Raw genomic sequence first — 121,896 nt, forward strand, 5'->3', positions numbered from 1 at the left:
GGGGGCACATTTGCTCAGGGCCCAAATAAAACCAACAAAGGACCAGAAGTGTGTACCCTTGGGGCTTCTGTGACTCTTAAGTGGGCTCCTGCCTTTCTTTGCTACCCCTGCTTCCTCCCCCTGGCATCTCCAACCCCTCCCAGAAGCACCCCTAAGCCCTGGCAGACAGCCCGTCCAGGCCTGGGCTGGCAGAGATAGTCCCAACAGAAGGCTATGGGGCACATGGCCGCAGGGGCCCCGGTGGCTGGAACAGGCCCTAGACACTGCATGCGTCCAGATCTGGGTCTGGGTGCAGATCCAGAAGGAGACAGGCAGAGTTTGCTCTTGGCAGGACAGAGAGTCCCAGTTCTGAAGGTCCCCAGGGGCCCGGAGAGGGTTTTAAATAGCCAGGGACAGCCCAATTGTGAGGCCTGCTTTAAATTGATTGAATCATCTTTAATTGTTGGTTGGTGCTGAAATGAAGAATGAGGTATGGCTTTAAATAGGAACCATAAGTGTTTCAGTCACACCCTTAGTGGGAACTGCAAGCTCAGATCTGCTCTCCTATTCAGAGCCGGGAGGCAGTAGAGACGGTGGCCCGCAGCTCAGAAGGTGGGGTCTCACTGATTCAATCAACGAATCCGTCAACCAATCCATCCATCCATCCTTTTGCCCGAGCTTACTTACTCACATCTGCTCCTTCGTGGCTGTGCCCAGACCCATCCTCCTAGAGTTGACAGACGAAAAGGAGCCCAGGGTCCTGCCTTCGGGGCTGTCTGGCCTTGGAAAGCCATCTGAGTTCTCTGGGCCTCCATTGCCACATCTGTAAACCAAAATGAAGCTTGCCCTGCCTGCCTCCTTCAACGAGCTCTGAAAGCTATCATCTGGCCCATTATTGCTTGTGCATCAGCACCTCCCCTACCTGGCCCTGGGCTAAGCTGGGATGTGTGGGGAGCATGTGCCCTCTAGGGCCCAAGGGCTCTCCCCCAGCCACAGGTCACAGCCCACTCAGTGGTGCGTCCTCGGTGTTCTCTGGGCCTGGGCTGGAGTCCCCATCCATCCCTTTTACCTGGGGCCTGCCTGGCAGGCTCACTTGGTTGCACCTTTAACCTCCAGATTTCCCTAACTCCCACCCGGAGCCACGCGGAGCAGTCAGAGAGCCTGAGAAGGCCCACAGAGACAGGGTTCTGACGGTCAGTCTCCTTGGGAGGGTGCAGACACTACACCCCACCACCAGCCAGTCCTGGGACAGAATCAGGGACCATCTGGGGCCATTTCCCCATCTCTGAAGAACAGATATGGCCAAGGGCAGATTCCTGGATTTCCCTTTTTGCTTGATGTTAGATTTAGGACTTCGAGGGCCTGAGAGAGAAAGTGACAGGGAGGCAGATTTTAGCTCACCTGGACAACCTTTGAAATGAGGCTTTCTCAGGGAATACCAGAGGAGCTCAGACCAAGCCTGGATGAAGCTTCCACGGAGAGCATTGCAGAAGGCCGCCTCTCAGGCTGGGACAGACAGGGCTGGTATCAGTGCTGGAAGACCACATCCTGGTCCATCTCTGACCTACTGTCTCCAGTCTTGAGTCAGCTGCTGCATCTCCCTGAACCACGGGCTCCACTTTTGTGAAAATGCGGAAATAAGGCTTTTCTGAAAAAGAGCAGTATGAGGATTCTGAAATATGAACTAACATGCAAAAGTACTCTTGGCTTGGCCCAGGATCAGTAGTGGATAAATGCTGGTTGAGTGTGAATAGAAGCCAGGTGGGGGCTTGTACCAGGTGATCCCCTGAGGGTCCATGACTTTAATCAGCCTCGGTAGCCAAAGGCCCAGGTGAGGACACTGCCAGATCAAGTGCCCACAGGGTTTATAGGTGCTAGGATAAGAGTCGGAGAAGGCAATGGCACCCCACTCCAGTACTCTTGCCTGGAAAATCCTATGGATGGAGGAGCCTGGTAAGCTGCAGTCCATGGGGTCGCTGAGGGTCGGACACGACTGAGCGACTTCACTTTCACTTTTCACTTTCATGCATTGGAGAAGGAAATGGCAACCCACTCCAGTGTTCTTGCCTGGAGAATCCCAGGGATGGGGGAGCCTCATGGGCTACCGTCTCTGGGGTCGCACAGAGTCGGACACGACTGATGCCACTTAGCAGCAGGATAAGAGTGGGTAGTTAAATGTTGCACCATGTCTTTAGCTTGACTTCTTTTTGGAGAGGGAGCCCAGAAGGGACGGACAAATCTTAGGATCTATATGAAGTTGAAAGAAAGCTCTTATCTCATTTCTTTCTCCAAGCTGCACGGGATGGCTACTTGCAGAGTAATGGGAACTGAAGGGGTCTGGGCCACATTCTCTGGGTCCTCTTCCCACATAGCTATCCAGAGTGGGAGAGCTGGGCTCTCTTTGTGGTGCCAAAATAAACTTGCCTTGTTTCCAGCAACACAAGAGGCCTTGAGTGAAGCTGCTTTTGCCAAACCCTATAAGGAAGCGAGGTGGGGGGATTTGGGGGGAGAGGGGAGGGGAGCCTGGAATGAGAGATTCCCCTCCACCCCTCATCCCTCACCTCCAGCTTTCTCCTGACTTCCAGAGAAGTCTGTGTAGGCAAGCCCAAAAGCAGGTCCCAGAGGGCACTGTGGAAATCTGGGCTTTTAGGGGAAAAAAGAAGGGACAGGAATTCCCATTTGAGTGTCTCCTATGTGCTCGGTACTTTGCTTACAGTCATGCCAGTGGGCTGGGGGTGCACACAGACCTCGGGGCAAGCGCTGATCCTGTCACTTGCTAACTGTGGTCTGGGCAAGCATTACTACCTTCTCTGTGCTTCCGTTTCCTCATGTGAAAGTGAAAATGAAGTCGCTCAGTCGTGTCCGACTCTTTGCGACCCCATAGACCGGAGCCCACCAGGCTCCCCCGTCCATGGGATTCTCCGGGCAAGGGCACTGGAGTAGGTTGCCATCTCCGTTTCCTCATAGGAGCTAACAACAATACACTTCAGAGGGTTGTATCAAAGGTTAACTCAGGTAATGTAAAATGCTCAGCCTAGCATAGAGCACAAAAATTACCCTCAATGCATATCAGTTGTCATTACTATCCAATAGTTGCTGTTTATAATAACTTTTACTATTATTATTTTCAGTTCAATACCCAGAGGTGGGTACTATTACATACTTACTACAGGTATGGGAACTTCAGCTCTGGAGGGTTGAGACACTTTTTCAGGGTCTGACAGTTAGTGCGTGGCAGGCTTAGGGTTCAGACTCGGGTTTGACCGGCTCCAAGGCTCACAATTTTACCTGCATCTGAGATGAGGCCCTGACTGGGTTTCTTGATGCAGAGGCCAAGCTGCTCTGAGGATGAGGATTTGCAAAGTGGTGAAGTCAGAGCCTCTCGGGCAACAATTTCATGGCCCCACTGTCCCCAAGACTTCATGGACTCAGTCACTGTCCAGCTGGGCCTGGCTGAACACTAAAGCCCACGGATCCCCTTGCCAGGACTCAGGGCCCCTTTATCTCTGGAGCATCCATCTGGAGTGAGTGGCTGCAGCTCAGGTCCTGCTCTGAGCAACATCTACACAATTAGACCCCAGGCCTCCCATTCCTACACGGAGAGCTTGTTGAAGCTGAGCCAAAGCCTCTTGGGATGTAAATTCTAGTTGTCGCTTCCTAGCTGGGTGACTTAGGGCTTGTTACTTGCTCTCTCTGAGCCTCACTTTTCTCCTAATACTGGAGTGATATTCCCTAGCTTTCTATGTCTCTATGAGTGTTATAAGAGATAATGAATCTGACAGTCAATGTTTGTGTTTTGAGACAAGTGGTCCGGGGGACCATGGGATGGTGGGGCTCCAGGCAGGGACCTACTTTTCATCTTTAGATATGGACTCTCTGCATGTCATCCTTAATGAAAAATGAATAACTCATGTGTTCATTTCATTAAATGCTACCCCCACAAAAAGTGTGGACTTATGCAATTCTCCAGACTGTCAACTGGAAGATATCTCAGAATTCCTCGTAAATCAAAAGGTTTCATTTTGCTGCCAAGAGAGTCAACTTTCTGTGCTTTGAGTCAGGCAGGGGAGCGGGGTTGCTGCTGCTGGGCTGGGATTAGAGTCGGGAGACCCGCCTGCTAATCCAGACTCTGCGAATTATTGATGCGGGACAGGATGGAAGCAGACCGCTTCTGGTCCCTGAGGCCTCAGTTTCTTCCTCTGCAGAATGGGTGGTGTGTGTGTGTTGGGACCACCCTACTAGATGACCATCCTTCTCCTCCTCCAGTTTTAAAATTCTGGAATTTGATCTTTCTTTCTCTCTACTTCTCTGTACTCTCTCCAACCTCCTCCTCACCCTCCTCCTCCCCCTCATCCCATGATCTCTGTCTCTACTGTCAATCAGGCCAAATCAGCCCAGGGCAGAGACTGTGGAGAAAAAACATCTCTGCGTTCCTGGCAGATGACAATTTTCTAATGCCCCTTATTGCAAAAGCAGCCCTTCTTTAGGGTGAAGAGAAGGGCAGCCAAAATCTGTGTTTCTATTATGGGGTCTAGAAAGGAGGAGCATTTGCTTACAGAGCTGAGGATGGAGACATTTAGAAGTAACAAATGGCCCTTTCTCTGGCTGTGGGTTGGGAAGGGGTCCCAGGCCAACCCAAGGGGGGCTTTGTGGTCACTTGGTGGAGCAGGTTCCAGGCCACCCAGAGGAGCCCAGGGACTGTGTGGGTGGATGGAAAGTGCTTGGGGTGAAGGACCCGGAGGGAATTCAGTCTCCTAAAAACCACAGGCAGAGCTGTCTCTTGGGAAGGATAGTTAAAATGATGGTGGGAGATATAAATAGGGGACTGGGAAGAGCGCAGGGGTGGGGAAGGAAAGGAGGAGTGAGAGAGAGGGACAAGGACGAGGATGGGGAGAGGCAGAGGGACAAGGAGAACCAAGGAAGGGAAAGCGGAGGGAGAGAGAGAAGGACAGGAGGGGGGCGGGAGGGAGGCAAGCAGGCAGGAAGGAAGGGAAAAGGAAGGGGAGACGTGAGGAAGGAACCTGCCTCCCTGCACACTGTCCTCTTGAGTGCGGCCTCCAAGACTGAGGCGCACCAAGGAACCAGTCCACACATGGGGAACTTCCCAACAACCTCCTTCCTGGGTCGTCCCTGAGCCCCTTGCTCCATGGTCCTCCCGACAAAGGCGGGTTTCAAACCTTCTTATTGCACAACTCTGCTGCTGCTGCTGCTAAGTCGCTTCAGTCGTGTCCGACTCTATGCGACCCCATAGACGGCAGCCCACCAGGCTTCCCCGTCCCTGGGATTTTCCAGGCAAGAACACTGGAGTGGGTTGCCATTTCCTTCTCCAATGCATGGAAGTGAAAAGTGAAAGTGAAGTCGCTCAGTCGTGTCCGACTCTTCGAAACCCCATGGACTGCAGCCTACCAGGCTCCTCCATCCATGGGATTTCCCAGGCAAAAGTACTGGAGCGGGGTGCCATCGCCTTTTCCGATTGCACAACTCAGGGAGTGCTGTTTACGTAAATATGAAGTGAGTAGTTGCCCTGCAGCTGTGCAAGGAAGTAGCGGGCCCTATGTGGCTGGCAAGTCCTAGCAGCATAAATAGACGGGACATCACTGAACATTCCCAGCACAGCGTGTGTTGTCCCAGTTTCTAAATCATTAAGAATGGTTTATACCATACTCCGTTCATACTATACTGTACCAGCGCTTTTACATGTATAAAGCCACTCTATTCATCATGTTTGGCTGTAAAACTCTCTTCGCTAGTTCAAAATATAATCCCCTATTCAGTAAAGACCTGCAGCCAGTAAGCTCTCTGTCCATCAATCTGTCTGTCCAACCAGACATTCCTCTGGAGTGTATCCTTTCAATTATTCAAGGATTTACAGTCTGTTAGGCACTCGGCTTCACTGGGTCAACCATGGAAAATTCTCAGTCCTTGCCCTCAAGGGGCTTACCCTTCACTGGGAAAAGACACATAACTAATCTAGTATATCATTATAAGTGGGGTAATAAAAGTGTCACCAGTTGTTATCTGGGAGAAACAAGACAAACCAATGGTGCCAGGGCAACTGTTATAGGTAACCTGCAATGAGGGCCCCTGGCATCCAGCAGGAGGTGCCCTGCTCTCTATGCCACTCAAGGGCAGAAGACTTGTTCAGCTAGGGTGCCCTGAGTTCAGAACTGGCATCTACATTTTTCTTATTTCCTTTTTAAAAAGTGTATAAAATTATTTATAGTTTAAAGAACTGTAAAGCAAATACCTTTGTAACCACTCCCAAGGGCAAGAAATAGACTAGAACATCTCTAGTACCTGTGAATTCCCCCTTCCACCTCCTCTCTTTCAATCAAATCTCCTTCCCTCCTCCCCAGAGGGGTAACACAATCCTGACCTTTCAGTTCATGATTACCTTGCTTACTTTTATGGTTTTACCATCTGTGTATGCACCCTAAAAATACTAGGGATTTCGATGGCCATGTCGGAGTGATCCATAAAGACCCCACAAAGGACTTACTCTCCCTCCTGACAACACATTTCCCCATAACTTTTTTCAGCATCATTTCTAATAGATCCTTCCCACTGCTTTACTCTATCTAGGGTAAACTGTAGGAAATTGCCATTTTGCCTCAGAAAAATGGTTAAATAACAGCAATTTCACATACAGTCATCCCTTGGTATTGACAGGGGATTGGTTCCAGGACCTCCACAGATACCAAAATCCTAAGATGCTCTCTTACATAAAATAGTGCAGTATTTGCAAATAACCTAGGCAATCCTTCTATATATTTTAAATCATCTCTAGATTATGCATAATACCTAATACAGTATAAATGCTATGTCAATAGTTGTAAATGTAATGTAAGTACTATAAGTAGTTGCTGAAGGATGGCCAATTCAAGTTTTGCTTTTTAGAACTTTCTGGAATTTTTCCCCCTGAATAGTTTTAATACCCAGTCGGTTGAATCCACCGATGCACAGCAGGCAAGTGCATAAGGCCAACTGTAGTTTGAGCTGGTGGTTGAATCTATTTTTAGGCTGGGTAAATAAGTAACATACTGTATGCATTTTTTTTTTAATTGAGATATAAATGACCTTGTGCAGCCCGCCATGCCTCTCTCTTCTTGGACCCATGAGTATAATAAATCCTTTCATTTCGTATGCCTCTCTGAGTGTGATTTCTATGGCCATGTTGGAGTGATCCTTAAAGACCCCACAAAGGAATTAATCCCCGCTTAGAATACATTTCCCCATAACTCTTTTTTCAGCATCATTTTTTTTAATAGTTTGTTCTTTCCAGTGCTCTGTAATCCTACCTCTATCACATATCAAGCATCCCTATATGTGTATCTGTTCGTGGGCTCTTTATTCGGCCTCACTGATCTACTGTCTATGTCTGTGCCAATGTCACACTGCCTTAGTCACTACGGCTTTGTAGTCACTCAATCCCTTCACCTTGTTCTTCTTCTCATTGTTGCACTTGTAGATGGTTTTACAATAAACTTGCCAGATTCTACGTGTAAATATGTATTGGGATTTTAATTGAGATGCATCGAATCTATGTATAAACTTGTGAAAATGACCTCTTCATAACACCAGCTCATCCATCTACGAATGTAGAATACCTCTGCATTTCTTAGCACGTCCTTTAAAATATCTCTTAATAAAGCTTAATTGAAGTCCAGCACAAACTCTCAAACTACTTCTGGCCCAAATTTTGAATCACAATGAATCTTAAAAAAAAGCAACAACCTATCATTGTTTTCTTACATTGTCCCTCATCTCCTTCAAGGTGGGAGAGGAGGACAGTGACTTTCTCCCCCCGTCCAAATGTTGCTTTAAAAATCTAGGTGGACAGTGCCGTGCTATCTTCTCTAGGGTGTCTAACCTGCGTTCAGCTGTTAGGAACACCAGGTATAGCGTAACAACTCACCTGATGATCCCCTTTCATACAGAAATACCTAATATTCTAGTCTACTTTTGTTGAGGCGTTGCTTAGTCACTCAGTTGGGTCTAACTCTTTGGGACCCTTTGGACAGTAGCCCACTAGGCTCCTCTGCCCATGGGATTTTCCAGACAAGAATACTGGAGTGGGTTGCCATTTCCTCCTTTAGGGGATCTTCCCAACCCAGGGATCAAACCTGTGTCTCCTGCATTGCAGGCAGATTCTTTAGCCACTGAGCCATCAGGGAAGCCCATATAGCAAAAGGTATTGGGAGAAGTTTTGCAAAGTAAGCAGTGAAGTTCCCACTCCTGTCCTCTGTGGAGGAGAGAGGGCTAGATGTTGAATCAGTTGCTTATGACCAGTGATTTAATTGATCATGTCTATGTGATGAAGCCTCCATTAAAAACTCAGAAGGCCAGGGTTCAGAGAGCTTCTGGTGAGTGAGCACATGCAGATGGGGGAAGGGTGGTGCATCTGGAGAGGGCATGGAAGCTCTGTGTCCTTTCCCCAGACCTTACCCTGTGCATCTCTTCCACCCAGCTATTCCTGAGTTATATTCTTTTATAATAAACCTGTGATCCAGTAGGTTCAAGAAAGCATTGAAAATGGTGTTCATCATGTTGTTCAATATTCTTTGTAAAAGGACCCACAGAATACATTTTTGGGGGGATTTAATACACCATAGTTGGTTTCTCCTGTTGAACTAACATGTTTCTGCAACAGGGTTAACACTCTGAAATTACTTTTCGATGAATTTTCGCATCCTATAAATCTTGTTCTGGGGTTACTTGCCCACTGAAGCAATGTTTGGTGTAGAAGGTAAGAAGAAGACAGAATACTAGCTCAGTATATTCCAATTAGATTTTTGTCTGAGTCATAGCAAAATTCTTGGATGGAATGCAGTCATTGTTAAAAGAAAAGGTTTTCTGAATTCCTTCATCTCTCATTTAACATATCAAGAATTAGGCCTGCCTGACTAGTTTTTAGAAAATGAAGAGAGGAAATCTTGTTTCTTCTCTTTTGATAGATTGTGGAAAGGAGGATGGAGAGATAACAGTTCAGGCCCCAGGGTTTTTCTCTGCCACTTTGCTTATTGCCTCCTCCATTGTCCCTACAATATGTCAGGGTACAATCTGTTGGAGTTTTTAAGGCGTCCAGAAAAGTATGAAGGAGACAGTGAGTGTCTGGGCTAGTATTCTATCAGCATCCAGGTGCATGGGGGCCATGACAGGTCCAGAAGTACCCACATGATGCTGTGAATGATGACAGGAGTGGTCAGTAGGGAAGCCTGAGGCAGCACACAAGGAGATACTGGGAGAGCCAGCAGGATGGCGGAGGACAGGCTTGGCCACAGGTCCGAGTGGTTGCTTCGGCAGCTGGTGGGGACCACAGGCTTCGCTGATGCATCCTGGCACAGCACCCTGTAAAGCAAGATGCAGCCCATCCCACCTCAGTGGTCCGTCAGCGCAGGTAGCAGGCTGGTCCATACCCTGGCAGCGGAGAGCAGTGAGGATCCAGGCATGCTCCAGGGACCTTCTCCCGGGATGCCACAGTGATCTCGTCAGAACCATCTGCCACACTGGATTCAGGAGGCAGACAAAACAGTCTCCCAAAGGTTGAGATTCAGTGGAGTCATCCATTACTTAAGACAATTTTAGTTACTGAATCAGATTGGAAATTTATCAAATTGGACAACATTTAGCCATCCCCCCAGCCAACTAGGGGTTGGCTCCCTGGTGGAACTGATAAGAAAGGGTTGACTAGTTACAAAGAAAATAAGAAAACTACAATCACATTGTAAAGTAAAGTACATGTGCCCCACCACACATCCTTTTTATGAAACTGAAAATTATTTATCTCATCATACTCTCTCTTTAGTTTCGGAGTTGACTTGCACATGATATTCAATAACAACAACATACTCCCACATACAAGTTTGGAGTTAGACAGGCTAGGTTTGGGGCTGCAGGATGACTTTTGGGGCACTTTTTTTCTGTTTGTGAGTCCCCTCCTCCACTAAAAATAGTAAAAATTATATTTTACGATTGTATAGAAAGTATAGAGGTATAAAGAAGAATATATGAAGATTGTATATTAAAACATTTTCTTCAACCTAAATTTTTCTTCTTACTGTGATTTTAAAAGAATGTTTTAAACATTTTCACAGGCTCCTAAATATCCCAAGCCCATTGTGCTTGCACCTGCATTTGGTCTGGGCCTGCCTCTTTGCTCTTGCCTTTCTGATCTGTAAAATGGGGTTGTTGAATTAAACGATGATGACATTCAAGAACTTGACGCATGGTGATCATCGATGTTGGTTTCTTTTCTTCATTTTCATGGATTTGATTTTCTATTTTACTGATCATGCTGCATGTGGTTTTCATTTTGAGTCACCTTCAAATTCTCTTGGGAAGTAGGTGGAGTATAATTTATAAATAAAAATTCCTTTTCACTGCCTCAGCACTTAGCACAATGCCTGGCTTTATAGTCTTGATCCTTATTTGTTGACTGTGCCGGTAAACAGCTCGCTCCCTTCCCAGCCTCCACCCACCACCCCGTCCCACCCCAGGCCTGAGAGATGCTAAAATCATCCTTCCTTCCTTCCCCCTCGAAATTCTTCTTTCCTTAGTAGTCTGTACTCGGTGGGCTGTTGAAGAGTGGGGAAGCCACCCACTAAACGGCTGACCTTTGAACTAGGTCATCTTTCCATGGCCCCTTAGGGTAGAGGGGCCTCACAACCCTCGCTCCAGCACTGAGGAAGCTCTGCCTCAGAGGACATGAGGAATCTGCTCAAAAAATAACGGGACAGGATGTGAACCCAAGCCTATCTGACCGTGACTTGGTGTGATGTGTTACGCCTTCATGATTTGCAGTTTCCAGACAACTACTTGGAAAAGTAACTAGAATGTCTTACCAGCGCTGAGGGAGAGGTTTTAGACGATTGGATGCTGCTCAAGTCACACCTATAGGGAAGCACCTAAGCTGCTTTAGGTGTGCGCTCACTCTTGTCATTGTCACCTGGGCCATTCATCACGTTGACAGTTTGCACTGAAACCCCCTTCCTAAATATTAGAGAGGGGTGAGGCCAGAAGTAAGAGGGGATGGTCATGAGTCACCAAGACCGAGATGAGGGTTTTAAATGGTGTGTAGAGGGTACAGACTGAACACCGTTCCTTGCTAGCCAGACTTCGGAGTGCTTACTATCTGCTGGGCATGGGGACATTAAGATGGTATCAGAGCATCAGCGAGTGAGTGTGTGAGGCCCTGAGAGCAAACAGCACCTGGCATAAACATCGGCTCTCACAGAACTCAGCACGTGGCACCTCCTGCCCTGCGTGCTGGGGAGATGGGCATGAATAAAACATCCTCCCACTAATTCCAGAGAAGACAAAGCAAAGATTGCCCTGTGATGGGATAAAATCTGCAAGTAAAAACCAAGAAGCATGTTCAAGTTTATTTATGTCCTATTACACAAGCTTCTCCATTCTCCACCCCCACCCCACCCCCTCAATCTGTCACAGTCAGGGATCTGGGGCTCCGAGCATTAAAATGAATTAAACAGATTCATTGGCAAGTTGGGAGTGGAAGGAGGAGAAAAGGAGAAGGTGGAAGAATGAGCTGGAGGGAGATGTTAAAAGGACAGTAGATATGGGAGGTCAGTACATGGACCCCGTGGGGAAAGGACTATAGGTCAGACAAGGACTTGGAAGTTTCCACTGGAACACTCATATTATCCACAATAGTGACAAGGCTCATATTTGTTGAGTGTGTCTGGTACCAGGCAGTGTTCTAAGCCTGTTACACATATTAGCACATTTTTCCTCCGATCACCCTGTGAGATGGCTTTTCTCCCAAACCCTATACTATTGTACTAATGAGAAATCGAGGGCTCAGGGAGAGGCAAGGACTTGACCAGGGGCACTAGCAGCTGAGCCTGCACAGTCCTGCAGCCTATGTACAGGTGCCAGTGACTGAGGGACGGTGCAGTCGGGGAGGCTGTGCGGCACGGCTGCGGCTTCCCTGGGGTTTGGAGCACACACTGTGGGGCAGAGGTCCACGTGTCTGCATCCCACTTACTGTGACCGCGGACCAGTTCCGTGCCCTCTCTGCATCTCAGGTTCCTCTTCTATTAAATGCAGATGACAATGATGGGGGTGATGCTGGCACATCTCATAGGGTGTTGTAAGGATTTAAAGCAATTCTGCACATAAAGCTTTCAGCACAGTGGCCAGCCCAACAAGTACTTAATGATGGCAGGTGACCCCAAGATGAGATGAGGGCTTGCTTCCTAGGATAGCTCTCTGCCAGTCCCTCAAGGGACACCCTGTGGACCCAGTTCTGACTCAGCATCAGTATCCAACCTTCAGTGCTAACACACCCAGGGGCTGGAGGTAATGTGGGGAGGAGGCCTGCCCGTGACCCTCAGTGGCGGCGCAGAAAGGAGTCTGACCCCAAACTGATGGCTCTGCTGGGAAACGAAGGCGGCTGCTCCTGAGCCCCTTGGACACTAGGCCTGTGACTGGCCTTGGGAATACTGGAGGACAAGGGCTGGTCTCCACCTCCTACTGGGCCACAGTCTAGCTAGGGGCCCATGACTCTCCTCTGTGAACCAGTTAGAGGGCCAGGTGGGGTCTTTTAAAAGGGCCCCACAGTCCTGGCTGTCAGAGAGCAGGTGTGGGCAGAGCAGATGTGAAGAGGACCGAGGACTGCAAGAGGCAGCACGTGTGTGTGAGTGAGTGTGAGTGTGTGTGAGTGAGACGCTGACTCAGACACCCCAAGGGCTAGCGTCAAGTCTTTCCTCCCCACCTCTGGTTGGATGGTGCCTTTGCTAGACTTGCAGGATTTTCTCTCTCCTTGCCCCCCTTTTGGTGAGGGGTAACTCTGTGGCCACAGGTGAGGCCCAGCCAAGGCCAAGGTCCTCCCCAGAGCTGCTCTGGGCTGGGCTGAATGTGCCGGGCTCATTCTGTGGGACGCCAGTAAACACTCCACTGAGAGAGAAGACCTTTCGGGATGTGTTGGTGTAGATGATCTGTCCCACCTGTCAGAAACGGAGGCCCGGTAACCATCTGCTAGAGTCTTTATTCCCACCCCTCCTCTTTCATTTTTAACCATAGATTTTCACAGTTTGCATTACTTATTTAAATCTGTTATTTAAAAAGACACATGTGTTGCCAAGTAAGGCAATGGCAGCTTTTGCCCATTGAAGCCCGTACTTTCCATTCTCTGTAGGTGGCCCAGGCCCTATGGGAGACCTTCCTGTGCCAGCTGGGTTTCCTTGACCAGGCTGGATTTAGGACTGTGTCCACCTTGGGCTTCGCACTCTGGCTGGATTTGGGATTCAGGATTTAGGACATGATGCTCGGGGAGTGAGGAGAGGCAGGTGCAGAGCCCAGATTTCAGCCTTGGGGCTTTGTGGTCAGTTCTCCTTGTCGCCTACCATAAAATTTAATGTGATACATATTTAAGACCAAGAAGGGGACCCCGATTTCTTGATTTATACTATGGGGGATGCTGATCCCCACCACAACCCATGGATGATACTGCAGGTTTAAGTGCAATACCCTTCAAGTCACGCTTTACAGCCAGGCCATTGACTCAGCTATTCAGCATCTACTGTGTGCCAGCAACAACTCGGGATAAGAGACAAAGTCCCCAGCCTCACAGAACTGACGTTAGAGGGGAGACACGGGAAAGACAAGGACCACTTGTGTTACGAGGTGTTAAAGGAACAATGGGGGCGCCATGGGCCAAGGAGGGCCCCGGGGTGGGGAGTGACATGGGAGCAGGGACTTGGAGGGTGAGGGCCATTAACAACAGTCCATGCAGAGGGAGAGCTGTGCAGAGGCACAGAGGTGAGAGTTTTACACGTTTGAGTAGCAGGCGAATAATCTGACCTGGCTGCCCTTGGAGCTCTTAAGAGAAGGAAGGACCAGGTGAAGAAGGAAACAGACAAAACAGGCTCTATCTTGAAAGCAGGACTCCATCTTGGGCCGGACTGTGGACTTTGAGCTATATGCCCAGTACCTATGGAAACGACATACCAACTGGAAAACCAGGCCCCCGGAAGAAAGAGCCCCAGGGCTCATACCTAGACTCTCCCTCGCCTAAAAGAATACCCTAATTATCTGTGTAACCGAGTAGAATCACACATTCTATTATGCTTATTGGGGTATGACCACAGGCCTATTGATAACTGTCCACTGTTAACTACCTAGGCGTAAGGCACAGGAATCAGGAGTTAACTTTGACTGTATCTTTCTTTTCCTTTGTTCAGACTAGTTTCAGGGAATCTGGGGAGGTGGGTTTGGCGTACACTTAGGGTATATAAGGTTTTCACAAAATCTGGCCGGGGTCCTTGGCTCAGAGAAGACTCTGCCTTGGGCCTCCTGGTGTAATAAACTGCACTCTACTATCTGCATTGTCCTTCTGAGTGAGTCTGTTTCCTGGAACGCGTGGCTACAACACAGGCAGTATGCTTCTGCCCATCTGTGCTGAGCAACCTGGAGGGCCTGGCCTCCCTGCTCACCCAGTAACTCCAGGCCCTGCCTGAGGTTGCACCAGCTGGAGTCCCAGAAGTGTTCTGACACCTCCCCCTGCATTCCCACTCCACCCTGGCCTACCCCACCAGGGTGGCAGAGCTCCCCAGCTCAGCCACCTACCTTCCCAGCATCTGTGCTGAGCTCCCTGGCAGCCTCATCACCCTGCTTTTCTCCACTGGAGCCACGAGGCACCATTCACAGCTCCTGTCCACGCCTTCAGCCTTCACTTCTGTGAGGCTCTTGCCTCTCCACTCTTCTTCCTGGAGACATCTGATGATTCCCAAAGGTCTCTTCAAATGCACTCCTGTCTGCCCCCCAGACATTTTCCTCCCCCATTCCTACAATCCCATTGCTAGTATTTGAGTCTCTCTCCCTAGCTTCCCAGGGGCAAGATTTGAGGCACCTTTGTATTTGTATTCCTAGTATCTGAAGCGGAGTATATTATCACTAAGGAAGTTTTGAATGAATCCCTCATGAACCCCTGAGAATAATAATCTCCTTCATCTATTCAGCATTACCAAACCACTTTCAAAACTGCCCCATTTTCTGCTCTCAATACTTTATACAAGTGGGTGGTGACCCACTGAACAGGTAAGGACATGGAGAAATGTTCCATGACTTATTTTCCATCACACATAAATTGGTGGCAGGGCTGCGACATTTGCTTAATGCCGTTAGCCCTGGTCCTGCCATCCTCACCAGCCTCAGAGGACTCACAGCTGGAGCCCTAGAAAACCCAAGTTCCTCAGTAATAATCCTTAAGGTATAAGTTGGAGTGTATACACCTGTTATGACCCAAGCTTTTAATTTATTTTTTACTTTAAAAATTTTTGGCTGCACTGGGTCTTCATTGATATGCGAGGGCTTTCTCTATTTGTGGCGAGTTGGGGCTTCTCTTCATTACAGCATGTAGGCTTCTCATCGCAGTGGCTTCTCTCGTTGCGGAGCCTGAGCTCTAGGTGCACAGGCTTCAGGAGTTGTGGCACACGGGCTTAATGGCTCTGCAGCACATGGGACCTTCCAAGACCATGGATTAAACCCATGTCCTCTGTATTGGCAGGTGGATTCCTAACCATTAGACCTCCTAGAGAAGCCCTAGAATTGCATTTTAAGATCTGAGGTAATACAGCCTTTCAGTCATTCATTCAAGAAGCATTTACTGTATTCCAAGTTCTGTATTCTAGGAGACACCGAAGAATTATGTGTCTCACCTCTACAGCAGTCAGTTATTCAGGGGAAAGGACCCAGAGAAAACAAATGGAGAATGGGGGTCAGGATATGGTAAAAGGCAGCCAGATAAGTGCGGAAGTCTGGAAGGCCCTTGAGGAAGAATGCATGAGGTCATTCCCTGAGGGGAAGAAGAGTGAGGGCAGGGGAAGAGTGGGAATGAGGAACAGGGAAGAGCGGGCCGTGGAAGTGGAGGCAGCCCAGGAGCTTTGAAGGGCACCTTCAGGAGACTCGCTTCTGGCGACTTGAGATGGTCTCCCTGGGTGTCTTGTCCATAAGTCAAGCATTTCTTTTCTTCTGTTGCCAGAGACAATTTTAGGAAAACAAACTCAATCTCTGCCTAGAACGGATGCCTCAGCCCAAGGGATTCTAAAAGAGCAGGATCTGTCTTTCCAACTCCATGTAGCTCAGCTCAGCCCAGTACAACCTGCTCTTCACACTACCTACCTGTCCTAGGTCAGCCCTCCCCTATCTTCAGCTGACTGAGCAAGTGAAGTAGTTGAGAAACAAGCAGAAATTTTCTCTCTCTTCTCTGCACCACTCACAACTCACAACACCCCTTCCCCTTTACTTCACCTACCCCCATCCCAGACCCTCCCAATAGGAACCAAAGGCCCAGCTCCTTTAGTGAACTGGCCCTGGGGGTGGTTGGGGGTTCCCAACACTGGTGGGAGAGCCTCTGGAGGACACAGCTCAGCCTAGAATGTGACTCCTCTTCTTCCCTTACAAACAACCCACAGTGAAATGGGCAGGAGGACAGAAGGGGTCATTGTGGGTACATGCGCCCACCAGACCTGGCCATTGGGGCTGTGCTGGCATGCCAGCGAGGCTGTCAAGTGCCCTAGGTTGGCTTTAAAGGTGCCAGGAGGTTCTACAAAGACCCAGTGCATAAAAGTTTCATGAGAAAGCAGGTCTACCAGGCCCATTCTCTATTACCTCTTTCAGACTCAGGCCTCAGGGCTGGCTGGGTGCCAGGCAGGGATCTACTTCTTTAATTGTATCCCTGGGTAGCACTAATGCATCTCAGCAGCTCTGTAACTTCAAAGACCCGTGGGTCTCTGTGGAGCAGATCACACACAGAGCATCTCTGACTGAGCCCACGGGCCTCATCACAGTTTCCTTGAGCTATTCATGGCTCGTAGAGGCCATTAAGTAAAAGCTCATATGGACCCATAGGGGTCACCACAGGAGCCAGTCACTGATGAAAACATCTATATATTCCAACAGATTTCCTGGGGAAAGTTCCCCATCTCTTTTCATAACTTCTTTCTTTGTTCAGCTTGAACTCAAATCTAATCTACTACAACACAAGCCTGTTCTTTTGGCTTGATCTTTAGAGACAGCCCATTGAGTGAGAAAATCCATACACTGCAGCATTATACTGGGAGTGGGAGAGTGGGGAAAAAAGAGACAAGAGAGGAAATTCCTACAGCCATTCCAAAAAACCAACAAGCAGAATGGTGGTAGATAGAACAATAACCATGATCACTGTCATTTAGTGAGCAATCTCTCTGTATTAGGCACCCTTTATGGAGTTAACAAACCGCCTTTAACCATTTCTACCTTAAAAATAAGACAGCCAGTTATTTTTACTAGCAAAATTGGTTTATTTGGGAATAGCAGAAGAACTGCAATGCAGGACACGCAAGCTATGGCAAACCATGCGCAAGTCTGGAGAAGAAAGGAGAGGAGTGTAACTTTATAGAGATAAAGGAGGAAGTTGAGGGGGGCTTCTTTGAATGAAAGGCCATCCAAGGAAAGTGAGGGGTCAGGATGGTGACAGTTTCTCGTTGGCTGAGTTATCGGACTTTTTCATTGGCTGGGCTGTTATTGGTGAAGAGAAAATCTTACTTCCTTTTAATGGGGGTGGTAAGGTAAGCTTCTTTCTGCCCAGAATTGTAAAATAAAATGCAACTGGTGGTTTGCATGTGAAAGATCCCCCTTCAGGACTTCTCAAGTCCATTTAAAATGAGGGTTTCCTATTTTAATTTTCACAGTCATCATGTGTAGACCTCATTATCTGTTCTACAAATGAGGAAACTGGAGCTCAGAGATGAAGTTGCTTGATGTCACAGTAATTGAGGGCAAAGTGCATATCTAGATAGAGGCTTACAATTTCAACCTTATAACATTCATCTGTTTAAAAAACATGTGTGAAGTATCTGCTACATGTCAAGCACTTAATTGGCATTGAGAACATGGACAGATACAAACACAGAGACAAATACCTCTGCCCTATTTCAGAGACATTCACAGAATCACAGCTGCAGTGGAGACATAAGTGATTACGCACAGATGGGTAGGAGAGACCCACAGACACTGAGAGACATGCTCTTGGTCACTCGGGGAAATCTAGAGGCAGAACCAGGTGTCCTGTCTCTTGACTTCTCCTTGCTACCCCTCTCATCTTTGGAAGTAAACCTTTACTAGTCAAAAGAACTTCTTGTTCTCTGGATTCCTTGCCCTAGAAGTCCTCCTCCCTGCTTTGGAGGGGTTTTCCTAGCCGAAGACAACTAGATTGGAGAAGGATGTGGCAATCCACTCCAGTATTCTTGTCTGCAGAATCCAGAGGAGCCCAGTGGGCTACAGTCCATGTGGTCGCAGTCAGAGATGACTGAGTAACTAACACCACCACCACCAGCAAGACCACTAGATTCAAGGCCCAGGGATGCTGGTGTGTCAGCCCCTGGTGTGCAGAGCTGCCCATGTGCCTGCCGCTTACAGAGGGCTATGCTCCTTGTCCTAGACCTTCCTTTTTTGGAAGGATGTAAATGCATGGCATTAATTTTTCTAATGCATGGTATTTACGAGTTTTTCCCCCTTGGGGCTGCACCATGTTCAGAAATGTGAACATGGCAAGAAGGATGGATACATTTTTAGATCAGTAAGTGCAACCAGATGTGTGGATAGGACTAAAGAAACACAATGAGCTTTTGTGAGGGATGCAGAGCTCTTAGACACAGCCTGGGGAAATGAGTTCATGACACAGCCTGGGGAAATGAGTTCATGACACAGCCTGGGGAAATGAGTTCATAGCTGGCACAAAAATTCACAAGTCTAGGTGTTCTCTAAACGAGTACCAGCTTCATGTAGCCCCTGAAAGACTGGAACCCTGTGCTACATTCATTAATCCAGTTCTCATGACAGCAGATAATAGCCAGGGGCTTGACACAAGTCTCTGTTTTACTCCATCACATCCATGAGACTGATGAGGAAACTGGGACTCAGTCTGGCTAAGTAACCTGGCGACAGTTAAATAGAAGGAAGCAGGCAGGGCTGAGATTTCTACCAGGATGGTTGGCCTCCAGAGTCCTTTTTCCTTCAGAACACCACAGTGTCACTTGGGAGCAATTTCTTTCCGCAGGCAGCTGGCTGGCCACGGGCAGGAGGTCTTTGGTGCTCCAGGATGCTTGGGAGGCTCTGTCCCAGGTGATTCACAATGAGAAACACCTCTTGGCACTGCTGGAGCAGGCGGTGATGATGTTGCAGGAGGAAAAAGTATTATAGTACTCATTCCTGAGGAATTCAAAATCAAAGGTGAGGCAAGACACAGAAGCACCCTTGCACTGTGAAAGACGCGTATCAATATACAATAATGCTTAATTCTGGGGAGGCAAAAGGTGAATGCTTAGACCTGAACTGTGACCTAAAGTAACCTGGAAAATGTTCAGGGTGGAGGGATTCAAACTGTGCCTTGAAGGATGGGAGGATTTGGAGAGGCAGAGGGGTGTGAGAAGTGAAAGAGGCTGAAGTGTGTAAACTGGATAAAAAGAGTAGGAACACAGAGAGAAATTAAAGAGGTGAGGTTGGGGAGATGAAAAATAGTATTTATTAATCACCTATTGTGTGCCATGAATGGTGCTTGGTCTTGTATATATTCTCATTGATTTAAATCAACTATATTTGATTTTACTTTACATAATAGAAAATGCATACATTTTAAAAGTGCATAGCACAGTTCCAATCACCTGTGCAATAATATCAAGCAGTCTGGTGTCCATGAAATTGGACTTCCAGAAAGATGGAAGAGAGGAGTAAACAGAAAAAGTATTTGAAGAAATTATCGCCAAAAATTTCCCCCAAATTTGTTGAGAACTATAAATCTACAGATAGAAATGTCTTACACCATGACAGAATATGATCAAGTTTCTGAAAAACAGTGACAAAAGAACATCTTTAAAGCATCCAGAGAAAAAGACACATTTTGTACAGAGGAACAAAGATAAAACTTGTCACAGATTTATTATAAGAAACAATGCAATCCAGAAGACAGTGGAATGCATCTTAAAGTGTTGAAAATAAAAAGTCAACCCAGAATTTTAAATCTAGCAAAGATGTAATTTAAAAATGAAGGTGAAATGATGACTTTTTCAGACAGACAAAAGATGCAAGCATTTGTTGCCAATAGGCCTGAACTTAAAAAATATTAAAGTTCTTCAGGCAGTAGGAAAATAATGCCAGATGGAAAGTTGGATCAACACAAAGGCCTGGAGAGATCGGGAAATGGTAAATAATGTGGGTAAAAATAAGAGACTTTTTTTACCCTTACTAAAAAAATTTAAAAGACTAATGACTTAAAGCAAAAGAATGTATTGTGGTGTTAATAGCATATACAGCAGTAAAACATATGACAACAGCAGCACAAAGTACAGGAGGGGAGCATAGGAGCATACTGTTGGAAAGTTTTATATGAAGTAGTATAATATTTGAAGATACCCTGTGATACATTAATTATGCATATTTTAAATCCCAGAGCAACTACTGAAAAAATAAGACAAGGTGATATAGTTAGCAAACCAATAGTGGAGGTAAAATGGAATACTAAAAAATGCAAAACTAATGCAAAACAAGACAAAAAGATTAAAAAGAGAACAGAATAAAGGGAGCAAGTAGAAAATGAGCAGCAAGATGGAAGATAGAAACCTGACTCTATCAATAATTACACTAAGTGTAAATGATCTAAACACTTTTTCTTCTTTCAGAAAGAGACCTCCCCACCCACCTTGAGCTGACTCAGGGAAGAGGGATTTAATGCAAGGATCTGTGAGGAAGGGAGGTGGCCCCTAGAAAAGAAGCCTTGACCCAGCTGGCTCCCATGGGGCCGGAACTGAGATGGGACACTCCCCGTCCTTCCAGGAACCCATGGCCTCTAGTTGCTGCTGCTGTCTGCTCCATTCTCCCGTCTCTGCCCCTGGCTCCTTTATGCCCTCGTCCGGTGGGTGACCATCTTGGCGATCACCTCCTTCTCTCCCCTTTCTGCACCACAACCGTCTGCTTTGGTTTCCATTTCCAGAATGTCAGCAGCCTCTCAGTTTCCCCTACTTACGGCCTGAAGAAGGAATCTTAGTGGATCATTATTTTTTTAACCAGGCCCCAAGTCAGTGGCCTTGGGAAAGGTAACCTGAGGTCAAAGGCCCCCCTGGTCTAGGCAGCTGTACCTGAGATGGGCTGAAAGGCAGGTTCTCATAGGTTGGGGGTGAAGAGGGAAACAAGATTGGCCTCCCAGCTGATATCTTTTTCCTTAGTGGAAACATAGGAGACAAAAGCTATTCTTTTGAGCATTCAGGGTTGCCCTTCTCATAGTATTCTCCAAAGAGAAGAAAAATGTCCTCTCTAAACTCCAGATTAATCCCATGGCAATTGGGATGTTAGAAAATTCACAGAGAAAAAAATTTCTGTGTGTTAATATAACGAAAGCAATAATAATAAAGTATGGTCAATTAGCTAGACTCAGACCTTGAAGGTTTGAAAAGAAGCTGAGAGAACAAGACTGGGAGTTGACTGTGGCTCAGATTATGAACTCCTTATTGCCAAATTCAGACTTGAATTGAAGCAAGTAGGGGAAACCACTAGACCATTCAGGTATGACCTAAATCAAATCCCTTACAATTATACAGTGGAAGTGACAAGTAGAATCAAGGGATTAGATCTGATAGAGTGCCTGAAGAACTATGGATGGAGGTTCGTGACATTGTACAGGAGGCAGTGATGAAGACCATCCCCAAGAAAAAGAAATGCAAAAAGGCAAAATGGTTGTCTGAGGAGGCCTTACAAATAGCTGAGAAAAGAAGGGAATCTAAAGGCAAAGGAGAAAAGGAAAGATATATCCATTTGAATACGGAGTTCCAAAGAATAGCAAGGAGAGATAAGAAAGCCTTCCTCAGTGATCAATGCAAAGAAATAGAGGCAAACAATAGAATGGTAAAGACTAGAGATCTCTTCAAGAAAATTAGAGATACCAAGGGAACATTTCATGTAAAGATGGGCTCAATAAAGGACAGAAATGGTATGGACCTAACAGAAGCAGAAGATATTAAAAGGTGGCAATACACAGAAGACCTATACAAAAAAGATCTTCATAACTCAGATAACCATGATGGTGAGATCACTCACCTAGAGCCAGACATCCTGGAATGCAAAGTCATGTGGGCCTTAGGAAGCATCACAATGAACAAAGCTGGGGGAGGTGATGGAATTCCAGTTGAGCTATTTCAAATCTTAAAGGATGATGCTGTGAAAGTGCTGCACTCAATAGGCCAGCAAATTTGGAAAACTCAGCAGTGGCCACAGGACTGGAAAAGGTCAGTTTTCATTCTAATCCCAAAGAAGGGAAATGCCAAAGAATGTTCAAACTACTGCACAATTGTACTCATTTCACAGGCTAGCAAAGTAATGCTCAAAATTCTCTAAGCCAGGCTTCAACAGTACGTGAACTGTGAACTTCCAGATGATCAAGCTGGACTGAGAAAAGGCAGAGGAACCAGGAATCAAATTGCCAACATCTGCTGGATTATCAAAAAAGCAAGAGAGTTCCAGAAAAACATCTATTTCTGCTTTATTGACTATGCCAAAGCCTTTGACTGTGTGGATCACAAGAAACTGTGGAAAATTCTGAAAGAATTTTCAGGTTCAGAACACCTGACCTGCCTCCTGAGAAATCTGTATGCAGGTCAAGAAGCAACAGTTAGAACTAGACATGGAACAACAGACTGGTTCCAAATTGGGAAAGGAGTATGTCAAGGCTGTATATTGTCACCCTGCTTATTTAACTTATATGCAGAGTACATCATGAGAAACACTAGGCTGGAAGAAGCACAAACTGAAATCAAGATTGCCAGGAGAAATATCAATAACCTCAGATATGCAGATGACACCACGCTTATGGCAGAAAGCAAAAAAGAACTAGAGAGCCTCTTGATGAATGTGAAAGAGGAAAGTGAAAAGGTGGCTTAAAGCTCAACATTCAGAAAACTAAGGTCATGGCATCCACTGGTCCCATCACTTTATGACAAATAGGGAAACAATGGAAACAGTGACAGATTTTATTTTCTTGGGCTCCAAAATCACTGCAGATGGTGACTGCAGCCATGAAATTAAAAGACGTTTGCTCCTTGGAAGAAAAGCTATGACCAACCGAGATAGCAAATTAAAAAGCAGAGACATTACCTTGTCAACAAAGGTCCATCTAGTCAAAGCTGTGGTTTTTCCAGTAGTGAGAGTCAAAGCTGTGGTTTTTCCAGATGTGAGAGTTGGACTATAAAGAAAGCTGAGCACCGAAGAATTGATGCTTTTGAACTGTGGTGTTGGAGAAGACTCTTGAGAGTCCCTTGGACAGAAAGGAGATCCAACCAGTCCATCCTAAAGGAGATCAGGCCTGGGTGTTCATTGGAAGGACTGATGGTAAAGCTGAAACTCCAATACCTTGGCCATCTGATGCGAAGAACTGACTCATTGGAAAAGACCCTGATGTTGGGAAAGATTGAAGGTGGGAGGAGAAGGGGATGACAGAGGATGAGATGGTTGGTTGTCATCACTGACTCGATGGACATGAGTTTGAGCAAGCTCCAGGACTTGGTGAAGGACAGGGAAACCTGGCGTGCTGCAGTCCATGGGGTCACAAAGAGTCAGACACAACTGAGCGACTGAACTGAACTGAGAGAACATTAGTTCTCATGTCATCTGTGGCCTCATGGAAAATTAGGCTTAATGGTGTAACATCCATTATTGATTCTTTTATTAAAGATCTTCCTTTTTGTCTGATTCCAGCAGAGGAGTTTCATAGTTTCCTTTGTTAAATCCTCACTTTTCTAGGAAGAAATTGAGACGGTTACAGGAAAATATTGATCAAGACAGGTTGATTCCCTGAAGGTTTCAGCAGAAAGGATATTGATCAATTCCCACACCTGGCCCTCAGTCTGCAAAGCAGGAGAACTCAGGCCACCTCTGGGGTTCTTAGTTCTCCTATCCAGGAGGCAGGCCCCACGCCACGTGGCCAGACCTGGAAGGATTTGGAGTCAGCAGGGATGGGGCAGGGTCCCTGATTCTGGCTCCACCACCAGTCCTGCCAGGAAGGCTTGGAGCTGCTCCTTGACCTGGGACCACCCCTGGGAGGGGCACAGAATTCTGCCAGAGTTTTACATGGTCACAGTACAGCCTATCTCACTGAGGTCAGGAGGGCAGGAAGCCCAGCCCTGTTCTCAGAGCCTCCGAGAGACTGACCCTACTTTATTATTATTACTTTCATCATATTAACACAAAGAATAACAAGTGTTTTCAATATCCTAAACACATACTTGGAAGCTGCAATGTGCCATAAAAATACAAAACCTACAAAGAGTTGGCTACTTGTCTGTGCTCTGGGAGGCTCAGATGGACTTGAGACTGGTCACCCTTGATCCTGAGCTGGCCCCCAAGTCACCAGGTTGCCCACCCTTGGCAAGGACTGACAGTGGTCAAGTGCTAGTGTTCTAGACAAAGTTTGCCATCTGCAGAACCGCTGGCAAGAACTAGGACTTGGAAATCTTGGTAAAGAGAACTTTCTGTTAGAAAGTCTAGCCAGTTGCAGTGGGAGCCTGAAAGGACAGGTGTTATATAAGCAGGGTGGCCAGCACTGTCCAGACCTCTGATGTCTGCATTCAGGCACTGGTTCTCCATCCCCAGGGGGACCGCCCTGCCCACGACTGTCACAGCGCTGACTGGGCCCAGTGGAGGGGCCACAGTCACGGGGTCCTGCTGAGCTCCCCGCTCCGTTTGCTGCAGGAGTGAAGCCAGGCTCTGGGAGCTCCCTCCCACTTTGGTAGGTGTTGCCACTTACAGCTGGGTCACACTGGGCACATTAGCCAGCATCTCAGAAATGGAAATTCTAGCCTCTGCCTTTCTGATCTCAAAGGGCTATTTTATCAGCGCAAAATGAAGGAGCTATGTAAATGGCCAGGCGCTGAAAAATGTGATGATGGCACTTGGTGAGATGACATTTAACTTAGAGGACATATTTTACTACCCACAAAAGTCTAGTCTCCTCTAAGGAGTAAGGACAATGGAAATTCCAGAGGAAAAAAATGTAAACCAAGAAATACTGGGCCAATAGCAAACCAGAAAATGGCATTTCCAATTCCAGCCCTTAAAAGCCTTGACTGAGTCAAGGGTGACTGCAGCCTCCCTGGCGTCTGCTTGGAGGCCTGTGGGTTCAGTCCCCTTTGCTGGAAGAGTCAGGGTCTCATCCCGATTTCCTCCCTGCCACCCCTAGACTCCCATTGCCCACCCCCGCCCCCCACCACATTACATCCCACACACCCTCCAGAGTAGGCTCATGCCAGACCCCTTACCTGAAACGCCATCCTCTGACCTCATAGTCCCTCCCCATCCCTCCTCGAGCCACTTGAAGGGGTCTCCCAGCTCTTCTTGGCAGACGGGTCCAGCACTTTGGATGGGATTGCCGTCTGTCCCCGTGTGGGTGCCCCCAAAGCAGATTCTAGACAACGATTTAGGTACAAGTTATTTATTTGGCCTGGAGAATTCCATGGACTGTATAGGCCATGGGGTCGCAAATAGTCTGACAGGACCAAGCGACTTCCACTTTCACTTTGTTTATTTGGAGATGATTCCCAGAAGCATGGAAAAGGCCAGAGGGAAAGAGACAGGGACGGGAGGAGATCACTCAGGGTTACGTCAGGGAGTTCTGGGCCTTGAGCTTGGGCAACTGAGAGGCAATCCTGCTGAGGATCTCCTGAAGTTCAGTGTACAACTCACCTTGAGTCACCCTATGGAGGGCGAGAAGGCTGGAGCAGAGAGGAAGCTAGCGTATCTCTGCCCACTCTGGTTCTTTGTATTTTGAGCGGGTGCCCCTAAAAAAGCATTAACTCCCTCAAACTTTCAGTCTGACCTGTTCACAGGCAAAGAGTGCTCAGCGTTCCAGACAAAACCCTTGGTCGGAGTCTCAGGTGTTTGAGGCAAGAAGTCATCTGCACATTCTGTTCTATGAGCCTGCAAGGAACTTCCCCGTGGTCTGGGGGTCACAGACAGTGCCACAGTGACCAAGGCTCAAAGGTGGGCTCTCGCTGCCTGTGCTGACATCGTCGCTGTTGACTTGAAAGCTGGCCCTGCCCCCAGAGCCAACCCTGAGCAGCTACCCCCACCTCTAAGCCTCACACTCCTCTCCAGTTGTAATGGAGGTACTTGTAGTCACCCTCAAGAATGTTGTAGAGTTTAGGAGGAAACGGATAGGGATACTGGAGGGGATTTTAGAAACATGAATGGTCATGGAGAATACGTAAGTCCCCAACACCTGAAATAAACAGCAAGGTGTCTGCCCATCTCCAGGCTGTACTCTTCCCCATAGCTGTAAACTCCGCTGCCCAAACCAGACAAATATTTTGAAATGGCATTGTTGTGTGGTTTTGGAGATAAATGACACATGCTGAAATGTATATTGTTCATTTACCACAAGCTGCAGTTACTATTACACTCTTGATCAATCATTATGGAAGTTTTAGTAATAATAAGAACTGGCATGGCAATACTAGCATATTCCTGCTGATTATCCCACCAACATCTTGCCTGCCCGATTCCAAATGTTTTCCTGGCCTCCAGCTCATCTTGTTCCTTCTCTTTTCCCCCTTTCCTACCAGCACATCCTGTACCCTCCCAATAGGAGGCTTTCCTAAGATGTAGTTTCACCTTAACATTTGCTTGCTGGTCAATCAAGAGAGTTTTCTTCATTCTTCTTTTACTGTACTAAATACCAAATGAGCTGCCTTCCTGCCTCCTTTGCAGAAACTGCCTCCCATCAACTCGTTTGATAAAAGCAACTGGTCCTGGTAGCTCTTTTATGCACGTATGCATGGTTATGGCTAATTGTTTCAAGGGTAGACAAATTGGGGGTGGCAGAAGATGAGATGGTTAGATGGACATGAGTTTGAGCAAACTCTGGGAGACGGTGAAGGATAGGGAAGCCTGGAGTGCTGTAGTCCAAGGGTTTGCAGAGTCAGACATGACTTCGCAACTGAATAGCTTAGAGTATGGACTTAGCAAGAGAGAAGTCAGACTGTTTCTAGGTGGCTGGGTGTATAACATAAACTCAAGAGCTGGAGAGGAGTCTGAGGACCATATTTTCCATCCTGCTCCCTGTTCTAAATTGGGGTGCTAGGCCACCGAGGCAGAACTTGCAGAGGGGGTAGAACCAGCATATGTGCTCCACCAGCATAGTCTCCTCTTCTTTACTCTCTGCCCCCAGCAGTCTTGTAGGTTTCAGTTTTCCTTGAACATTTTTTGTTAGATTTATTCCTAAGTATTTGATGTTTCTCATCCTACTAAAAATGGTGTTTAGGTTTAACAGAATGTTGTGGATTGTTTGGAAACCTGGCAGTCTTGTATCTCTGACTTTTGGGCTACTGGAGGGGTTTGGGCCAAAAAAGAGGAAGCAGGTTCTAATGCTGCCTAATCACTTCTTCTGCTTCATTCCTTTCTGATGATTCGAACTTCATGCCGGTATTATTTACCTTGTTCTGAAAAACTTCCATTAGCATTTCTATGTGCAGGTCTGCTGGTGTCAAATCCTCTTAGTTTTATCTGAAAATTTCCTTATTTGACCTTCATTCTCGGAGGATAGTTTTGCTAGATATAGAATTCAGGGCTGATAGATTTCCTTTCCTTTCAGCACTTCAGGAAAATTGTTCTACTGTCTCTTGGACTTCATAATTTCTGATAAGAAGTCAGCCATTTATCGAACTGTTCTTTGAATGTAGTACGTTACTCTTTTCTTGCGACCTCAGCAATGTTTACTTTGTATTTGGCTTTCAATATTTTGACTATAAAATGTGCCTTAGCACAGCCTGCTTGATGTTCTTTGAATACTTTGAATCTATAGATTTAAGTTTTCAACAAATTCATGAAATTTCCAGTCATTATTTCTTCAAATATTTTTTCTGCCTTATTTTCTTTCTTTCCTCCTTCAACTACATATATTTTTGACTGATATTATCTAAAAGATGTCTGAGGCTTTTGTTTTTTTCAGTTGTTAAACATTATTCTTCATATTGCATTGTTTCTACTGATCTATCTTCAAGTTCACTTACTTTTTTCTCTGTTATCTCCATTCTGTTAAATTTATCCAGTAGATTTTGTAAAACTTCAGCCATTATACAGTTTTTATATATTACATATAATTTTTAAGAATATCTTAAAATTTTTTATTTGCTGAAATTTTCTGTCTTCTTTGTGAACATTTTCTTTTACTTCACGGAGGATAGTTATGATAGCAGCTTTAAAATTGGTCTGCTAATTCCATATTTCATTCATCTCAGGCTTTTTCCTCAGTGGATATTCTTTCCTCTTGAAAATATGTTCCATTTTCTTGGATCTTTTTATGTTGAGTAATTTTGGACTGTATCCTGGGCATTATGAATTTTAATTTACAGAGACTCAGGATTATGTTATTTTACCCTGATAAACATTCTTTCTTTTCTTTAAAACTTGTTTTCTTTCTTCTTTCTCTTTTCTTTTTAAAGTAGGCAATCATCTTTGTTGAACTCAAACTGCAACGCATCCTTTTTTGGCCACTACCTCCAATCTCAAATCAGTCTGCCCTCAGCAGAGTGGTTTCAGGTTTTCTGTGTATGTGTGATTCAAAGCCAATAGCAATGTGAACAGACAGAATTGGGGGATCTCTTCTCCAGCTCTCTCTCTTCTGGAGCCCCTTCCAGCAGCTGTGGCTCCCCCATATTTAGTCTTCTGGTTCCCCAGAAAGACAGCAGTTGTTCCATCAGCACTCCACTGTCCTGTGTGCCACAGTGACTGCCTGGCTCTAGTCTAAAATGGCAACTCACTCCGTACAACTCCCCTCCTCCAAGCATGGACCCCTCACCAGAAGCTGCCTGCTTTTGTTCACTCTCCAGCGCCTTCAGATAGCTGTTTTACTTTAGTTATCACCTGCATTCTGTTGAGAGTTTATGGTTATTATAGAAGCTCATATCCTAGCTGAAACTCGCAGGACAGAGAGCAGCACAGGGTCTTAGCAAACACAGATACTGAGTACAGGGGAGGGAGGAGGCAGGGACCTACACCTGAGCACGTATGTTCCTGCAAGGGGTGCGTCAGGCTCTCTGTTCTGATTCAGCAGGCAATTTTACCATGATGTTTTAAGTAACAGTCTTGTGTGGTATAAATTTAACAATTTCACAGTTTTGCAAGCAAATATGTTTGTGCTGGATGAGCTTCTCAGACACATTTTCCCACACCTCCTCTTTTCTTAGTCTAGTCAAAGGCCCCTCTTGGAACCTCCCTATAGCCCTACTTGACAAGAGTCAAACATTAATCACACCCATGAACCATGTAGATGAGGGAGACCCTACCAACTTCAGCTTCACACAAGGATTCAACCCCAGTTCCCAGGGTTTGCTAACATATTTCACTTTAGTTTACTAAACTAATACCTCCAGAGCCCAGACCATACTATGTCCTGGAAAAGAGTTGAATTATTTCCTTTTTAAGCCTCCAGGAGCCATACTTAGCCAGGTGTATGAGCAGGTGGTCTCCTGCCTCAGTCCATTGAGGTTGTTTTAACAAGGTGCCAGAGACTGGATAGCTTATAAACAGCTGAAACGCATTGGTGGTTGTTCTGGTGGAGGCTGGAAGTCTGAGACCAGGGTGCCAGTGTAGTCAGGTAAGGGTCCTTTCTGGCTTGCAGACTTACAGTTGTATCCTCATTAGCACTCAAGTCCAATTTCCAGGGTTCACTAACACATCTTACTTGAGTTAACTAAACTAATACTAATATCCTCAGAAGGTGCTAGGGCTCTCTCTGGTGTCTCTTTTATAAGGGCATGAATCCCATTCATGAGGATTCCTCTGTCATCACTTATGCACCACCCAAAGGCCCCACCTCCTAATACCATCATCTTGCAGGTTAGATCTCAACATAGGAACCTGAAGGGGACACAAGCATTTAGACCACGGTAACCCCCCTATGCCATGACTTGGGGCCATTGAGAGGCCTGCTTCTCCCTCCACCGTATCTCTTCCTGCTAGCCTGCAATTGAATTACCAATGAGTTAGAAAAGAGAGGCATAGCGTTGCCTATCAATGGGAGCCTCCAGTCATTAATTTAGTGACATTTCAGTACTTGTTTATTAGATGCTGGGCATTGTGGTTAGCATATGATTTGTCTGCAAGTCACTCTTTAGACTTCTCCCGTTTGTTGGAGATGCTTTGGCCAGAAGGAAAGAAAATAGGCAAATAACACAAGACCAAAACAATTCTTTCAACAGAGCTGGGTGGGGGATTCAGTGGCAGGAAGCCATTAATTCAACTTTCTATGTGAAACAGTGCCTGAGGCCCAGCGTGTATCAGGCTCTGTAATGGCACTGGTGATGCAAAGGTGAGCTGGATTCTGCTATTGCTCCTCAGGCATCACATTCAAGTGAGGTGTCTGGTGTGAAAAATAACGGTTTCTAATGCAAAAAGCCTGGTTGTAATGAAGTTATAAACAGAGTAGATGGGTATCCAGGAAGAATCAGAGGAAAAAACAGGGAGGCATGGGGCAGGGCTTTGCCAGGCAGATGGGGGTGGCAGGACAGAGGGCAGGGCCAAGTGAGGAGAAAGAGGAACGTGTGCAGAGAGGCAGAGCTGAGAGTGAGCAGTGTGTTCATGGACTGTGAGGATTCCAGAGCCACTAGAGACAGAATGCATGGGTAGGAGGGGGCTCCAGGGCAGTTAGAAAGGTGGCCACTGGTCAGACCACAGAGGGCATGTGTGCCAGCCTGTGGGATCTGGCTTGTATCTTATGGCCCTGGGGAGTCAGTGGAGCAGCGACTGTAGAAGTGATATTGGGGAGCTGTGGTGAGAGTAGCAGGCTGGCAGGAGTCACCAGGCAGGGCAGAGAAGAGACTGGGAAGAAAGATGCCTCTGCTGGGCTTCCAGTCCAGCCCAGGGCTGTCCTCCCACCTGGGCTTCATGAAAGAAACGCTTATTTCTCATGACAAATTTTAGGGCTGCCACAAATGCTTGTTGTTGCTTTATATAAAAAGTCTTGCCTAAAATAAAAATTTAAAACCATAGTTTAATCTGCTTCTCAGGACTCCAAATAACCTATGTGACAACACAGCACAGAACTTGGGACCTGGGATATTAGGAAAAGAACCACCTTGGGGATCCTTTAGTCCATCACCTTCTTCGGTGAAAGGTTTTTCAGAAAGGGCATGACTTTGTCTGAGTTTCCTGCAAACAGATTGAGTGCAATCAGACCTTGGTCATCTGCCCTGCACACGAGGCTGAAGGATCTCAGAGTGTGCTACTAAATAGAGGTGTCAGGACTAAGGCTTACACCCCACACTGCTCAGGAAGTGACCTTCAACCTTCCACATGTCATATTTTTGAAGTTACAACTGGAATATTTTTCCTTCTTACTAAGAATTACTCTCAGTTGTTGACTGTGCTCTCGCTCAGCCATGTCTGACTCTTTTGTGACCCCATGGACTGTAGCTCACCAGGCTCCTCTGTCCATTGGATTTTCCAGGCAAGAATATTGGAGTGGGTTGCCATTTCCTTCTCCAGGGGATCTTCCCAACCCAGGGGTAAACAGATAAAATGCCCCACTGTTTTGAACAAATTATGTATATTTAGTATCTTAATATCTCCAAAACGGGCCAAAATTACACAGGGATTAGTGGGAAAATAAATAATTTTGCCATTATAAAAATTTTTTGGCAACAAACATTTTCATTAGAGGGAAATAATGGCTATATTTAGAATAAATAAACCAACAGGTTGAAAACACAATTTGCTGATAATTTGTGGGTAGTATACTGTATGAATGGAGAAAGTAATTAAAAAATATATGTATACATAGACATATGTATATATACATAAACATGTACATGTGTAGGAGATGTGGGTTTTATCCCTGGGTCAGGAATATCCCCTGGAGGAGGAAATAGCAACCCACTCCAGTATTCTTGCTGGAAAATCCCATGGACAAAAGAGCCAGGCAGGTTACAGTCCATGAGGCCACAAAGTCAGACACGACTGAGCGACAGAGCACACACACATATGTATACATAAACATATGCATATATATTTATGTACTGATCAGCAAGAGAGAATGTCACAGGTTAGATTTTCCAGAATCAGGTACTGAGGCAGAATTTGGAGTGCAAGAATTCTCACAGGGGATCCCACCTGTGAGAAGGAGAAAGAAGGATGGATCAGAAGTTAAATTGCATTAAGGCCTCAGCCAATGTAGCAGGGAGCTTTGGAGTGAATACCGTCCACAGAGTTGTCTAGAATGGCTATGCTTTTACATCCCTGCCCCTGTCTGTTAATGGGTATAAACAGTCCTGAGAAGGGTATGACCTTGAGCATGGTAGCTTTTTTGCAGAGAAGTGGCTTTTTGCACCTGAAGCTGACCCTAAAGGAACTGACAGTTGGAAGTTGATTGCCAACACTTCCTGTAAATGGATAGCTGGTTCTTTCTAGGATGGAGATATAAGCAGTGCATCTGGTCTACAACAGACAATGGTGCCCTGATAATCTGGGTCATTAAAAAAATTTTGTTCTTAGTCTTTATTGAATTTGTTACAATAGTGTTTCCATTCTGTGTTTTGGCTTTTTGGCCCCGAGGTGTGTAGGACCTTAGCTTCCCAGCCAGGACTGAACCTGTACTGCCTGCATTGGAAGTCTTAGTCACTGGACCACCAGGGAAGCCCCACTCTGTCATTCTGACAACCCCTTTTGGCTGTGACTCACTCTAGAGTTGCCTCCCCCAGTCCCTTGGTTTACTTAACATTCTCCTTGCTCAACTAAAGGCAATTGGAGGGTAGGAGGGTGAAGAAGGAAGAGCTATTCCAGCCCTTTCTCTTCACCTTTCCAGCTCTGGATGTGGCTGTGTACAAATATTTACAGTCCCGATTACCTCCAACCCCTCAGGACTGGCTCCAGTTTCCAGCTTCTGTGTGTGTGTGTGTGTGTTAGTCACTCAGTCATGTCCAACTCTTTGCAACACCATGGATTGTAGCCCACCAGGTTCTTCTGTCCAGGTATTGTCCAGGCAAGAATACTGGAGCAGGTTGCCATTCTTTTCTCCAGGGGATCTTCCTGACCTAGGGATTGAACCTGGGTCTTCTGCATTACAGGCAGATTCTTTACTGTCTGAGCCACCAGAGAAGCCCCAGCTTTAGTACCTTTGTCCGAACCATGGATTCCTTGGAGCAGCTCCTCTATCCATCAGCTTCTCTTTGAAATCCCTAAATCTCTATTTTTATTACTTTATGGCAACATTTAACCATACATCCTTTGTTTCATGCAGTAAGCCTTTGCAAAAATTAATAATTGAGGAGTAGGAATGTGCACTTGTTTTATTCCCTAAAGCGCCTAGTTAGAATTGAGTGCATGATAGGTACTCATGTATTTTGTATTGAATTGGAGGAAATTTAGAAGGAATGTTCAAAATGTAAAGTGATTACATTTTAACTGTATACGAATGGTTTTAGCTGTTGCAGTTTCTTATTTGAAAGAAAATTAATGATTATGAAGGGATCTGGAGGAATAGCATGTGGGAATTTAAATTCATTAATTTATCAAATAGCAAAAAGTTATTTCTAGCTTCTTTACCAGAACTGACTAGGCTTCCAGAGTCATACTGCAAAGGTGGAAGGAGTTTCTGGATCCAAGTTTGAATCCATGGCTCTTGGACTGTTAACCTTGGGACCCACTGATTATTTCATTTGAGGCATCAGTAAATCCTCGACCTAATTTTAGGATTTTAAAGGTATTTTTCAAATCTCATGGTTTATTCTATACAACTGTGTCAAAATTTGCATTGATGGTGCAAAAGCCATGGTGGGCAAAAATGATGCCCTTGCATGAATCAAGGCGTTGATACCAAACTGTACCAGGAATGATTGTGTTCTGTACTGCTATGCACCAGCAAAACAAAAAGAGCCAGCTCCACCTAAGAGAGTCCTTGATAAAGCAGTAGAAAGGATTTTTATTCAATTTCAACTCTTAAGTACACATCTTTTTAATATTATGTGTGCCAACAGAGGAAGTGAAAAAAACCATTCTGCTCCCTCTTGAAATAAATGGTTGTTTCCGTGAAAAGTGCTTGTGTGACTGAGTTTCAAGTTGAACTAGCCACTTCTAAATGAAACACCATTTTTATTTGGAAGAATGGCTGACACTGTGGTGACTCAGGTTTCTATCTGGCAGACATTTTCTTGAAAGTGTTACTTCAAGGTAAATAATTGAGACGATTTGTTGCTAATGACAAACTTTGAGTTTTCAATCAAAATTTTGAATATCAAATATTATGTTTCCTAGTTATTTATCAATGAGATTAGGGGTGCTGTTATCAAATGTGATTTTATAATATTGTATATTCAAACACATAAAATATTTGGAAGAACTGCATAATTCAGTGAACTAAGATTTTCCAAATGACCAATGCCTGATGCTGCAAAACTCATTCAAAGTGGAAGACAGACCATTAGTTCATCGATACAGTTGCAGACTCCGCTTTCTAACCAGCCTTTAAGAAACTATCATCTGCTGAGTTTTACTCTAGTATTATTGAGGAATATCCACAATTATGCTGTTAAAATACTCCTATTCCAACTACATATCTATGTAAGGCCAGAGTTTCTTCAAATTCTTTAATCAAAGCAACATATTGCCATAGATTGAGTGGAGATAAGAATATTCAGCTGCCTTCTATTAAGCCAGATATTTAGGAGACTTTCAAAATTAAAACAATTTGGCTCTTCTCACCAATTTCTCCAAAATATGTTATTTTTCAAAAAAAATGTTATGTATTTAATGTATGATGAATTTTTAAAAAGAAACAAACATCTTATGTTTTAATTTGTAAAATGGTAACTATTGATAGATAAATCAGTAAACAAAACTTTTGGGTGGGTCATCAATAATTTTATAGAGTGTAATAAAGTCTTGAGACCAAAAGTTTGGGAACTGCTGCCATAAACTGATGGGAATTTAGGATTTCAGGGAAATGGGCTCAAATGACATGAGGGAGCTGACTGTGGCTCAGACCATGAGCTCCTTATGGCCAAATTCAGACTTAAATTGAAGAAAGTAGGGAAAACCACGAGACCATTCAGGTATGACCTAAATCAAATCCCTTACAATTATGCAGTAGAAGTGAGAAATAGATTTAAGGGACTAGATCTGATAAACAGAGTGCCTGATGAACTATGGACGGAGGTTCGTGACATTGTACAGGAGACAGGGATCAAGACCATCCCCATGGAAAAGAAATGCAAAAAAGCAAAATGGCTGTCTGGGGAGGCCTTACAAATAGATGTGAAAAGAAGAGAAGCAAAAAGCAAAGGAGAAAAGGAAAGATAAAAGCATCTGAATGCAGAGTTCCAAAGAAAAGCAAAGAGAGATAAGAAAGCCTTCCTCAGCGATTATTGCAAAGAAATAGAGGAAAACAACAGAATGGGAAAGACTAGAGATCTCTTCAAAAAAAATTAGAGATACCAAGGGAACATTTAATGCAAAGATGGGCTCAATAAAGGACAGAAATGGTATGGACCTAACAGAAGCAGAAGATATTAAGAAGAGGTGGCAAGAATACACAGAAGAACTGTACAAAAAAGATCTTCACGACCCAGATAATCACAGTGGTGTGATCACTGACCTAGAGCCAGACATCCTGGAATGTGAAGTCAAGTGGGTCTTAGAAAGCATCACTACGAACAAAGCTAGTGGAGGTGATAGAATTCCAGTTGAGCTATTTCAAATCCTGGAAGATGGTGCTGTGAAAGTGTTGCACTCAATATGCCAGCAAATTTGGAAAACTCAGCAGTGGCCACAGGACTGGAAAAGGTCAGTTTTCATTCCAATCCCAAAGAAAGGCAATGCCAAAGAATGCTCAAACTACCGCACAATTGCACTCATCTCACATGCTAGTAAAGTAATGCTCCAAATTCTCCAAGCCAGGCTTCAGCAATAAGTGAACCGTGAACTTCCAGATGTTCAAGCTGGTTTTAGAAAAGGCAGAAGAACTAGAGATCAAATTGCCAACATCCACTGGATCATGGAAAAAGCAAGAGAGTTCCAGAAAAACATCTATTTCTGCTTTATTGACTATGTCAAAGCCTTTGACTGTGTGGATCACAAGAAACTGTGGAAAATTGTGAAAGAGATGGAAATACCAGACCACCTGACCTGCCTCTTGAGAAACCTGTATGCAGGTCAGGAAGCAACAGTTAGAACTGGACATGGAACAACAGACTGGTTCCAAGTAGGAAAAGGAGTACATCAAGGCTGTATATTGTCACCCTGTTTATTTAACTTCTATGCAGAGTACATCATGAGAAACGCTGGACTGGAAGAAGCACAAGCTCGAATCAAGATTGCCAGGAGAAATATCAATAACCTCAGATATGCAGATAACACCACCCTTATGGCAGAAAGTGAAGAGGAACTCAAAAGCCTCTTGATGAAAGTGAAAGAGGAGAGTGAAAAAGTTGGCTTAAAGCTCAACATTCAGAAAACTAAGATCATGGCATCCGGTCCCATCACTTCATGGCAAATAGATGGGGAATCAGTGGAAACAGTGTCACACTTTATTTTTCTGGGCTCCAAAATCACTGCAGATGGTGACTGCAGCCATGAAATTAAAAGATGCTTACTCCTTGGAAGGAAAGTTATGACCAACCTAGACAGCATATTAAAAAGCAGAGACATTACTTTGCCAACAAAGGTCCGTCTAGCCAAGGCTATGGTTTTTCCAGTGGTCATGTATGGATGTGAGAGTTGAACTGTGAAGAAAGCTGAGCAATGAAGAATTGATGCTTTTGAACTGTTGTGTTGGAGAAGACTGTTGAGAGTCCCTTGGACTGCAAGGAGATCCAACCAGTCCATTCTAAAAGGAGATCAGCCCTGGGATTTCTTTGGAAGGAATGATGCTAAAGCTGAAACTCCAGTACTTTGGCCACCTGATGGGAAGAGTTGACTCATTGGAAAAGACTCTGATGCTGGGAGGGATTGGGGGCAGGAGGAGAAGGGGACGACAGAGGATGAGATGGCTAGATGGCATCACTGACTCAATGGACGTGAGTCTGAGTGAACTCCGGGAGTTGGTGATGGACAGGGAGGCCTGGCATGCTGCAATTCGTGGGGTCTCAAAGAGTCGGACACGACTGAGCGACTGAACTGAACTGAATGCATCAGTTAGAAGAAGGAAGTGGTTCTGATTTCAGAAAGAGACAACAGGACACAGACACAAGTAAAAGTCCACACAGCTGCCACTCCCCAATGTCTGGTGGAGACTGGAGCTGAGCTTCTGTGAGGGTGGGGGCTGTATCATTTCTTGAAGGAGTCACTTATTGGACACAGAGACATCTGGTAAGCATGGAGATATTCTTTTTCCAAGATGTGAGGTTGAGAGATCCAGGCAGTTATTATTTTTAAACACTTAAATTTAACCGAAACTTACAAATTAAAATATATTTTGAATCATTCAGTGTATTCATTCATTCAATAACAGAAGAAAAATAACCATAGGATCAAACAATATAAAGTTTTTAAACTGAAAGTACTAGAATTACTCAAAGAGATTGGAACTATTATCTCCTGAAAAATGTTTCTGGTTTGATTATGTATTATTAGCTTTCCTGAACTCAACTGACTTAAGGTAGAATTTAGAATCAACTGACTTAAGGTAGAATTTAGCTTGAATTTAAGGATATGGTCAAAGTGGTTTGTTTCACCTGTCTTCACCTTGACTTTGCTTCCCAAGCTGACATAGAGAAACAAATGCCTCTGCAGTGGAGCCTACGCCCAATGTCACAGCAGCCAGGACCCAAGGACAGGACACAGTAGAAGTCACAAACCATTAAAATTAAAGCAGTGCTTTCTTTGGCTTGGTCTGGATAATGGCTTTCAGACATTCCTTAAAGTGGCATAGAGTTTTCAGAATGTTCCATGAGCAACTGCTCCAGCGTAGGTCCCAAGATTCTAAACATTCTGCCTTAGAGAATGAAAGCACCACCATGATAGCCATGCAGTGTAAACAGACACGTTCAGGAGGGGCAGCTCTACGGCCGGTGTCTATGTCTCCCCGCTCGTCTCTCTTTCAGGAAATACTTGATGTTAATTAGGTGGGAGCACTTTCTGCCCTTTACTGATGCATTGCAGGGCCTCTGAGCCTCACTTCTCAACAGATGGTAGGCACTGCAACCTCAAAGCAAAACTGGCTTCTAAACCTCCAGCAGTTCTAGAATCAAAAGATATGAGTTTACGGTTTCAGAGTTACCTCACCTGAGTTACTCTTTACGGTTTCAAAGAGTTACCTAAGCAGCAGAAAGATGCAATAAAGCCTAAAAAGGTGTCAATTTCAAAATTAAGAGACTTTTAACTAAAAGGCAGTAAACTAATTAAATCATTAGGTTAGAATAAAGTACAATAGCTTATTAATGTTTTGACATAAGTTAAAACTAGCAGTTACACAATGCTAGCTTGCTTTTTAATTCCTTCATGTTTTATGCTTTATAAATGTATCCACAATAGATATTAAACTACTTAATTTTTGAGAATCCACTCTTTGAACAAATATCTACTGAGCACCTGCCATGAGCCACGAGGAGAGCTGGGTTCTAGGGATCTAGCTAGGAACTTGATGGCATGGTGTCTATGTCCACAAACCCACAGGAACACACAGCAGTGACTCTGTGTGTAAGGGTTTCCCTGGTAGCTCAGCTGGTAAAGAATCCACCTGCAATGCAGAAGACCCCAGTTTGATTCCTGGGTTGGGAAGATCCCCTGGAGAAGGGGTAGGCTACCCACTCCAGTATTCCTGGGCCTCCCTGATGGCTCAGTGTGTAAAGAATCTGCCTGCAATGCAGGAGACCTGGGTTCGATCCCTGGGCTGGCAAGATCCCCTGGAGGAGGGTGTGGCAACCCACTCCAGTATTCTTGCCTGGAGACTCCCCATGGACAGAGAAGCCTGGCGGGCTACAGTCCATGGGGTCGCAAAGAGTCGGACATGACTGAGCGTCTAAGCACAGCACCGTGTGTAAAGTGGGGAGGCAACAAACTAGGTGAAAAGGGACACACGGAGATTTCCCGGGAAGTCTCAGTCATGAAAGGAGCCACGTTGGTTTTCAAAGTCTCAGGCAACAATTGAAACAGTATGGGCTTCTCACAGGATGCACTGTGATGATCTATAGTGGTGGCACACGATGGCCACGACAGGTTTTAAGGCGTCCTGTAGCCATGCCTACACTGTGTGTGTGTTTCCTAAGCCTAACAGTCATAGCCAGGTTAGAAAATAAAACGGTGCATTTGGAGAAAAATAATTCCTGAAACTTTTCTAAGTGTACTGCCACATTTCTAATGGGATATAAAAACATGAATCAGATGCATAATAACTATATATCTATCAATTCCAAAGATAAATTCTTTAGCTTTATGGAAAACGAAAACATCTTATGAGCACTGAAATAAAAATTTGAATAGAATTATGGTTCTCTTTATCCTATCTGCTCCCCAATAATTTTCCGAGATTTAGAAATCATGTTTCAACATTTTGATTATGTCCATCAGCAAAACTCCACATTAAGCCAACAGTATATAAAAGAACTACTGGTTGAATTTACATTTTAGTCAGGCCCTTAACAGAGAAAAAGAAAGACCGGTTTTAATCAGAGGCTCTAGATTCCAGTTCTGCACATCTGCTAATGTAATCAGTGATGGATGGAAGGATAAGAAAACAATATTTACTGAAAACTTACTATGTGCCTGGCACTGTGCTATGTGTTTCTCAAGGATTATTAAATGTATTTCCACACCACAATGGGGGTAGAGATGAGCCTGAAATGAAGAAACTGAGACTGAAAAGAAGCTTACCAGTTAGTAGGCAGCTGAACTGAAGCACAACCCAGGCAGTCTGACAACAGCCATACAGCTAAAATAAACTTGAGTTCTTCAAAAGAAAAACATTATATAAAGGACTTCTTTCTTAGTTTAATCATTTTAGGTAGATCTTTGTCTTTATATTAAGTCACATATTACAAATTTTTTTCAACTGCCAGAGTTCTGAAGATTAATGGTTAGTGCCTTTCCTATCATTTCTTATCTGAGATAATTTCCAAAATGTGATTCTGTGAAATGGGCAGATAATTCCTTTACAATGAGAAGAAGCAAAAGCCAAGAGAAACTGTAATTTGACCAAGGTGACATGAGTGGTTATCTCTGAACCTGAACCCAAGTCTTCTAACTCCATCACATCCCACCTCTCTGGTTGGTGGTTTAGTCGTGTCCGATTCTTACGACCCCGTGGTCTGCAGCCTGCCGGGCTCCTCTATCCTTGGGATTCTCCAGGCAAGAATACTGGAGTGGGTAGCCATTTCCTTTTCCAGGGGATCTTCCTGACCCAGGAATTGAACCCGGGTCTCCTGCATTGCAGGCAGATTCTTTACCGACTGAGCTGTGAGGAAAGCCCGATCATGTCCGACCTCTGTAAGATCTCATAAACTGTCATACGGTTTTTCTTCAAGGACAGTTTTCTAGTTTTTAAAAAGATGACTTTCAATGCCATGAAACTCAGGATGTGTAGGTTCACAGATACAGTTCCCTCCAACTACGTGAAACAGCTGCCCTAGTTTCTCTAGCATTCACTTGTTCTCTGTATCACCTGTGGGTTTTCCCATTCTCCACAGGAGGCTCATCATATTCGTTACCTCGTCTTTTTTTTTTTTGGTATTTTTTAAATTGAAAGTATTAGTTGATTTGCAATGTTTAAGGTGTATTTTAATAAAGTGTTTAGTTAAACATCTGTAACTACTCTTTTTCAGATTCTTTTCCATTATAGGTTATTACAAGACACTGAATATAGTTCCCTGTGGTATACAGTAGATCTTTCTTGTTTATTTTATATTTAGTAGTGTGTATCTGTTGATCCCAAGCTCCTAAATTATCCCTTCTCTTGCTTTTGGCAACCATAAATTTGTATTCTTTGTCTGAGTCTATCTCTGTTTTGTAAATAGGTTCATTTGTATCATTAAAAAAAAATTCTGCATATAAGTGGTATCATATAATATTTGTCTTTATCCATCTGACTTACTTAGTATGATAACCTCTAGGTCCATCCATGTGCTGCAAATGGCATTATTTCATTCTTGTTATGGCTGAGTAATATTCCATTACACACACACACACATATTCTTTGTCCATTCATCTGTTGATGGATATGATGCTTCCATGTCTTGGATATTATAAATAGCGCTGCTGTGAACAGTGGGATGCATCCATCTTTTCAATAAGAGCTTTTGTCTTTTCTGGATATATGCCCAGACTGGATCATATGGTAACTCTTAGTTTTTTTAAGGAACTTCTGTACTATTCTCCATAGTGGCTATATCAATTTACATTTCCACCAACAGAGTAAGCAGATTCCCTTTTCTCCGCATTCTTTCTGGCATTTATTATTTGTAGATTTTTTGATGATAGCCAGTCTGATCAATATGAGGTGATACACTTCATTAGAGTTTTGATTTGCATTTCTCTAATAATTAGCAATGTTGAACATCTTTCCATGTGCTTTCTGGCCATTTTTATGTGTCTTTGGAGAAATGTGTATTTGATCTTCTGTGCATTTTTTTTTTTGATTGGGTTGTTTGCTTTTTTTTGATATTGAGCTGCAAGTGCTGTTTACATATTTCGGAGATCAATCTCTCTTTGGTCTTATCATTTGCAAATATTTTCTCCCACTCTGTGAGCTGTCTTTTTGCTTTATTTATGGTTTCCTTTGCTGTGCAAAAGCTTTTAATTATATGCAATTTCTTTGTTATTTTCATTACTCTAGGAGGTGTATCCAAAAAGATCTTGCTGTGATCCATGTTAAAAAATGTGTTGCCTATGTTTTCCTCTATGAGCTTTATAATATCCAGTCTTACATTTAGGTATTTAGCCTGTTTTATTTTTGGACATGGTGTTAGAGAACGCTCTAATTTTATTCTTTTACATGCAGCTGTCCTGATTCCCCAGCACCACTTACAGAGGCTGTGTTTTCTTCACTGCTTCCTTTGTTGTAGACCGGGCGACTGTAAGTGTGAGCATCCTCTCTGGACTTGCTATCCTATGCCATTGATCTGTATTTCTGCTTTGTGTGTGTGTGTGCCAATACCACACTGTTTTGATTATGGCATCTTTGTAGTTTAGTCTGAAGTCAGGGAGAATGATTCCTCCATCTGTTTTTCTTTCTCAAGATTGTTGTGGCTGTTCAGGGTCTTTTGTGTTTTCACACAAATTTAGAAGATTTTTGTTCTTGCTCTGTGAAAAATGTCATTGCTAATTCGGTAGATACTGCACTGAGTCGGTAGATTGCCCTGGGTAGTATAGTGACTTTGACAGTATTGATTCTTCCAATCCAGAACACAGTATATCTTTTGACCTGTTTGTGTTTTCTTTGATTCCTGTCATCAGCATCTTACAGTTTTCAGAGTACAGGTTCTTTGTTTCCTGTACCTTGTCTCCTATGGCTTTACCAGTGAGCTTTCCCATTCATAATTTTCCTGTTTCTAGTCGTGGCCTTTTCTTTTCCATCTAGAGGAGTTCCTTCAGCATTTGTTGTAAAGCTGGTTTGGTGGTGGTGAATTCTCTCTTTTGCTTGTCTATAAACATTTGATTTCTCCATCGAATCTGAACAAGAGACTTGCTGGGAAGAGTATTCTTGGTTGTAGGTTTTTCCCTTTCATCACTTTAAATACATGATGCCATTCCCTTCTGGCCTGAAGAGTTTCAGCTGAAGAATCAGCTGATAACCTCATGGGGATTCCCTTGTATCTTTTCTCTTGTTGCCTTTAATATGTGTCTCAGCATGTTCCTCCTTGGATTTATCCTGTATGGGACTTTCCACACTTCCTGGACTTGAGTGTTTCCTTTCCCATATTAGGGAAATTTTCAGCTATTATCTCTTCAAATATTTTCTTGGGTCCTTTTTCTCTCTTTTGCTTCTGAGAACCCTAGAATGCAAATATTGGTACATTTAATGTTTTCCCATAGGTCTTAGATTGTCCTCATTTCTTTCCATTTTTAAAAAAATTCTCTTCTGCAGCAGTGATTTCTACCAATCTGTCTTCCAGCTCACTTATTCTTCTGCTCTTGATTTCTTCTATTTTTCATTTCAGTTATTGTATTATTCAGCTCTGATGATGATGCTGACTTCATAAAGTTCATAAGTTTTCCTTCTTCTGCAATTTTTTGGAGTAGTTTCAGAAGGATAGCCACTAACTCTTCTGTAATGGTAGAATTCACCTGTGAAGCCATCTGGTCCTGGTCTTTTGTTTGTTGGGAGTTTTTAAATTATTGATTCAATTTCAGTAATGGTAACTGGTCTGTTCATATTTTCTATTTCTTCCTGGTTCAGTCTTAGGAGATTGTACCTTTCTAAGAATTTGTCTATGACTTCTGGGTTGTCCATTTTTACTGGTGTATAGTTATTTATAAGTAGTCTCTTATAATTCTTTGTATTTCTGTGACATCAGTTGTACTTTCTTTATTTTCACTTCTGATTTTACTGATTTGGGCCCTCTCATTTTTTTCTTGATGAATCTGGCTAAAGACTTATCAGTTTTGTTTATCTGTTCAATGAACTAGCTTTTGGTTTCACTGGGTTTTGTTTTCTGTCTCTGGGTGTGATCTCCTTTAAATGACATGATCAGGTCTCTCTGAGGAGGTGACATTTAAGCTTAAGAGATAAAGAATGAAAAGAACCTATATTGCTATGTGGAAGACTGTGAAGGTGAGAATTTCAGGAGGGAGCAACAAGTGCAAAAGTCCTCAGGTTGGAAAGATATTGGAGTGTTGAGGCCACTATAAGAAGCCAGCATGACAGGAGAGAAGGGAGCAAGGGGGACAGCAGTGCTAGAAAAAGTAGGAGAAATGGAAGACTCCTTAGATAATGAACTGGAGCAGGAATTAAGGAATTCTAGGGGCCTACTGCCTGAAAAATCCCATGGACGGAGGAGCCTGGTAGGCCACAGTCCATGGGGTCACAAGGAGTTGGACACGACCGAGTGACTTCACTTTCACTTTTCACTTTCATGCACTGGAGAAGGAAATGGCAACCCATTCCAGTGTTCTTGCCTGGAGAATCCCAGGGACGGTGGAGCCTGGTGGGCTGCAGTCCATGGGGTCGCTAAGAGTCGGACACGACTGAGCAACTTTGCTTTCAGGGGCCTATTGCTTCAACACTTTTATGAGTGGTCTAGAATCTATTTTTATCAGTTGTTGAAAATCTATTGTCCCCTTGACATGAAAATAAGGGACAAAGTACTGGAAGAAATTTGGTTCACAAAATTAGGATCCCGAAAATTAAGGTATCACTGATAAGCACTTAGGTTCTGGCCTCAACTCATGTTTGACATCTAACTCCAACATTCACTGTCTCTGTGACTCTGGACATGTACTTAACCCCTCTAAGTCAAGTATCAAGACAAGCAGAGGATTAGACACAGCAGCTAAAGTAAATCTTATGTATTACACAATGATTCATCTGCTGCATCAGATTATATATGGTTTGTTTTTTGGGCCAGGAGGCTGTTCTGATGGCTTCCCCTCTAGGATTATTTTAGGTACATCACCCAGGCTCTGACAGAATTCATAGATTAAATGTAGACCCTTAACATTTATTTTGTTCATGTCACTGATATACTGCCTCTCAGATTACCTACTTGAAGGATGGAAATTTAGTACAGCTAAATTTTAGAAATTAATTTTAGTTTTCTAATCCTATTATTACTCAGAAACTGCTAAAAGATATTTTAAAATACAGTTTGCAAATTTTATCATTCAGTCTTGTAACTATTACTATATACTAAAATTTTTCTCTATTCCTATATAATGTCATTAAAATCCAACACTTCCTCTATTACACTCAAGGGCACCTTAAAATATTTATAAAATTAGATAAATTATTCCAGTTCAATTTAAAAAATATATTCAAGTGTTTACAAAAAACTATAAAGTAGTTCATCTTTAACAGAAGCCAATAAAAAGTACGATTAAGTGCATAATTGTATGCATTTTAAGACAGATGAGAACATATTAGACTGTTCAGTGTAATGCTAAGCTGTAGTGTTTAAAAAATACCCTAAACTCTCGGGGTTCTAGTTAAAAATAATAAATACTTTCTTAGAGAAAGAAGTATCAGAAAATAAGTACTGCTGCTAAGTCACTTCAGTCGTGTCCGACTCTGTGTGACCCCATAGACAGCAGCCCACCAGGCTCCCCTGTCCCTGGGATTCTCCAGGCAAGAGCACTGGAGTGGGTTGCCATTTCCTTCTTCAGTGCATGAAAGTGAAAAGTGAAAGTGAAGTCGCTTAGTTCTGTCCGACTTCTAGCGACTCCATGGACTGCAGCCTTCCAGGCTCCTCCGTCCATGGATTTTCCAGGCAAGCGTACTGGAGTGGGGTGCCATATAAATATAACCCTGAGTACTAAAATAAGAACTTGATACAGTCTTCACTTACTAAAATTAAAAATGAGAAAAATCCCATCAATTAGAATAGCTTTTGAGGGGTTTAAATTCAGTAACTCCCTCTTAAATCTTATCTTGCTGCCTGTTCTCAGTATTTTTGTCAGGTTGAAAATTCTTGATGTTTAGATTTTACATAATTTTTCTATTCTCTATATAAAGCTAAGAGTGATGAACTTTCCCCTAAATATTATTTCTTTGCATTAAAAATGTGCCTTTCAAAAATACACTATCCATATTTTATTTAAAAAACAGGATACATACTCATATTAAATGGGAGATACTAGCTTGGCTTTCCTATAATTTGCTTACATTTGGAGAAATAATGACATACCTAACAATCTTCTAGGCAAGCAAAAATGGTGGGGTTCCCCTGCCCCTTTGCCAGTCTCTTTCAGATGTGCTCCTCAGCTTAATGCCAGTGGTATTAAGGGACCCAGGCAAATTTCACAGGGCATCCTTTCTCCAGTCTCTCTTGGTTATAATCCATTTTACGGCTGCTGGCATAATCTCTTAATCTTTAATTCTACCTTGCTATGAACCTAGATAGATTCAGACTCTTCAGTCTAGTACATTCAAAAGTTACATTCAACAGATTCTTCTACCTCACCCTGCCTTCATCAGTTGCTACTTACCACTACACTGTCACACCTAACTTCTCCACCATCTGGTAATCAATTTCTTAGACATTCTTGTGATGAAATAAACCTAAGACACCAAATCACCCTGCCTCCAAGTGGGTCACTTTTCTCTTTTTCCTTATCAAGCATGCAACGTTTCTGCTAAATTACTTTTTCATTAGTCTATTTTCATATATTTTCATCACTCCGTATTTATATACTTGCCTCTGTCCCCATTAGTTTAAAAGTTCTATGACATGAAGATTCTCATCTTCTACTGACATTTTATTTCAAGAAACCATCAGTGACCGGGGCTTAGCAGTGTCAGTTACTCTAACCATTGAATGACCTGTCTCAAAAATTTGAAGAAAGTTAGGTCCACACTGAATCAGGTACAGAGTAAAATCTGGACCATATCTGAGTATGTCCTAAAAGTGATTCAAGGTCCACAACTCTCTTCCTCTCTTGGTATGTTATCATCTATCTTTATCCATATTTCAAAAACTTTCATCTTTTGTTAGAAATGCATGGACAGTATTGGAAGAGAAAAATAATGTTAATAGCAGTTACCTCTACAAAATGGGAGTTGGGAGAGTCAAGGTCAGGGTTGATGATGGTAGAGGAAATGGTAATACGGATTTTTCTGTGGTCCTGATTGTTTTAAAAAGTTTTTAGACTACACTATGCAGCATGTGGGATCTTAGTTTCCCAACCAGGGATTAAACCTGTGCCCACCCTGCACTGGGAAATGGAGTCTTAACCACTGAACTGCCAAGGAAGTCCCATCTGAGGTACCAATTCTTTATAATCTAAGTATTTTCTAAATATTCCATAATGAACTTGCTTTTTCATATAAACACTTGTACTAAAAAAAAGACATATTAACTTGACATGGAAAACATGACAACTAATTTGACATGGATGAAGTTTTAAAACTGGGTCCAAGGCTTATGATTCCAGTATTTGAAAAATTGTTGAAGCGCAAGTCCTCTATTCAAATTAGATGGCTTAAAAAACAAAAGATAATGATACAGAACCTTGAATTGACAAATTAAGGTAAGTACTGCCATTAATTACTTCTCCCAAAGAAACACTTGCTTCCCTGGTGGGTCTGCCCTGGTGGCTCAGATGGTAAAGAATCAGCCTGTAATGCAGGAGACCCTGGTTTGATCCCTGGGTTGGGAAGATCCCCTGGAGAAGGGAAAGGCTACCCACTCCAGTATTCTTGCCTTGAGAATTCCATGGACAGATGAGCCTGGTGGGCTACAGTCCATAGGGTCTCAAAGAGTCAGGCATGACTGAGCAACTAACACTTTCACTTTTTCCCAAGAAATACTTAACCCCTGCAAAATGCCTAGCTCTTGCCATCCTGTCCTGTAGTTTTAAGTATTATTTATATAGCAATGCCCCATATTTTCTTTTCCTCCTTAACTCTACATTCAGACATCCCAATGTCTCCACTGAGATAATAGTAATTCATACATCCCAATGTCTCCACTAAGATAATTAATAGTAATTTCAAAATTCAACAAACCCAAGGTCAAGATTTGACTTATACTCTACAATTTGCTCCTCCAATGTTATTCTAAAATCATAGCATCATCATCCTTTGCTCAAAATCAGTCATCTTTGACTTCTTCTTTCTTCACATCCAACCTATCACCAAATCCTGTTTTTTTCCAGCAAAAGACTCCTCCCTATGACAACCACTCCAATCTAGGCTCTCACCATCTCTCACCTAGATGACAATTTGGCCCCACTGCAGCTTGTTCTCCATCTATTAAAGGAATGTAAGGCAGACCATGTCACCCCCTTATTACCATCAGACTCAGAATAAAATTTAGATTCCTTACTTTGGACCCATAGCCCTAAGCGGTCAGGCCCTTGTCAATCTCTACAACCTTATCACCTACCATTTCCCACCATACTCACGGGACTTGGCTTACTAGCATTCTTTTCCAGTATAAAAGCTCATTCCTGCTTTCAGATCTTTAGTTTTATTGACATACTTTTGATATTGGTGATTTCCTTCTCATCACTCAAGGTCACCATTCCCCAGTGACCCTGTAACTTTGTCTGATAACCCAGTGTGTGCCCATCACTAAAACGGTGATGGATGCACATGGCTCTTCAATGAGTATTTGTGAATGAATAGCTGAAATGAGTCTTAATATTTAATCAAGCTTCCTGGGTATGGAAAGTTGTTCCAACTGATCCTTACTTTTTAAGGACAATTCATTAACACCCCGCCCCCCTGCTCCAAACCACCAACCATCTCCCACAAAAACTCCATCCCAAACCTCCTTAGAAAGATACCACATTGTGAAAGTCTATGTTCTGTATTTGGCTGTTGCAAAAATATGAAACAAAACATGAGCCTAGATATGTAGTTTTCATGTACCATGCAGTATTGCTTCCTTTGGAATAATATTTCTCACCTTTAAGTCAGCCCTTAGTGTGCATGTTTATCTAATTTCATCTAGGTTACACTGTATGTGCTGTGGTGCAGAATATGAAGGAACGCATGTGATCTGCCCCGTGTTAACACTTAACATACTCCCAGAGATGAACATAGGCTCTGCATCTTTCCAAGGAGAGTTCGGACTCACTCCAGACTCTGCCACTACCAAGAAGCAACTTTATAGCTTTCTTTGTTATAAAAATAAAGGATCTAAGACCAATCTCAATAAAACTTACCCAACTAATATTTAGTGATCTGGAGCAAGAGAAAACTTAGGATGAAAATGAACAGCAACAAGGTCAAAACGTCAAATTAAAATGTTCATAAACTTTGAATTTTGTCAATATGAATCTTAGAATTCAAGTATCAATTTTTATGGTTCAAGCCACTATAAATTTTATATAAATCTTCTCATGGACCATAAGAACACACATCAGTTTGTGAAGTGTGATTATTTGGGCTCAACTTTTGTACAAGAAATATAAATTTAATTACGACTCTTAATAACTTGGAGAAGGAAATGGCAACCCACTCCAGAACTCTTGCCTGGAAAATCCCATGGACGGAGGAGCCTGGTAGGCTATAGTCTATGGGGTCGCAAAGAGTCGGACACGACTGAGCGACTTCACTCACTCACTCACTTAATAACTATATTTAAATCAAGCTGTTTCTTCAAAGAATCTTTACTGTGTTTAGCCAGTAAAGAAAATACTAATGAATGCTTTCTCTTTACAAGTTACTACAAACAAGATTATAGTTATAAGTCTAAACTTCAGGTGCAGATAATCAAATCTGAATGGTACATGGATAGAGTATATATATATATATATATATATATATATATAGCCTTTATATAAATATATATATATATAAAGGCCTTTAAATGATTTTTTGAATCAGATGTCAATATTAATGTTGCAAGTAATATTAACATCATAAACACATATGTATGTATGTATATACAGAATATGAATGAATGGATAATGAACTTAAGAATGAGAATGTATATGAACCAGAGCAATCTTTCTTTGGGTTAATTATAATTACTTCTATATGAAATCTCTAAACTTCTAAAGAATTTCCTAGTTTGTATTAAAATGCACTTCAAAAAACCCATGAAAACATAAATTTAGTTGACAGACTACAGTGGGATTCAGAAAAAGACACAGTGAATATAGACTTAGGTGCAGTTTCATGCTGGTGATTTTTCTTTTTTTAAAATGTAAGCCACTAATTGTTTTAAGAAAAAAATTTAAACCAAAAGTCGCATATGAATATTACACACAAACTGAAACATAAGTGACTTTTAGCACAGTGTATACATGCTTACATAAACTCAAATATTTACACATTTAAAACAATTTCCATTTAACATAACAAAGTTCTGAAATACATAAAAGCATTAATACTTTCTGTAAAACTACAATTAAAACATCAATTTCCTACAAGCATATAAAACATCAAGTGCTTTCTTGGAGTTTCAAGTTACCTCTTTAAAACAAGATCTTGTTTGCATATATAGTCTTTCTCCAATAATCAGTATGAACTCTTTATTTCCCCAAGAGGTTTGTTTTTCAGGTACATTATAAGTTCAAGAAAACGGACCCAACAATTATGCAATGTCATTATGTCATAACAACTTAATTGCACATAATGCTTTAAAGTAGGTTTGGATGACGTTCTCAAACACTTTGGTATTTGTTCTTCAGGGACTTCTACTAGAAATGACAGGAATTGTAAGTCCCTTCAATCCCCATTTTGCTTTAAAATGGACAAGTCTTTGGTTAAAGTTTCTACATTTTGGGCATTTATTATTAATTAAAATGGTCCCCAAACCAATAAATGGTGCTACTGTTATTAATTCACAAGACTTCATTTAACTTGCTTCTGATGCAGGAGGCTACAGATATTCATTTACTATAACATGTCATTGATAGTTTCAATCTTTCACTTAAAAGCAGAGAAATCAATAGGTTTACTCAGTATTTCTCTGTTCATTTTCTGTTATAACCTAAACTATACAGTAATTTTCAGTAACTAGAGAGATACTGTTCCACAGTATATGTGATTATGATTGGAAAGATGTACAGAATTAAATTTAGAATTAGCTTACTTGGAATAAGTCAATATTAGACTGTTCAGTAATTCTGCATTAACTATAGGAGGTTGCCAGGTAATGCTTATTTAAAAACCCAAACCATTCCATTTACAAGAGAAATTGTTGCAAATGTATAAAACAGCAGATATACAAGGAGAACACCAAACATACTTTATTAGCACAAAAAAGCAGCCATAACAAGGCACAGCAAGCAGAAACATACATTAGCAGTCAAAGGGTTAGTGTTGCATACAAATATAGCTTTTCTTTTTTGTGGCCTTGGCGACAGCCACTGGGATGTAAAGTAACTTTCTGTAGCAGCAGGTAAGGAAACTAGGGAGCACTCACCAGTGGTACAGAGCACATTAACAGAAAGACACAAGAACAGATTTGACTACTTTAGTGCAAAATGTCTAAGACGGACTGTAAATTCGGTTCAATACTAAGAAGCAAACACTAGAACTTGGTATTACGTCCAAAATAGCTCACTCAAGTAGTATTGCATACTATTCTAAGTGACAAAAAGGTGCTAAGTAAAGTTATTTACAGATACAATGGTTGTACAGTACCTTTTAAATCAGCAATTTAGGTTTCAGATTTTCCATTAAAAATTAAGTGCACTGAAATTCTATAACTTGTACTTAAGCAATTCAGCTATGAGAGTTTACAACAAAGAGATAAATACTGCCATCCAAATTATGAGTTACAGTTTAACAATAATTTCAACGACCAGCAACCACTGGAGTTAGTATCCTCTGACTTGTCTGGGTATCTTCTCGTCTCACTTTCTTCATGGTTCACAAACTCATCATGGGCATAGAAAAAGATCCAACTTTAACGAACCAGCAACTCTACTGCACGTGTCAACTTAAAAAAAAATCACACGCAGGCCTACCTTGCAGCAGCTATTTCCAATGCGCTTTAAGTTAAAGCACTCATTAAAAAATGAATACCTAAGGCCTTAAATAAAATTCTACTACCAACTTTTTCTAAGTCTGAAATTTTAAGAACTACTACTTAGAAAACCTGGTTTACTTAACAGTACCTTTTGCAGAAGAGAAAAGGAGGCTGACTATAAACTATATCCACACTTACGTGAACTGCACTATGCCCTTGTGGCCAGAAATTGCATTTGTGTTTTTTTTCTAAAAGGAAGGCAGTCTTTATGTTTTTGGACTTCCAAACTTGACTTACAGTAACTATAAACATCACTACTTTTGGAAGGTTATAGAAAAATTCTTAGAAAAAATAATTTCAAACATTAGTCATACTGTTGAAATACTCATTCAATATTAATAATTTGTTCTTCAGTAAGAAATAGAATTCTTCATAGCAAATGCCCCAGAGTTGCTTCACTCAGTTACTACAGCCATTAAAAACCAAACTGTCAGCTAAATCGGCAGAATGTTTCTGCAGCCTTACTGAATACCTGTAGCTCTATCCCCTGTTGTCTCAATAGGCACCACATTTACTGAGTAAAAGTAACAGCAGATCGCACCTGACAGATACTAACACTAAGCTTGCATACTGTACTGAAGAAACCTAACACTGATATGTGTGCTTGCTATAGGAACACTGCCTGATGCACAAAAAAGCAGATCTAGTTAATGCCCTTTGGGACAGGAGGGTTTACTTTGCTTTGACTGGTTCTCGTTCTAGCCAGCGAACTCTAACTTTCTGTTTATAATGATACTCTTTTAAAAAATCCTGTAACATCGATGGTAAAGGGAGCCCATCAATTCCATCATACGTCGTGCATCTGCAGATGACTGCACGGCAGATGTACTGCAGGCTAAAAGGGAAAGTCCTGTTTAGTGATATTGTAAGCAATGGTTCAAAAAACATGCAAGAGCTGGGGTCTTTGTAATGTTCCAAAAGTCCTGTTACAGTGGAGGAGTGAAACACACATGGGTCATGGGCATCGAAACTGAAGTTGTGATTCCACTGTTCAATTCGGGCATGCAGGGACCTGTTGTAGCGACGGAAGCTCACAGAGAAGAGGTAGTCCTCTTGTGCAGAGTCCCTGAGCAAAAATGTACCCTCAGGTTTCCCTTCCAGAAGGGCTTCTGCTTCGTAGCGGTCCATCACTCCCCAGTAACAGGGATTACCTGTGATCTGGAGCAAGTCCGGCACGAGGCAGTGTATGTAATCAATCTGCGTGTGGACTTTCCAGGCTCCCTGTCTGCTAACGTGGGCATGGCTGTCTCCAGACACCTGACGTTGCTTCTGCCTCCGTGACTGCAAACACAGCGTGGTTGTGTCCTCTTCTGAGTCACAATTAGCTTGTGGAACTGCAGAACTGTCCCCATTTACTTCAGTCATTCCAGGAGCTAACTTTGGTCCCAGTTTATATAACGGGTTAACCTGTGCAGTGGCTTCGAATGTATGTATTTGTGCGTTGGGCGGGGGGTCTACCCCTTCTTCAATACTAAGCCGCCTTCTCTCTCGAAGCCGATCTTCTTCATCTTCTGTAGAAACCAAGGATGGATCAAATGTATCAAAAAATGTTGAATGTGGGCTCACAGGGGCTGTGTGCTGCTTAATCAAATGCCATTTCTGGGCCAAATCTGAGCCAGCAGGAAAAGGGCATTTCTCAAGCATTAATTCAGAAAGATGTATTTTTCTTTTATTAGAAAATAGGGGTTTTGACTGCTTGCTGTAAGTTCTCATGGGAAAACACAAGCCCACAGTATCCTGCAACCTCTGTCTCAGAGAGCGACTTCCTACAGTCCTGCTGGACACACTGTCCATGTCGTGCACGGAGCTGACGCCGTACCGCCGCTCTCTCCTTTGAAGTCCACTTCGAGTTCTACCAAACTTTTTATCCGTATCCAGTGAACTCTGTGTCTTTGTAGAACAGGAATGTTTCTTCTTCCCACCCCAAGGAGCATGTCGAGAGTAGGAATCTCTTCTTGCAAGTCTTGTTCCTGGGGTGACACATGAGTCATTATCCTTTTCAATGCTTATTTCAACAATCTGAGGAATTTCAGCGGCACAGTTTTGGTTTCTCCTTGAAGAATTCTTTGAAGGGCTTAACCCTAGTTGTAAGGCAACGTTTTCTCTTAAGGGACTGCTTTGCTGCTGAGGAGCTGAGTCTCCTAAACTGATGTTTTTCTCTTTGACAGACAAACATCTGTTGGAGTTCATATCCACATTTTCACTACGGCTTCCTCCCTCATGACCAAAGAGATTCTGACACCTGTACTTGAAGTTATTCCACATTTTCCCCACTTTATCCATTGATTATAAGACCTAAAGACAAAAAATAGAAAAAGAAGAAAATAAGTTAATCAAAGGAGTGTGTGAAAACAAAAAAGGCAGTCAGTACCCATCCCTCTTTTTCTCATGGGAAACATCAGTGGTTTTGGTCAGAAATTTACATTACATCACCCCATTACTGTGATAAGGGTTATGAGACCCTACTGTGACACCATTATTCAAGCAAGTCCTCACTTTCTACTTCCCTTCAAATAGAATACAGAACTCATAGGAAAGCAAAGAAACCCTTTTAATTAAACTCTGGTGGCTTTTTCACATGTGTTGTTGTTGGTAATCATTAAGTTGTGTCTGACACTTTGCAACCCCAAGGACTGTAGGCCACCAGGCTCCTCTGTCCATGGGATTTCCCGGGAAAGAATACTGGAGTGGGTTGCCATTTCCTTCTCCAGGGGATCTTCCCCATCCATGGGATCTCCAGGAATCAAATCTGTATCTCCTGCATTGCAGGTGAATTCTTTACCACTTTAGGCCATTATGACATTGGTTTCTGTCTCCTTACTCTGAATAATTTAGGTACTGCCTCAAGTATTATAAAGGGAAAATATGTTTTACATTGTTGAAATGCATTTTCATTCAACTTCTTAAAAGTGATAATCAGGACCACATTTGTGTAATACATCAAAATTAATTAAAAAAACCTTTAAGCAGTCATCTAATTTCACTTACCAACTAACTCTACTCCACTCATCTAGCAATCTAAGCCTTACAGGTCAATCACTTGTAAAAATTCCTAATCTGCCCTCCTCACCCTATGACATAATTTTTTTCCGTGATTTTGAAGTAGTTTGAGTGTAACAGAAAACAGGAAAAAAGAAAGATAATACGTGTTTAAATAGAAGGTAAGCGTCTCGATTTTTAATCCTGGAAAAACTTGAAAATAACAGAGTAATAGAAAAAAAGTTATGATACTACAGTAATTAAAAAACAAAAACTATGCAGTTTGGGTTTTTTATTCTTGCTCCTTTAAAAAAAATCTAAAGCAGTTCATGGCACTTTACAAGTAAATTATTTTAAGACTATGACATTTATAGGCACGCTGTCTCATTTAGTAACCTAAAAATCAACATTAGATGAAATAGAAAAGCCTAAACTTAAACTTCAACCAGTTTTATCACAATATGACAGCAGAATCTTTTTCTTCTTCTATTCTGACATTTAATATTTATGGCACTTTTCCCCCTGAATTTTTTGTTCATATTTATTTACTATCTCACTGTGTACTATTTTGCACAGTTCAGAATCAGTATTGGAAAACTGAGTTTTGTTTTAACAGTGATAAGAGTCATTAGAGCTGATCTTTCCATAACCGACTAAATCTCTTTGTCAGAAATACTTCCATTTTCAAGAAGCTGACTAGGAGCAAGAGAAATGAACTTTCTTAAGAAGAATTATGTATCTTCCCTTTAGTTTCCTCCAGAAAGGGTCTTGAACTAACAGTGCTCTTGGAATAGTGACAATGCCAACATAGATAATTTATGTCTCTGAAATCATAAAATGTACGGTGAGAGTCCTCTTTATTAAAAGCATACTGTTAAGTACATAGAAATTTGCATGACAGGTGGTATATGTTCTAATAAAATGTTAGATGGGACTGTTAAATCTATTAAACTCTGTCAGAACATTTTGCTTCCTCCTCCTTGTAAAAAAAATCTTTTGTAAGCATTTTTTGAGTCTTAAACCATTTGAACATGTTTTGTTTTTATCATTTATTCTTTATATATTAAGATTTCACTTATGGCCCTATTATTTTTAGGACTAATTCCTGCTCCATTTTTGTTGACTCTAGAATTTGTAGATGTACTCTTCCAACATCCTAGCCCCTTTTAGCCTGGATTCCTTCTCATTTCTTAAAGTTGCTTTTTATTTTTACCTAATTCATACATTTACAGTTTCAAAGGTCAAACACTATTACAAGGCTTATATCAAAAAGGAGTACTGCCTGATACACTCTCTCCATTCTTGATTCCCACTCCCAGGGGTCAAGGAAAGTTACTTTGAATTTTGTTAAGCTGTTTCTGCTGCTGTTTTCCTCACTGTTTCTAGATAATGTGTTCATATGAGTTGACAACATTCTAGGATGGAAATAATTCACCCTCAGAATTTTGAGGGCCTTATTCCACTATTCTAATGGCTTCAATTTGGCTGTTGAAAAGTCTAATGTTATATCAGTTCCCAGTCTTCTGCATGTGACCTGTTTTTATTTCATGAAACACTGCAGCTTCTTTGTATAGTGTGGGACCTTTTTTACACTCATTGTGCCAGGCCCTTTCAATTTCTTTTTACTCCATCATCTTCCCTCCCTCCCTCCTTAAAGTTCATTAGACACTAGACACTAAAATCTAGTGTCTAAAGTTCACTAGACACTAGATTCATCTTCTGATTATCATATGTCTCCTTTTTAAGACTGTCTTTCTTTTCATTTTCTACTGGTAGATTTCTTTGACATCACTATCCAACAGTTCTAGTGTGGTTACAGTTCTTTGTATCACAGTTTTAATTTTCAAGACAAATTTTCTTGTTCTCTGAATGTTCTTTTTAATAGCATCCTATTCCAGCTTCCTGGATATAATACCTCATTTCTCTAAGGATACAAAATTTTAAAACGTTTTCCTTTTTTCTTCTTTTAACATTTTAAATATTTTTATCTGTTTCTTCTAAGTATATTGTTTTTTCTCCTTAAGTCTTTAGGTCTTTGTTTTTGACTTCAGAGGCTTTCTGTAGTGTCTGATGATGCATCAGCACTGACATGTAGATCAGAAGCTTTGTTCGCTGGGGGGTGGGGAGGAGGGGGCGGATGGGGGGCACGGGGGTGGTGCTTGCTGACTGGTTGGCTTTATTACAAGATGATGAGACAATGAGTTGGTTTTTCATTAGGGGATCCTCGAAAGTTACTATCTGTAAGCTTTGTCTCCTGGCTGTTCATCCCGGAAAGAAAGGCTCCAATCTCCTATGTGGGGCATACACTCCTGACTGCCGTGTTCTGAGTACAGGGAAGGCAGGTTGCGAGGTCTTAACTTCAGTATTCCTACTTTCACTTAGTCTCTGTGTTTCAAAAGTGGTGCTTATTTCTGAAAGATATCCCAACTTTAGTTATGACTAAATTTCTTAAACTCCTCCCAGCTCTGACCTCTAGTTTTATTCAAGGTAAAGGAACAGTCATTCCCAGGCTGCTCGGGGTGAAAGACACATGGGAGACTGATGCACGGCTGCCCACTGTGCTGTTTTCAGCTCCGTACTCTACCCTTGCCACCCGAGGTAACTGGTTCCTCACACTTTTGAGCCAGCAGCATAAACTGCTTGCAGAAGCACTGAAGGGTCCTCTTAAATTATCTATAGTGAAAGCAGTTTCTTTTTAATTTCATAGACTGATTCTTTTGTAAAATATCATAAAATTGCTTTAAAAGTGAAATGTAAAAAAGACATGAAATATAAGTGCCAAGTTTCTTACTAGTTGAACAGATATAAAGTAACTGTTAAATTACTATAAAATATTTTAAATGCTTGTTTTTAATTTCTATACTTAACCTGTCAAAAACTGGTAACAAACTGTAGGCTGACACCGGTTCATGGTCCATACTTTGAATAGCTCTGGTGTGGAACTGTGCTGTCTGCTACATGTAGTTATTGAGTCCTTGAAATGTGGTTAGTGCCACATATTGAAATAACAAGTTTGGATATAACTGGTAAAATATTGTAGTAGAATTCATTTCATCTGCTTCTTTTTATTTTTTAAATGTGGCCACTAGAAAATTTTAAATTACATACATGGTTCAAATTATATTTCTACTGGACAGCGCTGATCTAGAGCAGGGGTCAGCAGGCTATAGCCCAGGGAGGAAATCTGGCCTGTGGCCTGCTTCTGTATAGACTCAAGCTAAGAATGGTTTTTACATTTTTAAAAGGATTAAAAAAAACAAAAACAAAAAGCCCAGAAAGAACATTCAACAGAGATCACATGTAGCCTACAAAGTTGAAAGTATTTTATATCTGGCTCATTACAGACAAAGTTTGTTGACCTTGGTCTACTGTATGTAAGATGATAAGCCATACCACCGCAGAAACTAGACGAGTAATATTCAAAAAGTACAGAAATCTCTCATCTCCATGTTTATAAGATACATTTTGTAGCTATCTAAAGATACTTCTTTGACAAGCAAATTATACCTAAAAAAATAACCATTGATTTTAGAAAGCGACCAAACTTAAAACCACGTGTTCTCATATACAGCTCTTTGTAAGCTGTATGAACAAGCTGCATGACAGGCCAGGTGACAGCAGGCAGTTTCTAACACTAAACCTCTGGTTCAGTTTCCTAGAGCATGAAATTTAGCGATCTCTCTCTTCCTAGTGTGGAAGGCTGCTGCTAGATTGCATTGTGACAAAATATCCTAACTGAAACGACTAGTATGCTTCCAATACTCCCTGGGGACAGAAAATGGATTTTTTTCTTGATGTGGGGAATGCAATGTGGGTGGCTGTAATAGTGGGAAGAAAATCCCAATAGTGATTCACAGAAGAGTCCATATAAGAATCAGGAAGACATATCAACTTTCTTAATATTTACAATGTCAGTTTTGAGGTTCTTTGGTTTTTCTGGTTAAATTTTTGGAAATACAGCTAAAACCGTTTGAGCTATTACAACTCTATTACTTTATGGTTTCATATAAAGTTACACAGGGCTTTTTATGAAAAAGTGTTAAATTTCGATTGTATTGATTCTAGATTGAGATCATCCATTAACAATCTTTCACATTTCTATGCTTGCGGAGTTATCTTTAAACCTATCCAAAGCAAATTTCTAAAAAGTCATTCCTTTCCTGAAGGACAATCATAATTTAAATTGGTTTTATAATACTGTAGTAAGTTAAACAGCTTTTGTTGAAAAGTGATAATTAACAGGATAAGCTATAAATCAGAATTATGAAAAATGAGAGGTCAAATTCCATTACTAAAAAATTTATATATATTAACAAAGTAAAGACTGTAGTCAATGGCCCTCTTAATGCCAAGTAGTATCTATTACAAAATTTCCACAAAACAAAGTCATTGAAATAGTTTCCAGGAGTTCATTCCAGTGGAACTGAATCCATACTTTATCAGAAATAAATTAAATTCAACAAATTTTAAGACTACATGGCATGCCATAGTGGGCCGAGAGGAAACATGTGACCCAACTAAACCGCTCCTCTACTGTTTAATCTATCTAGACTACTAATCATAATACCTTTTCAATAGAAAGCTCTTCAGTTTCAGTATAAAAACTGGGACACAGGACTGACTAAAGTATTTCTGTGCCAAAGTCAAGTACAAGATGCAGTTTAGGAGATGCCATTTTTGATTGATATTTTGGTGACATTTCAATAACTTAAAAAAAAAATACAGTGTTTAATATTAAAGACTGATCCAGAAATCCATGGATGCATGGCTGTCATAGCTCTAGTCCCTTAAAATAATCTGAGAACCACTGGGGTTTTTTAGAAAATTATTTTTAAATATTTTTAACATACTTTATAGTCTGTGACATGATCTACATTATCCAACTGTATGCCTACATATCTTTTACACTGTTATTTAATATTATATTCAACCATATAAAACCGCTGTTTTGTGGGTAATAAATGATCATGTAATTCAGTTACAGTATTATACTATACACAGTATATTAATATAGTAGAGCATGTACATGTGGAATCCTCTGACCTAATATACTCAGACTTCTTCCCATCAGCTGAGTTTTACTGAGTTCTAGATCTGTTCATGTCATTTATACTTATTATTATAATTAGGTGATTTAACTGTTAATTAACCTAACAAAATATGGGGGAATGTGAACACTGAGTTGAATAACTTTTGATATACTCAATAAAAGTGAGATACTTCTGTTGCTATATCAGGTATAGGCAAGAAAACAGTTTCAAAGATTAGAAAAAATACTACAAAAATATATAAGGATTCTAAGATCAGAATGCATCAGAAAAGTCTAAACTCTTACGCTACTTAAAAAACCCAAACTATAAATCTTAAATGATATATTAATATTATGAGTATAGTTTCTAAAAGATAAACAATATGGAACTGGCAACTAAACTAATGGACCTATTCTCAAAGAAAAGGCCTTTGTCCCTTAATAAAAAGCCTGACAAATGAACATAGAGTCATGTTCTGAGAGTAGAATACTTAAGGCATGCACCCCTTTTAATGATTTCTTGCTTTAATGGACTTTGTGGACTACTGGTACTGACTGAATCAAAGGAAAGGTCTTCGTTAATAACCAGTTCATCAATTTTATAGCCATGCCAGGTGGGAGTGGTACAAAGTCCTAATGATAACAGGGAGTCATGAGCTAGATTCAGGGATGGTAAGGAAGACTTCTCTCTGAGGAGGTGATATTTCAAAATTCTGTCAGGAAGGATGAGTGAGAATGAACAGTGTCCAACACTGTTGTAGAATACAAGGACAGTGTTCTACAGGCAGAGGAGGCAGCATTTGCAAAGGTCGTGAAGCAGGAAGGAGCATGGCAATGAACAATGGCTGAAGTTAACAGAGACTAGCAAGTGAAGGGAATGAGGCCAAGATGAAGCAGAAGAGGCAGGGCTGTAATCCACAGAGAGAACAGGAAAGGATACTGATGCTGCACAAAGACCACCTCAAAGGTCCAGGTAAGGACCCCACTAGGCTGGTAACAGTGGAGACACAGATTTGAAATGATTAGAAGGCAAATCTACAGGATTAATGATTGCCTTGACATGGTGAAAGAGGAAGAGAAAGGTGTCAAAAAAAGTTTCTGGCTTGGGTGGAAAGAAATGCTATTTCAGAGATAGAAAACACAGTCGATAGAGCAGTTTTGGCAGGTGGGAGGTTGAAGAGAGTTAAGAAACTCAGTTTAGCAAACACTGCAGTTGAGGCTGTCACTGGGACATCCTAGTGAAACCTCATCAGTCCATGAGTGTATATCCAATGATGGATTACTAGACAAGCAGGCGTGATAACCCACTTGCATCTATACTATGAAACTCAAAGACAATGCTTAGAGAAAGATATGATACATAAGATACATACATTATGAATCAATTTATCTATTTAAGTCCAAAATATGTTGTTGAGATAGGCATACATATCTAGTAAGAATATAAAAAGCAGGTAAATGGTTACGTTTGTGGCAAGGGATACAGAGTTAGTGAGAAGCACTTAGGGCGTTTCTAAAGCACTATTAATTTTCTATTTCTTTGGTTGGGTAATGGCTACAATGGTTTTTATTTATTAAATATTTTTTAGACTTCACTTACAATTTTACAGTCTTTCCTGTACACAATACACTGCACAATAAAAGTTTTAAAATTATACAGCCACATTTCGACCACAATGGGAATTAATAAACACTATTTAAAAAGCCACTATGAAAATAAAAGGCTCTCATAACTCTTCAGTAGATGAATTCAAAACTGAAAATTACAGATGATTTAGACAATAGCATATTAACATTTGGGAGATTTTTTTCTATATGCAATTTGGTGATTTATCAAAATGTTCCATTAAAGGATGGAACTGATATTAAAATGTGACAAAGCTAGCACTCAGAAGAAAACCACTAGCTTGTTCCATTTTAAGTGCAATGTGTGAAACAACACTGACCAAAAGAACCCAGAGCAAAAGGCGTATTCATAGGCCTACTGTGAATGCTTGGTGTCTCTAGTCTATGCCTACCTACTATGAAAGTCATGACTCTCTCTGTAGGCTTGTATACCACTCAGAAGTGTTCTGATGTTATTATAACTAATGGATCTATCAACATATGACTAAACTTCACTTCTTTTCTAGAATACTACTTTCAAATATAAGATCAATTAAGAATATGTTTGGATATACATTACCGTATGTAAAATAGATGACCAGTGCAAGGTCGATGCATGAAGCAGGGCACCCAAAGCCGGTGCTCTGGGACAACCTAGAGGGATGGGGTGGGGAAGGAGGCGGCGGGGGGGTTGAGGATGGGGGCGGGACGGACACATGTGTATCTATGGCCAATTCATGCTGATGTATGGCAAAAACCATCACAATATTCTAAAGTAATTGTCCTCCAATTGAAATAAATAAATTAAAAAAATATATATTTGGAACCACATGCTTAATTTCAAGAGATGAAGCTTAGTAATTTCTTGTATTTCTTTCTGCATATTAAAGTAAATACAATAGCACATCTTAAAAAAGAAGAAAAAATGGACATTAAATCAAATTAAGAGTCACAGTGTTCTATAGACTGCCTTAATAAACCCCCCAAAAGACAATTTAAGAGCTATTTCTTTTTCTGATTTAAAAAAAAAAGTATCTAAAATTTGCATGTTCCTTAAATTTTACTCACACAATTCTAATTTCCAGTGTCATACAGGAGAGTGCTCCAACCCATCAAAACCCCAGATTCTTAAACACAGAGTACTTGTAGTGATTCTGCCTGCACTGCGCTTAGGACAACATAGTGAAAAGGGCACAGGCGTGAGACAGTCAGCTGAGGGGGTGAGTGGGGGAGGAGGCTGAACAAGTACAGTCCTTCACATTTCTGAACCTAAATGTCCCACTTGGTAAAATGAGGATAATATCTCCCTCATGGGTTGGATGTGAGGATTAGAATCCATATCTATAAAGCCTTTGGTTCATGGGAGACACTCAAAAGACAGTGGCTGTTACCAGTACTATCTAGCATGAACCTTTAGCTTTCCTTTCTTCTTAAAAATAATTCTCTCTTTCAGTTCTTCTAGGTCATGCCACAAATGTCAGTATTTTCCTATGTACAAAATCTACCAGACTGAAAGTTTTATCATTCAAGATTCTCTATTATTTCCTAAGAAATATTACAGGGATTTCAGTATTCCTTAGCAGTTGAAGCCACAGCTCATCTACAGTCTAAACTAAGCATAGCTAATCTGTATAGTACTAGGCAAGGCCCAGGAACATAGTCCTCATTCATTTTTTTTTAGTGACTCAATATTTCTTTTTAGTTTTTAACACTGCCATCATTTAAATTCTACCATATATATACTGCACGTTAGGGAGGCATAAAATCCTAGTAAGTTATGCTACATTTTCTATGGAGAAAGTATCTTATGTAATATACTAACAAACATACTATTCATTGAAATGTTTCTTATCTGGCCAGCATTATTGGCAGACTGTGGTAGAACACAAAGAACATGTGCTTTCGCTTCAGAAAGCCTTAAAAGCAAATTCAAGCACTCACCAGCTGTGAAATCTGTCTCAGCCTTTCCATCTAAAAATAGAAATAACTACCCCTCTCTTACAAGGGTTTTTAAGAGGATAACATGACATAAAGGTAAGTATAGCTGAGTATATATAACAAGGGCTCAGAAAAGGTAGCTTCTGTTATACTATCTACAGGGCAGCAGAAGTACCACGTACTTCTGGTGGTAGCAGCAAAAAGCAAACTGTTGTTACTAAGCATCAAGGCAGGGTGCGACTAGGTGCTGTTGAGTTGCTCAGTCATGTCCAACTCTTTTGCTACCTCATGGACTGTAGCCCGCCAGGCTCCTTCTGTCCATGGGATTTCCCAGGTAAGGATATTGGAGTGGGTTGTCATTTCCTTCTCCAGGGCATCTTCCCGACCCAGGGATCGAACCCGAGTCTCCTGCATTGGCAGGCAGGTATTTACCACTAAGCCACCACGGAAGTCCAATGTGATTAGTACCTTCTCAGAAATGCCTGTAACATTTCCTAGAGCACAGGGCCAACCCCCTACCCCCAACACACATACACAAGTCTCCCTTAATACCAAAAAGTAAACTAGAAACAAATATCTACCAAGGGAAACAGCTCTAGGTTGAGGAACTTAGTGGATCAAGCTACTACACTGGTTAGCCTTCACTGCTGATTGGGGCCTGTTTAACAATGAGCTCACTGCAGTCCTGCTAATAATTTACAAAGAATATTTAGTTACCAATGGTAAGTGAGCAATTGTAATCTGGAGCATTCCTTCTCTAGGAAGGATATCCATTTTGTAACTCCAGTAGTTTAGTGTCACAAGAAATACAAAGATTCCAAGGACTAAAATAAAATGATTTTTTAAAATAACACTTTCCTTCTATTATCACTATAATACAAACTAAAGGATACTACTTCCTTCTATGCCAAATTATAGGCCTGAAGATAATCCATGGTCTTCAAATAATTTGACAGCTTGTAATGAATGAGTAAAAGAAAGGAAGAAGCCCCATAATCAGGACAACTCTGGTTTTTTATCTAGATCCTTAAATCGGCCTAAGTAAAAGAAATTTTAAACACCTTGAAATGAGTTTATTCTTCAGAAAGATATTTGGGAGCAATACTGGGAGAAGTAAAGACAAATAGGATACCTTTTAACCATTTAAGAAAACTAATTTCAAGAGAAGCACTCTGACTAAAATTATAGACTAGAAACTCCAAGTAATATACCTCACTTTTATGTATTACCATGTTACATACAATTTTATTTTTTTAAAGCAGGACAATCAAAAAACCTTTAGTTTGCTAACAACTGAAATAAAACCTCCCCTATCAAAAGATTAAAAACAAGTAATCTGAAAAGACGATAAAAATATATATTCATTTTAACGTTTACTGATACTACATGCAAAAGTGCACAGCAATTTGGAAACTGCAAATGAAAAAAGGGTGGCAGGGGCAGAGAGGTTTAAAGAGAAGTGCTTTGAGGAAGTGAGCTGACCAGAGCAAGAGACTAAAGAACCTTAGAAAGCATAATAGCCTGGGGCCAGAAACTACATGCATACACACTGTAAGACATTTAAAAGGAACAAACAGATGTAAAACATGAGAAATTTTAAGCCAATAAATTAAAAAGGGTTTTAGAAAGGCTAGATTTTTAGAAAAACATAAAATTTCAAACTAACTCAAGAAAAAATAAAAAACACCAAGCCCATAACTCTAAAAGATTTTGAATCTGTAATGAAAAATCTTTGCATAAGGAAAGCACCAACCCAGGCAAGTGTTCCAGGCAGAAGTCAATCTAACAACTATGATTTCTAAATCACTGGTGGCCAGAGCAAGAGATTAGGGTTAAAAGAGAAGTGAAAGCCACCACAATAAAGCAAGAAAAAGAAATGTTGATTGATTGGGCAGGAAGAAATAAAACTGCCCATTTTCAGATGACATGATTCTCCACATAGAAAAACCTAACGAATCCTGCAGCCATGAAATTAAAAGACGCTTACTCCTTGGAAAGAAAGTTATGACCAACCTAGATAGCATATTGAAAAGCAGAGATATTACTTTGCCAACAAAGGTCCGTCTAGTCAAGGCTATGGTTTTTCCAGTGGTCATGTATGGATGTGAGAGTTGGACTGTGAAGAAGGCTGAGCGCCGAAGAATTGATGCTTTTAAACTGTGGTGTTGGAGAAGACTCTTGAGAGTCCCTTGGACTGCAAGGAGATCCAATCAGTCCATCCTAAAGGAGATCAGTCCTGGGTGTTCATTGGAAGGACTGATGCTGAGGCTGAAACTCCAATACTTTGGCCACCTCATGCGAAGAGTTGATTCATTGGAAAAGACCCTGATGCTGGAGGGATTGGGGGCAGGAGGAAAAGGGGACGACAGAGGATGAGATGGCTGGATGGCATTACCGACTCGATGGACATGAGTCTGAGTGAACTCCGGGAGTTGGTGATGGACAGGGAAGTCCAGCGTGCTGTGATTCATGGGGTCGCTAAGAGTTGGACATGACTGAGAGACTGAACTGAACTGAACAAATCCTAAAAAAAAAGGAAAAGAAAACCCAGCAGGGTTGCAGGATACAAGATCTATATGCTAAAAACAAACACGTGGAAACTGAAGAGATGCAACAATGAACATGACTGTAACCCACTCCAGTACTCTTGCCTGGAAAATCCCATGGACGGAGGAGCCTGGTAGGCTGCAGTCCATGGGGTCACTAAGAGTCAGACATGACTGAGCAACTTCCCTTTCACTTTTCACTTTCATGCATTGGAGAAGGAAATGGCAACCCACTCCAGTGTTCTTGCCTGGAGAATCCCAGGGATGGCGGAGCCTGGTGGGCTGCCGTCTGTGGGGTCGCACAGAGTTGGACACGACTGAAATGACTTAGTAGTAGGTCATTTCTTCACTCTTTAGGCAAAGCCCTAACTTTTGTATGCTTTGGAAGTATGAGATTCAAACTGCAAGGGGAGAAATACAGACATCCTAGTTACCACTGCCTTTACACTTCCGCTAGGGAAGGGTGAACTGGAAAATGTGGTCTGCAGTCCACCCGAGAGCCCCGTCAGGTCCATGCCTCCCCGCTGTTTTCCACTGCCATCTCCCAGGTTCAGTCTTCATCATCATTTGCATACACTACTTGAAACAGCTGCTTAAGTAAGGCATCTTCCTTCACTCTCACTCCCCTCTAGAACATCTGCCTTAAGATTGATCCCAGGATTTCAAGCAGCGAAGAAAAGTCAAGGGACTCTATGTCTGGCTCTTCCTCTACACTTTAAGATCTCAGCACAAAAGGAGCAACAAATCAACAGTTATCAGTATTATAACTGAGGAATAGAAAGATACAGCTGAAACCATATCACCTGGAGAAATAAGGTAACCGGATGGTTGTTGTAGGGATATAAAGAGTCTTTCTCCAGGAAGAATTCTGAGTGGTCACTTTTTAATCCTTAGGAAGACAAAAACAAAGAAACTCTTAGAAAAAAATTAGTATTTCAACTAGTTAAAAATGTAAATAAACAACCAGAAGTAGGTTGTAAGGAGTCTTTCATGGGAGATGTTAAAGAGGATAAGCAACCCTCTGTCTCCAGCCAGCCCAGGGAGTCCTCTCTCTACAAGCAACTACATTAACTAACCTCAACGATCTGTGATTTTTTAAAATATCAGAACTTAAAAGTATAGCATTCCACAAATAGAGTCATGTTATTTAAGATCTACCAGCAGCAAGCACATCAGATGCAATTCTGAGTCCTAATCATACTACGGTGCGATTAAGGTATAATCCCCTAATGTCCAACATAGTGAGCTATTCTAACGGTCTTGTACTCTATGTAACTAGTCAGCTTTCAGTCAGGTGCTGATTTAATGTTCAATTTAAACACTAAAGGTTCAGGGTCAGCTGAAAAGCAACAACAAAAACCCTCATAATAGCAATACTATTTTGTCACAAACTTTCTCCTTCCTGTCTTCCCTTACAAAAACCTTCTCAGCACAGTTTAAGAGATATTTACTTGCCCTACATACAGCTTAAAAATGAGGGTTATTTTTACAGATAAAGTAAGTTTAAATTGTGTCAAAGATACACGGAGCAATTTGAAGTACAGTTAATTCTCAATATTCTTTGATAATAAAGAAAGCAGTACTTTATTAAAAAATTAGATATTATGTCAGATCTGAAATGAATTAAGATTTAGTATTTACTTAAACTGTTCACATTTTAACTGTCTGAAGTAAAAATAGCAAGTAAAAATAGTTTGTTATTGCTTGCAGGTAATTCTGGAAACCTACTTATATGAGATAATTCTTGACCTTGTCAAATAATTAATTGGCTAATTTTCACAATGAAATGTCACACTTTCCAGTTAAACACTTGGATCTAATGTGTATGAACCATTCCACAATTGCTATTTCTAACTGGAATCACAAATACACACAAATCAAAATCTAATTTTTAAAAATCTCAATTATTATGCTGAAAGAGTTAGAGAAATATCTAACCAACCACAGACATTTTCTAAACTCTCCCTCTTATCAAATAACTTAACCAGAAAGACACCTATGTGGTTTGTATTATTTTGACTCCTGCAGATATAGTATTTTATCAGAATTAAAACTTAATATTATGCCCTTAACTTTTATTAAGAGTTTATAAAATAAATGGCCTTCTATTATTCCACGTCCTATAAAAATGGTATCAAAGACATCATTCCTCATATAAAGATACACACAAAAAATTCCTCTGACTTTACTGCCAAGATTTCTCTCTCAAGAACACTGATCTGCTTCCTTTAAGCAGACAATGAGAAACATGTAACTCATTGTTCCTCCTCTTTTCTGCTATTACTAACAGGAAACCTGAATGGAAGGCCTACAGACTTGGAAATTACCCCTCCCACTCCCTTGCCTCAGTATAAGTCAATTATCACCATACTAAATGTCCAAGTGTAGATTTATTGTTAAATCATTTTTTTCTCTTAAGGAGATGGGAGTAAAAATAAAGCTAACAGATTTTCTTAAACTAGAAAACTCTGTAATTCTGAATCTAAATTTTGTAATCTTTCCAACATAAAAGGAATGGATGAGCATTTCAATGGACTGTAAAAACAGACTAACCATAAATAAAAAAATAAACATAAGAGACTGTCTAACCTATCAAAGAAGAGATGGGAAAGTCTATTTAAACAAAATGCTGAAGAAAGAAATCAAAAGGAAATTATCAAAATACTTAATAGTTGAATATTTTAAACTTTTACATGTCAAAAAATGCCATAAACAAAATTAAAGGACAAATGGTATGCTACATAAAAAACTTTCAACATATGACGAAGTATTAATATATTTATAAGAAAAAGATAAAGCACAACACCACAAATAGAAAACAGCAAAGGGTATGTCCAGAGGAAAAAAAAATCACAAAATCAGATAAAACACTTGACCAATAAATGTATGAAAAAAGGTCATTCTTAGAATTTACTAGACATCCAAAGCAAAGTGTAATATAAGATTTTTTACTTACCAACTCGGCAAAGTTTGTTTCCCTTATTTTACATTTTAATGGTACTATCTAAACGTGGTATTGAGAAGCTTGTATTCTTACAAACCTGAGGACACAAATTCGCATGGCGTTTCAAGAAGGAAATTTTATGTTATCAAAACTTTAAAATAGATGTGTATACTTTTTGACAAGACTTCACAATTAGAAATATATTCCAAGAAAATAATTAGGTAAAGACACAAAGGTTTATATACAAAGAGATATTCATCATAGCCTAAGTAATATTAGCAAAAATTGGGGAAAAACTGTATTGTTAACAGAGGACTAGTTAAATAAATTGTGGTGCTTTCATTGACTGGAATAATAGACATCAAAACCATGTTTCTGGAGCATTTAGTGTTTTGGAAATGTTCATTATATAAAATAAATATGGTAATAAAATGTATTTAATAAATTTATTTAAAATTTATTTAAATTTATTTAATAAAATTTATTTTTATTTAATAAAAACATATTAACAAATATGGTAATAAAATAAAATTAGTATGTAAACTAACCTCAACACATAAATACAAACATTTTAATAAAAAGATTATGGATAGCAAATACCACTATAGTTATTTTGGGAGGTGTTCAATTATATTAATTGATCATTTTTTTCTTTCTTTTCTGTATTCCTGTTTTCTTTTCTGTCTTTTCCAAGATATTACTTTCAAATGTAATATATTAATTACCTAGTTGGAAAAATGCTATTTCAAAAGGAAGTAGATCTTGAAAAACACCAATCTGATTTCATCTTATAAAACCCATATTATGTGTAAAATGCAGAATAAACGAAGTATTTTTAAAAGCTTTTTAAAGAAAAGGTGGGGGAAGAGTGAGTTAGAAAAGATACAAAGAAATGGGGGTTGAAGGGGCTGATAAACACAATCAGTAGAGAAAACAATAACAAATACAGAGCTCTCCATTAAAGCCAACCTGATTCTCAAACAGTATTTGGGATCAGCAGTAAATAACACCTGACTGGGAAGCAGGAAATACTCTTTGCCAAAGAGCACCGATAGTAAGTAATATGCATTCTTTTGTGTATGGTAAGACTATTTATAGAATAACCAACAGAAATAGATTATGTGATGCAATACAACTGTAACACTTCTAGTACAGCTGAGCTTAGAAGATGAGTTTCCAACATGCAATAAAAAGAAGATAAAAAGCAGTGGTAGGAATGGTGGGAATTCTATTGTTATAAAAATGTTAATCAAAAAAGGAGCACTCTGATGTGAATTCAACCCTATCACCTTAGTATCTTCAGTGAAACTCCAGTCATCTCTATACTAACAGACTATTTCTCCAATTATATTACCTTTATCACTACTGTAACATATTGTATCTTAAGGCAATTTCTAATTATAAGAGAAACACTTTATTACCAAGGTTTTTTTCTACTTAACTCCATATGGTTATAACTGTTTTGCTATATACACAAAGAGCCATTCTGAGACAGAAAGCCTATAAACATTTGGCATAGCAGCTTCAACTAAACGTTCCACTAAAGGAAAACATGAAACATTCTATTATATACTAGTAGATTACTTCAAATGTTATAAATCAAACAAATTAGTTAATTCAGTAGCTTATAAAATTTAAGAATACAATGCTCCTTGGCAAGACATTATTGTGCCACAATATTTATTCTAAGATGTTTTTCTTTGTGAAAGAATCTAAGTTCTTGTCCCTATTCTTCATCCTTCTATGTAAGGCATAGATTCTGCTTTCTTATTTAATAGCATGGGAGAAGAAATCCAGTGTCCTGGATGTGATTTATGATTTATTTAACTAGTCTCATCAGTTGAAATGAAGCTAACTGGGGGGGGGGGAAACCTTATTTAAGGGGTGGGAGGTGGGAGGGAGGTTCAAGAGGGAGGGGACATATGTGTACTATGGTTGGTTCATGTTGATATAAGGCAGAAACCATCACAATATTGTAAAGCAATTATCCCCCAATTAATAATAAATAAACTTAAAACACTTATTTAAGAGTTTCTCGGGTATGTAGAAGTTAGGAGAAAATGTGCTCTAGCTGTTACTGTTATAATCAGTGATCCTACTTTCCAGGACCAGTTCTCACCTCGAGTACAGCTGGATTTGTACCACACATTCCACCCACTTTTCAGTCCACTACGAGCCTAAAAAAAATCTGTCTCATTTTGGCTTCTCCTTCGCAACTCAAATACACTATATCTAAAGTTAATTCAAGAACTTTCCCAAAAATGGGATATCAGTCACATTTCTATGGAATTTCTCAGAAAAATTTTCATTTTGCTCTTCTTCCACTTGACACAATTATACTTACTGTTATTTAGTTCAATAGATTTCCCCCCCAGAATGGCTCTCAAATTTACCTTTTTTTCTGCACTTTCACTGCCAGAAACCCCGTCCAAATTTCCATTGCCACTTTCCTAGATTTCTGCAACACCTTTGTCTCTCTTCTGTTCCTGCCAGACTCATTTCCCTTCCGGAACATCCAGCAGTCACACACACCTTCTGGTACCTCACTGTCACTCACTGCCATCCATAGTCGTGCCCCATTTTAGTCGAACTTATTTCTTACTCTAAAACACCGCCACTATTTTGTCCTTTACTATTCACTTCGATTTTTCATGTTTATATCAATTTCTGATTCCCCTAAAAGAATTCAGAGCTAACACCACAATGTGTTGTTCTCTTCTCCTCAGATCCTTTCAGGCGTGTCAGTTTTATCTCTTAACTGTACTAAAAGATTTAAGTGACAAGGAAGTCTGAGACTGCCTCTTGTAACTCAAAACACCTAGGGGCCGGATGGAAACTTACATTCAGACTTTCAGGGAAAAGACAAAATGTTAAAACAGAGCCAGGGTTCTCTATTCTATTCTGGTGCTTTGGTCTTGGTTCACATAACTGAGTAAATCAACAGCTGGTCTGTGGTTGGCCAGGTAAGTATGACTCACCATTCTGCCAAACTGACCAATCAGCTGCAGTGGGAAGGTATCTATGAGATTCTGTTTAAACCACTGGACATGCACTTTGTATTTATGTAACTTTGAAAATTTAATCAGAATTTTAGTAAAACAATTTAATCGCTAATTTGGACTTTGTATCTAGTGGGACAGAGGTCAATATCCAGAATTTTCTAGGCTCAGACATGCTGTGGTTCTGGTGAGGGATGGGTGGCGATGACTCCAACAATGTGTGTGTACTTACTGCCACGGAACAGTATACTTAAAAATGGTTAAAACGGTAACTCTTAGGTAAATTTTACTACAATTGTTTAAAATGGCATAATACAGAGAATATACAACCTTTTATTTTTCGTTGTTCCTGACACTAGTCATTTTTATTTATTTTCTTTGTCAGAAACATAGGAATTCTATTACTCATGGCACATCAAGAAGCATATTATATATGGAATGGACAAAGTTCTACTGTATAGCAGAGAAATATATTCAGTATCCTGATAAACCATAACAGGAAAGAATATATATAAAAATGTATATATATCTATGTGTAACTGAGTCATTTTGCTATTCAGCAGAAATGAACACAACATTGTAAATTAACTATATACTTGAGTAAAATTTTCTTAAATGAAGCATGATTCTTATTTATATACAACATTTTAAATAACTCTGTGTTCTGTGTGGTCAATTTTGAGGCATTACTGAAAAGAAGCCATGCCCGCTACTATTGGCAGTGTCCACTTCCCTCTACAAAATGGCGAAAAAAGAAAAAAAAAAACTTAGGTCTAAGAAATCAGTGTCTATATAAACAGCTTCCCTTGTTCACATGGATATTTAAATATCATTGCCTGCTTTTGTCTCTGATAATTTTGCCATAATTTTCCTGAATGCCTTTAGAAGTCCACAATCTGGTGGAGAAGATACATGAATTCTAATACAACCTAAATGCTAATTTGAGTGCTGTCCAGAACACAAAGCACAATGCAACCATCTCTAGCTGGGCAACTGTGGCATACTGCTAGCTGTATTCCATACATGTTCTCCCTTTCTTCCATAATAATACGATTAGCTGGTACAGAGCCACCCAGAATAAAGACTCTATTTCCAGATCTTCCCTGGGGCCAGTGAGATGTAAGCAGATACGTAATTTGGCAGCTTTAGGGAAATTTTATGAGACAGCTCAGGAATATCCTTAGTCCCTTTTTGTGTTCCCTTCCTTTATACATGGTAGTACATAAAATAGACTACCTCCATTTTGGATGGTGAGGACAAGGGTTAAATCTGAGAGATTCTGCCACCCTGAGGGAGACATCACTTCTCGAATGACATCATGAAGCAGAGCTGTCATTTCAGCCCTATGCTGCATATTCCACTGTTGCAGAAGAGGAATAAATCCTCTCTTTAGACCGTTGTTATTTTGTAGGTTCTGTTGCTTGCCATTGTACCTAATCCTAACTAACACAGAGGGTCAAGGAAGACTTCACAGAAAAGGTGATATTGAGCTGGGTTTTGAAAAATGAACAGCTGACTGATGAGTGAGTGGAGAAAGGTATTTAAGGCAGAGACAGAGGACAGGATCTGGCCTCCCAAAGGAGAGGTGTGTTCAGGTGGCTGAAGGACAGGGTAGGTGGCGTGAAATAAAAAGAAAACGCAACTTGAAAAGCTGGAAATAAAGACTCTAAACATGATATGCTTAAAAAGGGTGCTTCTCTTCCTGTACTTGGTTGTACTGAATGACTATGACTTCCCTGAAGATTCTCTGCATATTCTAGAAGAGCCAAATGGCTCAGTGAGAAAACAAAGCATTATTTCTATTAGAAAAGGACACACTGTTATTTCTGTAAATCCTGAGGACTAGAAGAAGTAATATTTGGCACCAAGATTACGAGTTCTGAGAGTGTGAAGGGAGAAAACATGGACAGTGCAAAAAAAGGAGCATACATACAATATGGCAACGTCTGGATGAGGCAAAGATTAGAATCTGCCTTTTAAAGCAAACGGAGGTCTGTGAATTACAGTATAAATATGGCCATCTGATTGTAACACACTTTATTTTTATTGTATACCTATACCCATGGGTTCTTTTCAAAGTGGCTATCAGAGACTATCATATAAGTAATAACTGAACAGCATCTAGTCCACAGTAAGAACTTGGTATTTGATGGTCAAACTCCTTTCACCATCAAAGAAGAGTTATAAAAATGAGGAGGGAGCAAAAACAAACAAACAAAATAGCATTAAGGTTATTAAGAGTTTTAACTTTTATTCATGCAAGTAGTAGTATTTTCTGCAATAATCATATATTATTTTTGAAAAATTTTAGTTTTATAATTAAGGAAACAAGCAACCACCAATGCCCCATCAAAAAAATAAAAAAGCAGCAGCAACTATTTAAAGTATTACAGACAAAACACTGAGTATATGGCCTCCATAAATCCATAATCTAATAATTATATTCTCCAAAGTTTCAAAGATCCAAAAATTCTTTTAAGAAGTCTCTCAATGTTTCCATTATTTTTGTCTCTAGTTCTCCCTAAACTTAAATATAGCATTTTACCCTTCTAAAAATGTTTATTACTTGCTGACCAGACCCTAAATACTGTATGGAATACTGGAATTTATTAACTGGAAGACTGCAGGACATGATTGTTTTTTTTTTAATATATATTTTATCCTGATATTCTTGTTTTCAATTAGTTTTAAAGTATCTTTGGTATCTTCAACGAGATTGAGAGGTTTATCAGTACTGTCCTCTGGTAACTGGCATCAAAATATGCTATGGAATCCTGTGAGGAAAGATACACTTTTTTAAGGGGTGGGCTAGATGGCTTTCTTTATTTAGACTTGTAATTAAAATCGTTTGTATCTAACTTTTGCTGGGAAGACTCTAGATATATCTAGCTATATCTTAACCCCTGAATTTCATCTGATTATTAGTTATCCCTTACAATAGTTATCCTTTATTATAAAACAATTTGGGCAAAAACAGGAATTCCAATGGGCAAAGAGACTTTTTGGCCCATGTAATTATTTCTCAATGAATGCACGACAATACAACTTCTGCAGTAGTGATTAGCCACATCATTTTTAAACATTATATAAATAAAGCTAACAGTGAAACTAGCTACTGTGGAAGCTGGTTATATTAATAAATTCACTGGACTCCTCACCATACAGAAGACTAACTTTCAAGGTCCTAGCCCTTAAAACCAAGAAACAAGGGTTTCAGTAGTAATGCCTTCTAGGAACACAGAAAGGACACAGTTGCTAGTAAGCATCTACAGCTTTGATAATATTCTCGAAAGGGTCAAGGCTATCAAAGAGCCACACTGCTGCTGCTACTGCTAAGTCGCTTCAGTTGTGTCTGACTCTGTGCGACCCCATAGACGGCAGCCCACCAGGCTCTGCCATCCCTGGGATTCTCTAGGCAAGAACACTGGAGTGGGTTGCCATTTCCTTCTCCATTGCGTGAAAGTGAAAGTGAAGTTGCTCAGTCGCAACCGACTCATAGCGACCCCATGGAATGCAGCCTACCAGGCTCCTCCATCCATGGGATTTTCTAGGCAAGAGTACTGGAGTGGCTTGCCATTGCCTTCTCCGATCAAAGAGCCACACTAGTTCCTCCCTATCCCACGAGATTCCCAGATTCCAGCTGAGTCTCCTTCAGTCTACCTGCCATTCTGTCACAGTGAGTGACAGAAACAGTCACTCACTGTAGCACAGTGAGTGCTACAGAAACCAGTGATAGAAAATATAATTCACAGTTGAAAATTTTCAGTGTTCGCTACCCACTAAGGGATAAAACGTAAATTCTTTAAAGTGGTATTCAGGGCCATTGAGAATTTGGCCCCTGCCTAACTATTATGTTTTATTAACTATGTTTCCTTTCTTTGCTTCTCTCCTTCCATCCAAGTTATAACCTTCTTTAACGCTGAACTACGTAAGAGTTTCTCAAACATACCAGGCTTACATCTGCCTGTTTTTTCAGGTGCTGCTGTTCACCCTGCCTGGAATGCCCTCCTTCTACCTATGTCATTCCTGGCAAAACACTATTTATTTGCCAAGTCTCAGTTCAACTGTCTTCTCTGTCAAGTCTTCCAAGACTCCTCCAGGTTGACCAAAGAGCTCCACTTCCAGAGGTGTGCTGGTTAAATCAGGTCTCAGAAGGGGAAAAAAGCCCTGTTACACTCAGTTCTGCTCTAACATTTGTTTAGAAAACTTAAATCTGTTTCACTGCCCTTGTTTCACTACGGAACAACAAGAGCACCACAGGAACGCCACTGGCTTATGCGCTTTTAACACTGGATGAATGCAGAAAACTGCACCCAGCAGCACTGAGCCCTGCGCCCAGGAATACACAGAACATACACATGCCTCCAGCACCTTCCAGCTACTTCAGCCCACCTCCCGTCGGGAGCCTCACCCATCCACATCAGGTGTTAACTCTGCCTCAGGTATCAGACGCCTTCCCTCCACCATTCCACAACTCACAAGAGGCAATCTCCCCCACACCCACTTCACAAGCAAACAGGGTGCTTTCAAGTTAAAGCACCCTATTTATAATAATGTTTATTTTTTTCTTAACCATTTCCATTTTAATATGCAAAACTGTTTTACTGTTTTAATTAGGTTTCTCCTTTTTTTTTTTAAACAAAGAGATGTGTGGCTGAGGAAGTTTCAGTAGTGTGTCCCAATCCCATTTTTCCCTACACTTAATGATTTTTAGGAATGCACTTGTCCTGTTACAGAGGAACTGACTATATACATAACATTTCTGATTTGTGTGGTGTACATACCACCACAGTTCAGTTCACTTCAGTTCAGTCGCTCAATCGTGTCCGACTCTTAGCGACCCCATGAACTGCAGCACGCCAGGCCTCCCTGTCCATCACCAACTCCCGGAGTTCACTCAAACACATATCCATCGAGTCGGTGATGCCATCCAGCCATCTCATCCTCTGTTGTCCCCTTCTCCTCCTGCCCCCAATCCCTCCCAGCATCAGAGTCTTTTCCAATGAGTCAACTCTTCCCATCAGGTGGCCAAAGTACTGGAGTTTCAGCTTTAGCATCATTCCTTCCAAAGAAATCCCAGGGCTGATCTCCTTTAGAATGGACTGGTTGGATCTCCTTGCAGTCCAAGGGACTCTCAAGAGTCTTCTCCAACACCACAGTTCAAAAGCGTCAATTCTTCAGCATTGAGCTTTCTTCACAGTCCAACTCTCACATCCATACATGACCACCGGAAAAACCACAGCCTTGACTAGATGTACCTTTGTTGGCAAAGTAATGTCTCTGCTTTTGAATATGCTATCTAGGTTGGTCATAACTTTCCTTCCAAGGAGTAAGCGTCTTTTAATTTCATGGTTGCAATCACCATCTGCAGTGATTTTGGAGCCCCCCAAAATAAAGTCTGACACTGTTTCCCCATCTATTTCCCATGGGGGAAATGGGATGGGACCAGATGCCATGATCTTCGTTTCCTGAATGTTGAGCTTTAAGCCAACTTTTTCACTCTCCTCTTTCACTTTCATCAAGAGGCTTTTTAGTTCCTCTTCCCTTTCTGCCATAAGGGTGGTGTCATCTGCATATCTGAGGTGATTGATATTTCTCCCGGCAATCTTGATTCCAGCTTGTGTTTCTTCCAGTCCAGCGTTTCTCATGATGTACTCTGCACAGAAGTTAAATAAACAGGGTGACAATATACAGCCTTGACATACTTCTTTTCCTCTTTGGAACCAGTCTGTTGTTCCATGTCCAGTTCTAACTGTTGCTTCCTGACCTGAATACAGGTTTCTCAAGAGGCAGGTCAGGTGGTCTGGTATTCCCATCTCTTTCACAATTTTCCACAGTTTCTTGTGATCCACACAGTCAAAGGCGTTGACATAGTCAATAAAGCAGAATTACATGTTTTTCTGGAACTCTCTTGCTTTTCCCACGATCCAGTGGATGTTGGCAATTTGATCTCTGGTTCCTCTGCCTTTTCTAAAACCAGCTTGAACATCTGGAAGTTCATGGTTCACGTATTGCTGAAGCCTGGCTTGGAGAATTTTGGGCATTACTTTACTAGCGTGTGAGATGAGTGCAATTGTGCAGTAGTTTGAGCATTCTTTGGCACTGCCTTTCTTTGGGATTGGAATGAAAACTGACCTTTTCCAGTCCTGTGGCCACTGTTGAGTTTTCCAAATTTGCTGGCATATTGAGTGCAGCACTTTCACAGCATCATCTCTCAACATCTGAAATAGCTCAACTGGAATTCTATCACCTCCACTAGCTTTGTTTGTAGTGATGCTTCCTAAGGCCACATGACTTCACATTCCAGGATGTCTGGCTCTAGGTGAGTGATCATACCATGGTGATTATCTGGGTCGTGAAGCTCTTTTTTGTACAGTTCTTCTGTGTATTCTTGCCACCTCTTCTTAATATCTTCTGCTTCTGTTAGGTCCATACCATTTCTGTCCTTTATTGAGCCCATCTTTGCATGAAATACTAACAGCTCAGTTCACAGGTCCAGCCTATCTCCAACACACCACACTCACAGTACTCTACATATCTTTCTCAGAGTAACTATTTTTTTGGAATAGCAACTGTTTCTCTGTAAGCTTCTTGAGGGCAGGGCTTTTTTACCTTACAAGAGTACTCAGTGATTATTATGTGTCTTGCTTATGCAGATACCATGGGGTAAGAGACTTAAAAATCTAATATAAATAGTAACTATAAGACCTACTTCTACAATAGAGAATTTATATCTACTCTACCCCAATCCCCAGCTATTCTGCCAGTAAGAGAGATTATCAAAAAAGAAAATGTTCCATAACTAATCTACTAATCTAATCAACTAATCCACATACCTCAAAAGCATAGATGGATTGTAGGCTAATTTTAAAAATTCTGAAAATGTGGTCTAATAAGATTTTTTTCTGATTGGTAACTTTATATAAAATGTTTCCTCATATTGATGGCAATGGGTTTGCAGAGTCAGACACGACTGAGCAACACAGACAGCCAATAGGCGTATAAAAAGATGCTCAACACTGCTAATTATTCATTTCAGTTCAGTTCGGTCACTCAGTCATGTCCGACTCTTTGCAACCCCATGAACTGCAGCACCCAGGTCTCCCTGTCCATCACCAACTCCCGGAGTTAACCCAAACCCATGTCCATCAAGTCGGTGATGCCATCCAGCCATCTCATCCTCTGTCGTCCCCTTCTCCTCCTGCCCCCAATCCCTCCCAGCATCAGAGTCTTTTCCAATGAGTCAACTCTTCGCAAGAGGTGTCCAAAGTACTGGAGTTTCAGCTTTAGCATCATTCCTACCAAAGAACACCCAGGGCTGATGTCCTTCAGAATGGACTGGCTGGATCTCCTTGCATCCATGGAGAAATGCAAATCAAAACTACTACAAGTTATCACCTCACACTGGTCAGAAAGGCCATCGTTAAAAAGTCTGCAAATAATAAATGCTGGAGAAGGTGTGGAGAAAAAGGAACCCTCTTACACTTGTTATTGTTTAGATCACTGAGTTGTGTCTGACTCTTTGCATCCCCTTGGACTGCAGCACACCAGGCTTCCCTGTCCTTCATTATCGCCCTAAGTTTGCTTAAACTCATGTCCATTGAGTCAGTGACACTATCCAACAATTCCACCCTCTGTTGCCCCCTTCTCCTCCTGTCCTCAATCTCTTCCAGCACCAGGGTCTTTTCCAATGAGTCAGCCCTTCCCATCACATGGCCGAAGTACTAGAGCTTCAGCATCAGCATCAGTCCTTCCAATGAATATTCAGGGTTGATTTCCTTTAGGATTGACTGGTTTGATCTCTGTGCAGTCCAAGGGACTCTCAAGAGTCTCCTCCAGCACCACAATTCAAAAGCATCAATTCTTTGGTGCTAAGTCTTTATGGTCCAACTCTCACATCTGTACGTGAAAAACCATAGCTTTGACTATACAAACCTTTGTCAGCAAAGTGATGTCTCTGCTTTTGAATATGCTATCTAGGTTTGTTATAGCTTTTCTTCCAAGGAGCAAGCGTCTTTTAATTTCATGGCTACACTCACCATCCACAGTGATTTTGCAGCCCAAGAAAATAAAATCTGTCACTGTTTCCACTCTTTCCCCTTTTATTTGCCATGAAGTGATGGGAATGGATGCCATGATCTTAGTTTTTTGAATGCTGAAGTTTTAAGCCAGTTTTTCACTAACCTCTTTCAACTTCATTAAGAGGCTTTTTAGTTCTCTTTGCTTTCTGCCATTAGGGTGGTATCCTCTGCTTATCTCAGGTTGTTGATACTTCTCCCTGCAATTTTGATTCCGGCTTGTGATATATCCAGCCCAGCATTTCACATGATGTACTCTGCAGGTAAGTTAAATAAGCAGAGTGACAATATATAGCCTTGACGTACTCCTTTCCCAATTTGGAACCAGTCTGTTGTTTCATATAAGATTCTAACTGTTGCGGCTTGACTCTCAGGAGACAGACAAGATGGTCTGGTACTCTCATCTCTTTAAGAGTTTTCCACAGTTTGTTGTGATACACAGTCAAAGGCTTCAGTGTAGTCAATGAAGCAGAAGTTTTTCTGGAATTCTCTTGCTTTCTCTATGATCCAAGGAATGTTGGCAATTTGATCTCTGTTCCTCTGCCTTTCTAAACTCAGCTTCTACATCTGGAAGTTCTTGGTTCACCTGGCTTGAAGAATTTTGAGTATTCCCTTGTGGCTCAGTTAGTAAAGAATCCACCTGTAATGTGGGAGACCTGGGTTCGATCCCTGGGTTGGGAAGATCCCCTGGAGAAGGGAAAGGCTACCCACCCCAGTATTCTGGTCTGGAGAATTCCATGGACTACAGTCCATGAGGTCTCAAAGAGCTGGACAGGAATAAGCGCCCTTCACTTTCACTCACTTTGGTAGCATGTGAAATGAGCACAGTTGTATGGTAGTTTGAACATTCTTTGGTATTGCCCTTCTTTGGGACTAGAATGAAAAGGGACATTTTCCAGTCCTGTGGCCACTGCTGAGTTTTCCAAATTTGTTGACATATAGAGTGCAACATTTTAACAGCATGATCTTTTAGGATTTTAAATAGCTCAGCTGGAATTCCATCAACTTTCACTAGCTTTGTTTCTAGTAATGCTTCCTAAAGCCCTCTTGACTTCACACTCCAAGATGTCTGGCTCTAGGTGAGGGACCAACCACACGTGGTTATCCCAGTCATTAACATCTTTTTCTGTATTCTTCACACTTCTTAATTTTCTGCTTCTGTTAGATCCTTACCATTTCTGTCCTTTATCGTGCCCATCCTTGAATGAAATGTCCCCTTGCTATCTCTAATTTTCTTGAAGAGATCTCTAGTCTTTCCCATTTTGTTTTTCTCTTTTTTTTTTTTTTTTTTTGCATTGTTCACTTAGAAGGCATTGTTATCTCTCCTTGTTATTCTCTGGAACTCTACATTTAGTTGGGTGTATCTTTCCCTTTCTCCCTTGCTTTTCGCTCTTTTCTTTTCTCAGCTATTTGAAAAGCTTCCTCAGACAACCACTTCCCCTTCTCACATTTCTTTTTCTTTGGGATGGTTTTGGTCAGCACCTCCTATACAATGTTACGAATCTCTGTCCATAGTTCTCCAGGCACTTGGTCTGCCAGATCTAATTCCTCCACTGTATAATCAGAAGGGATTTGATTGAGGTCATACCTAAATGGTCTAGTGGTTTTCCCTACTTTCTCCAGTTTAAGTCTGAATTTTGCAATAAGGAGCTCATGATCTGAGCCATAGTTAACTCCAGGTCTTGTTTTTTGCTGACTGTATAGAGCTTCTCCATCTTTGGCTGCAAAGAATATAATCAATCTGATTTTGGCACAGACCATCTGGTGATGTTCTTGGGTTGTTGGGAGAGGGTGTTTGCTATGACCAGTGTGTTCTCTGGACAAAACTCTGTTAGCCTTTGCTCTGCTTCATTTTGTACTCCAAGGCCAAACTTGCCTGTTACTCCAGATATCCCCTGACTTCCTACTTTTGCATTCCAGTCCCCTATGATGAAAAGGACGTCTTTTTTGGTATTAGTTCTACAACAAAGTCTTGTAGGTCTTCATAGAACCATTCAACTTTAGCTTCTTTGGCATTAGTGCCTGGAGCACAGACTTGAATTACTATGATACTGAATGGTTTGCCATGGAAATGATTCTCACTACTTACACTAGTTGGTGAGAATGTAAATTGGTGCAGTCACTATGGAAAACAGTATAGAGGTTCCTTAAAAAACTAAAAACAGAGATGCTATATGATCCAGCAGGAGGGGCATATGTCAGAGAAAACTACAACTGGAAAAGATAAATGCACCCCTATGTTCATTGCAGCACTATGCAGAGTAGCCAAGAGATAGAAGCATCCTAAATGTCCATCAACAGATGACTGGATGAAGAAGGTGTGGCATATATACACAATGGAATATTAATCATAAAAAAGAATGAAACAATGCCATTTGCAGCAACATGGATGGACCTAGAAATTATCATACTACGTGAAGTAAGTCAGGTAAAGAAAGACAAATATCCTACGATACTACTTATACGTGGAATCTAAATCATGATATAACGGAACTTATTTACAAAACAGAGACAAACTTACATACATGGAAAAGAACTTACGGTTACCAAAGGGAGGAATAAATTAGGAGTTTGGGATTAGCAGATACAAACTACTACATAGAAAATAGATAAACAACAAGGTCCTACTGTAAGCACAGGGAACTATATACATTCAATATCTTGTAATAAACCATAATAGAAAAGAACTGAAAAATAATAATGTGTGTGTGCATATGTATGTATGTATAAAAAACTGATCACTTTGCTGTATACCAGAAACTAACACAACATTTTAAATCAACTACATACTTCAATTAAAAAAGATAAAATGTCTTATAAGGACATGCAAATTAAACTTAGGTGTACATTTAATCTTCTGTGAGAAAAATAAAATTACACAAAATAGGACAATCTGCAAATTTGGGCCATTTTATCTAACCCAATCTTAGTCTAAACCTGTATAACAAGTTACCCTGAAATCTAGGGAAATTAAGTATTAATATCCTAAACTTTAAAATACAGATCATGGACTTCCCTGGTGGCTCAGATGGTAAACAATCTGCCTGCAAAGTGGAAGACCCAAGTTTGATCCCTGGGTTGGGAAGATCCCCTGGAGAAGGGAATGGCAACCCACTCCAGTATTCTTGCCTGGAGAATTCCATGGACAGAGGAGCCTGAGGGGCTACAGTCCATGGGGTCACAAAGAGTTGGATACGATTGAGAGACTAACCCTTTCACTTTCTCACATAATATAGTAACTACCAGAGACTAAGTGACTTATTGGCCAAAAATTCACCTCTAAACTGATATCTTTGCATACACACACATTTAAATTTTTAAATTCATAGTATTAATATTTTAACTACTGTAAACTTGAATAATAAAGTGTAATTTTAAAGCTGTATGTTATTTACATCAGTAAGAAAATTAGTTCGCATTCAGCATACTACCATATGTCTCAAACAATGGTGAAAAGCTACTTCTGTTTCTTATATTAGAGTTCAGAAAAGAAATTAAAACGTACTTAGTATTGTGAAGTCCTATAGCATAGAGAAATGGTCCTCAACTTTAGCATCCATCAGGTTAACACAGGCTCATCAAAACCAATTACTGGGCCCTGTTCCTACAATTCGGATTTAGTTGACCTGAGGTAAGGCTAGATCGTTTCTATCAAGTTCTCAAGTGGGTCTGATGATGCTGGTACTGGGAACACCCCTAGGCTCCTCTGTCAATCCCCAGCCTGTCAGTTACTATCTTTGGACCTAGTTTAAGAGTTCACTCCTCAATTTCCTCATGTCCCAAGACAGACAGTTGTCAGAGAATTAAACAAATAATATATGTAAACTGCCAAGCACATGGTCCTCACTCAAATGATAAGGACATATATGGGTTGAATAAATGATAACCTACTTAAAAGTACACAATACAGGGTTCCAGTGGCAATTAAGATAAAGTAAAAACACACCTCCCTGTCCCTTCTACTGAATAAACCTATCAAATCTAAATTTAAAGACTCTAAAAATTGAATGGTAGCAGGTAGCTTGGGCAAGACCAGAAAACAAAGTGCCATGGAACCAGAGGCGGGTTTCTTTTTTTCCCTCTTGTATTCTACCACTCACCTAGACTGGGAGAAACCCGGAAGTGGGCAGTAACGCAGACTGTTTCACATGGCACCCTTTAGTTCAAGGCTTGGGCAGGAAAAGGGAGGCAGTAATGGTAGGGGGCCCACAGGTACTTTAAAGCATGAGCAAGAGAAATCTTGCTCTCTTAATCCCAGAAGCTATGGTTTCAACAGGGTGGGCCAAACCCCTCTCCTAACCCATCCCCCCATGCAACTTGGTCCCGGCATGTGGGCACAATCACAGGAAGAAAGCATAGTAGACAGCCTTCAGGGAGATTCCAGGGAAGCAGAAAGGGTAGGGGAAATAGACTGAGTGGGAGGAATTCAGAAAAGCAACTCCATGAGGCTGATTATGAACACCTGGGGTCACTCCAGAGCTGAACAGAGCATTGAATTTATCCTAAATAACAAACCAAAAAGGTTGAGAATCGAACAAAGACACGAAGTCACCTATCTCAAACTGGCCAATGGGAGGGTACACACAGGACAGAGCCAAACAGCAGAGCACCACAGGCTTTGAAAACCAAACTGATACTGAAATCTCATCCCACAGAAAGCTAGCTGCAACTCGCAGCCTAAAGCAACAGGGTCCACTGCCTGCTAAAACACAAAAATGAACATTCTCCACTGAATTTAAGCAAGATCTAGAGTCTCATACGGAGAAGGCAATGGCACCCCACTCCAGTACTCTTGCCTGGAAAATCCCATGGACGGAGGAGCCTGGTAGGCTGCAGTCCATGGGGTCGCTAACAGTCGAACGTGACTGAGGGACTTCACTTTCACTTTTCACTTTCATGCATTGGAGAAGGAAATGGCAACCCATTCCAGTGTTCTTGCTTGGAGAATCCCAGGGACGGGGGAGCCTGGTGGGCTGCCAGCTATGGGGTCACACAGAGTTGGACACTGAAGCGACATAGCAGCAGCAGCAGCAGCAGCAGCAGCAGCAGAGTCTCATAATATTTCAGGATACAATTCAAAATTACTTGGCATATGAAGAACCAGGAAAATCTCAACTTGCTTGGTACAATAAAGAGCCATCAACACTGAAACAACATAGTTGCTGGAATTATCTGACAAACTTTAAAGTAGCTGTTATAAAAATGCTCCAAGAAGGGCAAACACCGTTGAAATAAACAGGTCTCTAAATATTTCCAGGAGTTGCTTGTTCTTTGACAGAAGAAACACAAAGGATTTATTCCTGAGTTTAAATTCCATAGTTATATAAGTGTAAATTTATCACCAAGTCCTTGGAACATCAATTTACAAATTATGAAAAAAATTTAACATATTCATAACACTTAACATACTAATTCTAGTTCTGCAAAGCCATTTCACTGAATAGTTGGGTTTTGCTTTTTTTTTTTTTTAGAATTTATACTGCTGCTGCTAAGTCGCTTCAGTTGTATCCGACTCTGTGCGACCCCATAGACGGCAGTTCACCAGGCTCCCCCGTCCCTGGGATTCTCCAGGCAAGAACACTGGAGTGGGTTGCCATTTCCTTCTCCAATGCATGAAAGTGAAAAGTGAAAGTGAAGTCGCTCAGTCGTGTCCGACTCCTAGCGACCCCATGGACTGCAGCCTACCAGGCTCCTCCGTCCATGGGATTTTCCACTGGAGTGGGTTGCCATTGCCTTCTCCGAGAATTTATACTAGTGTAAAACAAAAAATAATCTTCACACTACACCTCAATAGGGAAATATGTGAACTATTTTGTGGGTATTAAAAATAATGCCTACCTAGAATTCTACTTCTAAAAATTTACAGATATACAAGTGAGTATGTGTGTGCATGAATACACATATACAAACATGCACGTTGGTTTGCACAGAAAAAAAAGTAAAAACAATTTATATGACCATTAATAGTAACATCCATACAATGAAATTTTAAAATTTCATATACTTCCACATGTATCTATTTTACAACAAGCATGTACTGTTACATAAATTAACTAACATAAACTAAGTTATATGAAACTAACACTTTAAAAGACTAAAAGAAAACATCTCAGCAAAGAAACCAAACCAAATGTAAATTTTAGATTTAAAAAATAAAACAACTGAAATAATTCACTGGATGGGCTCAATAAGCAAACTGGAAGTGACAAAAGAAAGTCAGTGAACTTGCAGACAGACTGATAGAAATTATCAGGTCTGAACAACAAGGAGGAAAAAAAACCATGAACAAAGCCTCAAGGACCTCTGGGACACTAAAAGGTCTAACTTTGGTGTCACTGGCATTGTAAAAGGAGCATGAAAGAGTTCACTTCAGGAAAGCACTTGAGAAAATAATGGCTGAAAACTTTCCAAACTTGGTAAGACACAACGTACACACAGATTTTGAGACGCACAGAACCCAAACACAATAAACCCCTAAGAAATGTGTGCCCAGACACCTAACAGTACAACTGATGAAACTCAAAACAAAGAAAAAAGTCTGAAAGTAGACAGAACAAAAGTGATTAATTGCTTACGGGGAAGAACAGTTTGAATGGATGTGAATTTCTCAACAGGAACCATTAAGTTCTGAAAGAAAAGGCATATTTTTAAAAGACTGAAAGGAAAAAACTGTCAATGCAGAATTTCTGTATCCAGTGAAAATATCCTTCAGGTGAAGGGACAAGCCAAAAAAATTCACTACCAGCAAATCAGCTTTGAAAGAATTACTGAATGGCACAAGGGATATTATGCCAAGGGAAAACTGGAACATTAGTAATAAAAAAGAATTAATAACCATATGGGTAAATACAATAAACTATTTTTTCTCTTCTTCAATTCTTTAAAATGTTTAGTGGTTAAAAGTATAAGCTGTAGCATTGTTTGATGGAGTTTTCTAGGTATGTAGACACAATATATGACAATACAACAAAAAAAGAGGCAACATGTATAGACAGTAATAAGGCTTCTACACCCCCACTTAAGTGGGAAAACATTTATCCTAAGTAGACTATAAGAATTTAGATTTATTATAATCCATAGAGCAAACACACATACCCACACCAAGACTAGAATGAGATATAATAAAAAAAAATAATAAACTTAAATGAAACACTAAAAGCTGTTTTAGCTTCTGTCAAGAAGGCAGAAAGGGATAAAAAAAAAAACAGAAGCAAAAAATAAAATGGTACACTAAATCCAAATATATAATTATATTAATTGCAAAGCACCTAAACACACCAATTAAAAGACAAAGACTATAAAATGGATTTTAAAAACAGGACCCACTTATATGCTACCTACAAGAAATTTATTTCAAAAACTTACAAGTAGGTTATAAGTAAAAGGATGGGGAAAGATGTATTACAGAAATATTCATCATGAGAAGGCTGGAATGGTTGTATTAATCTCAAATAAACTTCAAAGCAAACTACAAGGCATAAAAAATGGCATTATAAAATGATAAAAGGGTCAATTCACCAAGAAGATTATAACACTCCTACATGCTGCTGCTGCTACTAAGTCGCTTCAGTCGTGTCCGACTCTGTGCAGCCCACCAGGCTCCCCCATCCCTGGGATTCTCCAGGCAAGAATACTGGAGTGGGTTGCCATTTCCTTCTCCAACGCATGAGAGTGAAAAGAGTGTGCACATAATAGAGCTTTAAATTACAAAGTGAAATCTGAAAAAACTGGAAGAAAAAATACAGTAGTTGGAGATCTTAACACTCTTACATCAGTGATCTATATGATTAGTAGACAAAAAATCAACAAGGATATAGAATACCCTCAACCAACTGCATCTAACTGTCATTTATAGAACACTCCACCCAAAAGGAGCAGGGTACTTTCAAGTACACACAGAATATTCATCAAGGCAGACTTTATCCTTGGTCAGAAGATAAATCTTAACAAATTTAAAACAACTGAAGTAACACAACATATGTTCTCTGATCATAATGAACTTAAGCTGGAAATCAATAACAGAAAGATAACAGGAAAATCTCTAAAAACTGGAAAATTAAATGCTGCACTTACAAATAATCCATAGGTCAGAGACAAAATCTCAAGGAAAGCCAGAAAATATTTTTACTTCAAAGAAAATTAAAACACATCAGCATTTGTACAATGCAGTTAACAAAGCTCAGGGGACAATTTATAGCATTAAATGCTAATATTAGCAAAGAAGAAAATTCTCAAATCAATAATCTTAAGAGTCTACCTTAGGGGAAAAAAGAGCAAAATAAATCCAAATCAAGCAGAAGGAAGGACACGCTTACAGCTAACATCATACTTAACGATGAAAGTATGTTGAATATACATCCTATTTGCAGACAACTTGATTGTCTACATAGAAATCTCAGAGAATCTACAGAAAACCTCCTGGAACTAATAAGTAAAATTATAAAAATCATAAAATATAAGGAAAACACACAAAAAAATCAATCACATATATATCAGCAATGAACAAGTGGAAACCAAAATTTTTAAATGCCACTACAATAGCTCCCCAAAATTTTAAATATGGAGGTATAAATCTAATAGAACAGGTACAAGATCTGTATGCCAAAAACTACACCACTATTAAAAAAAAAATCAAAGATCTAAGTGGAAATTCATATTACATTCATGAATTGAAAGTGCAACATAGTATAGGTGTCAATTTTTCTCATTTAATCTGTAGATTAAACACAGTTCTGATCAAACTACCACCCTCCAGGATATTTTTTGTATATATAGACACAAACTAACTCGAAAAACAATAGCAAAGGAGCTAAAAAAGCCAAACAATTCTTAGCTACAGTAGTAAAGAGGGTATGGCACTGGGTTAAAGAACTGACACAAATCAATGGACTAGAGCTGAGAAGCGGATCCACATGAATACAGCTCATATGATTTTGGACAAAGGTGTTTGCAAAGGCAATTTCTTCTTCTTTTTTTAAAATTTATTTATTTTTTAATTGAAGGATAATTGCTTTACAGAATTTTGTTGTTTTCTGTAAAACATCAACATGAATCAGCCACAGGCGTCTCCTCACTCTTGAACCTTCCTCCCATCTCCCTCCCCATTCCACCCCCTAGGTTGATACAGAGTCCCTGTTTGAGTTCCCTGAGACATACAGCAAAACATCTATTTTACACATGGTAATGTAAGTTTCCATGTTAGTCTCTCCATACATCTCACCCTCTCCTCCCCTCTGCCCCCGTCCACAAGTCTGTTCTCTATGTCTGTTTCTCCAAGCTGCCTTGCAAATACATTCATCAGTACCATCTTCCTATATTCCATGTATATGCGTTAGTATATGATATTAATCTTTCTCTTTCTGACTTATTTCACTCTGTAATAATAGGCTTGGGTCATCTACCTCATTAGAACTGACTCAAATGTATTCCTTTTTATGGCTGAGATGCGAGGTGCTGGAGCAGCTAGAGGCTGAGAGGAGATACTCTTTGTCCAAGGTCAGCAGTGGAGGCTGCACGGCGCTGGAGCGGAGAGCGGCCCAGAAGAGATACCCTACGTCCGTCCAAGGTCAGTAGCGGCAGCCTTGAGGAGATACCCCACATCCAAGGTAAGGAGCAGTGGCTGCGCTGTGCTGGAGCAGCTGTGAAGAGATACCCCACGTTCAAGATAAGAGAAACCCCAGTAAGACGGTAAGCGCTAAGAGAGGGCATCAGAGACTGGGATGCTAGCTATTTGCATGGATGCAAAATTCCCGAGATGATGCCAGGAATTAGGGTGAACAGGAAATCAGTGGGTCTCGATGATCAACTCCTCAATCTCAGTTCAGTTCAGTTCCATCGTTCAGTCGTGTCCGACTCTTTGCGACCCCATGAATTGCAGCATGCCAGGCCTCCCTGTCCATCACCAACTTCCAGAGTTTACTCAAACTCATGTCCGTTGAGTCATTGATGCCATCCAGCCATCTCATCCTCTGTCATCCCCTTCTCCTCCTGCCCCCAATCTCTCCAGCATCAGAGTCTTTTCCATGAGTCAACTCTTCCCATCAGGTTCCCATCAGGCCAAAGTATTGGAGCTTCACCATCAGTCCTTCCAATGAACACCCAGGACTGATCTCCTTCAGAATGGACTGGTTGGATCTCCTTGCAGTCCAAGGGACTCTCAAGAGTCTTCTCCAACACCACAGTTCAAAAGCATCAATTCTTCGGCGCTCAGCTTTCTTCACAGTCCAACTCTCACATCCATACATGACCACTGGAAAAACCATAGCCTTGACTAGACGGACCTTTGTTGGCAAAGTAATGTCTCTGCTTTTGAATATGCTATCTAGGTTGGTCATAACTTTCCTTCCAAGGAGTAAGCGTCTTTTAATTTCATGGCTGTAGTCACCATCTGCAGTGATTTTGGAGCCCCCCAAAATAAAGTCTGACACTGTTTCCACCGTTTCCCCATCTATTTCCCATGAAGTGATGGGACCAGATGCCGTGATCTTCGTTTTCTGAATGTTGAGCTTTAAGCCAATTTTTTCACTCTTCTCTTTCACTTTCATCCAGAGGCTTTTTACTTTCTCTCCCCTTTCTGCCTTAAGGGTGGTGTCATCTGCATATCTGAGGTGATCGATATTTCTCCCAGCAATCTTGATTCCAGCTTGTATTTCTTCCAGTCCAGCGTATCTCATGATGTACTCTGCATAGAAGTTAAATAAACAGGGTGACAATATACAGCCTTGACGTATTCCTTTTCCTATTTGGAACCAGTCTGTTGTTTCATGTCCAATTCTAACTGTTGCTTCCTGATCCGAATATAGGTTTCTCAAGAGGCAGGTCAGGTGGTCTGGTATTCCCATCTCTTTCACAATTTTCCACAGTTTCTTGTGATCCACACAGTCAAAGGCTTTGGCATAGTCAATAAAGCAGAATTACATGTTTTTCTGGAACTCTCTTGCTTTTTCGATAATCCAGCGGATGTTGGCAATTTGATCTCTGGTTCCTCTGCCTTTTCTAAAACCAGCTTGAACATCTGGAAGTTCATGGTTCACGTATTGCTGAAGCCTGGCTTGGAGAATTTTGAGCATTACTTTACTAGCATGTGAGATGAGTGCAATTGTGCGGTAGTTTGAGCATTCTTTGGCATTGCCTTTCTTTGGGATTGGAATGAAAACTGACCTTTTCCAGTCCTGTGGCCACTGCTGAGTTTTCCAAATTTGCTGGCATATTGAGTGTGGCACTTTCACAGCATCATCTTTCGGGATTTGAAACAGCTCACCTGGAATTCCATCACCTCCACTAGCTTTGTTCGTAGTGATGCTTTCTAAGGCCCACTTGACTTCACATTCCAGGATGTCTGGCTCTAGGTCAGTGATCACACCATCGTGATTATCTGGGTCATGAAGATCTTTTTTGTACAGTACTTCTGTGTATTCTTGCCATCTCTTCTTAATATATTCTGCTTCTGTTAGGTCCATACCATTTGTGTCCTTTATTGAGCCAATCTTTGCATTAAATGTTCCTTTGCTATCTCTGATTTTCTTGAAGAGATCTCTAGTCTTTCCCATTCTGTTGTTTTTCTCTATTTCTTTGCATTGATCGCTGAAGAAGGCTTTCTTATCTCTTCTTACTATTCTTTGGAACTCTGCATTCAGATGTTTATATCTTTCCTTTTCTCATTTGCTTTTCGCTTCTCTTCTTTTCACATCTATTTGTAAGGCCTCCCCAGACAGCCATTTTGCTTTTTTGCATTTCTTTTCCATGGGGATGGTCTTGATCCCTGTCTCCTATACAATGTCACGAACCTCATTCCATAGTTCATCAGGCACTCTATCAGATCTAGGCCCTTAAATCTATTTCTCACTTCCACTGTATAATCATAAGGGATTTGATTTAGGTCATACCTGAATGGTCTAGTGGTTTTCCCTACTTTCTTCAATTTCAGTCTGAATTTGGCAATAAGGAGTTCATGGTCTAAGCCACAGTCAGCTCCTGGTCTTGTTTTTGGTGACTGTATAGAGCTTCTCCATCTTTGGCTGCAAAGAATATAATCAATCTGATTTCGGTGTTGACCATCTGGTGATGTCCATGTATAGAGTCTTCTCTTGTGTTGTTGGAAGAGGGTGTTTGTTATGACCAGTGCATTTTCTTGGCAAAACTCTTATCAGTCTTTGCCCTGCTTCATTCCGTATTCCAAGGCTAAATTTGCCTGTTACTCCAGGTGTTTCTTGACTTCCTACTTTTGCATTCCAGTCACCTATAATGAAAAGGACATCTTTTTTGGGTGTTAGTTCTAAAAGGTCTTGTAGGTCTTCATAGAACCGTTCAACTTCAGCTTCTTCAGCGTTACTAACTATAGAGGCTGTTAATACATAGTAATAACTAAAGACAAATATTTAACATCACCATGTAAAAAAGATAATTTGAGATGAAACAAATAGAGCATGTATTAAGTCAAAAGAAAGATTCCACATTCGTACTAGATATTCATTTGGTCCTTGAAATAAAAATGACATTGTTTATTATTAGTATGGTATGTCCCTTGTTTTTCCTAGTAGCAATTACAGATTTACAGTGGTTTATCCAAATTTTTCTCAACTGATTCTGCTTCATATATAAAAAAAAAATTTTTTTAAGAATGCTGATATGATGAATAAAGAAAAGGTGACATACATAAAAACAGAAAGCAGAATGGTGTTTGCCAGCAACTTATCAGCAGCAGCAGAGGGGTGGGGAGGGGGCGGGCAGGTAGGAGAAACAGGGATATGTTGGCAAAAGGGTACAGGCTTTCATTTATAAGATGAATAATTTCTGTATGGCATGGTGACTATGGTTATTATTACTGTATTCTATATTTGAAATCTGCAAAAAGGGTAGATCTTGAATGTTTTTCGTTTCCCCCTGCAAAAGAGGATAACTATGTGAGGCAATGGAAATGTAAATTAGCTTGATTGCAATAAGCATTTCACAATGTATATGTGTATCAAATTACCATGCTGTATTCTTTAAATATATAGCCACTCCAGTATTCATGGGCTTCTCTGGTGGCTCAGATGGTAAAGAATCCGCCTGCAATGTGGGAGACCTGGGTTCGATCCCTGAGTTGGAAAGATCCCCTGGAGGAGGGCATGGCAACCCACTCCAGTGTTCTTGCCTGGAGAATCCCAATGGACAAAAGGAGCCTGGTGGACTACAGTCCATGGGATGCAAAGACTCGGACACAACTGAGCTACTAAGTGCACATGCACACACATACATGTTTAACTATATACAAATTTTACTCATCAATTATACCACAATGAAGCTGGGAGGGGAAAAAAAAAGACTGCTGACTGAGACCACATAGTAAGACGGTCATAACTACCACTCATCCTAAGGAGCCATGAAATAATTTTTTTTTTCTTCTCAAGAAATAAACCCAGAGCAAATCAATCTACTAAAACACAGAGGATTGTAATTCAAGACAGCTATTCTCTGTAAGGATATATATGTGATGGGTGCCATAAAATTAGACCTTAGGTTATGACTGTAAAAAGCAAAAACACAAACAGATGACCACAAGTCATTTACTCAAGTAAGTGACCAACCTCCCCGTCCGCAACTTTCCCTAGTTCCTAAAGCATTACAGTTATCTGTGACAGCACTCAATTTCTTCCAAATGATAAGAGCGCTTTTGTAACTCTTTTCAATCTTAACTCTTCAAGAATACAAGCTTTAAGTAGCAAATACAGATCTTTCTTGAGTTGAAAGTATGTTAAAATGTAAATTTTGGTGTAATTAAAAAATTGATAACATATTTACCCATTGATCAACAATTTACTGAATGCTTAAAATATTCTAAGCCCTAAGGGTCACAGAAAAGAGATCAACGCCAGTCAGAATGGCTGCTATCCAAAAGTCTACAAGCAATAAATGCTGGAGAGGGTGTGGAGAAAAAGGAAGCCTCTTACACTGTTGGTGGGAATGCAAACTAGTACAGCCATTATGGAGAACAGTGTGGAGATTCCTTAAAAAACTGGAAATAGAACTGCCTTATGACCCAGCAATCCCACTGCTGGGCATACACACCAAGGAAACCAGAATTGAAAGAGACACGTGTACCCCAATGTTCATCGCAGCACTGTTTACAACAGCCAGGACATGGAAGCAACCTAGATGTCCATCAGCAGATGAATGGATAAGAAAGCTGTGGTACATATACACAATGGAGTATTACTCAGCCATTAAAAAGAATACATTTGAATCAGTTCTAATGAGGTGGATGAAACTGGAGTCTATTATACAGGGTGAAGTAAGCCAGAAAGAAAAACACCAATACAGTATAATAACGCATATATATGGAATTTAGAAAGATGGTAACGATAACCCTGTGAGATAGCAAAAGAGACACAGATGTATAGAACAGTCTTTTGGACTCTGGGAGAGGGTGAGGGTGGGATGATTTGGGAGAATGGCATTCAAACATGTATATTATCATATGTGTAACGAATCGCCAGTCCAGGTTCGATGCAGGATACGGGATGCTCGGGGCCGGTGCACTGGGATGACCCTGAGGGATGGGATAGGGAGGAAGGTGGGAAGGGGGTTCAGGATGGGGAACACGTGTACACCAGTGGCGGATTCATGTCAGTGTATGGCAAAACCAATACAATATTGTAAAGTAATTAGCCTCCAATTAAAATAAATAAATTTATATTACAAAAATAAAAAGAGATATCAGAATGGCACAGATCCTCAAGGATTTAGCTGAGGATCCAATACACACCTGTGAGATGATAAAACACCAGGATTTTAAGTAAGAAAGTAAAATGTAGAACAATTAAAGAATAACATCTAAACAGACATCAAAACACTCTTTAACAAGTCTTCTATGTAAGTCAAATGGTAATTCAGAAGAGAAGAAAAAATTCATCTGATGTAGGGAGGATGGGGGTATGGCAAAAAGAAGAGTGTGCTGGAGTCCAGAGGCTTGTCTTAGCCCTGCCATTAAAACTCCAGGGTTAAGTCCCAGCTGTTCCACAGTGCCCAGGGAGTAGACACAGTACCTGACACAAAAAGCACATTTGTTCATTCACAGTGATTTGGATTTGGCTAAGCAAGAAGGAGGGGCAAGCAGGCACTCCTTTTAGAAGGGACCTGCTTAGGATGTCTGCTACTCAGGCAGACACCACAAGCTCCCTGCTTGCATTCAATAACACCTTCTCACAACCATGTGAAAGAAAGGATGCTGACACCTAAAGGGAGGAGCCAGCTGCTGTCCTTGTCTCCTCCAGAGTACAAACTCATCAAGGGCTGCACCAGCACCTCACAGTCCCAGAGACCCATATGATACATCAGCTTAGTCTGACTTCGTTTCAGGTTGGTTCCTGGGGTCTCAGTGAGCTCATCTGAAGGAAAGGAAATGGGATCAAGTCCAGCATTATAATCTATGAATGTAATAAATTAGAAATATTAACTACAGAGTATGACTCTTACTACATTGTCAGCAACAAGTAAAAACAGTTTATTAAATCCGTTACCTGGACTTGTTTGTTTTACAAGAAATACCAAGCTGTTTAGAAATGTCAAATTGAGAAGAAAACACTATTGAAGTCTTTAAAAGAATGATTCTTACCTTAGTCTCAAAATATTAAAATGGGGGCTTCCCTGATGGCTCAGTGGTAAAGAATCCACCTGCTAAGGCAGAAGACATGGGTTCAATCTCTGATCCAGGAAAATCCCACATGCTATGGAGCAACTAAGCCCTTGCGTCACAACTATAGAGCCTGTGTTCTAAGGTCCAGGAGCCACAACTATTGAGCCCATTTGCCCTAGAGCCTGTGCTCCACAACAAGAGAAGCCGCTGCAATCAGAAGTCCGCATACACAAGCGGAGAGCGGCCCCTGCTCTCTGCAACTAGAGAAAGCCCATGCAGCAACAGAGACTCAGCATAGCCAAAAATAAATAAAGAAAATAAAAGTTTTTAAAAATATGAAAATGGTTAGATCTCACAGGAGAACATAACTTATGCAGATTCATCACAGTTCATCAATAAGTTGAATTAACTTTATCACTCAGAACAATATTCTTAGAAATCAAATAGTGTTAGTACCTCAACACCACCTGGCCTAGAGTTGCTATCAGTGCCTGAAAAGAAAGAGTGCAAGAATGCAAGAAAAGATAAGAGTGCCTGTCTTAACTCCCAGACCTCCAATCTAGAAGTCAAAGACAACAAATCATCTGAACAATTACTGAATGGCAACTCTCTAGCAGGCACTGCAGTACATGGATTACCTTATTTAGTTCTCACAACAAGTCTGGGAAGTAGCTAGTTATTATCACAATTTTAATGATAAGACAATGGAGACTGCAGAGATTAAAAGATTTGCACACAGCTATAGAGTCTTTCACAAAGTCTAAAAATAAGGTAATCGAAGAAGAATGTACTACCTTGAGCCTTCAGGAAAACAGTCTGATTAGCTGGACCCTAATTATTCACATCCCATTTGCAGAGGCAGCCCTACAGTGAAGATGTGAGCTATCAAACTATTATGGCTTGATACTATTAAGAAATAATTTGCTTGTTTCCCATAGGAGTCTTCAGTAACTTTGCGTAGAATGAAATCAGTTCCCCTGACCAAAATAAGTTTCTGGATCTGCAACTGCTAAGGAATAGACACCAGACTGTCCAAGTTAAGGTCATTCTCTGAGGTCTGATATAAATGGTACTTCCCTGGAAGACATGTCTAGTTCTTTATTCATTAACCACAACATTCCTTTGTCTCTTCTTTGGTATATTAACTTTCTCCATTGGATTTCTAGCATGTTCTATATATAGCAAAAAATGTGAAGCTGAGTCACTAGAGTGAGTTCCTAAAGAGCACCAGGTCCATACACTTTAAGATGCCAGGGACTGAGACAGCAAATGTAGTATTTTATTGAGAAAAGTAAAGTCTATGACTTCTTTTTTATACCATAAGGGTATCCACATCTACAAGGAGGTGCACAGTAACAGGTGGCTGAGAAAGCAACACAAAAACTTTAAAAAAAAAAAAAAAGGAGGGAGAAAGAAAGCAATATTAATCTCTTCAAGTGTACAAAGCAGTGCTTGATAGAAATTCCACAATTTTAAACTATGAAACATGGGAGACTGCCTTAAAATAGAAAAAATTAGGATATATATCATACATATAATGTAAGAATAAATAAATGTTTCACTAAATCTATACTGTAAAGCTCAAGTTAAAGTATCTGCAAAAGTGGAGAACAGGCATGATTAAGATGAGAAAAACTACAATCACTTAAATCCTTCTGCCCTTATCCTCCATTCATTTTATCAGAATTTTAAAAATTGGAGAAGACTGTTGAGAGTCCCTTGGACTACAAGGAGATCCAACCAGTCCGTTCTAAAGGAGATCAGCCCTGGGTGTTTTTTGGAAAGTGATGCTAAAGCTGAAACTCCAGTACTTTGGCCACCTCATGCGAAGAGCTGACTCATTGGAAAAGACTCTGATGCTGGGAGGGATTGGGGGCAGGAGGAGAAGGGGACGACAGAGGATGAGATGGCTGGATGGCATCACTGGCTCGATGGACCTGAGTCTGAGTGAACTCTGGGAGTTGGTGATGGACAGGGAGGCCTGGCGTGCTGCGATTCATGGGGTCACAAAGAGTCGGACACGACTGAGTGACAGAACTGAACTGAACTGAGCCATTCTTCCACTGTTGATTCTGCTTAATAAATTTACCCTTGTTAATTAAAGTGCTTTTAATTAAAAATAGTATGAATTGCATAAATCTACCTTAAAAAATTATTTTTCCATGTGCATATTTGCAATAAGAGATCTGAAATGATTAAAGGTAACCATGGAAACCTCATTTTCAGATATTAAGCTTTCTTCCTTTCTTTTGAACTTTCTTCTTTATAGCTTTCGGTATGGCTTGAAAATTAAAATATGATGATATGCTGTACCAAAAGTTACAAAGGTTTTTAGGGAATTCCCTGGTAGTCCAGTGGTGAGAACTGTGCACTTTCACTGCTGACGGCCTGAGTTTGATCTCCGGTCAGAGTACTAAGATTCCACAAGCCACACAACAAAAAAAGTTTTTAAAAAGAAGAAAAATTAAAATGAAATTTTACATTTCCATTTCCAGTTATGATGGAGTAACTGATACAGGGCTAGACCTCCTGCTGTGAAAAACCATCAATCTGGGCAATACATATTAAATATTATTTTCAGATGTTGCACAACAGGCAGCATCAGACTGCGATTATTCAGAGGAGGGAAATAAAGACTCATGAACACCCTGGTTTTCTGCATGTACCTGGGAAGGGAAATCTCCAAAGAACAGAGATCTCACTGAGTTGAAAAAATAGAACTTCATGTTTGAGGCCACTGAAGTCACTGGAATTTAAAGAAAATACAAGAAAGAAAGGAGTTATGTTGAGAAAATGTTTCAAAAACCTGTAGAGAGATCTCCTAATTCTTTGCCAAGACTAAGCTGAATATGCACAAGGCAAGACTCCATGAGGCCAAACAAAAAACTCTGGGGAAAGAACAGCTATGGAGCATGTGCTGAACAACTATCTGGAAGACATTCAAATTCCTGGCAGCTGGAGAGAGGGGACCTCAATGATGACTATTACATGCATTTGGTAGAGATCTCAGAAAGGCCATGCCTTGGTATTCAGATCAGATTAGATCAGTCGCTTAGTTGTGTCGGACTCTTTGCGACCCCATGAATCGCAGCACACCAGGCCTCCCTGTCCATCACCAACTCGTGGAGTTCACTCAGACTCATGTCCACCCAAGTCAGTGATGCCATCCAGCCATCTCATCCTCTGTCGTCCCCTTTTCCTCCTACCCCCAATCCCTCCCAGCATCAGAGTCTTTTCCAATGAGTCAACTCTTCCCATCAGGTGGCCAAAGTATTGGAGCTTCACCATCAGTCCTTCCAAAGAACACCCAGGACTGATCTCCTTTAGAATGGACTGGTTGGATCTCCTTGCAGTCCAAGGGACTCTCAAGAGTCTTCTCCAACACCACACTTCAAAAGCATCAATTCTTCAGCGCTCAGCCTTCTTCACAGTCCAACTCTCACATCCATACATGACCACAGGAAAAACCATAGCCTTGACTAGATGAACCTTTGTTGACAAAGTAATGTCTCTGCTTTTGAATATGCTATCTAGGTTGGTCATAACTTTCCTTCCAAGGAGTAAGCGTCTTTGAATTTCATGGCTGCAATCACCATCTGCAGTGATTTTGGAGCTCAGAAAAATAAAGTCTGACACTGTTTCCCCTGTTTCCCCATCTATTTCCCATGAAGTGATGGGACCAGATGCCATGATCTTCGTTTTCTGAATGTTGAGCTTAAAGCCAACTTTTTCACTCTCCACTTTCACCTTCATCAAAAGGCTTTTTAAGTTCCTCTTCACTTTCTGCCATAAGGGTGGTGTCATCTGCTTATCTGAGGTGATTGATATTTCTCCCGGCAATCTTGATTCCAGTTTGTGTTTCTTCCAGTCCAGCGTTTCTCATGATGTACTCTGCATAGAAGTTAAATAAACAGGGTGACAATATACAGCCTTGATGTACTCCTTTTCCTATTTGGAACCAGTCTGTTGTTCCATGTCCAGTTCTAACTGTTGCTTCTTGACTTGCATACAAATTTCTCAAGAGGCAGATCAGGTGGTCTGGTATTCCCATCTCTTTCAGAATTTTCCACAGTTTCTTGTGATCCACACAGTCAAAGGCTTTGGCATAGTCAATAAAACAGAAATAGATGTTTTTCTGGAACTCTCTTGCTTTTTCCATGATCCAGCGGATGTTGGCAATTTGATCTCTGGTTCCTCTGCCTTTTCTAAAACCAGCTTGAACATCAGGAAGTTCACGGTTCACATATTGCTGGAGCCTGGCTTGGAGAATTTTGAGCATTACTTTACTAGCGTGTGAGATCTTAGCTAGTCCTAGAGTAAATAAAATTGCTGAAAACCAAAGATAAAGAGAAAATCTTTAAGGCAGCCAGAGGAGGGGGAAAAAGACATATTACATCAAATGAACAATAGTAAGAATGACCACTAACTTATCAGAAACAACTTAAGAGAGTAATGAAATGATTTTAAAATGCTACAAGAAAAAAAAAAAAGCTGCCAACTTAAAATTCTACATCCAGCATAAATATCCTTCAAAAATGAAGGCAAAAGAGAGCAACAAAGTCCAGAATTGTCCTCCTGACACAAACAAGTAGACAAGTAGACAAAACATAAATCAATTATTTTCAGACACTAGGTAACAGGCAGTATGGAAATATGACCTCTGAAAGAAGGGAAACAAATGAGGTCAACCCAAAGACTGCCCTAGTTTTCTGTTTGGAACAACAACAAAAGGAGGGGGAACCCAAACAGAGTCAACAGTCTCACCGAGTTCAGGTCACAGAGCTCAGAATTTATGGAGTCTGAGATGGGTAGGATTTGCAGGGCATATGATTATAAAGCTAGAAACTAAACGGAAACCCTCAACAATGTACAGAAGAGGCCTCTGAGTTTCTGGCTAAACACCAATCTGCATATGTGTGTTATGTAAACCTATGAGACTCTCAGAGGAAAACTTCTAAGAAAAAAACAAATATTAAGGAGCTCCAACAACTCCCAGAGTTTACACAGGGCCAGGATCATTCCGTTTCCACCAGCCAGGATGAATAAACCGTGATGAACACGTAAGGCAATCAAATGAGACACAAGAAGGAACATGCCTCAGTAATGGGCCCAAACTAGCCCTAAACTAAAAGCTATTCTAGAACCGCCCAAAACCAAAACCCCAAAAACCCCGAAAACAAAAGTCAAAAGATCAAGCTGATCCACAAAGTAACTGCCTGCCAGAATTAAACTTAATACTCAAAAAAGGAAAAAAGAAAAAAAACAAATATTCAATACCATAATCCCATAAGAAATTACCAAATGTATGAAAAAATAAGAAATGGTCATCTATAATCAGGATCCAGGAGTGGCAGGGATAAAGAGAATTTTAATAAAAGGACTTCAAAATAGCTATTAGAAAAGAGTTCAAAGGCTTAAAGGAAAACACAGACATAATAAAAAGAAAAACCCTAACAGAAAAGTGGAAATTAAGTATATCTGACAGAAGAATTTAACTGGATGGGTATAACAGTTTGTTAGACAAAGGAGAATTTTTAAAAATCTGTGTTCTTCAAGACTGGTTAACATAAACCTTTCACAATGAAAAAAAGAAAAAAAGATTGGAAGAAAAATGAAAAGAGCTTCAGTGATCCTGTGAATTAATATTAAGTGGCTAAATGACCATACGTAGGACTGCAGTCTTAGGAAAAAAGAAATACTTGGGAACTTAAAAATCTGAAGTTAGATGGCTAAAAATTTTGCAAATATGGTGAAACAATATACCCACAGATCTAAAAGTTCAATAAAATGCAAGAATAAACATAAAACCACACCAAGGAACATCATAATAAAGTTGCTGAAAACCAGCGATAAAGAGAAAACCAGCCAAATGGAAAACACACACTACATATAGGGAAACAAACATAAAAATCACCACAGAATTCCTATCAGAAATTATGCAAATGAGAGGATAGGAAAATAACATCTTTAAGGTACTAAAAGAGGGGGAAATCCTAAAAGCCTAGAATTCTGTAACTATTAACAATAACTTCCCAAACTGAAGGCAAAATGAGAGAAAGTAAGAGGAGAGACGGAAAGAGAGAATGTTGCACTAAAGGAAATGTTAACAGTTTTTCAAACAAAAGGAATATGATACTACATACAAACCTGAATCCACATGAAGAAATGATTAAAATGAGAGAAATATGAAAGACATTTTTCTCACCTATAATGGTCTAAAAGGTACAACTGCCTAAAAAGCAAAAAAACCAGCAACAGGGTTAAAGCACACATATCAAAATGTATGACAAAAATGCACAAAAGATGGGAAGGAGAAGCTGGAAGAGTAATATTATGTATGATTCTTACTTATGAAGTGGCATGATAGTATTTGATGGCAGCCCTTAAGTATAAGGGCTACCACTAAAAAATTTTAAGAAAAATGTTATAAACCAATAGAAAAAATAAAATGGAACCATAAAAAATAACCCATCCAAACAAAGACAAGGACATTAAGGAAAAAAAGAATGAATAATAAACAGTAACATGATACATTTTAATCCAACCTTATCAATAATTACATTCAGTGTAAATGGTCTAAGGTAGTTGTTGGCAATCTTTCTCTATGAAGAACCAGAAAATATTTTATGCTTTGGTCTCTGTCCCAACTACTTAACCTCACCACCTGCAGCACAACAGCAACTACAAGCAATGGGTAAACGAATGAGCATGATCATGCTCCAACAAAACCTTACATACATAAACAGGTGGTAGAGTTTCATCTGACAGCCAAACGTTACCAACTCCTGGTCTAAACACACCAAATTAAGAGAGACATTATCAGACTGGATTTAAAAAGTTAGATGCAACTACACACTGTTTACAAGAAACCTACTTTGACTATAATGATAGACAGGTTAAAAGCTTTTAAAAGGATGGAAGAAAATATACCATGCAACAACGGTAAATATACCATTAATCAAAAGAACACAGAAACTTCAGAACAAGGGAAATTACCAGGAATAAGAAAGGACAGTTCATGGAGGCCAATTCATTAACAAGGCTTACAAAGTGAAAAGTGAAGTCGCTCAGTTGTGTCAGACTCTTTGCGACCTGTGGACTGTAGCCCACCAAGCTCCTCCATCCATGGGATTCTCCAGGCAGGAGTACTGGAGTGGGTTGCCATTTCCTTCTCCAGGGGATCTTCCCGACCTAGGGATTGAACCCAGGTCTCCCACACTGCAGGCAGACACTTTAACCTCTGCGCCACCAGGGAAAGCCCTTGATTGTTAACAAGGCTTAACAATCCTAAATACATATGCACCTAAGGGTGCTGTAACAATGCTTGAAACATGGAACAAAATCTGATAGAACTGAAAAGAGAAGCAGAGAAATCCAAAATTGTAGGTGAAAACCTCAGCTGTGCTCTCAGCAACTGATAGAACAGGCAAAAAAACTGGTAAAAATATAAGAAGATTACAAAGGCCAATCTAACCTAATTGACATTTAGAGAACATTCCACACAGCAACAGGAGAATACACATTCTTCTCAAATATACACTGAACATTCACCACGATATACCATCTGTTGGGCCATAAAATAATAAAAAAGCCTAAGTTGCCTGGAATTATTAGGTTTGTTCTATAATCACAATGGCATTAAATGAAAACACAGTAACAAAATAGCTGAAAAATTCCAAATAGGTTAATTATTTGACAAAACTCTTTGAAACAACCTATGGGCCAAAGAAAAATTATAAGAGAAATTAGGAACTATTTTGAATGTAATGGTAATGAAAATTTATGGCTTTAAATGTTGATCATTTTTCAAAAAATTAAAAATCAATGATTTAAGTTTTCACTTTAAAAACTACAAAATGTCGAGCAAATTAAAACCAAAGTATAGAGGAAGTAAGGAATTAGTAAAAGATAAAAAAACTTAAATCATGAAATAGAAAACAGATAAATCCCAGAGCAAATCAACAAAACCAAAAGTCAATTTTTGGAAAGGACTGATAACCCCTAGCTAGAGTAATCAGGAGGGAAAAGAAAATAAATCCAACAACCAGGAATCAAAGAGGGAACACCAGTACATATCTTACATTAAAAGAAAATACGGTTTCATAAAATGTGTAATTTATTTTTCAAGATGATAAATTCGACAAGTTAGATGAAGCAAATTCCTCAAAAGACACAAATTACCAAAACAGACACCAAAAGAAATAGAAAATCTGAAGAGTCTTAGACCTATCCCTTTAAAAATCAAATCCTTGATTAAGAACCTTTCTACAAAGAAAACTCCCAGGTCCAGATGACTTCACTGGTGAGGTCTATCGAACACTTAAGGAAGAACATCAATTGTACCCAAACTCTTCCCTTAAAAAAAGGAAGAGGGAACACTGCTGGTAGGAGTATAAATTGGGAAACCCGCCTTGGAAATTGTTCTGTTAGTTTCTCATGTTAAACACACCTATCCCATACACCTAGCAATTGCACTTCTAGGCATTCACCCAAACATACGTGTCACAGAAAGCCTGTATGGGTATGTTCAAAGCAGCTTTCCTCATAACAGCTGAAAACTGCAACAATGCTTACTTTTATAGTAATAAACCACAGTATATCTATACAATGAAACACTAGTCAGCTAGCTGAAAGGAATTAAACACTATTACATGATCACACTGTTACATGTATCAGGATGAATTTATATTTCAAACAAGAGCTTTATATAATTTTTATGCCCAGGAAAGTTTGAGAACTACCGGTATAGAAGTACATAATACAAAAACAAAAGAAAATATAAGGAATTTGGATGGTATATAAATTAATCACTGCCACATACATCATAATTACATCATAACCTATACGTAACAGTTGTCATCTTCCATAATTGCTTAATTGCTATTTAAAAATCATGTTATGATACTCCTCTGTTCACATTCAACTTTCTACTTACTTACTTTGCTGCTGCTGCTGCTAAGTCACTTCAGTTGTGTCCGACTCTGTGCGACCCCATAGACAGCAGCCCACCAGGCTCCCCCATCCCTGGGATTCTCCAGGCAAGAACACTGGAGTGGGTTGCCATGTCCTTCTCCAATGCATGAAAGTGAAAAGTGAAAGTGAAGTCCCTCAGTCGTGTCTGACTCTTAGCGACCCCATGGACTGCAGCCCACCAGGCTCCTCCGTCCATGGGATTTTCCAGGCAAGTGTACTGGAATGGGGTGCCATTGCCTTCTCCAACTTATGTACTTTAAGGAGTACTAACTCCAAATTTTAGTTTTCAGTCATTTAACACTAATTTATCATGAACCACATCCCAAACTGTGCATTTTAGATAAAGAATCCTGTTCACCAGTTCCTTTGCTTTTCTTAAAGTTCTACCTTCTTGGTACATACTGTTTTGCCTAGTTCTTTAATAGTGTTATTCTTACTTTTTGCTGCACAGCCTTGTCTTGCTACCTCCTTTAAAACTGAACCAAAAACTCATCTTTTCCACTAAGTACTAAACCACCTCAGATTCTTTCCAAATTCCCTCGGCACTTGAAGACCTAGCTCCTAATAGATGTATTTATTTTACTGAATTTGGACATCTCTTCTTAATGACTCACCAACTCCATCCCCTGGATTAAAAGAGTAGAACCTTGGGGGAGAACTGAAAAGATTATAGACTTCTTCAAGGCTCTTTCTCTTGTGCCGTTTTTACTTTTCCCTCATAAGAGTAGCCATTCTATTGCCAGAGACTTGAGCTCCATAGGGCTGGAAAGGTAGGAAAGAGAGGTAAAGAGATGGTTAATTAGAGCTGCTCTGGCTGAGATTTTAAAGGTAAAAAAAGCCTTTGGGCTTCAGTATCTGTTCAGACAACCCCGCCAGCTCAAGAAAGCAAACAGGATTCCAAAAAGAGACTAAAGTGAAGAATAAGGAAGTGCATTTGTCTACAAATTCCCTGTTATGCTGGATGGCCAGACAGGATGTGGTACACTATTTCAAGGACACTAAAATATTTCTGGCTTGCTGGCAGTAAATATTTCTATGTATTCTTTGTAAGGCTATGTGGTAGGTGTTTGACTAGAGGTGGGCAAAATTTCAAACAAATATTTTAAAATGTCTACATTCTTGAGCTTAGTGTTAACACTGGCAGTTACTTTTTGTTCCGCATGCATTATTATTTAGGAATTATGGTCATTACTTGTCTAATTTCAAAACTTTCAACTACAAACTTTATACCTTCCAAATCATATCTATAAAGCTCACCATGCTCCTGAGCTAGACCCATTATTTCCAACTGATCACTTATTACCTATCCAAAAAGCAAACTACTTATCTGAAAGCAAACTCTGTGTTTCCCTTCTCTCACTTGCACATATTATTCTACCACCAAGTCAGGAACCTTAGACTCATCTTCAACTTCCTTAAACTCCAAACACAAACCAAGTCTGGAGGAGTTAAAACTCCTATGTATCACTGAAATCAGTGCTCTTGTTTCTATCCCTATTACAAATTCAGACCATCATAATCTCATTCTTGAATGACAATTATACAGCCTTATATGGCATCTTTGACTGTGATTTGCCTACCAGAGGCCAGAGGAAATACCTCATTCACTCACTCTACTGTATGTATTGTTGTTGGTTGTTCGGTGGCTAAGTCGTGTCTGGCTCTTGTGACCCCATAGACTGTATAGCCTGCCAGGCTCAGGAGTGGGTTGACATTTCCTTCTTCAGGGGATCTTCCCAACTCAGGATCAGGTTTGATCCTGCACTGCAGGTGGATTCTTTACCACTGAGCCACCAGGGCAGCACTGCTGGTGAATAAATGTCTCCATTACCTGCTCCTCTAGGCTGCTCTCTTTATTACACCTATAACTGTTTTTAAAAGACCAAACTATTTTTTATCACTTCCTCATCTATAAAAGAAAATAAAAACCCTAGCTTGTACTATTGCATTTTGTTCCCATTCTACCTTGGTTCTAGTCTGACTCCCTAATTTTCTTTTGTACTTATTCTGACAGATCAAACTTCACCCTTTTCCTTAAACACACTATGCCTTTTATTTTTAAGAATCTAGAATAAACAATAACTCAGTCCAGCTTATTTTATTTTTATGAGCACCCTTATACAATTTAAAGCCATTCAGTTCAGTTCAGTTCAGTCGCTCAGTCGTGTCCGACTCTTTGCAACCCCATGAATCGCAGCACACCAGGACTCCCTGTCCATCACCAACTCCCGGAGTTCACTCAGACTCACGTCCATCGAGTTGGTGATGCCATCCAGCCATCTCATCCTCTGTCGTCCCCTTCTCCTGCCCCCAATCCCTCCCAGCATCAGAGTCCTTTCCAATGAGTCAACTCTTCGCATGAGGTGGCCAAAGTACTGGAGTTTCAGCTTTAGCATCATTCCTTCCAAAGAACACCCAGGGCTGATCTCCTTTAAAATGGACTGGTTGGATCTCCTTGCAGTCCAAGGGACTCTCAAGAATCTTCTCCAACACCACATTTCAAAAGCATCAATTCTTCGGCTCTCAGCCTTCTTCACAGTCCGACTCTCACATCCATACATGACCACCGGAAAAACCATAGCCTTGACTAGATGGACTTCTGTTGGCAAAGTAATGTCTCTGCTTTTGAATATGCTATCTAGGTTGGTCATAATTTTCCTTCCAAGGAGAAGCATCTTTTAATTTCATGGCTGCAATCACCATCTGCAGTGATTTTGGAGCCCCCAAAAATAAAGTCTGACACTGTTTCCACTGTTTCCCCATCTATTTCCCTTGAAGTGATGGGACCAGATGCCATGATCTTCGTTTTCTGAACGTTGAGCTATGTTCTGAATGTTAAAGCCATTAGCTAAACCTACATAGAAGTGGAGAAACAGACAACACAGTCAACTCTCAATTAGCCTATTTTCATAGCCTTATTAACATGGTCAATGTAGACTACCTGCTGAGCTACTTCCTTATTGTAAGTTACGGTTAAAAAGTCCTCAGTTACTGATGTATTACTCTCCTTTTGATCAACTGGCACAAAGAGAACTACAGCTCAATCTTCTTCACATTCATTCATTCACTTCCTTTCTTTCATCTTGAACATCTTCCTTCACCACTTCTGCTGTTTCTCTCTTGTACTTTTCTCTTCCTACTTAAAGTTTTCACAGCATCTTCTTTGTCCATCCTTCTCAAGAGAATCGGTATTTCTCTATCACTCTTACTGATAGAACACTTAAAAATGTACAAAGTACTTTCACATTTACCTACTCACTTGGTTCTTGGAACCTCATTTTTTGAGGGTGCCAAAATCAATAAATACAAAATACGTGTAACAGTTTATACACGATAGATGTCATCCTTATAAGTGAAATATAAAATATTTTCTTACATTTTAACTCACATTTAAAGAAACTACAATTTCTCTCTTCACCTTCTCATCTCTTAAAACAGTTCAAGCCTTCTCCTACTTTCATAGCAAGAACATTAATGCCTGTTTCAATGTTATCCAAATGTTTTCACACCCCTCTTTCAGACCACTAGGAGAGCCCAGGTCTCTGGACTCCTACTCTGGTGTCTTTTCCACCCAAAAACTGTTTTTTGTTAATGTTTCCCTTAGTAATGCCCATTAATAATCCAGCATTTTATAAAGTCAACAGGAGAAACATTTTATGGGCAGCCAGCACTAACAGTAAGACTATACAATACACTAAAACATTTTTATTGTTGTTTAGTTGCTAAGTCATGCCCAACTCTTTGCAACTTCATGGACTGTATCCTGCCAGGCTCCTCTGTCCATGGGATTTCCCAGGCAAGAATACTGGAGTGGGTTGCCATTTCCTTCTCCAGGGGACCTTTCCGACCCAGGGATTGAACCCCTGTCTCCTGCTTGGCAGGCAGATTCTTTACTATTGAACAGCCTAGGAAACCCAAAACATCCCTAGTTTTCCTTAAAAATCAATAATTTAAGGAACGTCTTTAAGTCCTCTCAGAATACCTAGACACTGTCTCTTCTGGTAATGACATCCAAAGCTGCCACAGCAAAGGAGTACAACCGCATTCCATAAACCCTAAATGATGACAAGTTTGAAGAGCTGCCCCCTAATATATCCGGAAATGTTTAGGGTTAACAATAAAAAAAAAAAACCAGGGCCTCAGTCCCAATTCTACCACATACTGGCCAACTTGGGAAAGTTACTTAACTTTTCTGAATCAAACTTCCTCTTTGATAAAACTGAATGCCACCTACATTTCGAAACTGTTAAAACAGAATTAAATCAAAGCACGATGGCAAATCTCTTGGCCTGGAACATAATAGTAAAAATGGTAACCCCTTGTGTAATTATTTTCATGTACAACAACATTCTTGTTTTCAGAACCTGGCCCCACAACACTCAACATGTTCCTCCTTGGACTTTGTGGCCAAGCAGTAACTATAATGAATGCCTTCAAGGAAGTTATCGCCATGACTTCTGGATCCCCTTCCTGGGTCACAGCTCAGGCTATAAATATAATTTGGACTATCTTCTCCTAAATGCATTATCTTGTTCTCTGCCACACAAAAACTCATCGAAGGATGTTCCGGTAGCTTCTTCTTGTTGGCTTGGCTTTTAACTGCTTGGAACGACACACGGAGTCAGCTGCAGTCAGCTGCAAATCTGGCAACTTTCAATGCCAGTATGTCTTTAAACCATTTATAAAAATGTTAAATAAAATTAGTCCCAGCACCAATCATCTGAAGAGTAATAAGGATGGCCTACTTCTCATGTTAATAACCAAGGTCAAAGACTAAATAAATAATTAGATAAATTAGCTCCCCTTTGACTACATGCATATTTTAACTCATACAGTACCTGGACTTCTCCCAACAGGTTATATTTAATGTTTACTAAGTTTATCCTTCAGCAGTTTTCCTGATACAAAGACACACCTAGTAGAACCTAGGACCAATGCTAGGGCTAAAACTCCTACCAAAGCCCAGTTGCCTTCAACATTCTCTCTCCAACCTCTAATTCTTAACTTTCTTCCTCTGACTACCTGCCGCATATGCAGGCCTGAAGTTCAGTTCCCAAATCATTTTCATTCCATCATTTTATCTTTCATGTTCCATTTTAAGCCTGTGTATTTATATGTATAATTTAAATAAGCTTCTATCCTTTTCAATTGCTTGAAATACCACATATGAATTCTTGATTACCACCTCTAACTGAAGACTCTGGCTCAGATTAGAAAGACTGGATATTATTCCTATATGCAGGCATGCATGCTTAGTCGCTCAGTCATGTTGAGCTCTTTGTGACTCCATGGACTGTAGCTCTACCAGGCTCCTCTGTCCAAGGAATTCTCCAGGCTAGAATACTAGAATGGGCAGCCATTCCCTTCTCCAGGGGATCTTCCCGACCCAGAGATCAAACTCTACCTCCCCAGTCTCCTGCATTGCAGAAAGATTCTTTACCATCTGAGCCACAAGGGAAGCTCTGTAGTTTTCCAATAAAATAAGGAAGTTATTATTTGAAGACAATCCCAGAGCAGATAAACTCATTTCAAAAATAACTGTTTCAAAATTATTTTCACCACTGCTTTTCTTATTAGTTTTGATAAAGATACAGTAACTGAATGACATCTCACCAAAGGGAAGGTAAATTTAATTTTGATGTGAACCAGCATGTAAGTAAAATGCTTATATACTATTAGTGAACTTGCAGACATATATTCTCCCTATATGTATTTAGCAATCATGTCACTATGGTTTCCCTCAGGGCATTCCTCAGAATTTGTCACCTGCATGGAGAATTGCTGTTGTTTAGCCTCTAAGTCATGTCCAACTCTTCGCGACCCCATGGACTGCAAACCACCAGGCTCCTCTGTCCATGGGATTTTTCAGGCAAGAATACTGGATTGGGTTGCCATTTCTCCTGACCCAGAAATCAAACCCACGTTTCCTGCACTGCAGGCAGATTCTTTACCACTGAGCCACCAGGGAAGACCAGGTGGAGAGTAAAGACAGGTAACTTTCAGTTAAACTATTCAGATGCAAACTTACCCAACAGCAACAGTCCAACTCAGCCAATTACCCTTCAAGATTACTTCTGCTCTAACCAGATACAAAAGCCCTTTCCCCTCTTTAAAAGTAGGATAGCTGGATAACTCAGATGAAAAATTCATGATTAAGTGGAGCAAGGCAAATGATTTACATTTTCCCTGTCACTCTCTAACATCTACACTGAGGCTAAGAAAAGTAGTCTGCATGGTCTGTATCTACTCAGTCCATATACCCATGAACTTTCAATATGACTAACAGGCAATTCACAACACCATAATTATTTTTAAATACATGAAGAAAACCAACTTAATGAAAAATTGAGTAATGGTTTGTTGTTTTTTTTATTATAGCATGGTATTTACCATATCTTTTGAAACCATATTTAACTAAATATTTTATTCACATAATTAGATTAGATGTGAAGAAAAGATCTGTATGTCTGCTGCTGCTGCTGCTGCGTCGCTTCAGTCGTGTCCGACTCTGTGCGACCCCATAGACAGCAGCCCACTAGGCTCCTCTGTCCCTGGGATTCTCCAGGCAAGAACACTGGAGTGGGTTGCCATTTCCTTCTCCAATGCATGAAAGTGAAAAGTGAAAGGAAAGTCGCTCAGTCGTGCCCAACTCTTAGCGACCCCATGGACTGCAGCCTACCAGGCTCCTCCATCCATGCGATTTTCCAGGCAAGAGTACTGGAGTGGGGTGCCATTGCCTTCTCCAGATCTGTATGTCTAAGTTCTACAAAATTCCTAAAAGTATGTCATGAGGCCAAAAATGAACAGCAAATTGTAGTAATTTCATAATCTTTATTATAACAATTTATCAAAAGAGGACTAAGGGTTGGTCCCTCCCAAACAGTAAAATTCTGTACTAATGAAAGAAAAAGAAAATGACTCTGGAAACTTTTGGTGACTCCATGTAACTCTTAGCCCTGCTGGTCAGCGTTACTTCAGAGTAAAGGGATGACCCATGTGTTTATCATCTGAAGTACCACCAAAAGAATGCCTACCTGAGATCTAAAACAAAATAGCTGAAATCAAGTACTGGCATAATAAAAATGCTTTTGAGCTACAACTTATTTCTTAATCTCAAACGTGTAAAATAGGCTCAATTCAATGAAATTCTAAAAATAAGGGCAATTTTTAAATATTATGTGATATAACTTAAAAAATAATTGAAATTAATGTAAAAAAAAAAGGTATTAAGAAAAAGTAAGCTCCTGTGTGATTGCTTCCCTGGTGGCTCAGTGGTAAAGAACCGCTGCCAATGCAGGAGATGCAGATTCGATCCCTGGGTGGGGAAGATCCCTTGGAAAAGGAAATGGCAACCCACCCAAGTATTCTTGCCTGGGAAATCCCATGGACGGAGGAGCCTGGCAGACTACTGTCCACAGGGTCTCAACGAGTCAGACACGACTTAGCGACTAAGCAACAACAACAAATAGAAGACAAGCTGCTATAACATCAACTGAAGAACCTGATGAGGACGAACTCCAAAATGTCCAGGAGAAAAAATCTGCCACTGTCACCATAAAACACATTTGCTAAACCACATGTTCTTGAGACTAGTGAGATCTGGGCTATAGCAAATCAAAAAGAATTAAATGCTATAAAATTGGAGCTAAACAAATGTTATCACTAAAACCTAATAGTTCAATGAATGAAGTCATCAAAATATCCACTCAATAGAAAACAATGTTCAATGGCTTTCTCATGGTTCCATTGGGAGAAGGGGGTTGCAAATAGTAAAAGACCTTACAGAGACCTGGTTTCCTCATCTAAGTTTAACAAGGAGGCCTGCAGAACTCACTGTATTTTCAACAGAATATCTGCAAATCAACTGTTAACATTTTAATTCTAGAATAATGAAACTTCTACAACGGTCTCCCAGTGACATTCAGAACAGCCACACTCACTATAACTTGACAGATATATCTAACTCAAGTTCCAAGGTGAGCAGACTAATGACTAAAAATAAATAAATAAAGGAGGGCATCATTGCTCTAAGTGTCCCTTAAAGCAGACTGTTATTTGATCATGCATTTATCTAGGAAATTTGTGTAGCCACAAAGTGACTTCATTAATAGCAAGTAAACAATTGGACACATAAGTGCTCGTATATACCTAATGAACATTACAAATGATATCTAATATTTGTTGTACCCTTACTCTGTACTTTTAATCCTCACCAATACCCCATGAGGGGGTATATTTACTAACCTCACTTTACATGTGAGGAAACTTAGGTACACAATGGTTAACATAATTTGCCAGGGATCATGATGTTATTATACAAATCCAGTCTTTACTACAACTATGATCAAAATCATGTTTTTATAATTATGCAATTCTACTACTGTTCTTTTTAAAGGTACTAAAATCCATTTTAACAAAATCTCCACACATATTTAAAACAATAATTTTTGTATAACTTATTTTTAAAATATCTGAGCCTACCGAACTGAAAAATTTTTAAGCAATTAAGTTTTAGCATAAAGAACACTAGCCTACTCTAAGAAGTTCACCTACTATTTCAATCTAGATGACAATGAGAGGGAAACATCAGCACTTGCACTAACAATGCTGCATACTGTTTTAAAATGTTCAATAAAAGCTCATCTTATTGTATATCATTTCATGTATAATAGTAGTCAACCCAAGTTTCCCCATCCTTAGAAGGGAACAACATCACCCATAATCCTAAAACCACTTATAGTGGGCACCAGAATGCTTTAGAAATAAACAATGTGAACATGATAACGTAGAAAAGCCCTGCACTAGAGTCCAGAGACCTGCCACCAATCGTGGCTCATCACTAGCTAGCATTTTAGACCCTTCCACTGGTCTGGGTCTCAGTCTCCTGATCTGCAAAATAATCATATCCAAATTCTACTCTTTCAGCTCTAAAAGAAATGTGACTCATACACATAAATCTTTCTTCCAAGCTTCCTATTCTCACTCTTTTAGTTATTACCATTACTTTGCAGGCATTATGCATTATTTTTCCTTATTTTGACAATGGGCGAATAGCCCGTTCTAAACAAAGCTAAGAGGAGAAAGCCTTTCTGACCACTGGTTTGCCATAAATGAGTCTGAAGGTGAATAATGTAGAAGCTATTATAATGTTAAAAGGTGTTAGGTTTCAATATTTCAGGCTACTGTTTTGTGTGCCAGTACATTCTCCCTAAGGACAAATAGTAAAATTCAAGGACAATAGGGAGAAAAAAATTTAATTTTCTATTATTTATTCAATAACTAAGAAGGTGCCAAGTGAATATAACAACCTTTTGCAGAAATGTTTTCTCTGACAGATGAATTACATTTTACATCAAAGTGAAAATATGATCTACAAAATTTTCTCTTATGCTTAAATACTCCCTTAAAAAAAAAAAAACTTTTATTTTATAAATTGTGATGAATCAGTAAGATATATGATTGTGAAAAAATTAAAAATCTAGCTGTGAAATTCTTAGCTTCCTCTTCTAAGAGACATGAAGAACCTCCGTGGGCTGCCACAGAGGTAGATTCTGTGGACTAACCCTGGTATGAATTTTCTATGCTCTTAACTCATTTTCAAGAGTGTTATGCAAATACAAGATTATTAAACTTAAACTAAGCTTCAGACAATAAAATTCCCAACTGTTAGAAAAATCAAGCTGATTTTTGTATTGCTTTCTAGAGCTGCTAGCCTACCAAATATCTTCCCAGTTCAACAAAGTTAAAATATTTTAAACTTCTATAAAATTTGTGGTTCAATTTTATATGACCTTGTAAAGAAACAATTAAAAACAAGGGAAAGAAAGCCCGTGAATTACTTATTAATCTTATAGAATAAAAGTCATTAGCAACCTGTAATAATAGTACACATCAGTCTAAACGTTAAACTGGAAGGAAGTAAACCACTGCTATGGATGGAGAGACCTGAAGGAGGGATCTTCAGCAGATGGAGAAGCTGCTACAAGAGGTGCAGTTTGTGAATTTCAAGGTGCAGTTTGAGCAAAAATAATAACCGGGAAAACACCATCGAACGCATACATACATTTTAGAAGGTAGCTGCCAAGGTCCACCTTTTGGTTGGAATGCCGAAAGAAAATGTCAAAAATCACCTCGTGACTCCAATCCTCCAGCCTTTCAAAGTTCAGAACCAAGCCAAGATGAGCGCTTAAACTGTTTCTGAGCATCCTTCTTTAAATACAACGCCCTCTCCAGAAAGTCACTTCGCCTCAGCTACTTGAATTCCCAAATCCCAGTACCGAAGAATCTTAGGAGCCTAAGTAGTTGAGGAGGGTCTTCCAGCTCCAGCCTGAGCATCCCTTTCCACCTCGAGTTAAACTCCGGAGGTGCTCCAGACACTTCCCCCAGCCAAGTTTCCCAGTTCCCTCTCATCTCCCGGTGGATCTTCTCGTTGACCTTGAGGACCCCCGGATTGGAGCCTCAGAGCCCAGTATCTTGACGGGTGCCCTCTTCCATGCAGCGCGGGCAAATGCCCCACAGTCTCTGGTGACCCCCGAGATTGGCCATGACCCTGATCATGAACGCCCTCCGACTAGCCTGGAGCGATCCCTCTCCCCTTAGGCGCCCCACATTCCTCCAACCAGAAAAATTATTCAACGAAATGCATTGAAAGCCTACCAAGCACAAGCTCCCACTATGCGCCTCACGGTCTGCACCGAGCTCGAGGCCCGGGTCCGCCGTCCCCCGCCCGTCGTCCTCTTCCCGGCCAGAGGGCCGGAGCTGCCTCCGCCCGGGATGTGGAAGCGCCGGCCAGAGACGGACTGCGCCCGGCGCGAGCACCTGGGGCCGGAGAGGCGGCAGCTAACGGCGGCGCGGGGGCCGGGGAGCGCTCACCAACCAGGTCGGCCGCGGGGACACTCACCGGTCGGGGCGCGCGGGGCGGCCTCATCCAGGGGCACCTGCGGCCAGGCAGGACGGGCCCGGACGGCGCAGTCACCGAGAGCGAGTCTGCCGGCCAGCCCGCCGGTCCCGTCCGGCTCCCAGTGACTGCCCGAGTGAGCGCAGTCTCGCTTCCTCCGGACGGAGCCCGGGGACCCCAGCTCTGCCGGATGCCCCCTCCAGGCCCCCACCCCTTTCCCGGGCCGCCTCCCCCTCTTCACCCTTTACCCCTCCCCCCACCCCCCAACCCCCACCGGAATGGAAAATACCTCCCGGGGCGGGGGGCGGTGGCGGCACGCCTCTCTGAAGGGCAGCCTACCGTGACCAATAGCAGAAGGGGCTCTGGAGGGGCGGGATTCCTAGCGGCCAATCCGAAGGCGTGTAGGTGAAGGCCGAAGGAGGGAGGCTGGGAGCGAGAGTTGGGCGGCCCGGGAGTCAGGGAGGTCCGGCCGCTCGGGTACGCTCTGTGCGCGGCTGCCATTTTGGAGTCGGGCCGCTGCGACGGCGGCCGGGTCCGGCCCGGGGGAAAGGGAGGAGCCAGTCAGATGGGAGATATGAGGTCACGTGGGCTTGAGGGGCGGAGTAAAGCGGGCCCAAGGGGAGGGGTCGGCGGCGGCGAGTCTCTGGATCTGAGCAGGGTCACGTGGTCCGAGAAGGGGCAGTGGTGGGCTTGAGGGCGGAAGGTCAGCCTTGAAGTGGTGGGAGGAGGAACGCTTTGTCCCTGGTTTCAACTCTGTTAGGGAAAAGGAAAGGAAAAATGTTGAATGGAGGCCTGAGTTCCTTGTCAGAAAAGTGAATGAGTCTCCCTAGTTCCCTCCAGCAAGGAGCCTATTACTAAATTCCAAGATCCACGGGAACCTAGGCACTTCGTTTAATTCAAGTAATCCCATCCCTATTGCCAGCTGTCACGAACATGACTCAGATCGGATGGAGGGGTGTCTCCCACTTTTTGCTTGCAGTTTGGCTGGAAGGGCCCCCCGCCCTAGAAATGGCTAAAAGGATAAAAGCATAGTTGAGGTAGTCCAACTCCACCAGGACAGGCCATCTGGACTTATAGAAGCCTTGTCATTCACAAACTTACCGACCTCTTTTGTGTTAGACATACCCATGGTCGTATTACAACACCTCCAAACAAAACAAACTATGAGACCCTGTCTGGCTCTCAGCCGTATTTCAATTCTTGCTTCCAGTACAGACTAAACTATGTTCCTTACTAATCCACTGAAAGTGCCCCTCTCAAGGCCACCAGTGACATCCATATGATCGAGTTCAAGGGTCGCTTGTATAAAGTGATCTCTTGCAGTAGTTTCTAAGGTCTCCCCTCACTCCAGTTTCCCTAAAACCATAAACTCTCAGATTGTATTTCTTTTCAGTTAACCTTTCTAATTCAATTGTGTTGGCTTTTTAAGAGAGTCCCAGGATCTAATCCTTAGTCCTCTGCTTAGTAGGTACAGAGTCATTCTGCTGCACACTAAGGTGGTCTAACCATTCTGATGACTGAGTGTACCTTTAATGAGGTTCCAATCTGCCTGTCTTAGTGCTTTTGGATATCTCCACCTAAATCTAATCTTGACACATCCAAATCGGAACTGAAATACCATAAGAAGTCCACAAAACTTGCTCCTCCCTGTCTGTTATCTTCTTTGATAACATCACCATTCATTCACTTAACCAAACCAGAACCTGGGAGCAATCCTCCAGGCTACTGCCTCCTTGCTGTAACACTTCTGTACCCCTTTGAGCTTTGTCCCGTTGATTATCTTTTCTAATTGCCCTTTCTCTCAATTTCAACAGCCATTGCCTCACCTGGGCCATTTATTCATTAGCCAGTATTTACTAAGCATTTTACAATGTGCCAGGCACTGTTTGAGGTGCTTAGGATATAGTGGTGAACAAAACTGACAAAGTTCCTGAATAGGGTGAAATAAAGCATATATGAGTAAAGTAGCAAATTAATAATTCAGGGGGTGATATACACTATAAAGATCTCCCACCAAAAAACAGAGAAACATTCAAGAATCTCCTGAAGTTTTTGCCCAGCTCTTCACCTCAGTCTCCCCCTCCATCCTCCTCCCCCAGCCTCCCCACCCTGCTTAGTATCCTCTCATCCTTCCTTCTTGTTCTCAAAGAAAAGATGGCCCTGATTGTTTCATCTGGAGCGATTTTACTTCCTTTCATCTGTGAGGACTTCCCTCTACCTTTTTGTTAGGGCTGCCTCAATACCAATCCCCAGCTATGAGATAAGCTACTTTGAGGGCAGGGGTCAGACCTTACACATCTTTGGGCCTCCACAGTGTCTTGGCTCAGAATAGGTACTTACAAAATGCATATTGAAATGAACTGGGGAAATCTCCTGACCCCTGAAGCAGGCTGCCACTAAAGCATCTTGAGCCCAGTCAGAATGGAAGGTCAATAAGCTCATCTATTAGAGTGTAGAGGCTGTGATGCCTCCTGGCAGGGGGCAGGGTAATAAGTGAATGAGATTACCTTTGTTGGTTCCTTCCAGGCCTGGGATTCCATGATGCTGTGTCCCATGTGGGGCAGGAGTTGCATCATAAACACGACTTTACTTGACAGTGCCAAGTACACGTGGGCAATTTAAAAGTACTCTTTGTTTCTGATGAGCTTCAAACCCAGAGCACTCTGGGTAAATTGCCAGGAGAGGCTCTGCAGGAGAAGGGTTGCAGTTGCCACTTGACTCTATTTCCAGGCCCTTAGGTGTTGCACCCCAACAGGGAGTGAGATGTTGCCAGTTCCGTCATAGTCATTGTAATTAAACCCAAGTTCTGGCAAAGGGCAGTGCGTAATTATGAAGTACTATTATGGTTTTTATCATTATTAGGCACCCAGCTGCCCAGCCCAGAAAACCACAGTAGTAAAACATGGAGAAGCCAAGCTCCTCTCCCAGCTGGCATGAATCAATACCAGGTGTATTGGCACACAGTCCTGTAGCTCTGCTCATCAAGATGAAACCTTCTGTCCCCTCTTCTTGGCAAGATAAAATGTTAAATGAATGAAAAGAGGAAATGTAAAGAAAGACCTTTGCCACCTCCTCTAAATGGAGTTCCATTTTTTCCGTGTCCCCAGAATGATCTCTTCTCATCTACATATTTATTGTGTAAATCTTTTTCAACTTTATCCTTGACCTGCCAGCTTTCTAAGCGTCATTCACCCATGTCTCTGGAGGATGTATTAGCTAGGGTGGGAGTGCAGAGTGCAGAAAAGAGTGCTTTTACTTTCAAGAAACTTTTAATACAGACCCAATAATTCAGAAAGTATAGTCAGGCCTGACAAGGCATCTGCCTTTTATTGAGCGCCTACTTAATGCCATACTTGGCATTTTCACATATGCTGCTGCTGCTGCTAAGTCACTTCAGTCGTGTCCGACTCTGTGCGACCCCATAGACGGCAGCCCAACAGGCTCCCCTGTCCCCGGGATTCTCCAGGCAAGAATACTGGAGTGGGTTGCCATTTCCTTCTCCAATGCATTAAAGTGAAAAGTGAAAGAAGTCTCTCAGTTGTGTCTGACTCTTAGCGACCCCATGGACTGCAGCCTACCAGGCTCCTCCATCCATGGGATTTTCCAGGCAAGAGTACTGGAGTGGGGTGCCATTGCCTTCTCTGTCACATATGCTAACTGACTTGATCCACGCCACCCTGCAAGGTGCCTCTTATAATCCTTATTTTCTTCAAGATCTGAAAGACTTAGTGACTGAACTGAGAATCCAACATAAATGTACAAATTTGGTGACTGTATATTCATGGTAGATGTGTTCACACTGGGTGGTGAATACAGGTATCAGATTCCTCCTCCTCCTGTCAAATTACACATGGTTTTTTGAACAAAGTAGATTTTAAGCTGAATATTGAAAGAACAATTCAGAAGTGGTGCTGAGGGAATGGTGCCAAACAAGGAGGCCAAATTGGCCATAAGCCTGAAATCAATCAATATGGGAAGATTTCTTGTTCAGCGGTGAGTCATATTGTATTCTTCAAGTACCTTTATTATCTCAGCTCTTCCAAATGGGGAAGTCAACCCAGGTGGTACAAGGGTGGGCTGAGGATGAAAGAGGGTGGTTTGGGGAGGGAATAAGTTTTTGAATGGAAGACTCCCAAATGGCCCATAAACTGGCACCTCAGGCACTGGCTTCTGGAACCAATGACACCATGGCAGCTTTCCTTGCTGCCTATCAGTTGTTTTTAACTGATGTGTGTAGAACAGTTTCTCATTCTCTTCTTTCTTATAAAACAATTAACAGTTTTTAAAAACAATTTAGCAGTATGTTATACAAGGCAGTTCACTTTTATTTTTAGCAGTTTTTTTTTTTAAGGAATTCAAGATTATATAAAATGAATCCATTTAAAGTGCACCATTTGATCTGTTTTGAAACATGTATACCCTTGTAATCACTATCATAATCATGAAATAGAACATTGACATCACCCCCAAAAGTTACCTTGTGCCCCTTTCGCAGCAGAAATATTAATACAATTTACATTTTGATTACTCCAAATCTAGTCTGTAACTTCAACCTTGCTTTCAAATTTTAGACCCATATTTATAGCCATCTACTTGACATATCTGGGCTTCCAAGGTGACACTAGCGGTAAAAGAAACTGCCTGCCAACACAGGAGCCAGAAGAGTGGATTCAATCCCTGGATTGGAAAATACCCTAGAGGAGGGCATGGCAACCCACGCCAATTATTCTTTCCTGGAGAATCCCATAGACAGAGGAGGCCGGCAGGCTCCTCAAATCAAATAGGACTAAAAGCTTTATCTTAGCTACAAGAAAACCCCCATCTCCTCCAATTCCCTTTTCAAATCATTTTTCTGCATTCTTCAATTCTGCTGAAGTCGTCATCCACCGAGTCATATAAGCAAGAAAATTTTTAAAATAATCTTCACTCTTCCCTCTTTTCAACCTCCCAAAAAAGTGATTCTATTTCACACAAACATTTTGTAATCAGTCCTTTCCATTTCTAATATCATCGTTCAGATACATCTTGCTCACACAATCACTCTTAAAAAAAAAAAAAAAAAAACCTCCTAACTAGTTTCTTCATGATCCAGTTCATCCCCCAATCTGCCACTCTAATTCTCTTGAAAACCCAGAGCTGACTGTTTCAAACCTCTGCATTCAGAGACTACCCAACGGCATACAAAGTAGCACTGAAAATCTTTCACAGCATGGCCCCAACCTCCCCTCCTGGATTCCTCTGCTCCCTGCTATATAAAACATGCTATACATTTTCATCTTTCTGTGCTTTGTATATGATCTCTGTCTGAAGTGTGCCTTTTCCTGCACCTGGAAACTCCTCCACCTTTCATAGCCCCATTTATATGACTTTCCTCAATAAAGCCTTCCCAGACCTCTCCAGATAAAAATAGTCATTCCGTCTGTTACACTTGACCTCCCATAGCATGCTGCACATATATTTATCACACTGAACAGACATAGTGATGAAGTAGAACAGGAGATCACTGTGGATGGTGACTGCAGCCGTGAAATTGAAAGATGCTTGCTTCTTCAAAGGAAAGCTCTGACAAACCTACACATATTAAAAAGCAGAGACATCACTTTGCCAACAAAGGTCCATGCAGTCAAAGCTGTGGTTTTTCCTATATTTGTATACGGATGTGAGAGTTGGACCATAAAGAAAGCTGAGTGCCAAAGAATTAATGCTTTTGAATTGTAGTGCTGGAGAAGACTCTTGAGAGTCTCTTGGACTGCAGGGAGATCAAACCAGTCAATCCTAAAGGAAATCAACCCTCAATATTCATTGGAAGGACTGATGTTGAAGCTGAGCTCCAATATTTTGGCCACCTGATGTGAAGAGTTGATTCACTGGAAAAGACTCTGATGCTAGGAGAGATTGAAGGTAAAAGGAGAAGGGGGCAGCAGAGGGTGAGATGGTTGGATGGCATCACCCACTCAGTGAACATGAATTTATTTGAGCAAACTATGGGAGATAGTGGAGGACAGAGGAGTCTGGCATGCTGCAGTCCATGGGGTCACAAAGAGCTGGACATGACTTAGCAACTGAACACTGAACAACAACAACAGAAGAACAGGAGAGCTGAGTCAGGAGATCTGGGTCTAACTTAAAAATCTCATTCCCCACTTGCTGTGCCATCTAAGGCAAGTCACATAACCTCTCTGAACTTTGGTTATTTAACTATAAAACTGAGATAACACTTTTAATAATACCCCCTCATAAGACTGTTCTGGTGATTAAATGAACTAAGTATAATTATAAATGTGAATATATTTTGTACTATACAGATATTAGAGATTATAATAACAAAGCTATATCTTCTGCTGGGCTTCACTGGTGGCTCAGATAGTAAAGAATCCACCTGCAATGTGGGAGACCTGGGTTCAGTCCCTGGGTCGGGAAGATCCCCTGGAGGAGGGCATGGCAACCCACTCCAGTATTCTTGCCTGGAGAATCCCCATGGACAGAGGAGCCTGGCGGACTACAGTCCATGGGGTAGCAAAGAGGTGGACACTACTGAGCAACTAAGCAACTAAGATATTTAAAATGTCTTCTGCTAGATTTTGAGCCATCTTTAGAGTCCTTCTACTTAACATAGTGCTCAAGCTGCCTGTCGCCTAGATTGGTTTATGACATAAGTTACTATTTCTTATATTAATAGAACCATATTCTTTTCATTTATTCTCTTAGCCT

At 40.9% G+C, this 121,896-nt stretch overlaps 1 protein-coding gene across 5 annotated transcripts; it reads right to left on the reverse strand.

Annotated features, from left to right (window-relative positions):
• Window positions 1–50,772: 50,772 nt before the first annotated feature.
• Window positions 50,773–115,718, reverse strand: SOCS5 (suppressor of cytokine signaling 5). 5 transcript variants are annotated; one of them, XM_070379629.1, is made up of 2 exons: window positions 115,525–115,718; window positions 50,773–53,876 (listed from the first exon to the last, which is right to left on the reverse strand). In XM_070379629.1, the coding sequence occupies exon 2, from the start codon at window positions 53,862–53,864 to the stop codon at window positions 52,254–52,256; it is 1,611 nt and encodes a 536-aa protein (XP_070235730.1). In that variant the 5' UTR covers window positions 53,865–53,876; window positions 115,525–115,718; the 3' UTR covers window positions 50,773–52,253. The 5 variants fall into 5 exon arrangements, with proteins under 5 accessions (XP_070235730.1, XP_070235732.1, XP_070235729.1 ...); XM_070379631.1 differs by having other exon boundaries at window positions 115,475–115,718; XM_070379628.1 differs by lacking the exon at window positions 115,525–115,718 and adding an exon at window positions 115,189–115,425.
• Between the last annotated feature and the right edge of the window lie 6,178 nt (window positions 115,719–121,896).

Source organism: Bos mutus, chromosome 11 (genome assembly GCF_027580195.1).
Source record: "Bos mutus isolate GX-2022 chromosome 11, NWIPB_WYAK_1.1, whole genome shotgun sequence".
NCBI classification, from domain to species: domain Eukaryota; kingdom Metazoa; phylum Chordata; class Mammalia; order Artiodactyla; family Bovidae; genus Bos; species Bos mutus.

Excerpts from the sequence above, each read along its gene's own strand:
- SOCS5 (XM_070379629.1), bottom strand. The coding sequence starts at position 53,864 with ATGGATAAAGTGGGGAAAATGTGGAATAACTTCAAGTACAGGTGTCAG.